This window comes from Eucyclogobius newberryi, unplaced genomic scaffold (genome assembly GCF_026437365.1).
Source record: "Eucyclogobius newberryi isolate DKJ021-1_F unplaced genomic scaffold, fEucNew1.0.hap1 SCAF_41, whole genome shotgun sequence".
In the NCBI taxonomy this organism is placed as follows: domain Eukaryota; kingdom Metazoa; phylum Chordata; class Actinopteri; order Gobiiformes; family Gobiidae; genus Eucyclogobius; species Eucyclogobius newberryi.
The window spans coordinates 390,084-498,795 of record NW_027316068.1 but is presented as its reverse complement, the minus strand read 5'-3'; the positions used below and the strand labels follow the sequence as shown (position 1 = coordinate 498,795).

At 42.9% G+C, this 108,712-nt stretch overlaps 28 non-coding genes across 28 annotated transcripts; all 28 read right to left on the bottom strand.

Annotated features, from left to right (window-relative positions):
* Positions 1–533: 533 nt before the first annotated feature.
* On the bottom strand, positions 534–607 carry trnan-guu (transfer RNA asparagine (anticodon GUU)). The gene has a single exon. It is a non-coding gene; the product is annotated as a tRNA-Asn (tRNA).
* Positions 608–5,378: 4,771 nt separating this feature from the next.
* On the bottom strand, positions 5,379–5,452 carry trnan-guu (transfer RNA asparagine (anticodon GUU)). The gene has a single exon. It is a non-coding gene; the product is annotated as a tRNA-Asn (tRNA).
* Positions 5,453–7,802: 2,350 nt separating this feature from the next.
* On the bottom strand, positions 7,803–7,876 carry trnan-guu (transfer RNA asparagine (anticodon GUU)). Its single transcript has one exon. It is a non-coding gene; the product is annotated as a tRNA-Asn (tRNA).
* Positions 7,877–15,061: 7,185 nt separating this feature from the next.
* On the bottom strand, positions 15,062–15,135 carry trnan-guu (transfer RNA asparagine (anticodon GUU)). Its single transcript has one exon. It is a non-coding gene; the product is annotated as a tRNA-Asn (tRNA).
* Positions 15,136–15,555: 420 nt separating this feature from the next.
* trnar-ucu (transfer RNA arginine (anticodon UCU)) lies at positions 15,556–15,646 on the bottom strand. The gene is given in 2 exon segments: positions 15,556–15,591; positions 15,610–15,646. It is a non-coding gene; the product is annotated as a tRNA-Arg (tRNA).
* A 4,255-nt stretch (positions 15,647–19,901) lies between these two features.
* Positions 19,902–19,975, bottom strand: trnan-guu (transfer RNA asparagine (anticodon GUU)). The gene has a single exon. It is a non-coding gene; the product is annotated as a tRNA-Asn (tRNA).
* A 419-nt stretch (positions 19,976–20,394) lies between these two features.
* Positions 20,395–20,485, bottom strand: trnar-ucu (transfer RNA arginine (anticodon UCU)). Its single transcript is given in 2 exon segments — positions 20,395–20,430; positions 20,449–20,485. It is a non-coding gene; the product is annotated as a tRNA-Arg (tRNA).
* Positions 20,486–22,326: 1,841 nt separating this feature from the next.
* On the bottom strand, positions 22,327–22,400 carry trnan-guu (transfer RNA asparagine (anticodon GUU)). The gene has a single exon. It is a non-coding gene; the product is annotated as a tRNA-Asn (tRNA).
* A 2,344-nt stretch (positions 22,401–24,744) lies between these two features.
* On the bottom strand, positions 24,745–24,818 carry trnan-guu (transfer RNA asparagine (anticodon GUU)). Its single transcript has one exon. It is a non-coding gene; the product is annotated as a tRNA-Asn (tRNA).
* A 419-nt stretch (positions 24,819–25,237) lies between these two features.
* trnar-ucu (transfer RNA arginine (anticodon UCU)) lies at positions 25,238–25,328 on the bottom strand. Its single transcript is given in 2 exon segments — positions 25,238–25,273; positions 25,292–25,328. It is a non-coding gene; the product is annotated as a tRNA-Arg (tRNA).
* A 1,841-nt stretch (positions 25,329–27,169) lies between these two features.
* Positions 27,170–27,243, bottom strand: trnan-guu (transfer RNA asparagine (anticodon GUU)). The gene has a single exon. It is a non-coding gene; the product is annotated as a tRNA-Asn (tRNA).
* A 2,838-nt stretch (positions 27,244–30,081) lies between these two features.
* On the bottom strand, positions 30,082–30,172 carry trnar-ucu (transfer RNA arginine (anticodon UCU)). The gene is given in 2 exon segments: positions 30,082–30,117; positions 30,136–30,172. It is a non-coding gene; the product is annotated as a tRNA-Arg (tRNA).
* A 4,259-nt stretch (positions 30,173–34,431) lies between these two features.
* trnan-guu (transfer RNA asparagine (anticodon GUU)) lies at positions 34,432–34,505 on the bottom strand. Its single transcript has one exon. It is a non-coding gene; the product is annotated as a tRNA-Asn (tRNA).
* Positions 34,506–34,924: 419 nt separating this feature from the next.
* On the bottom strand, positions 34,925–35,015 carry trnar-ucu (transfer RNA arginine (anticodon UCU)). Its single transcript is given in 2 exon segments — positions 34,925–34,960; positions 34,979–35,015. It is a non-coding gene; the product is annotated as a tRNA-Arg (tRNA).
* Positions 35,016–36,856: 1,841 nt separating this feature from the next.
* trnan-guu (transfer RNA asparagine (anticodon GUU)) lies at positions 36,857–36,930 on the bottom strand. The gene has a single exon. It is a non-coding gene; the product is annotated as a tRNA-Asn (tRNA).
* Positions 36,931–39,275: 2,345 nt separating this feature from the next.
* On the bottom strand, positions 39,276–39,349 carry trnan-guu (transfer RNA asparagine (anticodon GUU)). The gene has a single exon. It is a non-coding gene; the product is annotated as a tRNA-Asn (tRNA).
* Positions 39,350–41,697: 2,348 nt separating this feature from the next.
* On the bottom strand, positions 41,698–41,771 carry trnan-guu (transfer RNA asparagine (anticodon GUU)). The gene has a single exon. It is a non-coding gene; the product is annotated as a tRNA-Asn (tRNA).
* Positions 41,772–48,959: 7,188 nt separating this feature from the next.
* Positions 48,960–49,033, bottom strand: trnan-guu (transfer RNA asparagine (anticodon GUU)). The gene has a single exon. It is a non-coding gene; the product is annotated as a tRNA-Asn (tRNA).
* Positions 49,034–61,052: 12,019 nt separating this feature from the next.
* On the bottom strand, positions 61,053–61,126 carry trnan-guu (transfer RNA asparagine (anticodon GUU)). Its single transcript has one exon. It is a non-coding gene; the product is annotated as a tRNA-Asn (tRNA).
* Positions 61,127–75,413: 14,287 nt separating this feature from the next.
* trnar-ccu (transfer RNA arginine (anticodon CCU)) lies at positions 75,414–75,486 on the bottom strand. The gene has a single exon. It is a non-coding gene; the product is annotated as a tRNA-Arg (tRNA).
* Positions 75,487–75,575: 89 nt separating this feature from the next.
* Positions 75,576–75,647, bottom strand: trnaa-ugc (transfer RNA alanine (anticodon UGC)). The gene has a single exon. It is a non-coding gene; the product is annotated as a tRNA-Ala (tRNA).
* A 7,615-nt stretch (positions 75,648–83,262) lies between these two features.
* Positions 83,263–83,335, bottom strand: trnar-ccu (transfer RNA arginine (anticodon CCU)). The gene has a single exon. It is a non-coding gene; the product is annotated as a tRNA-Arg (tRNA).
* An 89-nt stretch (positions 83,336–83,424) lies between these two features.
* On the bottom strand, positions 83,425–83,496 carry trnaa-ugc (transfer RNA alanine (anticodon UGC)). The gene has a single exon. It is a non-coding gene; the product is annotated as a tRNA-Ala (tRNA).
* Positions 83,497–88,697: 5,201 nt separating this feature from the next.
* On the bottom strand, positions 88,698–88,770 carry trnar-ccu (transfer RNA arginine (anticodon CCU)). The gene has a single exon. It is a non-coding gene; the product is annotated as a tRNA-Arg (tRNA).
* An 89-nt stretch (positions 88,771–88,859) lies between these two features.
* On the bottom strand, positions 88,860–88,931 carry trnaa-ugc (transfer RNA alanine (anticodon UGC)). The gene has a single exon. It is a non-coding gene; the product is annotated as a tRNA-Ala (tRNA).
* Positions 88,932–94,109: 5,178 nt separating this feature from the next.
* trnar-ccu (transfer RNA arginine (anticodon CCU)) lies at positions 94,110–94,182 on the bottom strand. Its single transcript has one exon. It is a non-coding gene; the product is annotated as a tRNA-Arg (tRNA).
* An 89-nt stretch (positions 94,183–94,271) lies between these two features.
* trnaa-ugc (transfer RNA alanine (anticodon UGC)) lies at positions 94,272–94,343 on the bottom strand. Its single transcript has one exon. It is a non-coding gene; the product is annotated as a tRNA-Ala (tRNA).
* Positions 94,344–96,172: 1,829 nt separating this feature from the next.
* On the bottom strand, positions 96,173–96,245 carry trnar-ccu (transfer RNA arginine (anticodon CCU)). The gene has a single exon. It is a non-coding gene; the product is annotated as a tRNA-Arg (tRNA).
* Between the last annotated feature and the right edge of the window lie 12,467 nt (positions 96,246–108,712).

Below are 108,712 nucleotides of genomic sequence, written 5' to 3'. Positions count from 1 at the left end.
AGCCTATAGCACACTGGGATTCTGTGGTAATTGAACCAAGTTTAGCAGTTCCTTTCATCAGTTAATAACACAAGCAGGCTTTCCTATTTACCAATGTAGATAACAGGGGTTACAACAGTGACTCTGGTGGGTCTCGAACTCACAGCCTTTGAATGCCTTTGCAACTTTTGTCTGATTCCCCTTTTTCACAAAAGAAAACAGTCATCCGAAAACGGTCTACATCAATCATTCCTTACCATCAAACTGAGAAACAAGGAGTGAAAAGAGTGCATTTACTCTGTTTATTCAGGGATACTGTTCAATCTATAATTGCAAAATAGCTCTTTCAGGTGATATGTTTTTCTGTACATGTAAACAACTGATTTGCTTGAAAGGCTATCATGAAGGCACTGCTGGGATTTACTAGACAGGCACTTTGACCAACTAAGCCACAGCGCCTCTAAAATGTTACTCCAACCTGTTTCAGGTAGATATTCAGCAAACAATGTTACCTCGTGGATTTTGCCTGCGATAGCTCTTCCAAAATAGCTTGTCGTCCCTGGGTGGGCTCGAACCACCAACCTCCCGGTTAACAGCCGAGCGCGCTGGCCAATTGCGCCACAGAGACATCCAGCCCAGTCGAAAAAATATTTGCGACTTGACAAGCCGCAACATCTTTTTTTTTTTAAAGCGAGCCAGCAACATTCGAAAGTTCAGCCCCTGTCCAATCAACTGTGTTTAATGGAGAGCGAGGGCATCAATCTTTCTACCTTTGAGCTAAATCCCCTGTACCAATGTAGCTATAAAAAAAACTGGAAGTCTTTCAATCAATCGACTCTCGCCAATTTATTGCGCACTCAATATACTGCAGTTAATCTGGATATTGAGGAAAAATTGCAAGATAATGTTATTTGACATAATGCCGATGTATTTGCTTACTTTTTCAAGCACACTTGGCAATAAACCTCGTTCAGCAGTGCCTTTTATCAGATAGTAAAGCGCGCAGACGTTCCATTGTAAAAAACAAAAATGTTCTCTCACCATTAGCGACTCTAGTGGGACTCAACCCACAACCTTTGAAAGCCCTTGCAACTAATGCCTAGAAGTCCAATGCGCTATCCATTGCGCCACAGAGCCCATACATCCTTGCGTGATGCTCATTTCCACAAACGCAAAACACGGTTTTCATCCAAAATGGGTCTACGTCAGTCATTCCTTGCCAACAAACTGAGAATCAAAAAGTGAAAAGAGTGCAGTTAATCTGTGTGTGCAGGGATACTTTTCCATCTCTTATTCCAATTTGTAACAGCAGCGCATTTTCTGTCATTGTAAATAATTTGCACGCCTGAATGGACAACTGTAACCCTCTCCATAGCCCGGTATACATTATATCTCAACAGGAACATCCATCTCCGTGACAATAAAACAGCAGAACCTTGGCCCATCTTCAAAGGACTCTTGGCCGCACACCTCCGACACCTCCACATGGCAGCAGAGCACCGGTTCATCACCCACCTCATCCCCCACAACACCCTGATCCACCTTATACCCTCTGGAAACCTGGACATCATCTTCTGACCCCGGCATCACCCCCCCATCCACGGCATCACCCCCCATCACTGAAGAAAGTTTGAAGAACGATTGTGTGTTTGATTTTCTGTAATTTTTTGTCTCTTCTCCCCCTGCCCTTGTGTATCCCATTCCCTTGCACTTGTGTGTGATGTTTGTCTGTACAATTATGTAAATATATGTAAATACTTGTAAGATGTTTTTGATAATAAAAGATAAAAAAAATAAAATAATGGACAACTGAGTAGTAGTAGTAGGTTTGAGATGGGCCGGTAATTATTTAGCACTGTGGCATCAAGACTGCTCTTCTTTAAGAGAGGCTTAATGACCGCAGTTTTAAGGCTCTTGGGAATATTCCAGATCCAAGCGACATGTTGACTTTTTGAGTGATTGGAGCCAACAGACTGCTCACCGTAGACTTTAAAAATCTGGTAGACAATGCATAAAGGCAGCATGTAGTGGAACTCAGACTTGTGGTGATCTCTTGGACAGTTTTGTCAGCCAAAAATGCAAAATGGGTTAACTCCAGTTGTCTAGCTGGCTGCGTGCTTGTTATCTGCAAATAATGGTATTTTTAATGTTCTGAACTGAGTCTTGCAAAGAAGACTGCAAACTCATTGCACCTGGAGAAATACAGAAACCATCAGACAAAGTAACATTTACCACACTGTAATTTGAAATGTTAACCCGCTTTGTCATTAGCAGGTCCAGAGTGTGCCCTTTGCCCTTGGTGGGGCCACTCAGGTGCGGAGTAAGACCAAAGCTTCTGAGGACAGCGCCAAGCTCTTTAGAAGAAGACGAGGTTGAGCGGGGCGTGAAGGAAGGAAGGAACAGTCACTCACGTACGGGAAACTCCTACCAAGCAGTGACCAGCCTATAGCACACTGGGATTCTGTGGTAATTGAACCAAGTTTAGCAGTTCCTTTCATCAGTTAATAACACAAGCAGGCTTTCCTATTTACCAATGTAGATAACAGGGGTTACAACAGTGACTCTGGTGGGTCTCGAACTCACAGCCTTTGAATGCCTTTGCAACTTTTGTCTGATTCCCCTTTTTCACAAAAGCAAAACAGTCATCCGAAAACGGTCTACATCAATCATTCCTTACCATCAAACTGAGAAACAAGGAGTGAAAAGAGTGCATTTACTCTGTTTATTCAGGGATACTGTTCAATCTATAATTGCAAAATAGCTCTTTCAGGTGATATGTTTTTCTGTACATGTAAACAACTGATTTGCTTGAAAGGCTATCATGAAGGCACTGCTGGGATTTACTAGACAGGCACTTTGACCAACTAAGCCACAGCGCCTCTAAAATGTTACTCCAACCTGTTTCAGGTAGATATTCAGCAAACAATGTTACCTCGTGGATTTTGCCTGCGATAGCTCTTCCAAAATAGCTTCTCGTCCCTGGGTGGGCTCAAACCACCAACCTCCCAGTTAACAGCCGAGCGCGCTGGCCAATTGCGCCACAGAGACATCCAGCCTAGTCAATAAAATATTTGCGACTCGACAAGCCGCAACATCTTTTTTTTTTTAAAGCGAGCCAGCAACATTCGAAAGTTCAGCCCCTGTCCAATCAACTGAGTTTAATGGAGAGCGAGGGCATCAATCTTTCTACCTTTGAGCTAAATCCCCTGTACCAATGTAGCTATAAAAAAAAACTGGAAGTCTTTCAATCAATCGACTCTCGCCAATTTATTGCGCACTCAATATACTGCAGTTAATCTGGATATTGAGGAAAAATTGCAAGATAATGTTATTTGACATAATGCCGATGTATTTGCTTACTTTTTCAAGCACACTTGGCAATAAACCTCGTTCAGCAGTGCTTTTTATCAGATAGTAAAGCGCGCAGACGTTCCATTGTAAAAAACAAAAATGTTCTCTCGCCATTAGCGACTCCAGTGGGACTCAACCCACAACCTTTGAAAGCCCTTGCAACTAATGCCTAGAAGTCCAATGCGCTATCCATTGCGCCACAGAGCCCATACGTCCTTGCGTGATGCTCATTTCCACAAACGCAAAACACGGTTTTCATCCAAAATGGGTCTACGTCAGTCATTCCTTGCCAACAAACTGAGAATCAAAAAGTGAAAAGAGTGCAGTTAATCTGTGTGTGCAGGGATACTTTTCCATCTCTTATTCCAATTTGTAACAGCAGCGCATTTTCTGTCATTGTAAACAATTTGCACGCCTGAATGGACAACTGTAACCCTCTCCATAGCCCGGTATACATTATATCTCAACAGGAACATCCATCTCCGTGACAATAAAACAGCAGAACCTTGGCCCATCTTCAAAGGACTCTTGGCCGCACACCTCCGACACCTCCACATGGCAGCAGAGCACCGGTTCATCACCCACCTCGTCCCCCACAACACCCTGATCCACCTTATACCCTCTGGAAACCTGGGCATCATCTTCTGACCCCGGCATCACCTCCCCCAACCACGGCATCAACCCCCATCACTGAAGAAAGTTTGGAGAATGATGGTGTGTTTGATTTTCTGTAATTTTTTGTCTCTTCTCCCCCTGCCCTTGTGTATCCCATTCCCTTGCACTTGTGTGTGATGTTTGTCTGTACAATTATGTAAATATATGTAAATACTTGTAAGATGTTTTTGATAATAAAAGATAAAAAAAAAATTAAAATAATGGACAACTGAGTAGTAGTAGTAGGTTTGAAATGGGCCGGTAATTATTTAGCACTGTGGCATCAAGACTGCTCTTCTTTAAGAGAGGCTTAATGACCGCAGTTTTAAGGCTCTTGGGAATATTCCAGATCGAAGCAACATGTTGACTTTTTGAGTGAGTGGAGCCAACAGACTGCTCACCGTAGACTTTAAAAATCTAGTAGGCAATGCATAAAGGCAGCATGTAGTGGAACTCAGACTTGTGGTGATCTCTTGGACAGTTTTGTCAGCCAAAAATGCAAAATGGGTTAACTCCAGTTGTCTAGCTGGCTGCGTGCTTGTTATCTGCAAATAATGGTATTTTTAATGTTCTGAACTGAGTCTTGCAAAGAAGACTGCAAACTCATTGCACCTGGAGAAATACAGAAACCATCAGACAAAGTAACATTTACCACACTGTAATTTGAAATGTTAACCCGCTTTGTCATTAGCAGGTCCAGAGTGTGCCCTTTGCCCTTGGTGGGGCCACTCAGGTGCTGAGTAAGACCAAAGCTTCTGAGGACAGCGCCAAGCTCTTTAGAAGAAGACGAGGTTGAGCGGGGCGTGAAGGAAGGAAGGAACAGTCACTCACGTACGGGAAACTCCTACCAAGCAGTGGCCAGCATATAGCACACTGGGATTCTGTGGTAATTGAACCAAGTTTAGCAGTTCCTTTCATCAGTTAATAACACAAGCAGGCTTTCCTATTTACCAATGTAGATAACAGGGGTTACAACAGTGACTCTGGTGGGTCTCGAACTCACAGCCTTTGAATGCCTTTGCAACTTTTGTCTGATTCCCCTTTTTCACAAAAGCAAAACAGTCATCCGAAAACGGTCTACATCAATCATTCCTTACCATCAAACTGAGAAACAAGGAGTGAAAAGAGTGCATTTACTCTGTTTATTCAGGGATACTGTTCAATCTATAATTGCAAAATAGCTCTTTCAGGTGATATGTTTTTCTGTACATGTAAACAACTGATTTGCTTGAAAGGCTATCATGAAGGCACTGCTGGGATTTACTAGACAGGCACTTTGACCAACTAAGCCACAGCGCCTCTAAAATGTTACTCCAACCTGTTTCAGGTAGATATTCAGCAAACAATGTTACCTCGTGGATTTTGCCTGCGATAGCTCTTCCAAAATAGCTTGTCGTCCCTGGGTGGGCTCGAACCACCAACCTCCCGGTTAACAGCCGAGCGCGCTGGCCAATTGCGCCACAGAGACATCCAGCCCAGTCGAAAAAATATTTGCGACTTGACAAGCCGCAACATCTTTTTTTTTTTAAAGCGAGCCAGCAACATTCGAAAGTTCAGCCCCTGTCCAATCAACTGTGTTTAATGGAGAGCGAGGGCATCAATCTTTCTACCTTTGAGCTAAATCCCCTGTACCAATGTAGCTATAAAAAAAACTGGAAGTCTTTCAATCAATCGACTCTCGCCAATTTATTGCGCACTCAATATACTGCAGTTAATCTGGATATTGAGGAAAAATTGCAAGATAATGTTATTTGACATAATGCCGATGTATTTGCTTACTTTTTCAAGCACACTTGGCAATAAACCTCGTTCAGCAGTGCTTTTTATCAGATAGTAAAGCGCGCAGACGTTCCATTGTAAAAAACAAAAATGTTCTCTCGCCATTAGCGACTCCAGTGGGACTCAACCCACAACCTTTGAAAGCCCTTGCAACTAATGCCTAGAAGTCCAATGCGCTATCCATTGCGCCACAGAGCCCATACGTCCTTGCGTGATGCTCATTTCCACAAACGCAAAACACGGTTTTCATCCAAAATGGGTCTACGTCAGTCATTCCTTGCCAACAAACTGAGAATCAAAAAGTGAAAAGAGTGCAGTTAATCTGTGTGTGCAGGGATACTTTTCCATCTCTTATTCCAATTTGTAACAGCAGCGCATTTTCTGTCATTGTAAACAATTTGCACGCCTGAATGGACAACTGTAACCCTCTCCATAGCCCGGTATACATTATATCTCAACAGGAACATCCATCTCCGTGACAATAAAACAGCAGAACCTTGGCCCATCTTCAAAGGACTCTTGGCCGCACACCTCCGACACCTCCACATGGCAGCAGAGCACCGGTTCATCACCCACCTCGTCCCCCACAACACCCTGATCCACCTTATACCCTCTGGAAACCTGGGCATCATCTTCTGACCCCGGCATCACCTCCCCCAACCACGGCATCAACCCCCATCACTGAAGAAAGTTTGGAGAATGATGGTGTGTTTGATTTTCTGTAATTTTTTGTCTCTTCTCCCCCTGCCCTTGTGTATCCCATTCCCTTGCACTTGTGTGTGATGTTTGTCTGTACAATTATGTAAATATATGTAAATACTTGTAAGATGTTTTTGATAATAAAAGATAAAAAAAAAATTAAAATAATGGACAACTGAGTAGTAGTAGTAGGTTTGAAATGGGCCGGTAATTATTTAGCACTGTGGCATCAAGACTGCTCTTCTTTAAGAGAGGCTTAATGACCGCAGTTTTAAGGCTCTTGGGAATATTCCAGATCGAAGCAACATGTTGACTTTTTGAGTGAGTGGAGCCAACAGACTGCTCACCGTAGACTTTAAAAATCTAGTAGGCAATGCATAAAGGCAGCATGTAGTGGAACTCAGACTTGTGGTGATCTCTTGGACAGTTTTGTCAGCCAAAAATGCAAAATGGGTTAACTCCAGTTGTCTAGCTGGCTGCGTGCTTGTTATCTGCAAATAATGGTATTTTTAATGTTCTGAACTGAGTCTTGCAAAGAAGACTGCAAACTCATTGCACCTGGAGAAATACAGAAACCATCAGACAAAGTAACATTTACCACACTGTAATTTGAAATGTTAACCCGCTTTGTCATTAGCAGGTCCAGAGTGTGCCCTTTGCCCTTGGTGGGGCCACTCAGGTGCTGAGTAAGACCAAAGCTTCTGAGGACAGCGCCAAGCTCTTTAGAAGAAGACGAGGTTGAGCGGGGCGTGAAGGAAGGAAGGAACAGTCACTCACGTACGGGAAACTCCTACCAAGCAGTGGCCAGCATATAGCACACTGGGATTCTGTGGTAATTGAACCAAGTTTAGCAGTTCCTTTCATCAGTTAATAACACAAGCAGGCTTTCCTATTTACCAATGTAGATAACAGGGGTTACAACAGTGACTCTGGTGGGTCTCGAACTCACAGCCTTTGAATGCCTTTGCAACTTTTGTCTGATTCCCCTTTTTCACAAAAGCAAAACAGTCATCCGAAAACGGTCTACATCAATCATTCCTTACCATCAAACTGAGAAACAAGGAGTGAAAAGAGTGCATTTACTCTGTTTATTCAGGGATACTGTTCAATCTATAATTGCAAAATAGCTCTTTCAGGTGATATGTTTTTCTGTACATGTAAACAACTGATTTGCTTGAAAGGCTATCATGAAGGCACTGCTGGGATTTACTAGACAGGCACTTTGACCAACTAAGCCACAGCGCCTCTAAAATGTTACTCCAACCTGTTTCAGGTAGATATTCAGCAAACAATGTTACCTCGTGGATTTTGCCTGCGATAGCTCTTCCAAAATAGCTTGTCGTCCCTGGGTGGGCTCGAACCACCAACCTCCCGGTTAACAGCCGAGCGCGCTGGCCAATTGCGCCACAGAGACATCCAGCCCAGTCGAATAAATATTTGCGACTTGACAAGCCGCAACATCTTTTTTTTTTTAAAGCGAGCCAGCAACATTCGAAAGTTCAGCCCCTGTCCAATCAACTGTGTTTAATGGAGAGCGAGGGCATCAATCTTTCTACCTTTGAGCTAAATCCCCTGTACCAATGTAGCTATAAAAAAAACTGGAAGTCTTTCAATCAATCGACTCTCGCCAATTTATTGCGCACTCAATATACTGCAGTTAATCTGGATATTGAGGAAAAATTGCAAGATAATGTTATTTGACATAATGCCGATGTATTTGCTTACTTTTTCAAGCACACTTGGCAATAAACCTCGTTCAGCAGTGCCTTTTATCAGATAGTAAAGCGCGCAGACGTTCCATTATAAAAAACAAAAATGTTCTCTCACCATTAGCGACTCTAGTGGGACTCAACCCACAACCTTTGAAAGCCCTTGTAACTAATGCCTAGAAGTCCAATGCGCTATCCATTGCGCCACAGAGCCCATACATCCTTGCGTGATGCTCATTTGCACAAACGCAAAACACGGTTTTCATCCAAAATGGGTCTACGTCAGTCATTCCTTGCCAACAAACTGAGAATCAAAAAGTGAAAAGAGTGCAGTTAATCTGTGTGTGCAGGGATACTTTTCCATCTCTTATTCCAATTTGTAACAGCAGCGCATTTTCTGTCATTGTAAATAATTTGCACGCCTGAATGGACAACTGTAACCCTCTCCATAGCCCGGTATACATTATATCTCAACAGGAACATCCATCTCCGTGACAATAAAACAGCAGAACCTTGGCCCATCTTCAAAGGACTCTTGGCCGCACACCTCCGACACCTCCACATGGCAGCAGAGCACCGGTTCATCACCCACCTCATCCCCCACAACACCCTGATCCACCTTATACCCTCTGGAAACCTGGACATCATCTTCTGACCCCGGCATCACCCCCCCATCCACGGCATCACCCCCCATCACTGAAGAAAGTTTGAAGAATGATTGTGTGTTTGATTTTCTGTAATTTTTTGTCTCTTCTCCCCCTGCCCTTGTGTATCCCATTCCCTTGCACTTGTGTGTGATGTTTGTCTGTACAATTATGTAAATATATGTAAATACTTGTAAGATGTTTTTGATAATAAAAGATAAAAAAAATAAAATAATGGACAACTGAGTAGTAGTAGTAGGTTTGAGATGGGCCGGTAATTATTTAGCACTGTGGCATCAAGACTGCTCTTCTTTAAGAGAGGCTTAATGACCGCAGTTTTAAGGCTCTTGGGAATATTCCAGATCCAAGCGACATGTTGACTTTTTGAGTGATTGGAGCCAACAGACTGCTCACCGTAGACTTTAAAAATCTGGTAGACAATGCACAAAGGCAGCATGTAGTGGAACTCAGACTTGTGGTGATCTCTTGGACAGTTTTGTCAGCCAAAAATGCAAAATGGGTTAACTCCAGTTGTCTAGCTGGCTGCGTGCTTGTTATCTGCAAATAATGGTATTTTTAATGTTCTGAACTGAGTCTTGCAAAGAAGACTGCAAACTCATTGCACCTGGAGAAATACAGAAACCATCAGACAAAGTAACATTTACCACACTGTAATTTGAAATGTTAACCCGCTTTGTCATTAGCAGGTCCAGAGTGTGCCCTTTGCCCTTGGTGGGGCCACTCAGGTGCTGAGTAAGACCAAAGCTTCTGAGGACAGCGCCAAGCTCTTTAGAAGAAGACGAGGTTGAGCGGGGCGTGAAGGAAGGAAGGAACAGTCACTCACGTACGGGAAACTCCTACCAAGCAGTGGCCAGCATATAGCACACTGGGATTCTGTGGTAATTGAACCAAGTTTAGCAGTTCCTTTCATCAGTTAATAACACAAGCAGGCTTTCCTATTTACCAATGTAGATAACAGGGGTTACAACAGTGACTCTGGTGGGTCTCGAACTCACAGCCTTTGAATGCCTTTGCAACTTTTGTCTGATTCCCCTTTTTCACAAAAGCAAAACAGTCATCCGAAAACGGTCTACATCAATCATTCCTTACCATCAAACTGAGAAACAAGGAGTGAAAAGAGTGCATTTACTCTGTTTATTCAGGGATACTGTTCAATCTATAATTGCAAAATAGCTCTTTCAGGTGATATGTTTTTCTGTACATGTAAACAACTGATTTGCTTGAAAGGCTATCATGAAGGCACTGCTGGGATTTACTAGACAGGCACTTTGACCAACTAAGCCACAGCGCCTCTAAAATGTTACTCCAACCTGTTTCAGGTAGATATTCAGCAAACAATGTTACCTCGTGGATTTTGCCTGCGATAGCTCTTCCAAAATAGCTTGTCGTCCCTGAGTGGGCTCGAACCACCAACCTCCCGGTTAACAGCCGAGCGCGCTGGCCAATTGCGCCACAGAGACATCCAGCCCAGTCGAAAAAATATTTGCGACTTGACAAGCCGCAACATCTTTTTTTTTTTTAAAGCGAGCCAGCAACATTCGAAAGTTCAGCCCCTGTCCAATCAACTGTGTTTAATGGAGAGCGAGGGCATCAATCTTTCTACCTTTGAGCTAAATCCCCTGTACCAATGTAGCTATAAAAAAAACTGGAAGTCTTTCAATCAATCGACTCTCGCCAATTTATTGCGCACTCAATATACTGCAGTTAATCTGGATATTGAGGAAAAATTGCAAGATAATGTTATTTGACATAATGCCGATGTATTTGCTTACTTTTTCAAGCACACTTGGCAATAAACCTCGTTCAGCAGTGCCTTTTATCAGATAGTAAAGCGCGCAGACGTTCCATTATAAAAAACAAAAATGTTCTCTCACCATTAGCGACTCTAGTGGGACTCAACCCACAACCTTTGAAAGCCCTTGTAACTAATGCCTAGAAGTCCAATGCGCTATCCATTGCGCCACAGAGCCCATACATCCTTGCGTGATGCTCATTTCCACAAACGCAAAACACGGTTTTCATCCAAAATGGGTCTACGTCAGTCATTCCTTGCCAACAAACTGAGAATCAAAAAGTGAAAAGAGTGCAGTTAATCTGTGTGTGCAGGGATACTTTTCCATCTCTTATTCCAATTTGTAACAGCAGCGCATTTTCTGTCATTGTAAATAATTTGCACGCCTGAATGGACAACTGTAACCCTCTCCATAGCCCGGTATACATTATATCTCAACAGGAACATCCATCTCCGTGACAATAAAACAGCAGAACCTTGGCCCATCTTCAAAGGACTCTTGGCCGCACACCTCCGACACCTCCACATGGCAGCAGAGCACCGGTTCATCACCCACCTCATCCCCCACAACACCCTGATCCACCTTATACCCTCTGGAAACCTGGACATCATCTTCTGACCCCGGCATCACCCCCCCATCCACGGCATCACCCCCCATCACTGAAGAAAGTTTGAAGAACGATTGTGTGTTTGATTTTCTGTAATTTTTTGTCTCTTCTCCCCCTGCCCTTGTGTATCCCATTCCCTTGCACTTGTGTGTGATGTTTGTCTGTACAATTATGTAAATATATGTAAATACTTGTAAGATGTTTTTGATAATAAAAGATAAAAAAAATAAAATAATGGACAACTGAGTAGTAGTAGTAGGTTTGAGATGGGCCGGTAATTATTTAGCACTGTGGCATCAAGACTGCTCTTCTTTAAGAGAGGCTTAATGACCGCAGTTTTAAGGCTCTTGGGAATATTCCAGATCCAAGCGACATGTTGACTTTTTGAGTGATTGGAGCCAACAGACTGCTCACCGTAGACTTTAAAAATCTGGTAGACAATGCATAAAGGCAGCATGTAGTGGAACTCAGACTTGTGGTGATCTCTTGGACAGTTTTGTCAGCCAAAAATGCAAAATGGGTTAACTCCAGTTGTCTAGCTGGCTGCGTGCTTGTTATCTGCAAATAATGGTATTTTTAATGTTCTGAACTGAGTCTTGCAAAGAAGACTGCAAACTCATTGCACCTGGAGAAATACAGAAACCATCAGACAAAGTAACATTTACCACACTGTAATTTGAAATGTTAACCCGCTTTGTCATTAGCAGGTCCAGAGTGTGCCCTTTGCCCTTGGTGGGGCCACTCAGGTGCGGAGTAAGACCAAAGCTTCTGAGGACAGCGCCAAGCTCTTTAGAAGAAGACGAGGTTGAGCGGGGCGTGAAGGAAGGAAGGAACAGTCACTCACGTACGGGAAACTCCTACCAAGCAGTGGCCAGCCTATAGCACACTGGGATTCTGTGGTAATTGAACCAAGTTTAGCAGTTCCTTTCATCAGTTAATAACACAAGCAGGCTTTCCTATTTACCAATGTAGATAACAGGGGTTACAACAGTGACTCTGGTGGGTCTCGAACTCACAGCCTTTGAATGCCTTTGCAACTTTTGTCTGATTCCCCTTTTTCACAAAAGAAAACAGTCATCCGAAAACGGTCTACATCAATCATTCCTTACCATCAAACTGAGAAACAAGGAGTGAAAAGAGTGCATTTACTCTGTTTATTCAGGGATACTGTTCAATCTCTAATTGCAAAATAGCTCTTTCGGGTGATATGTTTTTCTGTACATGTAAACAACTGATTTGCTTGAAAGGCTATCATGAAAGCACTGCTGGGATTTGCTAGACAGGCACTTTGACCAACTAAGCCGCAGCGCCTCTAAAGTGTTACTCCAACCTGTTTCAGGTAGATATTCAGCAAACAATGTTACCCCGTGGATTTTGGCTGCGATAGCTCTTCCAAAAAAGCTTCTCGTCCCTGGGTGGGCTCAAACCACCAACCTCCCGGTTAACAGCCGAGCGCGCTGGCCAATTGCGCCACAGAGACATCCAGCCCAGTCGAAAAAATATTTGCGACTTGACAAGCCGCAACATCTTTTTTTTTTTAAAGCGAGCCAGCAACATTCGAAAGTTCAGCCCCTGTCCAATCAACTGTGTTTAATGGAGAGCGAGGGCATCAATCTTTCTACCTTTGAGCTAAATCCCCTGTACCAATGTAGCTATAAAAAAAACTGGAAGTCTTTCAATCAATCGACTCTCGCCAATTTATTGCGCACTCAATATACTGCAGTTAATCTGGATATTGAGGAAAAATTGCAAGATAATGTTATTTGACATAATGCCGATGTATTTGCTTACTTTTTCAAGCACACTTGGCAATAAACCTCGTTCAGCAGTGCCTTTTATCAGATAGTAAAGCGCGCAGACGTTCCATTGTAAAAAACAAAAATGTTCTCTCACCATTAGCGACTCTAGTGGGACTCAACCCACAACCTTTGAAAGCCCTTGCAACTAATGCCTAGAAGTCCAATGCGCTATCCATTGCGCCACAGAGCCCATACATCCTTGCGTGATGCTCATTTCCACAAACGCAAAACACGGTTTTCATCCAAAATGGGTCTACGTCAGTCATTCCTTGCCAACAAACTGAGAATCAAAAAGTGAAAAGAGTGCAGTTAATCTGTGTGTGCAGGGATACTTTTCCATCTCTTATTCCAATTTGTAACAGCAGCGCATTTTCTGTCATTGTAAATAATTTGCACGCCTGAATGGACAACTGTAACCCTCTCCATAGCCCGGTATACATTATATCTCAACAGGAACATCCATCTCCGTGACAATAAAACAGCAGAACCTTGGCCCATCTTCAAAGGACTCTTGGCCGCACACCTCCGACACCTCCACATGGCAGCAGAGCACCGGTTCATCACCCACCTCATCCCCCACAACACCCTGATCCACCTTATACCCTCTGGAAACCTGGACATCATCTTCTGACCCCGGCATCACCCCCCCATCCACGGCATCACCCCCCATCACTGAAGAAAGTTTGAAGAATGATTGTGTGTTTGATTTTCTGTAATTTTTTGTCTCTTCTCCCCCTGCCCTTGTGTATCCCATTCCCTTGCACTTGTGTGTGATGTTTGTCTGTACAATTATGTAAATATATGTAAATACTTGTAAGATGTTTTTGATAATAAAAGATAAAAAAAATAAAATAATGGACAACTGAGTAGTAGTAGTAGGTTTGAGATGGGCCGGTAATTATTTAGCACTGTGGCATCAAGACTGCTCTTCTTTAAGAGAGGCTTAATGACCGCAGTTTTAAGGCTCTTGGGAATATTCCAGATCCAAGCGACATGTTGACTTTTTGAGTGATTGGAGCCAACAGACTGCTCACCGTAGACTTTAAAAATCTGGTAGACAATGCATAAAGGCAGCATGTAGTGGAACTCAGACTTGTGGTGATCTCTTGGACAGTTTTGTCAGCCAAAAATGCAAAATGGGTTAACTCCAGTTGTCTAGCTGGCTGCGTGCTTGTTATCTGCAAATAATGGTATTTTTAATGTTCTGAACTGAGTCTTGCAAAGAAGACTGCAAACTCATTGCACCTGGAGAAATACAGAAACCATCAGACAAAGTAACATTTACCACACTGTAATTTGAAATGTTAACCCGCTTTGTCATTAGCAGGTCCAGAGTGTGCCCTTTGCCCTTGGTGGGGCCACTCAGGTGCGGAGTAAGACCAAAGCTTCTGAGGACAGCGCCAAGCTCTTTAGAAGAAGACGAGGTTGAGCGGGGCGTGAAGGAAGGAAGGAACAGTCACTCACGTACGGGAAACTCCTACCAAGCAGTGGCCAGCCTATAGCACACTGGGATTCTGTGGTAATTGAACCAAGTTTAGCAGTTCCTTTCATCAGTTAATAACACAAGCAGGCTTTCCTATTTACCAATGTAGATAACAGGGGTTACAACAGTGACTCTGGTGGGTCTCGAACTCACAGCCTTTGAATGCCTTTGCAACTTTTGTCTGATTCCCCTTTTTCACAAAAGAAAACAGTCATCCGAAAACGGTCTACATCAATCATTCCTTACCATCAAACTGAGAAACAAGGAGTGAAAAGAGTGCATTTACTCTGTTTATTCAGGGATACTGTTCAATCTATAATTGCAAAATAGCTCTTTCGGGTGATATGTTTTTCTGTACATGTAAACAACTGATTTGCTTGAAAGGCTATCATGAAGGCACTGCTGGGATTTACTAGACAGGCACTTTGACCAACTAAGCCACAGCGCCTCTAAAATGTTACTCCAACCTGTTTCAGGTAGATATTCAGCAAACAATGTTACCTCGTGGATTTTGCCTGCGATAGCTCTTCCAAAATAGCTTGTCGTCCCTGGGTGGGCTCGAACCACCAACCTCCCGGTTAACAGCCGAGCGCGCTGGCCAATTGCGCCACAGAGACATCCAGCCCAGTCAAAAAAATATTTGCGACTCGACAAGCCGCAACATCTTTTTTTTTTTTAAAGCGAGCCAGCAACATTCGAAAGTTCAGCCCCTGTCCAATCAACTGTGTTTAATGGAGAGCGAGGGCATCAATCTTTCTACCTTTGAGCTAAATCCCCTGTACCAATGTAGCTATAAAAAAAACTGGAAGTCTTTCAATCAGTCGACTCTCGCCAATTTATTGCGCACTCAATATACTGCAGTTAATCTGGATATTGAGGAAAAATTGCAAGATAATGTTATTTGACATGATGCAGATGTATTTGCTTACTTTTTCAAGCACACTTGGCAATAAACCTTGTTCAGCAGTGCCTTTTATGAGATAGTAAAGCGCGCAGACGTTCCATTGTAAAAAACAAAAATGTTCTCTCACCATTAGCGACTCTGGTGGGACTCCAACCCACAACCTTTGAAAGCCCTTGCAACTAATGCCTAGAAGTTCAATGCGCTATCCATTGCGCCACAGAGCCCATACGTCCTTGCGTGATGCTCATTTCCACAAACGCAAAACACGGTTTTCATCCAAAATGGGTCTACGTCAGTCATTCCTTGCCAACAAACTGAGAATCAAAAAGTGAAAAGAGTGCAGTTAATCTGTGTGTGCAGGGATACTTTTCCATCTCTTATTCCAATTTGTAACAGCAGCGCATTTTCTGTCATTGTAAACAATTTGCACGCCTGAATGGACAACTGTAACCCTCTCCATAGCCCGGTATACATTATATCTCAACAGGAACATCCATCTCCGTGACAATAAAACAGCAGAACCTTGGCCCATCTTCAAAGGACTCTTGGCCGCACACCTCCGACACCTCCACATGGCAGCAGAGCACCGGTTCATCACCCACCTCATCCCCCACAACACCCTGATCCACCTTATACCCTCTGGAAACCTGGACATCATCTTCTGACCCCGGCATCACCCCCCCATCCACGGCATCACCCCCCATCACTGAAGAAAGTTTGAAGAATGATTGTGTGTTTGATTTTCTGTAATTTTTTGTCTCTTCTCCCCCTGCCCTTGTGTATCCCATTCCCTTGCACTTGTGTGTGATGTTTGTCTGTACAATTATGTAAATATATGTAAATACTTGTAAGATGTTTTTGATAATAAAAGATAAAAAAAATAAAATAATGGACAACTGAGTAGTAGTAGTAGGTTTGAGATGGGCCGGTAATTATTTAGCACTGTGGCATCAAGACTGCTCTTCTTTAAGAGAGGCTTAATGACCGCAGTTTTAAGGCTCTTGGGAATATTCCAGATCCAAGCGACATGTTGACTTTTTGAGTGATTGGAGCCAACAGACTGCTCACCGTAGACTTTAAAAATCTGGTAGACAATGCATAAAGGCAGCATGTAGTGGAACTCAGACTTGTGGTGATCTCTTGGACAGTTTTGTCAGCCAAAAATGCAAAATGGGTTAACTCCAGTTGTCTAGCTGGCTGCGTGCTTGTTATCTGCAAATAATGGTATTTTTAATGTTCTGAACTGAGTCTTGCAAAGAAGACTGCAAACTCATTGCACCTGGAGAAATACAGAAACCATCAGACAAAGTAACATTTACCACACTGTAATTTGAAATGTTAACCCGCTTTGTCATTAGCAGGTCCAGAGTGTGCCCTTTGCCCTTGGTGGGGCCACTCAGGTGCGGAGTAAGACCAAAGCTTCTGAGGACAGCGCCAAGCTCTTTAGAAGAAGACGAGGTTGAGCGGGGCGTGAAGGAAGGAAGGAACAGTCACTCACGTACGGGAAACTCCTACCAAGCAGTGGCCAGCCTATAGCACACTGGGATTCTGTGGTAATTGAACCAAGTTTAGCAGTTCCTTTCATCAGTTAATAACACAAGCAGGCTTTCCTATTTACCAATGTAGATAACAGGGGTTACAACAGTGACTCTGGTGGGTCTCGAACTCACAGCCTTTGAATGCCTTTGCAACTTTTGTCTGATTCCCCTTTTTCACAAAAGAAAACAGTCATCCGAAAACGGTCTACATCAATCATTCCTTACCATCAAACTGAGAAACAAGGAGTGAAAAGAGTGCATTTACTCTGTTTATTCAGGGATACTGTTCAATCTCTAATTGCAAAATAGCTCTTTCGGGTGATATGTTTTTCTGTACATGTAAACAACTGATTTGCTTGAAAGGCTATCATGAAAGCACTGCTGGGATTTGCTAGACAGGCACTTTGACCAACTAAGCCACAGCGCCTCTAAAGTGTTACTCCAACCTGTTTCAGGTAGATATTCAGCAAACAATGTTACCCCGTGGATTTTGGCTGCGATAGCTCTTCCAAAATAGCTTCTCGTCCCTGGGTGGGCTCAAACCACCAACCTCCCGGTTAACAGCCGAGCGCGCTGGCCAATTGCGCCACAGAGACATCCAGCCCAGTCGAAAAAATATTTGCGACTTGACAAGCCGCAACATCTTTTTTTTTTTAAAGCGAGCCAGCAACATTCGAAAGTTCAGCCCCTGTCCAATCAACTGTGTTTAATGGAGAGCGAGGGCATCAATCTTTCTACCTTTGAGCTAAATCCCCTGTACCAATGTAGCTATAAAAAAAACTGGAAGTCTTTCAATCAATCGACTCTCGCCAATTTATTGCGCACTCAATATACTGCAGTTAATCTGGATATTGAGGAAAAATTGCAAGATAATGTTATTTGACATAATGCCGATGTATTTGCTTACTTTTTCAAGCACACTTGGCAATAAACCTCGTTCAGCAGTGCCTTTTATCAGATAGTAAAGCGCGCAGACGTTCCATTGTAAAAAACAAAAATGTTCTCTCACCATTAGCGACTCTAGTGGGACTCAACCCACAACCTTTGAAAGCCCTTGCAACTAATGCCTAGAAGTCCAATGCGCTATCCATTGCGCCACAGAGCCCATACATCCTTGCGTGATGCTCATTTCCACAAACGCAAAACACGGTTTTCATCCAAAATGGGTCTACGTCAGTCATTCCTTGCCAACAAACTGAGAATCAAAAAGTGAAAAGAGTGCAGTTAATCTGTGTGTGCAGGGATACTTTTCCATCTCTTATTCCAATTTGTAACAGCAGCGCATTTTCTGTCATTGTAAATAATTTGCACGCCTGAATGGACAACTGTAACCCTCTCCATAGCCCGGTATACATTATATCTCAACAGGAACATCCATCTCCGTGACAATAAAACAGCAGAACCTTGGCCCATCTTCAAAGGACTCTTGGCCGCACACCTCCGACACCTCCACATGGCAGCAGAGCACCGGTTCATCACCCACCTCATCCCCCACAACACCCTGATCCACCTTATACCCTCTGGAAACCTGGACATCATCTTCTGACCCCGGCATCACCCCCCCATCCACGGCATCACCCCCCATCACTGAAGAAAGTTTGAAGAATGATTGTGTGTTTGATTTTCTGTAATTTTTTGTCTCTTCTCCCCCTGCCCTTGTGTATCCCATTCCCTTGCACTTGTGTGTGATGTTTGTCTGTACAATTATGTAAATATATGTAAATACTTGTAAGATGTTTTTGATAATAAAAGATAAAAAAAATAAAATAATGGACAACTGAGTAGTAGTAGTAGGTTTGAGATGGGCCGGTACTTATTTAGCACTGTGGCATCAAGACTGCTCTTCTTTAAGAGAGGCTTAATGACCGCAGTTTTAAGGCTCTTGGGAATATTCCAGATCCAAGCGACATGTTGACTTTTTGAGTGATTGGAGCCAACAGACTGCTCACCGTAGACTTTAAAAATCTGGTAGACAATGCATAAAGGCAGCATGTAGTGGAACTCAGACTTGTGGTGATCTCTTGGACAGTTTTGTCAGCCAAAAATGCAAAATGGGTTAACTCCAGTTGTCTAGCTGGCTGCGTGCTTGTTATCTGCAAATAATGGTATTTTTAATGTTCTGAACTGAGTCTTGCAAAGAAGACTGCAAACTCATTGCACCTGGAGAAATACAGAAACCATCAGACAAAGTAACATTTACCACACTGTAATTTGAAATGTTAACCCGCTTTGTCATTAGCAGGTCCAGAGTGTGCCCTTTGCCCTTGGTGGGGCCACTCAGGTGCGGAGTAAGACCAAAGCTTCTGAGGACAGCGCCAAGCTCTTTAGAAGAAGACGAGGTTGAGCGGGGCGTGAAGGAAGGAAGGAACAGTCACTCACGTACGGGAAACTCCTACCAAGCAGTGGCCAGCCTATAGCACACTGGGATTCTGTGGTAATTGAACCAAGTTTAGCAGTTCCTTTCATCAGTTAATAACACAAGCAGGCTTTCCTATTTACCAATGTAGATAACAGGGGTTACAACAGTGACTCTGGTGGGTCTCGAACTCACAGCCTTTGAATGCCTTTGCAACTTTTGTCTGATTCCCCTTTTTCACAAAAGAAAACAGTCATCCGAAAACGGTCTACATCAATCATTCCTTACCATCAAACTGAGAAACAAGGAGTGAAAAGAGTGCATTTACTCTGTTTATTCAGGGATACTGTTCAATCTATAATTGCAAAATAGCTCTTTCGGGTGATATGTTTTTCTGTACATGTAAACAACTGATTTGCTTGAAAGGCTATCATGAAGGCACTGCTGGGATTTACTAGACAGGCACTTTGACCAACTAAGCCACAGCGCCTCTAAAGTGTTACTACAACCTGTTTCAGGTAGATATTCAGCAAACAATGTTACCTCGTGGATTTTGCCTGCGATAGCTCTTCCAAAATAGCTTGTCGTCCCTGGGTGGGCTCGAACCACCAACCTCCCGGTTAACAGCCGAGCGCGCTGGCCAATTGCGCCACAGAGACATCCAGCCCAGTCGAAAAAATATTTGCGACTCGACAAGCCGCAACATCTTTTTTTTTTTAAAGCGAGCCAGCAACATTCGAAAGTTCAGCCCCTGTCCAATCAACTGTGTTTAATGGAGAGCGAGGGCATCAATCTTTCTACCTTTGAGCTAAATCCCCTGTACCAATGTAGCTATAAAAAAAACTGGAAGTCTTTCAATCAATCGACTCTCGCCAATTTATTGCGCACTCAATATACTGCAGTTAATCTGGATATTGAGGAAAAATTGCAAGATAATGTTATTTGACATGATGCAGATGTATTTGCTTACTTTTTCAAGCACACTTGGCAATAAACCTTGTTCAGCAGTGCCTTTTATGAGATAGTAAAGCGCGCAGACGTTCCATTGTAAAAAACAAAAATGTTCTCTCACCATTAGCGACTCTGGTGGGACTCCAACCCACAACCTTTGAAAGCCCTTGCAACTAATGCCTAGAAGTCCAATGCGCTATCCATTGCGCCACAGAGCCCATACGTCCTTGCGTGATGCTCATTTCCACAAACGCAAAACACGGTTTTCATCCAAAATGGGTCTACGTCAGTCATTCCTTGCCAACAAACTGAGAATCAAAAAGTGAAAAGAGTGCAGTTAATCTGTGTGTGCAGGGATACTTTTCCATCTCTTATTCCAATTTGTAACAGCAGCGCATTTTCTGTCATTGTAAACAATTTGCACGCCTGAATGGACAACTGTAACCCTCTCCATAGCCCGGTATACATTATATCTCAACAGGAACATCCATCTCCGTGACAATAAAACAGCAGAACCTTGGCCCATCTTCAAAGGACTCTTGGCCGCACACCTCCGACACCTCCACATGGCAGCAGAGCACCGGTTCATCACCCACCTCGTCCCCCACAACACCCTGATCCACCTTATACCCTCTGGAAACCTGGACATCATCTTCTGACCCCGGCATCACCTCCCCCAACCACGGCATCAACCCCCATCACTGAAGAAAGTTTGGAGAATGATGGTGTGTTTGATTTTCTGTAATTTTTTGTCTCTTCTCCCCCTGCCCTTGTGTATCCCATTCCCTTGCACTTGTGTGTGATGTTTGTCTGTACAATTATGTAAATATATGTAAATACTTGTAAGATGTTTTTGATAATAAAAGATAAAAAAAAAATTAAAATAATGGACAACTGAGTAGTAGTAGTAGGTTTGAAATGGGCCGGTAATTATTTAGCACTGTGGCATCAAGACTGCTCTTCTTTAAGAGAGGCTTAATGACCGCAGTTTTAAGGCTCTTGGGAATATTCCAGATCGAAGCAACATGTTGACTTTTTGAGTGAGTGGAGCCAACAGACTGCTCACCGTAGACTTTAAAAATCTAGTAGGCAATGCATAAAGGCAGCATGTAGTGGAACTCAGACTTGTGGTGATCTCTTGGACAGTTTTGTCAGCCAAAAATGCAAAATGGGTTAACTCCAGTTGTCTAGCTGGCTGCGTGCTTGTTATCTGCAAATAATGGTATTTTTAATGTTCTGAACTGAGTCTTGCAAAGAAGACTGCAAACTCATTGCACCTGGAGAAATACAGAAACCATCAGACAAAGTAACATTTACCACACTGTAATTTGAAATGTTAACCCGCTTTGTCATTAGCAGGTCCAGAGTGTGCCCTTTGCCCTTGGTGGGGCCACTCAGGTGCTGAGTAAGACCAAAGCTTCTGAGGACAGCGCCAAGCTCTTTAGAAGAAGACGAGGTTGAGCGGGGCGTGAAGGAAGGAAGGAACAGTCACTCACGTACGGGAAACTCCTACCAAGCAGTGGCCAGCATATAGCACACTGGGATTCTGTGGTAATTGAACCAAGTTTAGCAGTTCCTTTCATCAGTTAATAACACAAGCAGGCTTTCCTATTTACCAATGTAGATAACAGGGGTTACAACAGTGACTCTGGTGGGTCTCGAACTCACAGCCTTTGAATGCCTTTGCAACTTTTGTCTGATTCCCCTTTTTCACAAAAGCAAAACAGTCATCCGAAAACGGTCTACATCAATCATTCCTTACCATCAAACTGAGAAACAAGAAGTGAAAAGAGTGCATTTACTCTGTTTATTCAGGGATACTGTTCAATCTATAATTGCAAAATAGCTCTTTGGGGTGATATGTTTTTCTGTACATGTAAACAACTGATTTGCTTGAAAGGCTATCATGAAGGCACTGCTGGGATTTACTAGACAGGCACTTTGACCAACTAAGCCACAGCGCCTCTAAAATGTTACTCCAACCTGTTTCAGGTAGATATTCAGCAAACAATGTTACCTCGTGGATTTTGCCTGCGATAGCTCTTCCAAAATAGCTTGTCGTCCCTGGGTGGGCTCGAACCACCAACCTCCTGGTTAACAGCCAAGCGCGCTGGCCAATTGCGCCACAGAGACATCCAGCCCAGTCGAAAAAATATTTGCAACTTGACAAGCCGCAACATCTTTTTTTTTTTAAAGCGAGCCAGCAACATTCGAAAGTTCAGCCCCTGTCCAATCAACTGTGTTTAATGGAGAGCGAGGGCATCAATCTTTCTACCTTTGAGCTAAATCCCCTGTACCAATGTAGCTATAAAAAAAATGGAAGTCTTTCAATCAATCGACTCTCACCAATTTATTGCGCACTCAATATACTGCAGTTAATCTGGATATTGAGGAAAAATTGCAAGATAATGTTATTTGACATAATGCCGATGTATTTGCTTACTTTTTCAAGCACACTTGGCAATAAACCTCGTTCAGCAGTGCCTTTTATCAGATAGTAAAGCGCGCAGACGTTCCATTGTAAAAAACAAAAATGTTCTCTCACCATTAGCGACTCTAGTGGGACTCAACCCACAACCTTTGAAAGCCCTTGCAACTAATGCCTAGAAGTCCAATGCGCTATCCATTGCGCCACAGAGCCCATACATCCTTGCGTGATGCTCATTTCCACAAACGCAAAACACGGTTTTCATCCAAAATGGGTCTACGTCAGTCATTCCTTGCCAACAAACTGAGAATCAAAAAGTGAAAAGAGTGCAGTTAATCTGTGTGTGCAGGGATACTTTTCCATCTCTTATTCCAATTTGTAACAGCAGCGCATTTTCTGTCATTGTAAATAATTTGCACGCCTGAATGGACAACTGTAACCCTCTCCATAGCCCGGTATACATTATATCTCAACAGGAACATCCATCTCCGTGACAATAAAACAGCAGAACCTTGGCCCATCTTCAAAGGACTCTTGGCCGCACACCTCCGACACCTCCACATGGCAGCAGAGCACCGGTTCATCACCCACCTCATCCCCCACAACACCCTGATCCACCTTATACCCTCTGGAAACCTGGACATCATCTTCTGACCCCGGCATCACCCCCCCATCCACGGCATCACCCCCCATCACTGAAGAAAGTTTGAAGAATGATTGTGTGTTTGATTTTCTGTAATTTTTTGTCTCTTCTCCCCCTGCCCTTGTGTATCCCATTCCCTTGCACTTGTGTGTGATGTTTGTCTGTACAATTATGTAAATATATGTAAATACTTGTAAGATGTTTTTGATAATAAAAGATAAAAAAAATAAAATAATGGACAACTGAGTAGTAGTAGTAGGTTTGAGATGGGCCGGTAATTATTTAGCACTGTGGCATCAAGACTGCTCTTCTTTAAGAGAGGCTTAATGACCGCAGTTTTAAGGCTCTTGGGAATATTCCAGATCCAAGCGACATGTTGACTTTTTGAGTGATTGGAGCCAACAGACTGCTCACCGTAGACTTTAAAAATCTGGTAGACAATGCATAAAGGCAGCATGTAGTGGAACTCAGACTTGTGGTGATCTCTTGGACAGTTTTGTCAGCCAAAAATGCAAAATGGGTTAACTCCAGTTGTCTAGCTGGCTGCGTGCTTGTTATCTGCAAATAATGGTATTTTTAATGTTCTGAACTGAGTCTTGCAAAGAAGACTGCAAACTCATTGCACCTGGAGAAATACAGAAACCATCAGACAAAGTAACATTTACCACACTGTAATTTGAAATGTTAACCCGCTTTGTCATTAGCAGGTCCAGAGTGTGCCCTTTGCCCTTGGTGGGGCCACTCAGGTGCGGAGTAAGACCAAAGCTTCTGAGGACAGCGCCAAGCTCTTTAGAAGAAGACGAGGTTGAGCGGGGCGTGAAGGAAGGAAGGAACAGTCACTCACGTACGGGAAACTCCTACCAAGCAGTGGCCAGCCTATAGCACACTGGGATTCTGTGGTAATTGAACCAAGTTTAGCAGTTCCTTTCATCAGTTAATAACACAAGCAGGCTTTCCTATTTACCAATGTAGATAACAGGGGTTACAACAGTGACTCTGGTGGGTCTCGAACTCACAGCCTTTGAATGCCTTTGCAACTTTTGTCTGATTCCCCTTTTTCACAAAAGAAAACAGTCATCCGAAAACGGTCTACATCAATCATTCCTTACCATCAAACTGAGAAACAAGGAGTGAAAAGAGTGCATTTACTCTGTTTATTCAGGGATACTGTTCAATCTCTAATTGCAAAATAGCTCTTTCGGGTGATATGTTTTTCTGTACATGTAAACAACTGATTTGCTTGAAAGGCTATCATGAAGGCACTGCTGGGATTTACTAGACAGGCACTTTGACCAACTAAGCCACAGCGCCTCTAAAATGTTACTCCAACCTGTTTCAGGTAGATATTCAGCAAACAATGTTACCTCGTGGATTTTGCCTGCGATAGCTCTTCCAAAATAGCTTGTCGTCCCTGGGTGGGCTCGAACCACCAACCTCCCGGTTAACAGCCGAGCGCGCTGGCCAATTGCGCCACAGAGACATCCAGCCCAGTCGAAAAAATATTTGCGACTCGACAAGCCGCAACATCTTTTTTTTTTTAAAGCGAGCCAGCAACATTCGAAAGTTCAGCCCCTGTCCAATCAACGGTGTTTAATGGAGAGCGAGGGCATCAATCTTTCTACCTTTGAGCTAAATCCCCTGTACCAATGTAGCTATAAAAAAAACTGGAAGTCTTTCAATCAATCGACTCTCGCCAATTTATTGCGCACTCAATATACTGCAGTTAATCTGGATATTGAGGAAAAATTGCAAGATAATGTTATTTGACATGATGCAGATGTATTTGCTTACTTTTTCAAGCACACTTGGCAATAAACCTTGTTCAGCAGTGCCTTTTATGAGATAGTAAAGCGCGCAGACGTTCCATTGTAAAAAACAAAAATGTTCTCTCACCATTAGCGACTCTGGTGGGACTCCAACCCACAACCTTTGAAAGCCCTTGCAACTAATGCCTAGAAGTCCAATGCGCTATCCATTGCGCCACAGAGCCTATACGTCCTTGCGTGATGCTCATTTCCACAAACGCAAAACACGGTTTTCATCCAAAATGGGTCTACGTCAGTCATTCCTTGCCAACAAACTGAGAATCAAAAAGTGAAAAGAGTGCAGTTAATCTGTGTGTGCAGGGATACTTTTCCATCTCTTATTCCAATTTGTAACAGCAGCGCATTTTCTGTCATTGTAAACAATTTGCACGCCTGAATGGACAACTGTAACCCTCTCCATAGCCCGGTATACATTATATCTCAACAGGAACATCCATCTCCGTGACAATAAAACAGCAGAACCTTGGCCCATCTTCAAAGGACTCTTGGCCGCACACCTCCGACACCTCCACATGGCAGCAGAGCACCGGTTCATCACCCACCTCGTCCCCCACAACACCCTGATCCACCTTATACCCTCTGGAAACCTGGACATCATCTTCTGACCCCGGCATCACCTCCCCCAACCACGGCATCAACCCCCATCACTGAAGAAAGTTTGTAGAATGATGGTGTGTTTGATTTTCTGTAATTTTTTGTCTCTTCTCCCCCTGCCCTTGTGTATCCCATTCCCTTGCACTTGTGTGTGATGTTTGTCTGTACAATTATGTAAATATATGTAAATACTTGTAAGATGTTTTTGATAATAAAAGATAAAAAAAAAATTAAAATAATGGACAACTGAGTAGTAGTAGTAGGTTTGAAATGGGCCGGTAATTATTTAGCACTGTGGCATCAAGACTGCTCTTCTTTAAGAGAGGCTTAATGACCGCAGTTTTAAGGCTCTTGGGAATATTCCAGATCGAAGCAACATGTTGACTTTTTGAGTGAGTGGAGCCAACAGACTGCTCACCGTAGACTTTAAAAATCTAGTAGGCAATGCATAAAGGCAGCATGTAGTGGAACTCAGACTTGTGGTGATCTCTTGGACAGTTTTGTCAGCCAAAAATGCAAAATGGGTTAACTCCAGTTGTCTAGCTGGCTGCGTGCTTGTTATCTGCAAATAATGGTATTTTTAATGTTCTGAACTGAGTCTTGCAAAGAAGACTGCAAACTCATTGCACCTGGAGAAATACAGAAACCATCAGACAAAGTAACATTTACCACACTGTAATTTGAAATGTTAACCCGCTTTGTCATTAGCAGGTCCAGAGTGTGCCCTTTGCCCTTGGTGGGGCCACTCAGGTGCTGAGTAAGACCAAAGCTTCTGAGGACAGCGCCAAGCTCTTTAGAAGAAGACGAGGTTGAGCGGGGCGTGAAGGAAGGAAGGAACAGTCACTCACGTACGGGAAACTCCTACCAAGCAGTGGCCAGCATATAGCACACTGGGATTCTGTGGTAATTGAACCAAGTTTAGCAGTTCCTTTCATCAGTTAATAACACAAGCAGGCTTTCCTATTTACCAATGTAGATAACAGGGGTTACAACAGTGACTCTGGTGGGTCTCGAACTCACAGCCTTTGAATGCCTTTGCAACTTTTGTCTGATTCCCCTTTTTCACAAAAGCAAAACAGTCATCCGAAAACGGTCTACATCAATCATTCCTTACCATCAAACTGAGAAACAAGGAGTGAAAAGAGTGCATTTACTCTGTTTATTCAGGGATACTGTTCAATCTATAATTGCAAAATAGCTCTTTCAGGTGATATGTTTTTCTGTACATGTAAACAACTGATTTGCTTGAAAGGCTATCATGAAGGCACTGCTGGGATTTACTAGACAGGCACTTTGACCAACTAAGCCACAGCGCCTCTAAAATGTTACTCCAACCTGTTTCAGGTAGATATTCAGCAAACAATGTTACCTCGTGGATTTTGCCTGCGATAGCTCTTCCAAAATAGCTTGTCGTCCCTGGGTGGGCTCGAACCACCAACCTCCCGGTTAACAGCCGAGCGCGCTGGCCAATTGCGCCACAGAGACATCCAGCCCAGTCGAAAAAATATTTGCGACTTGACAAGCCGCAACATCTTTTTTTTTTTAAAGCGAGCCAGCAACATTCGAAAGTTCAGCCCCTGTCCAATCAACTGTGTTTAATGGAGAGCGAGGGCATCAATCTTTCTACCTTTGAGCTAAATCCCCTGTACCAATGTAGCTATAAAAAAAACTGGAAGTCTTTCAATCAATCGACTCTCGCCAATTTATTGCGCACTCAATATACTGCAGTTAATCTGGATATTGAGGAAAAATTGCAAGATAATGTTATTTGACATAATGCCGATGTATTTGCTTACTTTTTCAAGCACACTTGGCAATAAACCTCGTTCAGCAGTGCCTTTTATCAGATAGTAAAGCGCGCAGACGTTCCATTGTAAAAAACAAAAATGTTCTCTCACCATTAGCGACTCTAGTGGGACTCAACCCACAACCTTTGAAAGCCCTTGCAACTAATGCCAAGAAGTCCAATGCGCTATCCATTGCGCCACAGAGCCCATACATCCTTGCGTGATGCTCATTTCCACAAACGCAAAACACGGTTTTCATCCAAAATGGGTCTACGTCAGTCATTCCTTGCCAACAAACTGAGAATCAAAAAGTGAAAAGAGTGCAGTTAATCTGTGTGTGCAGGGATACTTTTCCATCTCTTATTCCAATTTGTAACAGCAGCGCATTTTCTGTCATTGTAAATAATTTGCACGCCTGAATGGACAACTGTAACCCTCTCCATAGCCCGGTATACATTATATCTCAACAGGAACATCCATCTCCGTGACAATAAAACAGCAGAACCTTGGCCCATCTTCAAAGGACTCTTGGCCGCACACCTCCGACACCTCCACATGGCAGCAGAGCACCGGTTCATCACCCACATCATCCCCCACAACACCCTGATCCACCTTATACCCTCTGGAAACCTGGACATCATCTTCTGACCCCGGCATCACCCCCCCATCCACGGCATCACCCCCCATCACTGAAGAAAGTTTGAAGAATGATTGTGTGTTTGATTTTCTGTAATTTTTTGTCTCTTCTCCCCCTGCCCTTGTGTATCCCATTCCCTTGCACTTGTGTGTGATGTTTGTCTGTACAATTATGTAAATATATGTAAATACTTGTAAGATGTTTTTGATAATAAAAGATAAAAAAAATAAAATAATGGACAACTGAGTAGTAGTAGTAGGTTTGAGATGGGCCGGTAATTATTTAGCACTGTGGCATCAAGACTGCTCTTCTTTAAGAGAGGCTTAATGACCGCAGTTTTAAGGCTCTTGGGAATATTCCAGATCCAAGCGACATGTTGACTTTTTGAGTGATTGGAGCCAACAGACTGCTCACCGTAGACTTTAAAAATCTGGTAGACAATGCATAAAGGCAGCATGTAGTGGAACTCAGACTTGTGGTGATCTCTTGGACAGTTTTGTCAGCCAAAAATGCAAAATGGGTTAACTCCAGTTGTCTAGCTGGCTGCGTGCTTGTTATCTGCAAATAATGGTATTTTTAATGTTCTGAACTGAGTCTTGCAAAGAAGACTGCAAACTCATTGCACCTGGAGAAATACAGAAACCATCAGACAAAGTAACATTTACCACACTGTAATTTGAAATGTTAACCCGCTTTGTCATTAGCAGGTCCAGAGTGTGCCCTTTGCCCTTGGTGGGGCCACTCAGGTGCGGAGTAAGACCAAAGCTTCTGAGGACAGCGCCAAGCTCTTTAGAAGAAGACGAGGTTGAGCGGGGCGTGAAGGAAGGAAGGAACAGTCACTCACGTACGGGAAACTCCTACCAAGCAGTGGCCAGCCTATAGCACACTGGGATTCTGTGGTAATTGAACCAAGTTTAGCAGTTCCTTTCATCAGTTAATAACACAAGCAGGCTTTCCTATTTACCAATGTAGATAACAGGGGTTACAACAGTGACTCTGGTGGGTCTCGAACTCACAGCCTTTGAATGCCTTTGCAACTTTTGTCTGATTCCCCTTTTTCACAAAAGAAAACAGTCATCCGAAAACGGTCTACATCAATCATTCCTTACCATCAAACTGAGAAACAAGGAGTGAAAAGAGTGCATTTACTCTGTTTATTCAGGGATACTGTTCAATCTCTAATTGCAAAATAGCTCTTTCGGGTGATATGTTTTTCTGTACATGTAAACAACTGATTTGCTTGAAAGGCTATCATGAAGGCACTGCTGGGATTTACTAGACAGGCACTTTGACCAACTAAGCCACAGCGCCTCTAAAATGTTACTCCAACCTGTTTCAGGTAGATATTCAGCAAACAATGTTACCTCGTGGATTTTGCCTGCGATAGCTCTTCCAAAATAGCTTGTCGTCCCTGGGTGGGCTCAAACCACCAACCTCCCGGTTAACAGCCGAGCGCGCTGGCCAATTGCGCCACAGAGACATCCAGCCCAGTCGAAAAAATATTTGCGACTCGACAAGCCGCAACATCTTTTTTTTTTTAAAGCGAGCCAGCAACATTCGAAAGTTCAGCCCCTGTCCAATCAACGGTGTTTAATGGAGAGCGAGGGCATCAATCTTTCTACCTTTGAGCTAAATCCCCTGTACCAATGTAACTATAAAAAAAACTGGAAGTCTTTCAATCAATCGACTCTCGCCAATTTATTGCGCACTCAATATACTGCAGTTAATCTGGATATTGAGGAAAAATTGCAAGATAATGTTATTTGACATGATGCAGATGTATTTGCTTACTTTTTCAAGCACACTTGGCAATAAACCTTGTTCAGCAGTGCCTTTTATGAGATAGTAAAGCGCGCAGACGTTCCATTGTAAAAAACAAAAATTTTCTCTCACCATTAGCGACTCTGGTGGGACTCCAACCCACAACCTTTGAAAGCCCTTGCAACTAATGCCTAGAAGTCCAATGCGCTATCCATTGCGCCACAGAGCCCATACGTCCTTGCGTGATGCTCATTTCCACAAACGCAAAACACGGTTTTCATCCAAAATGGGTCTACGTCAGTCATTCCTTGCCAACAAACTGAGAATCAAAAAGTGAAAAGAGTGCAGTTAATCTGTGTGTGCAGGGATACTTTTCCATCTCTTATTCCAATTTGTAACAGCAGCGCATTTTCTGTCATTGTAAACAATTTGCACGCCTGAATGGACAACTGTAACCCTCTCCATAGCCCGGTATACATTATATCTCAACAGGAACATCCATCTCCGTGACAATAAAACAGCAGAACCTTGGCCCATCTTCAAAGGACTCTTGGCCGCACACCTCCGACACCTCCACATGGCAGCAGAGCACCGGTTCATCACCCACCTCATCCCCCACAACACCCTGATCCACCTTATACCCTCTGGAAACCTGGACATCATCTTCTGACCCCGGCATCACCCCCCCATCCACGGCATCACCCCCCATCACTGAAGAAAGTTTGAAGAACGATTGTGTGTTTGATTTTCTGTAATTTTTTGTCTCTTCTCCCCCTGCCCTTGTGTATCCCATTCCCTTGCACTTGTGTGTGATGTTTGTCTGTACAATTATGTAAATATATGTAAATACTTGTAAGATGTTTTTGATAATAAAAGATAAAAAAAATAAAATAATGGACAACTGAGTAGTAGTAGTAGGTTTGAGATGGGCCGGTAATTATTTAGCACTGTGGCATCAAGACTGCTCTTCTTTAAGAGAGGCTTAATGACCGCAGTTTTAAGGCTCTTGGGAATATTCCAGATCCAAGCGACATGTTGACTTTTTGAGTGATTGGAGCCAACAGACTGCTCACCGTAGACTTTAAAAATCTGGTAGACAATGCATAAAGGCAGCATGTAGTGGAACTCAGACTTGTGGTGATCTCTTGGACAGTTTTGTCAGCCAAAAATGCAAAATGGGTTAACTCCAGTTGTCTAGCTGGCTGCGTGCTTGTTATCTGCAAATAATGGTATTTTTAATGTTCTGAACTGAGTCTTGCAAAGAAGACTGCAAACTCATTGCACCTGGAGAAATACAGAAACCATCAGACAAAGTAACATTTACCACACTGTAATTTGAAATGTTAACCCGCTTTGTCATTAGCAGGTCCAGAGTGTGCCCTTTGCCCTTGGTGGGGCCACTAAGGTGCGGAGTAAGACCAAAGCTTCTGAGGACAGCGCCAAGCTCTTTAGAAGAAGACGAGGTTGAGCGGGGCGTGAAGGAAGGAAGGAACAGTCACTCACGTACGGGAAACTCCTACCAAGCAGTGGCCAGCCTATAGCACACTGGGATTCTGTGGTAATTGAACCAAGTTTAGCAGTTCCTTTCATCAGTTAATAACACAAGCAGGCTTTCCTATTTACCAATGTAGATAACAGGGGTTACAACAGTGACTCTGGTGGGTCTCGAACTCACAGCCTTTGAATGCCTTTGCAACTTTTGTCTGATTCCCCTTTTTCACAAAAGAAAACAGTCATCAGAAAACGGTCTACATCAATCATTCCTTACCATCAAACTGAGAAACAAGGAGTGAAAAGAGTGCATTTACTCTGTTTATTCAGGGATACTGTTCAATCTCTAATTGCAAAATAGCTCTTTCGGGTGATATGTTTTTCTGTACATGTAAACAACTGATTTGCTTGAAAGGCTATCATGAAAGCACTGCTGGGATTTGCTAGACAGGCACTTTGACCAACTAAGCCACAGCGCCTCTAAAGTGTTACTCCAACCTGTTTCAGGTAGATATTCAGCAAACAATGTTACCCCGTGGATTTTGGCTGCGATAGCTCTTCCAAAATAGCTTCTCGTCCCTGGGTGGGCTCAAACCACCAACCTCCCAGTTAACAGCCCAGCGCGCTGGCCAATTGCGCCACAGAGACATCCAGCCCAGTTGAAAAAATATTTGCGACTTGACAAGCCGCAACATCTTTTTTTTTTTAAAGCGAGCCAGCAACATTCGAAAGTTCAGCCCCTGTCCAATCAACTGTGTTTAATGGAGAGCGAGGGCATCAATCTTTCTACCTTTGAGCTAAATCCCCTGTACCAATGTAGCTATAAAAAAAACTGGAAGTCTTTCAATCAATCGACTCTCGCCAATTTATTGCGCACTCAATATACTGCAGTTAATCTGGATATTGAGGAAAAATTGCAAGATAATGTTATTTGACATAATGCCGATGTATTTGCTTACTTTTTCAAGCACACTTGGCAATAAACCTCGTTCAGCAGTGCCTTTTATCAGATAGTAAAGCGCGCAGACGTTCCATTGTAAAAAACAAAAATGTTCTCTCACCATTAGCGACTCTAGTGGGACTCAACCCACAACCTTTGAAAGCCCTTGCAACTAATGCCTAGAAGTCCAATGCGCTATCCATTGCGCCACAGAGCCCATACATCTTTGCGTGATGCTCATTTCCACAAACGCAAAACACGGTTTTCATCCAAAATGGGTCTACGTCAGTCATTCCTTGCCAACAAACTGAGAATCAAAAAGTGAAAAGAGTGCAGTTAATCTGTGTGTGCAGGGATACTTTTCCATCTCTTATTCCAATTTGTAACAGCAGCGCATTTTCTGTCATTGTAAATAATTTGCACGCCTGAATGGACAACTGTAACCCTCTCCATAGCCCGGTATACATTATATCTCAACAGGAACATCCATCTCCGTGACAATAAAACAGCAGAACCTTGGCCCATCTTCAAAGGACTCTTGGCCGCACACCTCCGACACCTCCACATGGCAGCAGAGCACCGGTTCATCACCCACCTCGTCCCCCACAACACCCTGATCCACCTTATACCCTCTGGAAACCTGGACATCATCTTCTGACCCCGGCATCACCTCCCCCAACCACGGCATCAACCCCCATCACTGAAGAAAGTTTGGAGAATGATGGTGTGTTTGATTTTCTGTAATTTTTTGTCTCTTCTCCCCCTGCCCTTGTGTATCCCATTCCCTTGCACTTGTGTGTGATGTTTGTCTGTACAATTATGTAAATATATGTAAATACTTGTAAGATGTTTTTGATAATAAAAGATAAAAAAAAAATTAAAATAATGGACAACTGAGTAGTAGTAGTAGGTTTGAAATGGGCCGGTAATTATTTAGCACTGTGGCATCAAGACTGCTCTTCTTTAAGAGAGGCTTAATGACCGCAGTTTTAAGGCTCTTGGGAATATTCCAGATCCAAGCGACATGTTGACTTTTTGAGTGATTGGAGCCAACAGACTGCTCACCGTAGACTTTAAAAATCTGGTAGACAATGCATAAAGGCAGCATGTAGTGGAACTCAGACTTGTGGTGATCTCTTGGACAGTTTTGTCAGCCAAAAATGCAAAATGGGTTAACTCCAGTTGTCTAGCTGGCTGCGTGCTTGTTATCTGCAAATAATGGTATTTTTAATGTTCTGAACTGAGTCTTGCAAAGAAGACTGCAAACTCATTGCACCTGGAGAAATACAGAAACCATCAGACAAAGTAACATTTACCACACTGTAATTTGAAATGTTAACCCGCTTTGTCATTAGCAGGTCCAGAGTGTGCCCTTTGCCCTTGGTGGGGCCACTCAGGTGCGGAGTAAGACCAAAGCTTCTGAGGACAGCGCCAAGCTCTTTAGAAGAAGACGAGGTTGAGCGGGGCGTGAAGGAAGGAAGGAACAGTCACTCACGTACGGGAAACTCCTACCAAGCAGTGGCCAGCCTATAGCACACTGGGATTCTGTGGTAATTGAACCAAGTTTAGCAGTTCCTTTCATCAGTTAATAACACAAGCAGGCTTTCCTATTTACCAATGTAGATAACAGGGGTTACAACAGTGACTCTGGTGGGTCTCGAACTCACAGCCTTTGAATGCCTTTGCAACTTTTGTCTGATTCCCCTTTTTCACAAAAGAAAACAGTCATCCGAAAACGGTCTACATCAATCATTCCTTACCATCAAACTGAGAAACAAGGAGTGAAAAGAGTGCATTTACTCTGTTTATTCAGGGATACTGTTCAATCTATAATTGCAAAATAGCTCTTTCGGGTGATATGTTTTTCTGTACATGTAAACAACTGATTTGCTTGAAAGGCTATCATGAAGGCACTGCTGGGATTTACTAGACAGGCACTTTGACCAACTAAGCCACAGCGCCTCTAAAATGTTACTCCAACCTGTTTCAGGTAGATATTCAGCAAACAATGTTACCTCGTGGATTTTGCCTGCGATAGCTCTTCCAAAATAGCTTGTCGTCCCTGGGTGGGCTCGAACCACCAACCTCCCGGTTAACAGCCGAGCGCGCTGGCCAATTGCGCCACAGAGACATCCAGCCCAGTCGAAAAAATATTTGCGACTCGACAAGCCGCAACATCTTTTTTTTTTTAAAGCGAGCCAGCAACATTCGAAAGTTCAGCCCCTGTCCAATCAACTGTGTTTAATGGAGAGCGAGGGCATCAATCTTTCTACCTTTGAGCTAAATCCCCTGTACCAATGTAGCTATAAAAAAAACTGGAAGTCTTTCAATCAATCGACTCTCGCCAATTTATTGCGCACTCAATATACTGCAGTTAATCTGGATATTGAGGAAAAATTGCAAGATAATGTTATTTGACATGATGCAGATGTATTTGCTTACTTTTTCAAGCACACTTGGCAATAAACCTTGTTCAGCAGTGCCTTTTATGAGATAGTAAAGCGCGCAGACGTTCCATTGTAAAAAACAAAAATGTTCTCTCACCATTAGCGACTCTGGTGGGACTCCAACCCACAACCTTTGAAAGCCCTTGCAACTAATGCCTAGAAGTCCAATGCGCTATCCATTGCGCCACAGAGCCCATACGTCCTTGCGTGATGCTCATTTCCACAAACGCAAAACACGGTTTTCATCCAAAATGGGTCTACGTCAGTCATTCCTTGCCAACAAACTGAGAATCAAAAAGTGAAAAGAGTGCAGTTAATCTGTGTGTGCAGGGATACTTTTCCATCTCTTATTCCAATTTGTAACAGCAGCGCATTTTCTGTCATTGTAAACAATTTGCACGCCTGAATGGACAACTGTAACCCTCTCCATAGCCCGGTATACATTATATCTCAACAGGAACATCCATCTCCGTGACAATAAAACAGCAGAACCTTGGCCCATCTTCAAAGGACTCTTGGCCGCACACCTCCGACACCTCCACATGGCAGCAGAGCACCGGTTCATCACCCACCTCGTCCCCCACAACACCCTGATCCACCTTATACCCTCTGGAAACCTGGACATCATCTTCTGACCCCGGCATCACCTCCCCCAACCACGGCATCAACCCCCATCACTGAAGAAAGTTTGGAGAATGATGGTGTGTTTGATTTTCTGTAATTTTTTGTCTCTTCTCCCCCTGCCCTTGTGTATCCCATTCCCTTGCACTTGTGTGTGATGTTTGTCTGTACAATTATGTAAATATATGTAAATACTTGTAAGATGTTTTTGATAATAAAAGATAAAAAAAAAATTAAAATAATGGACAACTGAGTAGTAGTAGTAGGTTTGAAATGGGCCGGTAATTATTTAGCACTGTGGCATCAAGACTGCTCTTCTTTAAGAGAGGCTTAATGACCGCAGTTTTAAGGCTCTTGGGAATATTCCAGATCCAAGCAACATGTTGACTTTTTGAGTGAGTGGAGCCAACAGACTGCTCACCGTAGACTTTAAAAATCTAGTAGGCAATGCATAAAGGCAGCATGTAGTGGAACTCAGACTTGTGGTGATCTCTTGGACAGTTTTGTCAGCCAAAAATGCAAAATGGGTTAACTCCAGTTGTCTAGCTGGCTGCGTGCTTGTTATCTGCAAATAATGGTATTTTTAATGTTCTGAACTGAGTCTTGCAAAGAAGACTGCAAACTCATTGCACCTGGAGAAATACAGAAACCATCAGACAAAGTAACATTTACCACACTGTAATTTGAAATGTTAACCCGCTTTGTCATTAGCAGGTCCAGAGTGTGCCCTTTGCCCTTGGTGGGGCCACTCAGGTGCTGAGTAAGACCAAAGCTTCTGAGGACAGCGCCAAGCTCTTTAGAAGAAGACGAGGTTGAGCGGGGCGTGAAGGAAGGAAGGAACAGTCACTCACGTACGGGAAACTCCTACCAAGCAGTGGCCAGCATATAGCACACTGGGATTCTGTGGTAATTGAACCAAGTTTAGCAGTTCCTTTCATCAGTTAATAACACAAGCAGGCTTTCCTATTTACCAATGTAGATAACAGGGGTTACAACAGTGACTCTGGTGGGTCTCGAACTCACAGCCTTTGAATGCCTTTGCAACTTTTGTCTGATTCCCCTTTTTCACAAAAGCAAAACAGTCATCCGAAAACGGTCTACATCAATCATTCCTTACCATCAAACTGAGAAACAAGGAGTGAAAAGAGTGCATTTACTCTGTTTATTCAGGGATACTGTTCAATCTATAATTGCAAAATAGCTCTTTCAGGTGATATGTTTTTCTGTACATGTAAACAACTGATTTGCTTGAAAGGCTATCATGAAGGCACTGCTGGGATTTACTAGACAGGCACTTTGACCAACTAAGCCACAGCGCCTCTAAAATGTTACTCCAACCTGTTTCAGGTAGATATTCAGCAAACAATGTTACCTCGTGGATTTTGCCTGCGATAGCTCTTCCAAAATAGCTTGTCGTCCCTGGGTGGGCTCGAACCACCAACCTCCCGGTTAACAGCCGAGCGCGCTGGCCAATTGCGCCACAGAGACATCCAGCCCAGTCGAAAAAATATTTGCGACTTGACAAGCCGCAACATCTTTTTTTTTTTAAAGCGAGCCAGCAACATTCGAAAGTTCAGCCCCTGTCCAATCAACTGTGTTTAATGGAGAGCGAGGGCATCAATCTTTCTACCTTTGAGCTAAATCCCCTGTACCAATGTAGCTATAAAAAAAACTGGAAGTCTTTCAATCAATCGACTCTCGCCAATTTATTGCGCACTCAATATACTGCAGTTAATCTGGATATTGAGGAAAAATTGCAAGATAATGTTATTTGACATAATGCCGATGTATTTGCTTACTTTTTCAAGCACACTTGGCAATAAACCTCGTTCAGCAGTGCCTTTTATCAGATAGTAAAGCGCGCAGACGTTCCATTGTAAAAAACAAAAATGTTCTCTCACCATTAGCGACTCTAGTGGGACTCAACCCACAACCTTTGAAAGCCCTTGCAACTAATGCCTAGAAGTCCAATGCGCTATCCATTGCGCCACAGAGCCCATACATCCTTGCGTGATGCTCATTTCCACAAACGCAAAACACGGTTTTCATCCAAAATGGGTCTACGTCAGTCATTCCTTGCCAACAAACTGAGAATCAAAAAGTGAAAAGAGTGCAGTTAATCTGTGTGTGCAGGGATACTTTTCCATCTCTTATTCCAATTTGTAACAGCAGCGCATTTTCTGTCATTGTAAATAATTTGCACGCCTGAATGGACAACTGTAACCCTCTCCATAGCCCGGTATACATTATATCTCAACAGGAACATCCATCTCCGTGACAATAAAACAGCAGAACCTTGGCCCATCTTCAAAGGACTCTTGGCCGCACACCTCCGACACCTCCACATGGCAGCAGAGCACCGGTTCATCACCCACCTCATCCCCCACAACACCCTGATCCACCTTATACCCTCTGGAAACCTGGACATCATCTTCTGACCCCGGCATCACCCCCCCATCCACGGCATCACCCCCCATCACTGAAGAAAGTTTGAAGAATGATTGTGTGTTTGATTTTCTGTAATTTTTTGTCTCTTCTCCCCCTGCCCTTGTGTATCCCATTCCCTTGCACTTGTGTGTGATGTTTGTCTGTACAATTATGTAAATATATGTAAATACTTGTAAGATGTTTTTGATAATAAAAGATAAAAAAAATAAAATAATGGACAACTGAGTAGTAGTAGTAGGTTTGAGATGGGCCGGTAATTATTTAGCACTGTGGCATCAAGACTGCTCTTCTTTAAGAGAGGCTTAATGACCGCAGTTTTAAGGCTCTTGGGAATATTCCAGATCCAAGCGACATGTTGACTTTTTGAGTGATTGGAGCCAACAGACTGCTCACCGTAGACTTTAAAAATCTGGTAGACAATGCATAAAGGCAGCATGTAGTGGAACTCAGACTTGTGGTGATCTCTTGGACAGTTTTGTCAGCCAAAAATGCAAAATGGGTTAACTCCAGTTGTCTAGCTGGCTGCGTGCTTGTTATCTGCAAATAATGGTATTTTTAATGTTCTGAACTGAGTCTTGCAAAGAAGACTGCAAACTCATTGCACCTGGAGAAATACAGAAACCATCAGACAGAGTAACATTTACCACACTGTTATTTGAAATGTTAACCCGCTTTGTCATTAACAGGTCCAGAGTGTGCCCTTTGCCCTTGGTGGGGCCACTCAGGTGCGGAGTAAGACCAAAGCTTCTGAGGACAGCGCCAAGCTCTTTAGAAGAAGACGAGGTTGAGCGGGGCGTGAAGGAAGGAAGGAACAGTCACTCACGTACGGGAAACTCCTACCAAGCAGTGGCCAGCCTATAGCACACTGGGATTCTGTGGTAATTGAACCAAGTTTAGCAGTTCCTTTCATCAGTTAATAACACAAGCAGGCTTTCCTATTTACCAATGTAGATAACAGGGGTTACAACAGTGACTCTGGTGGGTCTCGAACTCACAGCCTTTGAATGCCTTTGCAACTTTTGTCTGATTCCCCTTTTTCACAAAAGAAAACAGTCATCCGAAAACGGTCTACATCAATCATTCCTTACCATCAAACTGAGAAACAAGGAGTGAAAAGAGTGCATTTACTCTGTTTATTCAGGGATACTGTTCAATCTCTAATTGCAAAATAGCTCTTTCGGGTGATATGTTTTTCTGTACATGTAAACAACTGATTTGCTTGAAAGGCTATCATGAAGGCACTGCTGGGATTTACTAGACAGGCACTTTGACCAACTAAGCCACAGCGCCTCTAAAATGTTACTCCAACCTGTTTCAGGTAGATATTCAGCAAACAATGTTACCTCGTTGATTTTGCCTGCGATAGCTCTTCCAAAATAGCTTGTCGTCCCTGGGTGGGCTCGAACCACCAACCTCCCGGTTAACAGCCGAGCGCGCTGGCCAATTGCGCCACAGAGACATCCAGCCCAGTCGAAAAAATATTTGCGACTCGACAAGCCGCAACATCTTTTTTTTTTTAAAGCGAGCCAGCAACATTCGAAAGTTCAGCCCCTGTCCAATCAACTGTGTTTAATGGAGAGCGAGGGCATCAATCTTTCTACCTTTGAGCTAAATCCCCTGTACCAATGTAGCTATAAAAAAAACTGGAAGTCTTTCAATCAATCGACTCTCGCCAATTTATTGCGCACTCAATATACTGCAGTTAATCTGGATATTGAGGAAAAATTGCAAGATAATGTTATTTGACATGATGCAGATGTATTTGCTTACTTTTTCAAGCACACTTGGCAATAAACCTTGTTCAGCAGTGCCTTTTATGAGATAGTAAAGCGCGCAGACGTTCCATTGTAAAAAACAAAAATGTTCTCTCACCATTAGCGACTCTGGTGGGACTCCAACCCACAACTTTTGAAAGCCCTTGCAACTAATGCCTAGAAGTCCAATGCGCTATCCATTGCGCCACAGAGCCCATACGTCCTTGCGTGATGCTCATTTCCACAAACGCAAAACACGGTTTTCATCCAAAATGGGTCTACGTCAGTCATTCCTTGCCAACAAACTGAGAATCAAAAAGTGAAAAGAGTGCAGTTAATCTGTGTGTGCAGGGATACTTTTCCATCTCTTATTCCAATTTGTAACAGCAGCGCATTTTCTGTCATTGTAAACAATTTGCACGCCTGAATGGACAACTGTAACCCTCTCCATAGCCCGGTATACATTATATCTCAACAGGAACATCCATCTCCGTGACAATAAAACAGCAGAACCTTGGCCCATCTTCAAAGGACTCTTGGCCGCACACCTCCGACACCTCCACATGGCAGCAGAGCACCGGTTCATCACCCACCTCGTCCCCCACAACACCCTGATCCACCTTATACCCTCTGGAAACCTGGACATCATCTTCTGACCCCGGCATCACCTCCCCCAACCACGGCATCAACCCCCATCACTGAAGAAAGTTTGGAGAATGATGGTGTGTTTGATTTTCTGTAATTTTTTGTCTCTTCTCCCCCTGCCCTTGTGTATCCCATTCCCTTGCACTTGTGTGTGATGTTTGTCTGTACAATTATGTAAATATATGTAAATACTTGTAAGATGTTTTTGATAATAAAAGATAAAAAAAATTAAATAATGGACAACTGAGTAGTAGTAGTAGGTTTGAAATGGGCCGGTAATTATTTAGCACTGTGGCATCAAGACTGCTCTTCTTTAAGAGAGGCTTAATGACCGCAGTTTTAAGGCTCTTGGGAATATTCCAGATCGAAGCAACATGTTGACTTTTTGAGTGAGTGGAGCCAACAGACTGCTCACCGTAGACTTTAAAAATCTAGTAGGCAATGCATAAAGGCAGCATGTAGTGGAACTCAGACTTGTGGTGATCTCTTGGACAGTTTTGTCAGCCAAAAATGCAAAATGGGTTAACTCCAGTTGTCTAGCTGGCTGCGTGCTTGTTATCTGCAAATAATGGTATTTTTAATGTTCTGAACTGAGTCTTGCAAAGAAGACTGCAAACTCATTGCACCTGGAGAAATACAGAAACCATCAGACAAAGTAACATTTACCACACTGTAATTTGAAATGTTAACCCGCTTTGTCATTAGCAGGTCCAGAGTGTGCCCTTTGCCCTTGGTGGGGCCACTCAGGTGCTGAGTAAGACCAAAGCTTCTGAGGACAGCGCCAAGCTCTTTAGAAGAAGACGAGGTTGAGCGGGGCGTGAAGGAAGGAAGGAACAGTCACTCACGTACGGGAAACTCCTACCAAGCAGTGGCCAGCATATAGCACACTGGGATTCTGTGGTAATTGAACCAAGTTTAGCAGTTCCTTTCATCAGTTAATAACACAAGCAGGCTTTCCTATTTACCAATGTAGATAACAGGGGTTACAACAGTGACTCTGGTGGGTCTCGAACTCACAGCCTTTGAATGCCTTTGCAACTTTTGTCTGATTCCCCTTTTTCACAAAAGCAAAACAGTCATCCGAAAACGGTCTACATCAATCATTCCTTACCATCAAACTGAGAAACAAGGAGTGAAAAGAGTGCATTTACTCTGTTTATTCAGGGATACTGTTCAATCTATAATTGCAAAATAGCTCTTTCAGGTGATATGTTTTTCTGTACATGTAAACAACTGATTTGCTTGAAAGGCTATCATGAAGGCACTGCTGGGATTTACTAGACAGGCACTTTGACCAACTAAGCCACAGCGCCTCTAAAATGTTACTCCAACCTGTTTCAGGTAGATATTCAGCAAACAATGTTACCTCGTGGATTTTGCCTGCGATAGCTCTTCCAAAATAGCTTGTCGTCCCTGGGTGGGCTCGAACCACCAACCTCCCGGTTAACAGCCGAGCGCGCTGGCCAATTGCGCCACAGAGACATCCAGCCCAGTCGAAAAAATATTTGCGACTTGACAAGCCGCAACATCTTTTTTTTTTTAAAGCGAGCCAGCAACATTCGAAAGTTCAGCCCCTGTCCAATCAACTGTGTTTAATGGAGAGCGAGGGCATCAATCTTTCTACCTTTGAGCTAAATCCCCTGTACCAATGTAGCTATAAAAAAAACTGGAAGTCTTTCAATCAATCGACTCTCGCCAATTTATTGCGCACTCAATATACTGCAGTTAATCTGGATATTGAGGAAAAATTGCAAGATAATGTTATTTGACATAATGCCGATGTATTTGCTTACTTTTTCAAGCACACTTGGCAATAAACCTCGTTCAGCAGTGCCTTTTATCAGATAGTAAAGCGCGCAGACGTTCCATTGTAAAAAACAAAAATGTTCTCTCACCATTAGCGACTCTAGTGGGACTCAACCCACAACCTTTGAAAGCCCTTGCAACTAATGCCTAGAAGTCCAATGCGCTATCCATTGCGCCACAGAGCCCATACATCCTTGCGTGATGCTCATTTCCACAAACGCAAAACACGGTTTTCATCCAAAATGGGTCTACGTCAGTCATTCCTTGCCAACAAACTGAGAATCAAAAAGTGAAAAGAGTGCAGTTAATCTGTGTGTGCAGGGATACTTTTCCATCTCTTATTCCAATTTGTAACAGCAGCGCATTTTCTGTCATTGTAAATAATTTGCACGCCTGAATGGACAACTGTAACCCTCTCCATAGCCCGGTATACATTATATCTCAACAGGAACATCCATCTCCGTGACAATAAAACAGCAGAACCTTGGCCCATCTTCAAAGGACTCTTGGCCGCACACCTCCGACACCTCCACATGGCAGCAGAGCACCGGTTCATCACCCACCTCATCCCCCACAACACCCTGATCCACCTTATACCCTCTGGAAACCTGGACATCATCTTCTGACCCCGGCATCACCCCCCCATCCACGGCATCACCCCCCATCACTGAAGAAAGTTTGAAGAATGATTGTGTGTTTGATTTTCTGTAATTTTTTGTCTCTTCTCCCCCTGCCCTTGTGTATCCCATTCCCTTGCACTTGTGTGTGATGTTTGTCTGTACAATTATGTAAATATATGTAAATACTTGTAAGATGTTTTTGATAATAAAAGATAAAAAAAATAAAATAATGGACAACTGAGTAGTAGTAGTAGGTTTGAGATGGGCCGGTAATTATTTAGCACTGTGGCATCAAGACTGCTCTTCTTTAAGAGAGGCTTAATGACCGCAGTTTTAAGGCTCTTGGGAATATTCCAGATCCAAGCGACATGTTGACTTTTTGAGTGATTGGAGCCAACAGACTGCTCACCGTAGACTTTAAAAATCTGGTAGACAATGCATAAAGGCAGCATGTAGTGGAACTCAGACTTGTGGTGATCTCTTGGACAGTTTTGTCAGCCAAAAATGCAAAATGGGTTAACTCCAGTTGTCTAGCTGGCTGCGTGCTTGTTATCTGCAAATAATGGTATTTTTAATGTTCTGAACTGAGTCTTGCAAAGAAGACTGCAAACTCATTGCACCTGGAGAAATACAGAAACCATCAGACAAAGTAACATTTACCACACTGTAATTTGAAATGTTAACCCGCTTTGTCATTAGCAGGTCCAGAGTGTGCCCTTTGCCCTTGGTGGGGCCACTCAGGTGCGGAGTAAGACCAAAGCTTCTGAGGACAGCGCCAAGCTCTTTAGAAGAAGACGAGGTTGAGCGGGGCGTGAAGGAAGGAAGGAACAGTCACTCACGTACGGGAAACTCCTACCAAGCAGTGGCCAGCCTATAGCACACTGGGATTCTGTGGTAATTGAACCAAGTTTAGCAGTTCCTTTCATCAGTTAATAACACAAGCAGGCTTTCCTATTTACCAATGTAGATAACAGGGGTTACAACAGTGACTCTGGTGGGTCTCGAACTCACAGCCTTTGAATGCCTTTGCAACTTTTGTCTGATTCCCCTTTTTCACAAAAGAAAACAGTCATCCGAAAACGGTCTACATCAATCATTCCTTACCATCAAACTGAGAAACAAGGAGTGAAAAGAGTGCATTTACTCTGTTTATTCAGGGATACTGTTCAATCTCTAATTGCAAAATAGCTCTTTCGGGTGATATGTTTTTCTGTACATGTAAACAACTGATTTGCTTGAAAGGCTATCATGAAAGCACTGCTGGGATTTGCTAGACAGGCACTTTGACCAACTAAGCCACAGCGCCTCTAAAGTGTTACTCCAACCTGTTTCAGGTAGATATTCAGCAAACAATGTTACCCCGTGGATTTTGGCTGCGATAGCTCTTCCAAAATAGCTTCTCGTCCCTGGGTGGGCTCAAACCACCAACCTCCCAGTTAACAGCCCAGCGCGCTGGCCAATTGCGCCACAGAGACATCCAGCCCAGTCGAAAAAATATTTGCGACTTGACAAGCCGCAACATCTTTTTTTTTTTAAAGCGAGCCAGCAACATTCGAAAGTTCAGCCCCTGTCCAATCAACTGTGTTTAATGGAGAGCGAGGGCATCAATCTTTCTACCTTTGAGCTAAATCCCCTGTACCAATGTAGCTATAAAAAAAACTGGAAGTCTTTCAATCAATCGACTCTCGCCAATTTATTGCGCACTCAATATACTGCAGTTAATCTGGATATTGAGGAAAAATTGCAAGATAATGTTATTTGACATAATGCCGATGTATTTGCTTACTTTTTCAAGCACACTTGGCAATAAACCTCGTTCAGCAGTGCCTTTTATCAGATAGTAAAGCGCGCAGACGTTCCATTGTAAAAAACAAAAATGTTCTCTCACCATTAGCGACTCTAGTGGGACTCAACCCACAACCTTTGAAAGCCCTTGCAACTAATGCCTAGAAGTCCAATGCGCTATCCATTGCGCCACAGAGCCCATACATCCTTGCGTGATGCTCATTTCCACAAACGCAAAACACGGTTTTCATCCAAAATGGGTCTACGTCAGTCATTCCTTGCCAACAAACTGAGAATCAAAAAGTGAAAAGAGTGCAGTTAATCTGTGTGTGCAGGGATACTTTTCCATCTCTTATTCCAATTTGTAACAGCAGCGCATTTTCTGTCATTGTAAATAATTTGCACGCCTGAATGGACAACTGTAACCCTCTCCATAGCCCGGTATACATTATATCTCAACAGGAACATCCATCTCCGTGACAATAAAACAGCAGAACCTTGGCCCATCTTCAAAGGACTCTTGGCCGCACACCTCCGACACCTCCACATGGCAGCAGAGCACCGGTTCATCACCCACCTCATCCCCCACAACACCCTGATCCACCTTATACCCTCTGGAAACCTGGACATCATCTTCTGACCCCGGCATCACCCCCCCATCCACGGCATCACCCCCCATCACTGAAGAAAGTTTGAAGAACGATTGTGTGTTTGATTTTCTGTAATTTTTTGTCTCTTCTCCCCCTGCCCTTGTGTATCCCATTCCCTTGCACTTGTGTGTGATGTTTGTCTGTACAATTATGTAAATATATGTAAATACTTGTAAGATGTTTTTGATAATAAAAGATAAAAAAAATAAAATAATGGACAACTGAGTAGTAGTAGTAGGTTTGAGATGGGCCGGTAATTATTTAGCACTGTGGCATCAAGACTGCTCTTCTTTAAGAGAGGCTTAATGACCGCAGTTTTAAGGCTCTTGGGAATATTCCAGATCCAAGCGACATGTTGACTTTTTGAGTGATTGGAGCCAACAGACTGCTCACCGTAGACTTTAAAAATCTGGTAGACAATGCATAAAGGCAGCATGTAGTGGAACTCAGACTTGTGGTGATCTCTTGGACAGTTTTGTCAGCCAAAAATGCAAAATGGGTTAACTCCAGTTGTCTAGCTGGCTGCGTGCTTGTTATCTGCAAATAATGGTATTTTTAATGTTCTGAACTGAGTCTTGCAAAGAAGACTGCAAACTCATTGCACCTGGAGAAATACAGAAACCATCAGACAAAGTAACATTTACCACACTGTAATTTGAAATGTTAACCCGCTTTGTCATTAGCAGGTCCAGAGTGTGCCCTTTGCCCTTGGTGGGGCCACTCAGGTGCGGAGTAAGACCAAAGCTTCTGAGGACAGCGCCAAGCTCTTTAGAAGAAGACGAGGTTGAGCGGGGCGTGAAGGAAGGAAGGAACAGTCACTCACGTACGGGAAACTCCTACCAAGCAGTGGCCAGCCTATAGCACACTGGGATTCTGTGGTAATTGAACCAAGTTTAGCAGTTCCTTTCATCAGTTAATAACACAAGCAGGCTTTCCTATTTACCAATGTAGATAACAGGGGTTACAACAGTGACTCTGGTGGGTCTCGAACTCACAGCCTTTGAATGCCTTTGCAACTTTTGTCTGATTCCCCTTTTTCACAAAAGAAAACAGTCATCCGAAAACGGTCTACATCAATCATTCCTTACCATCAAACTGAGAAACAAGGAGTGAAAAGAGTGCATTTACTCTGTTTATTCAGGGATACTGTTCAATCTCTAATTGCAAAATAGCTCTTTCGGGTGATATGTTTTTCTGTACATGTAAACAACTGATTTGCTTGAAAGGCTATCATGAAAGCACTGCTGGGATTTGCTAGACAGGCACTTTGACCAACTAAGCCACAGCGCCTCTAAAGTGTTACTCCAACCTGTTTCAGGTAGATATTCAGCAAACAATGTTACCCCGTGGATTTTGGCTGCGATAGCTCTTCCAAAATAGCTTCTCGTCCCTGGGTGGGCTCAAACCACCAACCTCCCAGTTAACAGCCCAGCGCGCTGGCCAATTGCGCCACAGAGACATCCAGCCCAGTCGAAAAAATATTTGCGACTTGACAAGCCGCAACATCTTTTTTTTTTTAAAGCGAGCCAGCAACATTCGAAAGTTCAGCCCCTGTCCAATCAACTGTGTTTAATGGAGAGCGAGGGCATCAATCTTTCTACCTTTGAGCTAAATCCCCTGTACCAATGTAGCTATAAAAAAAACTGGAAGTCTTTCAATCAATCGACTCTCGCCAATTTATTGCGCACTCAATATACTGCAGTTAATCTGGATATTGAGGAAAAATTGCAAGATAATGTTATTTGACATAATGCCGATGTATTTGCTTACTTTTTCAAGCACACTTGGCAATAAACCTCGTTCAGCAGTGCCTTTTATCAGATAGTAAAGCGCGCAGACGTTCCATTGTAAAAAACAAAAATGTTCTCTCACCATTAGCGACTCTAGTGGGACTCAACCCACAACCTTTGAAAGCCCTTGCAACTAATGCCTAGAAGTCCAATGCGCTATCCATTGCGCCACAGAGCCCATACATCCTTGCGTGATGCTCATTTCCACAAACGCAAAACACGGTTTTCATCCAAAATGGGTCTACGTCAGTCATTCCTTGCCAACAAACTGAGAATCAAAAAGTGAAAAGAGTGCAGTTAATCTGTGTGTGCAGGGATACTTTTCCATCTCTTATTCCAATTTGTAACAGCAGCGCATTTTCTGTCATTGTAAATAATTTGCACGCCTGAATGGACAACTGTAACCCTCTCCATAGCCCGGTATACATTATATCTCAACAGGAACATCCATCTCCGTGACAATAAAACAGCAGAACCTTGGCCCATCTTCAAAGGACTCTTGGCCGCACACCTCCGACACCTCCACATGGCAGCAGAGCACCGGTTCATCACCCACCTCGTCCCCCACAACACCCTGATCCACCTTATACCCTCTGGAAACCTGGACATCATCTTCTGACCCCGGCATCACCTCCCCCAACCACGGCATCAACCCCCATCACTGAAGAAAGTTTGGAGAATGATGGTGTGTTTGATTTTCTGTAATTTTTTGTCTCTTCTCCCCCTGCCCTTGTGTATCCCATTCCCTTGCACTTGTGTGTGATGTTTGTCTGTACAATTATGTAAATATATGTAAATACTTGTAAGATGTTTTTGATAATAAAAGATAAAAAAAAAATTAAAATAATGGACAACTGAGTAGTAGTAGTAGGTTTGAAATGGGCCGGTAATTATTTAGCACTGTGGCATCAAGACTGCTCTTCTTTAAGAGAGGCTTAATGACCGCAGTTTTAAGGCTCTTGGGAATATTCCAGATCGAAGCAACATGTTGACTTTTTGAGTGAGTGGAGCCAACAGACTGCTCACCGTAGACTTTAAAAATCTAGTAGGCAATGCATAAAGGCAGCATGTAGTGGAACTCAGACTTGTGGTGATCTCTTGGACAGTTTTGTCAGCCAAAAATGCAAAATGGGTTAACTCCAGTTGTCTAGCTGGCTGCGTGCTTGTTATCTGCAAATAATGGTATTTTTAATGTTCTGAACTGAGTCTTGCAAAGAAGACTGCAAACTCATTGCACCTGGAGAAATACAGAAACCATCAGACAAAGTAACATTTACCACACTGTAATTTGAAATGTTAACCCGCTTTGTCATTAGCAGGTCCAGAGTGTGCCCTTTGCCCTTGGTGGGGCCACTCAGGTGCTGAGTAAGACCAAAGCTTCTGAGGACAGCGCCAAGCTCTTTAGAAGAAGACGAGGTTGAGCGGGGCGTGAAGGAAGGAAGGAACAGTCACTCACGTACGGGAAACTCCTACCAAGCAGTGGCCAGCATATAGCACACTGGGATTCTGTGGTAATTGAACCAAGTTTAGCAGTTCCTTTCATCAGTTAATAACACAAGCAGGCTTTCCTATTTACCAATGTAGATAACAGGGGTTACAACAGTGACTCTGGTGGGTCTCGAACTCACAGCCTTTGAATGCCTTTGCAACTTTTGTCTGATTCCCCTTTTTCACAAAAGCAAAACAGTCATCCGAAAACGGTCTACATCAATCATTCCTTACCATCAAACTGAGAAACAAGGAGTGAAAAGAGTGCATTTACTCTGTTTATTCAGGGATACTGTTCAATCTATAATTGCAAAATAGCTCTTTCAGGTGATATGTTTTTCTGTACATGTAAACAACTGATTTGCTTGAAAGGCTATCATGAAGGCACTGCTGGGATTTACTAGACAGGCACTTTGACCAACTAAGCCACAGCGCCTCTAAAATGTTACTCCAACCTGTTTCAGGTAGATATTCAGCAAACAATGTTACCTCGTGGATTTTGCCTGCGATAGCTCTTCCAAAATAGCTTGTCGTCCCTGGGTGGGCTCGAACCACCAACCTCCCGGTTAACAGCCGAGCGCGCTGGCCAATTGCGCCACAGAGACATCCAGCCCAGTCAAAAAAATATTTGCGACTTGACAAGCCGCAACATCTTTTTTTTTTTAAAGCGAGCCAGCAACATTCGAAAGTTCAGCCCCTGTCCAATCAACTGTGTTTAATGGAGAGCGAGGGCATCAATCTTTCTACCTTTGAGCTAAATCCCCTGTACCAATGTAGCTATAAAAAAAACTGGAAGTCTTTCAATCAATCGACTCTCGCCAATTTATTGCGCACTCAATATACTGCAGTTAATCTGGATATTGAGGAAAAATTGCAAGATAATGTTATTTGACATAATGCCGATGTATTTGCTTACTTTTTCAAGCACACTTGGCAATAAACCTCGTTCAGCAGTGCCTTTTATCAGATAGTAAAGCGCGCAGACGTTCCATTGTAAAAAACAAAAATGTTCTCTCACCATTAGCGACTCTAGTGGGACTCAACCCACAACCTTTGAAAGCCCTTGCAACTAATGCCTAGAAGTCCAATGCGCTATCCATTGCGCCACAGAGCCCATACATCCTTGCGTGATGCTCATTTCCACAAACGCAAAACACGGTTTTCATCCAAAATGGGTCTACGTCAGTCATTCCTTGCCAACAAACTGAGAATCAAAAAGTGAAAAGAGTGCAGTTAATCTGTGTGTGCAGGGATACTTTTCCATCTCTTATTCCAATTTGTAACAGCAGCGCATTTTCTGTCATTGTAAATAATTTGCACGCCTGAATGGACAACTGTAACCCTCTCCATAGCCCGGTATACATTATATCTCAACAGGAACATCCATCTCCGTGACAATAAAACAGCAGAACCTTGGCCCATCTTCAAAGGACTCTTGGCCGCACACCTCCGACACCTCCACATGGCAGCAGAGCACCGGTTCATCACCCACCTCATCCCCCACAACACCCTGATCCACCTTATACCCTCTGGAAACCTGGACATCATCTTCTGACCCCGGCATCACCCCCCCATCCACGGCATCACCCCCCATCACTGAAGAAAGTTTGAAGAATGATTGTGTGTTTGATTTTCTGTAATTTTTTGTCTCTTCTCCCCCTGCCCTTGTGTATCCCATTCCCTTGCACTTGTGTGTGATGTTTGTCTGTACAATTATGTAAATATATGTAAATACTTGTAAGATGTTTTTGATAATAAAAGATAAAAAAAATAAAATAATGGACAACTGAGTAGTAGTAGTAGGTTTGAGATGGGCCGGTAATTATTTAGCACTGTGGCATCAAGACTGCTCTTCTTTAAGAGAGGCTTAATGACCGCAGTTTTAAGGCTCTTGGGAATATTCCAGATCCAAGCGACATGTTGACTTTTTGAGTGATTGGAGCCAACAGACTGCTCACCGTAGACTTTAAAAATCTGGTAGACAATGCATAAAGGCAGCATGTAGTGGAACTCAGACTTGTGGTGATCTCTTGGACAGTTTTGTCAGCCAAAAATGCAAAATGGGTTAACTCCAGTTGTCTAGCTGGCTGCGTGCTTGTTATCTGCAAATAATGGTATTTTTAATGTTCTGAACTGAGTCTTGCAAAGAAGACTGCAAACTCATTGCACCTGGAGAAATACAGAAACCATCAGACAAAGTAACATTTACCACACTGTAATTTGAAATGTTAACCCGCTTTGTCATTAGCAGGTCCAGAGTGTGCCCTTTGCCCTTGGTGGGGCCACTCAGGTGCGGAGTAAGACCAAAGCTTCTGAGGACAGCGCCAAGCTCTTTAGAAGAAGACGAGGTTGAGCGGGGCGTGAAGGAAGGAAGGAACAGTCACTCACGTACGGGAAACTCCTACCAAGCAGTGGCCAGCCTATAGCACACTGGGATTCTGTGATAATTGAACCAAGTTTAGCAGTTCCTTTCATCAGTTAATAACACAAGCAGGCTTTCCTATTTACCAATGTAGATAACAGGGGTTACAACAGTGACTCTGGTGGGTCTCGAACTCACAGCCTTTGAATGCCTTTGCAACTTTTGTCTGATTCCCCTTTTTCACAAAAGAAAACAGTCATCCGAAAACGGTCTACATCAATCATTCCTTACCATCAAACTGAGAAACAAGGAGTGAAAAGAGTGCATTTACTCTGTTTATTCAGGGATACTGTTCAATCTCTAATTGCAAAATAGCTCTTTCGGGTGATATGTTTTTCTGTACATGTAAACAACTGATTTGCTTGAAAGGCTATCATGAAAGCACTGCTGGGATTTGCTAGACAGGCACTTTGACCAACTAAGCCACAGCGCCTCTAAAGTGTTACTCCAACCTGTTTCAGGTAGATATTCAGCAAACAATGTTACCCCGTGGATTTTGGCTGCGATAGCTCTTCCAAAATAGCTTCTCGTCCCTGGGTGGGCTCAAACCACCAACCTCCCGGTTAACAGCCGAGCGCGCTGGCCAATTGCGCCACAGAGTCATCCAGCCCAGTCGAAAAAATATTTGCGACTTGACAAGCCGCAACATCTTTTTTTTTTTAAAGCGAGCCAGCAACATTCGAAAGTTCAGCCCCTGTCCAATCAACTGTGTTTAATGGAGAGCGAGGGCATCAATCTTTCTACCTTTGAGCTAAATCCCCTGTACCAATGTAGCTATAAAAAAAACTGGAAGTCTTTCAATAAATCGACTCTCGCCAATTTATTGCGCACTCAATATACTGCAGTTAATCTGGATATTGAGGAAAAATTGCAAGATAATATTATTTGACATAATGCCGATGTATTTGCTTACTTTTTCAAGCACACTTGGCAATAAACCTCGTTCAGCAGTGCCTTTTATCAGATAGTAAAGCGCGCAGACGTTCCATTGTAAAAAACAAAAATGTTCTCTCACCATTAGCGACTCTAGTGGGACTCAACCCACAACCTTTGAAAGCCCTTGCAACTAATGCCTAGAAGTCCAATGCGCTATCCATTGCGCCACAGAGCCCATACATCCTTGCGTGATGCTCATTTCCACAAACGCAAAACACGGTTTTCATCCAAAATGGGTCTACGTCAGTCATTCCTTGCCAACAAACTGAGAATCAAAAAGTGAAAAGAGTGCAGTTAATCTGTGTGTGCAGGGATACTTTTCCATCTCTTATTCCAATTTGTAACAGCAGCGCATTTTCTGTCATTGTAAATAATTTGCACGCCTGAATGGACAACTGTAACCCTCTCCATAGCCCGGTATACATTATATCTCAACAGGAACATCCATCTCCGTGACAATAAAACAGCAGAACCTTGGCCCATCTTCAAAGGACTCTTGGCCGCACACCTCCGACACCTCCACATGGCAGCAGAGCACCGGTTCATCACCCACCTCATCCCCCACAACACCCTGATCCACCTTATACCCTCTGGAAACCTGGACATCATCTTCTGACCCCGGCATCACCCCCCCATCCACGGCATCACCCCCCATCACTGAAGAAAGTTTGAAGAACGATTGTGTGTTTGATTTTCTGTAATTTTTTGTCTCTTCTCCCCCTGCCCTTGTGTATCCCATTCCCTTGCACTTGTGTGTGATGTTTGTCTGTACAATTATGTAAATATATGTAAATACTTGTAAGATGTTTTTGATAATAAAAGATAAAAAAAATAAAATAATGGACAACTGAGTAGTAGTAGTAGGTTTGAGATGGGCCGGTAATTATTTAGCACTGTGGCATCAAGACTGCTCTTCTTTAAGAGAGGCTTAATGACCGCAGTTTTAAGGCTCTTGGGAATATTCCAGATCCAAGCGACATGTTGACTTTTTGAGTGATTGGAGCCAACAGACTGCTCACCGTAGACTTTAAAAATCTGGTAGACAATGCATAAAGGCAGCATGTAGTGGAACTCAGACTTGTGGTGATCTCTTGGACAGTTTTGTCAGCCAAAAATGCAAAATGGGTTAACTCCAGTTGTCTAGCTGGCTGCGTGCTTGTTATCTGCAAATAATGGTATTTTTAATGTTCTGAACTGAGTCTTGCAAAGAAGACTGCAAACTCATTGCACCTGGAGAAATACAGAAACCATCAGACAAAGTAACATTTACCACACTGTAATTTGAAATGTTAACCCGCTTTGTCATTAGCAGGTCCAGAGTGTGCCCTTTGCCCTTGGTGGGGCCACTCAGGTGCGGAGTAAGACCAAAGCTTCTGAGGACAGCGCCAAGCTCTTTAGAAGAAGACGAGGTTGAGCGGGGCGTGAAGGAAGGAAGGAACAGTCACTCACGTACGGGAAACTCCTACCAAGCAGTGGCCAGCCTATAGCACACTGGGATTCTGTGGTAATTGAACCAAGTTTAGCAGTTCCTTTCATCAGTTAATAACACAAGCAGGCTTTCCTATTTACCAATGTAGATAACAGGGGTTACAACAGTGACTCTGGTGGGTCTCGAACTCACAGCCTTTGAATGCCTTTGCAACTTTTGTCTGATTCCCCTTTTTCACAAAAGAAAACAGTCATCCGAAAACGGTCTACATCAATCATTCCTTACCATCAAACTGAGAAACAAGGAGTGAAAAGAGTGCATTTACTCTGTTTATTCAGGGATACTGTTCAATCTCTAATTGCAAAATAGCTCTTTCGGGTGATATGTTTTTCTGTACATGTAAACAACTGATTTGCTTGAAAGGCTATCATGAAAGCACTGCTGGGATTTGCTAGACAGGCACTTTGACCAACTAAGCCACAGCGCCTCTAAAGTGTTACTCCAACCTGTTTCAGGTAGATATTCAGCAAACAATGTTACCCCGTGGATTTTGGCTGCGATAGCTCTTCCAAAATAGCTTCTCGTCCCTGGGTGGGCTCAAACCACCAACCTCCCAGTTAACAGCCCAGCGCGCTGGCCAATTGCGCCACAGAGACATCCAGCCCAGTCGAAAAAATATTTGCGACTTGACAAGCCGCAACATCTTTTTTTTTTTAAAGCGAGCCAGCAACATTCGAAAGTTCAGCCCCTGTCCAATCAACTGTGTTTAATGGAGAGCGAGGGCATCAATCTTTCTACCTTTGAGCTAAATCCCCTGTACCAATGTAGCTATAAAAAAAACTGGAAGTCTTTCAATCAATCGACTCTCGCCAATTTATTGCGCACTCAATATACTGCAGTTAATCTGGATATTGAGGAAAAATTGCAAGATAATGTTATTTGACATAATGCCGATGTATTTGCTTACTTTTTCAAGCACACTTGGCAATAAACCTCGTTCAGCAGTGCCTTTTATCAGATAGTAAAGCGCGCAGACGTTCCATTGTAAAAAACAAAAATGTTCTCTCACCATTAGCGACTCTAGTGGGACTCAACCCACAACCTTTGAAAGCCCTTGCAACTAATGCCTAGAAGTCCAATGCGCTATCCATTGCGCCACAGAGCCCATACATCCTTGCGTGATGCTCATTTCCACAAACGCAAAACACGGTTTTCATCCAAAATGGGTCTACGTCAGTCAATCCTTGCCAACAAACTGAGAATCAAAAAGTGAAAAGAGTGCAGTTAATCTGTGTGTGCAGGGATACTTTTCCATCTCTTATTCCAATTTGTAACAGCAGCGCATTTTCTGTCATTGTAAATAATTTGCACGCCTGAATGGACAACTGTAACCCTCTCCATAGCCCGGTATACATTATATCTCAACAGGAACATCCATCTCCGTGACAATAAAACAGCAGAACCTTGGCCCATCTTCAAAGGACTCTTGGCCGCACACCTCCGACACCTCCACATGGCAGCAGAGCACCGGTTCATCACCCACCTCATCCCCCACAACACCCTGATCCACCTTATACCCTCTGGAAACCTGGACATCATCTTCTGACCCCGGCGTCACCCCCCCATCCACGGCATCACCCCCCATCACTGAAGAAAGTTTGAAGAATGATTGTGTGTTTGATTTTCTGTAATTTTTTGTGTCTTCTCCCCCTGCCCTTGTGTATCCCATTCCCTTGCACTTGTGTGTGATGTTTGTCTGTACAATTATGTAAATATATGTAAATACTTGTAAGATGTTTTTGATAATAAAAGATAAAAAAAATAAAATAATGGACAACTGAGTAGTAGTAGTAGGTTTGAGATGGGCCGGTAATTATTTAGCACTGTGGCATCAAGACTGCTCTTCTTTAAGAGAGGCTTAATGACCGCAGTTTTAAGGCTCTTGGGAATATTCCAGATCCAAGCGACATGTTGACTTTTTGAGTGATTGGAGCCAACAGACTGCTCACCGTAGACTTTAAAAATCTAGTAGGCAATGCATAAAGGCAGCATGTAGTGGAACTCAGACTTGTGGCGATCTCTTGGACAGTTTTGTCAGCCAAAAATACAAAATGGGTTAACTCCAGTTGTCTAGCTGGCTGCGTGCTTGTTATCTGCAAATAATGGTATTTTTAATGTTCTGAACTGAGTCTTGCAAAGAAGACTGCAAACTCATTGCACCTGGAGAAATACAGAAACCATCAGACAAAGTAACATTTACCACACTGTAATTTGAAATGTTAACCCGCTTTGTCATTAGCAGGTCCAGAGTGTGCCCTTTGCCCTTGGTGGGGCCACTCAGGTGATGAGTAAGACCAAAGCTTCTGAGGACAGCGCCAAGCTCTTTAGAAGAAGACGAGGTTGAGCGGGGCGTGAAGGAAGGAAGGAACAGTCACTCACGTACGGGAAACTCCTACCAAGCAGTGGCCAGCCTATAGCACACTGGGATTCTGTGGTAATTGAACCAAGTTTAGCAGTTCCTTTCATCAGTTAATAACACAAGCAGGCTTTCCTATTTACCAATGTAGATAACAGGGGTTACAACAGTGACTCTGGTGGGTCTCGAACTCACAGCCTTTGAATGCCTTTGCAACTTTTGTCTGATTCCCCTTTTTCACAAAAGAAAACAGTCATCCGAAAACGGTCTACATCAATCATTCCTTACCATCAAACTGAGAAACAAGGAGTGAAAAGAGTGCATTTACTCTGTTTATTCAGGGATACTGTTCAATCTCTAATTGCAAAATAGCTCTTTCGGGTGATATGTTTTTCTGTACATGTAAACAACTGATTTGCTTGAAAGGCTATCATGAAAGCACTGCTGGGATTTGCTAGACAGGCACTTTGACCAACTAAGCCACAGCGCCTCTAAAGTGTTACTCCAACCTGTTTCAGGTAGATATTCAGCAAACAATGTTACCCCGTGGATTTTGGCTGCGATAGCTCTTCCAAAATAGCTTCTCGTCCCTGGGTGGGCTCAAACCACCAACCTCCCGGTTAACAGCCGAGCGCGCTGGCCAATTGCGCCACAGAGACATCCAGCCCAGTCGAAAAAATATTTGCGACTTGACAAGCCGCAACATCTTTTTTTTTTTAAAGCGAGCCAGCAACATTCGAAAGTTCAGCCCCTGTCCAATCAACTGTGTTTAATGGAGAGCGAGGGCATCAATCTTTCTACCTTTGAGCTAAATCCCCTGTACCAAAGTAGCTATAAATAAACTGGAAGTCTTTCAATCAATCGACTCTCGCCAATTTATTGCGCACTCAATATACTGCAGTTAATCTGGATATTGAGGAAAAATTGCAAGATAATGTTATTTGACATAATGCCGATGTATTTGCTTACTTTTTCAAGCACACTTGGCAATAAACCTCGTTCAGCAGTGCCTTTTATCAGATAGTAAAGCGCGCAGACGTTCCATTGTAAAAAACAAAAATGATCTCTCACCATTAGCGACTCTAGTGGGACTCAGACCACAACCTTTGAAAGCCCTTGCAACTAATGCCTAGAAGTCCAATGCGCTATCCATTGCGCCACAGAGCCCATACATCCTTGCGTGATGCTCATTTCCACAAACGCAAAACACGGTTTTCATCCAAAATGGGTCTACGTCAGTCATTCCTTGCCAACAAACTGAGAATCAAAAAGTGAAAAGAGTGCAGTTAATCTGTGTGTGCAGGGATACTTTTCCATCTCTTATTCCAATTTGTAACAGCAGCGCATTTTCTGTCATTGTAAATAATTTGCACGCCTGAATGGACAACTGTAACCCTCTCCATAGCCCGGTATACATTATATCTCAACAGGAACATCCATCTCTGTGACAATAAAACAGCAGAACCTTGGCCCATCTTCAAAGGACTCTTGGCCGCACACCTCCGACACCTCCACATGGCAGCAGAGCACCGGTTCATCACCCACCTCATCCCCCACAACACCCTGATCCACCTTATACCTCCTGGAAACCTGGACATCATCTTCTGACCCCGGCATCACCCCCCCATCCACGGCATCACCCCCCATCACTGAAGAAAGTTTGAAGAATGATTGTGTGTTTGATTTTCTGTAATTTTTTGTCTCTTCTCCCCCTGCCCTGTGTATCCCATTCCCTTGCACTTGTGTGTGATGTTTGTCTGTACAATTATGTAAATATATGTAAATACTTGTAAGATGTTTTTGATAATAAAAGATAAAAAAAAAAAAAATAATGGACAACTGAGTAGTAGTAGTAGGTTTGAGATGGGCCGGTAATTATTTAGCACTGTGGCATCAAGACTGCTCTTCTTTAAGAGAGGCTTAATGACCGCAGTTTTAAGGCTCTTGGGAATATTCCAGATCCAAGCGACATGTTGACTTTTTGAGTGATTGGAGCCAACAGACTGCTCACCGTAGACTTTAAAAATCTGGTAGACAATGCATAAAGGCAGCATGTAGTGGAACTCAGACTTGTGGTGATCTCTTGGACAGTTTTGTCAGCCAAAAATGCAAAATGGGTTAACTCCAGTTGTCTAGCTGGCTGCGTGCTTGTTATCTGCAAATAATGGTATTTTTAATGTTCTGAACTGAGTCTTGCAAAGAAGACTGCAAACTCATTGCACCTGGAGAAATACAGAAACCATCAGACAAAGTAACATTTACCACACTGTAATTTGAAATGTTAACCCGCTTTGTCATTAGCAGGTCCAGAGTGTGCCCTTTGCCCTTGGTGGGGCCACTCAGGTGATGAGTAAGACCAAAGCTTCTGAGGACAGCGCCAAGCTCTTTAGAAGAAGACGAGGTTGAGCGGGGCGTGAAGGAAGGAAGGAACAGTCACTCACGTACGGGAAACTCCTACCAAGCAGTGGCCAGCCTATAGCACACTGGGATTCTGTGGTAATTGAACCAAGTTTAGCAGTTCCTTTCATCAGTTAATAACACAAGCAGGCTTTCCTATTTACCAATGTAGATAACAGGGGTTACAACAGTGACTCTGGTGGGTCTCGAACTCACAGCCTTTGAATGCCTTTGCAACTTTTGTCTGATTCCCCTTTTTCACAAAAGAAAACAGTCATCCGAAAACGGTCTACATCAATCATTCCTTACCATCAAACTGAGAAACAAGGAGTGAAAAGAGTGCATTTACTCTGTTTATTCAGGGATACTGTTCAATCTCTAATTGCAAAATAGCTCTTTCGGGTGATATGTTTTTCTGTACATGTAAACAACTGATTTGCTTGAAAGGCTATCATGAAAGCACTGCTGGGATTTGCTAGACAGGCACTTTGACCAACTAAGCCACAGCGCCTCTAAAGTGTTACTCCAACCTGTTTCAGGTAGATATTCAGCAAACAATGTTACCCCGTGGATTTTGGCTGCGATAGCTCTTCCAAAATAGCTTCTCGTCCCTGGGTGGGCTCAAACCACCAACCTCCCGGTTAACAGCCGAGCGCGCTGGCCAATTGCGCCACAGAGACATCCAGCCCAGTCGAAAAAATATTTGCGACTTGACAAGCCGCAACATCTTTTTTTTTTTAAAGCGAGCCAGCAACATTCGAAAGTTCAGCCCCTGTCCAATCAACTGTGTTTAATGGAGAGCGAGGGCATCAATCTTTCTACCTTTGAGCTAAATCCCCTGTACCAAAGTAGCTATAAATAAACTGGAAGTCTTTCAATCAATCGACTCTCGCCAATTTATTGCGCACTCAATATACTGCAGTTAATCTGGATATTGAGGAAAAATTGCAAGATAATGTTATTTGACATAATGCCGATGTATTTGCTTACTTTTTCAAGCACACTTGGCAATAAACCTCGTTCAGCAGTGCCTTTTATCAGATAGTAAAGCGCGCAGACGTTCCATTGTAAAAAACAAAAATGATCTCTCACCATTAGCGACTCTAGTGGGACTCAGACCACAACCTTTGAAAGCCCTTGCAACTAATGCCTAGAAGTCCAATGCGCTATCCATTGCGCCACAGAGCCCATACATCCTTGCGTGATGCTCATTTCCACAAACGCAAAACACGGTTTTCATCCAAAATGGGTCTACGTCAGTCATTCCTTGCCAACAAACTGAGAATCAAAAAGTGAAAAGAGTGCAGTTAATCTGTGTGTGCAGGGATACTTTTCCATCTCTTATTCCAATTTGTAACAGCAGCGCATTTTCTGTCATTGTAAATAATTTGCACGCCTGAATGGACAACTGTAACCCTCTCCATAGCCCGGTATACATTATATCTCAACAGGAACATCCATCTCTGTGACAATAAAACAGCAGAACCTTGGCCCATCTTCAAAGGACTCTTGGCCGCACACCTCCGACACCTCCACATGGCAGCAGAGCACCGGTTCATCACCCACCTCATCCCCCACAACACCCTGATCCACCTTATACCTCCTGGAAACCTGGACATCATCTTCTGACCCCGGCATCACCCCCCCATCCACGGCATCACCCCCCATCACTGAAGAAAGTTTGAAGAATGATTGTGTGTTTGATTTTCTGTAATTTTTTGTCTCTTCTCCCCCTGCCCTGTGTATCCCATTCCCTTGCACTTGTGTGTGATGTTTGTCTGTACAATTATGTAAATATATGTAAATACTTGTAAGATGTTTTTGATAATAAAAGATAAAAAAAAAAAAAATAATGGACAACTGAGTAGTAGTAGTAGGTTTGAGATGGGCCGGTAATTATTTAGCACTGTGGCATCAAGACTGCTCTTCTTTAAGAGAGGCTTAATGACCGCAGTTTTAAGGCTCTTGGGAATATTCCAGATCCAAGCGACATGTTGACTTTTTGAGTGATTGGAGCCAACAGACTGCTCACCGTAGACTTTAAAAATCTGGTAGACAATGCATAAAGGCAGCATGTAGTGGAACTCAGACTTGTGGTGATCTCTTGGACAGTTTTGTCAGCCAAAAATGCAAAATGGGTTAACTCCAGTTGTCTAGCTGGCTGCGTGCTTGTTATCTGCAAATAATGGTATTTTTAATGTTCTGAACTGAGTCTTGCAAAGAAGACTGCAAACTCATTGCACCTGGAGAAATACAGAAACCATCAGACAAAGTAACATTTACCACACTGTAATTTGAAATGTTAACCCGCTTTGTCATTAGCAGGTCCAGAGTGTGCCCTTTGCCCTTGGTGGGGCCACTCATGTGCGGAGTAAGACCAAAGCTTCTGAGAACAGCGCCAAGCTCTTTAGAAGAAGACGAGGTTGAGCGGGGCGTGAAGGAAGGAAGGAACAGTCACTCACGTACGGGAAACTCCTACCAAGCAGTGGCCAGCCTATAGCACACTGGGATTCTGTGGTAATTGAACCAAGTTTAGCAGTTCCTTTCATCAGTTAATAACACAAGCAGGCTTTCCTATTTACCAATGTAGATAACAGGGGTTACAACAGTGACTCTGGTGGGTCTCGAACTCTCAGCCTTTGAATGCCTTTGGAACTTTTGTCTGATTCCCCTTTTTCACAAAAGAAAACAGTCATCCGAAAACGGTCTACATCAATCATTCCTTACCATCAAACTGAGAAACAAGGAGTGAAAAGAGTGCATTTACTCTGTCTATTCAGGGATACTGTTCAATCTCTAATTGCAAAATAGCTCTTTCGGGTGATATGTTTTTCTGTACATGTAAACAACTGATTTGCTTGAAAGGCTATCATGAAAGCACTGCTGGGATTTACTAGACAGGCACTTTGACCAACTAAGCCACAGCGCCTCTAAAATGTTACTCCAACCTGTTTCAGGTAGATATTCAGCAAACAATGTTACCTCGTGGATTTTGCCTGCGATAGCTCTTCCAAAATAGCTTGTCGTCCCTGGGTGGGCTCGAACCACCAACCTCCCGGTTAACAGCCGAGCGCGCTGGCCAATTGCGCCACAGAGACATCCAGCCCAGTCAAAAAATATTTGCGACTCGACAAGCCGCAACATCTTTTTTTTTTAAAGCGAGCCAGCAACATTCGAAAGTTCAGCCCCTGTCCAATCAACTGTGTTTAATGGAGAGCGAGGGCATCAATCTTTCTACCTTTGAGCTAAATCCCCTGTACCAATGTAGCTATAAAAAAAAACTGGAAGTCTTTCAATCAATCGACTCTCGCCAATTTATTGCGCACTCAATATACTGCAGTTAATCTGGATATTGAGGAAAAATTGCAAGATAATGTTATTTGACATAATGCCGATGTATTTGCTTACTTTTTCAAGCACACTTGGCAATAAACCTCGTTCAGCAGTGCCTTTTATCAGATAGTAAAGCGCGCAGACGTTCCATTGTAAAAAACAAAAATGTTCTCTCACCATTAGCGACTCTAGTGGGACTCAACCCACAACCTTTGAAAGCCCTTGCAACTAATGCCTAGAAGTCCAATGCGCTATCCATTGCGCCACAGAGCCCATACATCCTTGCGTGATGCTCATTTCCACAAACGCAAAACACGGTTTTCATCCAAAATGGGTCTACGTCAGTCAATCCTTGCCAACAAACTGAGAATCAAAAAGTGAAAAGAGTGCAGTTAATCTGTGTGTGCAGGGATACTTTTCCATCTCTTATTCCAATTTGTAACAGCAGCGCATTTTCTGTCATTGTAAATAATTTGCACGCCTGAATGGACAACTGTAACCCTCTCCATAGCCCGGTATACATTATATCTCAACAGGAACATCCATCTCCGTGACAATAAAACAGCAGAACCTTGGCCCATCTTCAAAGGACTCTTGGCCGCACACCTCCGACACCTCCACATGGCAGCAGAGCACCGGTTCATCACCCACCTCATCCCCCACAACACCCTGATCCACCTTATACCCTCTGGAAACCTGGACATCATCTTCTGACCCCGGCATCACCCCCCCATCCACGGCATCACCCCCCATCACTGAAGAAAGTTTGAAGAATGATTGTGTGTTTGATTTTCTGTAATTTTTTGTCTCTTCTCCCCCTGCCCTTGTGTATCCCATTCCCTTGCACTTGTGTGTGATGTTTGTCTGTACAATTATGTAAATATATGTAAATACTTGTAAGATGTTTTTGATAATAAAAGATAAAAAAAATAAAATAATGGACAACTGAGTAGTAGTAGTAGGTTTGAGATGGGCCGGTAATTATTTAGCACTGTGGCATCAAGACTGCTCTTCTTTAAGAGAGGCTTAATGACCGCAGTTTTAAGGCTCTTGGGAATATTCCAGATCCAAGCGACATGTTGACTTTTTGAGTGATTGGAGCCAACAGACTGCTCACCGTAGACTTTAAAAATCTAGTAGGCAATGCATAAAGGCAGCATGTAGTGGAACTCAGACTTGTGGCGATCTCTTGGACAGTTTTGTCAGCCAAAAATGCAAAATGGGTTAACTCCAGTTGTCTAGCTGGCTGCGTGCTTGTTATCTGCAAATAATGGTATTTTTAATGTTCTGAACTGAGTCTTGCAAAGAAGACTGCAAACTCATTGCACCTGGAGAAATACAGAAACCATCAGACAAAGTAACATTTACCACACTGTAATTTGAAATGTTAACCCGCTTTGTCATTAGCAGGTCCAGAGTGTGCCCTTTGCCCTTGGTGGGGCCACTCAGGTGCTGAGTAAGACCAAAGCTTCTGAGGACAGCGCCAAGCTCTTTAGAAGAAGACGAGGTTGAGCGGGGCGTGAAGGAAGGAAGGAACAGTCACTCACGTACGGGAAACTCCTACCAAGCAGTGGCCAGCCTATAGCACACTGGGATTCTGTGGTAATTGAACCAAGTTTAGCAGTTCCTTTCATCAGTTAATAACACAAGCAGGCTTTCCTATTTACCAATGTAGATAACAGGGGTTACAACAGTGACTCTGGTGGGTCTCGAACTCACAGCCTTTGAATGCCTTTGCAACTTTTGTCTGATTCCCCTTTTTCACAAAAGCAAAACAGTCATCCGAAAACGGTCTACATCAATCATTCCTTACCATCAAACTGAGAAACAAGGAGTGAAAAGAGTGCATTTACTCTGTTTATTCAGGGATACTGTTCAATCTATAATTGCAAAATAGCTCTTTCAGGTGATATGTTTTTCTGTACATGTAAACAACTGATTTGCTTGAAAGGCTATCATGAAGGCACTGCTGGGATTTACTAGACAGGCACTTTGACCAACTAAGCCACAGCGCCTCTAAAATGTTACTCCAACCTGTTTCAGGTAGATATTCAGCAAACAATGTTACCTTGTGGATTTTGCCTGCGATAGCTCTTCCAAAATACCTTGTCGCCCCTGGGTGGGCTCAAATCACCAACCTCCCGGTTAACAGCCGAGCACGCTGGCCAATTGCGCCACAGAGACATCAAGCCCAGTCAATAAAATATTTGCGACTCGACAAGCCGCAACATCTTTTTTTTTTGAAAGCGAGCCAGCAACATTCGAAAGTTCAGCCCCTGTCCAATCAACTGTGTTTAATGGAGAGCGAGGGCATCAATCTTTCTACCGTTGAGCTAAATCCCCTGTACCAATGTAGCTATAAAAAAAACTGGAAGTCTTTCAATCAATCGACTCTCGCCAATTTATTGCGCACTCAATATACTGCAGTTAATCTGGATATTGAGGAAAAATTGCAAGATAATGTTATTTGACATAATGCCGATGTATTTGCTTACTTTTTCAAGCACACTTGGCAATAAACCTCGTTCAGCAGTGCCTTTTATCAGATAGTAAAGCGCGCAGACGTTCCATTGTAAAAAACAAAAATGTTCTCTCACCATTGTAGAAAAAGCTTCAGTTGTAGTCATCTGGACTCAGTTTGAAAAAATAGACGTTTCGACTCTCATCCAAGAGTCATTGTCAATAAAAGAATTTAGATCGAGAACTCCGATATTAATACTGTTCTGTGGTAAGACCCGCCCATTGGGAGGAGCCTTCCTGAAGTAAGAAAGAGTTGTTTGTTTCAACAGAAACTCCCCCCCTGTATCTACCGAGCTAGCCTATTCAGAATTTTAATGGGCTATTAGAATCCTCTTTGTCTTTGTGAGACCCTGGCTCAACCACCCTGAGTACCTGATTAGCATCTAAATGTCCTGGTCCTGGTCCTCTACCTTTCCAGGGGTTCAGTATCCCATTATAAATAACAGGAAGATTAAATCTTAGCCCTCCATTTCTGTTTAAAGAAGGTTTTTCTTTTTTAACAAAAATAGCTTCCTTGACTCCTCTTTCAAACCATCTTTTCTCCCTGCTTAAAACCTTCACCTCACCGTCTTCAAACGAGTGATTAGAGGCTTCAAGATGGAGATGCACGGCGCTCTGTGGTCCTGAACTTGTATTTCTTCTGTGCTGATAAAGCCTCTTGTGTAGAGGCTGTTTTGTCTCACCTATGTACCGTTCTTTACAGCTTTCTTCACTGCATTGGATCGAATAAACTACATTGCTCTGTTTTTGAGTCGGCAACTTGTCCTTAGGATGAACCAGTTTTTGTCTTAAAGTGTTTCCTGGTTTAAAATAAACTTGGACTTCGTGTTGTCTAAAAATTCTCTGCAGTTTTTCCGACAGGCCAGAGACATAAGGGATAGAAACGCCCTTCCTTCTCTGTTCAGTTTCCCTTTTGTCCTGCTTCATGGTTCTCTTCACTCTGTTGAGAGCCCAAGTGGGGTAACCACAGGCTGAGAGGGCATTTCGGACATGTTTTTCCTCTTTCTTCTTGCCCTCTGAGCTCTCACCATTAGCGACTCTGGTGGGACTCAACCCACAACCTTTGAAAGCCCTTGCAACTAATGCCTAGAAGTCCAATGCGCTATCCATTGCGCCACAGAGCCCATACATCCTTGCGTGATGCTCATTTCCACAAACGCAAAACACGGTTTTCATCCAAAATGGGTCTACGTCAGTCAATCCTTGCCAACAAACTGAGAATCAAAAAGTGAAAAGAGTGCAGTTAATCTGTGTGTGCAGGGATACTTTTCCATCTCTTATTCCAATTTGTAACAGCAGCGCATTTTCTGTCATTGTAAATAATTTGCACGCCTGAATGGACAACTGTAACCCTCTCCATAGCCCGGTATACATTATATCTCAACAGGAACATCCATCTCCGTGACAATAAAACAGCAGAACCTTGGCCCATCTTCAAAGGACTCTTGGCCGCACACCTCCGACACCTCCACATGGCAGCAGAGCACCGGTTCATCACCCACCTCATCCCCCACAACACCCTGATCCACCTTATACCCTCTGGAAACCTGGACATCATCTTCTGACCCCGGCGTCACCCCCCCATCCACGGCATCACCCCCCATCACTGAAGAAAGTTTGAAGAATGATTGTGTGTTTGATTTTCTGTAATTTTTTGTGTCTTCTCCCCCTGCCCTTGTGTATCCCATTCCCTTGCACTTGTGTGTGATGTTTGTCTGTACAATTATGTAAATATATGTAAATACTTGTAAGATGTTTTTGATAATAAAAGATAAAAAAAATAAAATAATGGACAACTGAGTAGTAGTAGTAGGTTTGAGATGGGCCGGTAATTATTTAGCACTGTGGCATCAAGACTGCTCTTCTTTAAGAGAGGCTTAATGACCGCAGTTTTAAGGCTCTTGGGAATATTCCAGATCCAAGCGACATGTTGACTTTTTGAGTGATTGGAGCCAACAGACTGCTCACCGTAGACTTTAAAAATCTAGTAGGCAATGCATAAAGGCAGCATGTAGTGGAACTCAGACTTGTGGCGATCTCTTGGACAGTTTTGTCAGCCAAAAATACAAAATGGGTTAACTCCAGTTGTCTAGCTGGCTGCGTGCTTGTTATCTGCAAATAATGGTATTTTTAATGTTCTGAACTGAGTCTTGCAAAGAAGACTGCAAACTCATTGCACCTGGAGAAATACAGAAACCATCAGACAAAGTAACATTTACCACACTGTAATTTGAAATGTTAACCCGCTTTGTCATTAGCAGGTCCAGAGTGTGCCCTTTGCCCTTGGTGGGGCCACTCAGGTGATGAGTAAGACCAAAGCTTCTGAGGACAGCGCCAAGCTCTTTAGAAGAAGACGAGGTTGAGCGGGGCGTGAAGGAAGGAAGGAACAGTCACTCACGTACGGGAAACTCCTACCAAGCAGTGGCCAGCCTATAGCACACTGGGATTCTGTGGTAATTGAACCAAGTTTAGCAGTTCCTTTCATCAGTTAATAACACAAGCAGGCTTTCCTATTTACCAATGTAGATAACAGGGGTTACAACAGTGACTCTGGTGGGTCTCGAACTCACAGCCTTTGAATGCCTTTGCAACTTTTGTCTGATTCCCCTTTTTCACAAAAGAAAACAGTCATCCGAAAACGGTCTACATCAATCATTCCTTACCATCAAACTGAGAAACAAGGAGTGAAAAGAGTGCATTTACTCTGTTTATTCAGGGATACTGTTCAATCTCTAATTGCAAAATAGCTCTTTCGGGTGATATGTTTTTCTGTACATGTAAACAACTGATTTGCTTGAAAGGCTATCATGAAAGCACTGCTGGGATTTGCTAGACAGGCACTTTGACCAACTAAGCCACAGCGCCTCTAAAGTGTTACTCCAACCTGTTTCAGGTAGATATTCAGCAAACAATGTTACCCCGTGGATTTTGGCTGCGATAGCTCTTCCAAAATAGCTTCTCGTCCCTGGGTGGGCTCAAACCACCAACCTCCCGGTTAACAGCCGAGCGCGCTGGCCAATTGCGCCACAGAGACATCCAGCCCAGTCGAAAAAATATTTGCGACTTGACAAGCCGCAACATCTTTTTTTTTTTAAAGCGAGCCAGCAACATTCGAAAGTTCAGCCCCTGTCCAATCAACTGTGTTTAATGGAGAGCGAGGGCATCAATCTTTCTACCTTTGAGCTAAATCCCCTGTACCAAAGTAGCTATAAATAAACTGGAAGTCTTTCAATCAATCGACTCTCGCCAATTTATTGCGCACTCAATATACTGCAGTTAATCTGGATATTGAGGAAAAATTGCAAGATAATGTTATTTGACATAATGCCGATGTATTTGCTTACTTTTTCAAGCACACTTGGCAATAAACCTCGTTCAGCAGTGCCTTTTATCAGATAGTAAAGCGCGCAGACGTTCCATTGTAAAAAACAAAAATGATCTCTCACCATTAGCGACTCTAGTGGGACTCAGACCACAACCTTTGAAAGCCCTTGCAACTAATGCCTAGAAGTCCAATGCGCTATCCATTGCGCCACAGAGCCCATACATCCTTGCGTGATGCTCATTTCCACAAACGCAAAACACGGTTTTCATCCAAAATGGGTCTACGTCAGTCATTCCTTGCCAACAAACTGAGAATCAAAAAGTGAAAAGAGTGCAGTTAATCTGTGTGTGCAGGGATACTTTTCCATCTCTTATTCCAATTTGTAACAGCAGCGCATTTTCTGTCATTGTAAATAATTTGCACGCCTGAATGGACAACTGTAACCCTCTCCATAGCCCGGTATACATTATATCTCAACAGGAACATCCATCTCCGTGACAATAAAACAGCAGAACCTTGGCCCATCTTCAAAGGACTCTTGGCCGCACACCTCCGACACCTCCACATGGCAGCAGAGCACCGGTTCATCACCCACCTCATCCCCCACAACACCCTGATCCACCTTATACCTCCTGGAAACCTGGACATCATCTTCTGACCCCGGCATCACCCCCCCATCCACGGCATCACCCCCCATCACTGAAGAAAGTTTGAAGAATGATTGTGTGTTTGATTTTCTGTAATTTTTTGTCTCTTCTCCCCCTGCCCTGTGTATCCCATTCCCTTGCACTTGTGTGTGATGTTTGTCTGTACAATTATGTAAATATATGTAAATACTTGTAAGATGTTTTTGATAATAAAAGATAAAAAAAAAAAAAAATAATGGACAACTGAGTAGTAGTAGTAGGTTTGAGATGGGCCGGTAATTATTTAGCACTGTGGCATCAAGACTGCTCTTCTTTAAGAGAGGCTTAATGACCGCAGTTTTAAGGCTCTTGGGAATATTCCAGATCCAAGCGACATGTTGACTTTTTGAGTGATTGGAGCCAACAGACTGCTCACCGTAGACTTTAAAAATCTGGTAGACAATGCATAAAGGCAGCATGTAGTGGAACTCAGACTTGTGGTGATCTCTTGGACAGTTTTGTCAGCCAAAAATGCAAAATGGGTTAACTCCAGTTGTCTAGCTGGCTGCGTGCTTGTTATCTGCAAATAATGGTATTTTTAATGTTCTGAACTGAGTCTTGCAAAGAAGACTGCAAACTCATTGCACCTGGAGAAATACAGAAACCATCAGACAAAGTAACATTTACCACACTGTAATTTGAAATGTTAACCCGCTTTGTCATTAGCAGGTCCAGAGTGTGCCCTTTGCCCTTGGTGGGGCCACTCATGTGCGGAGTAAGACCAAAGCTTCTGAGAACAGCGCCAAGCTCTTTAGAAGAAGACGAGGTTGAGCGGGGCGTGAAGGAAGGAAGGAACAGTCACTCACGTACGGGAAACTCCTACCAAGCAGTGGCCAGCCTATAGCACACTGGGATTCTGTGGTAATTGAACCAAGTTTAGCAGTTCCTTTCATCAGTTAATAACACAAGCAGGCTTTCCTATTTACCAATGTAGATAACAGGGGTTACAACAGTGACTCTGGTGGGTCTCGAACTCTCAGCCTTTGAATGCCTTTGGAACTTTTGTCTGATTCCCCTTTTTCACAAAAGAAAACAGTCATCCGAAAACGGTCTACATCAATCATTCCTTACCATCAAACTGAGAAACAAGGAGTGAAAAGAGTGCATTTACTCTGTCTATTCAGGGATACTGTTCAATCTCTAATTGCAAAATAGCTCTTTCGGGTGATATGTTTTTCTGTACATGTAAACAACTGATTTGCTTGAAAGGCTATCATGAAAGCACTGCTGGGATTTACTAGACAGGCACTTTGACCAACTAAGCCACAGCGCCTCTAAAATGTTACTCCAACCTGTTTCAGGTAGATATTCAGCAAACAATGTTACCTCGTGGATTTTGCCTGCGATAGCTCTTCCAAAATAGCTTGTCTTCCCTGGGTGGGCTCGAACCACCAACCTCCCGGTTAACAGCCGAGCGCGCTGGCCAATTGCGCCACAGAGACATCCAGCCCAGTCAAAAAATATTTGCGACTCGACAAGCCGCAACATCTTTTTTTTTTAAAGCGAGCCAGCAACATTCGAAAGTTCAGCCCCTGTCCAATCAACTGTGTTTAATGGAGAGCGAGGGCATCAATCTTTCTACCTTTGAGCTAAATCCCCTGTACCAATGTAGCTATAAAAAAAAACTGGAAGTCTTTCAATCAATCGACTCTCGCCAATTTATTGCGCACTCAATATACTGCAGTTAATCTGGATATTGAGGAAAAATTGCAAGATAATGTTATTTGACATAATGCCGATGTATTTGCTTACTTTTTCAAGCACACTTGGCAATAAACCTCGTTCAGCAGTGCCTTTTATCAGATAGTAAAGCGCGCAGACGTTCCATTGTAAAAAACAAAAATGTTCTCTCACCATTAGCGACTCTAGTGGGACTCAACCCACAACCTTTGAAAGCCCTTGCAACTAATGCCTAGAAGTCCAATGCGCTATCCATTGCGCCACAGAGCCCATACATCCTTGCGTGATGCTCATTTCCACAAACGCAAAACACGGTTTTCATCCAAAATGGGTCTACGTCAGTCAATCCTTGCCAACAAACTGAGAATCAAAAAGTGAAAAGAGTGCAGTTAATCTGTGTGTGTAGGGATACTTTTCCATCTCTTATTCCAATTTGTAACAGCAGCGCATTTTCTGTCATTGTAAATAATTTGCACGCCTGAATGGACAACTGTAACCCTCTCCATAGCCCGGTATACATTATATCTCAACAGGAACATCCATCTCCGTGACAATAAAACAGCAGAACCTTGGCCCATCTTCAAAGGACTCTTGGCCGCACACCTCCGACACCTCCACATGGCAGCAGAGCACCGGTTCATCACCCACCTCATCCCCCACAACACCCTGATCCACCTTATACCCTCTGGAAACCTGGACATCATCTTCTGACCCCGGCATCACCCCCCCATCCACGGCATCACCCCCCATCACTGAAGAAAGTTTGAAGAATGATTGTGTGTTTGATTTTCTGTAATTTTTTGTCTCTTCTCCCCCTGCCCTTGTGTATCCCATTCCCTTGCACTTGTGTGTGATGTTTGTCTGTACAATTATGTAAATATATGTAAATACTTGTAAGATGTTTTTGATAATAAAAGATAAAAAAAATAAAATAATGGACAACTGAGTAGTAGTAGTAGGTTTGAGATGGGCCGGTAATTATTTAGCACTGTGGCGTCAAGACTGCTCTTCTTTAAGAGAGGCTTAATGACCGCAGTTTTAAGGCTCTTGGGAATATTCCAGATCCAAGCGACATGTTGACTTTTTGAGTGATTGGAGCCAACAGACTGCTCACCGTAGACTTTAAAAATCTAGTAGGCAATGCATAAAGGCAGCATGTAGTGGAACTCAGACTTGTGGCGATCTCTTGGACAGTTTTGTCAGCCAAAAATGCAAAATGGGTTAACTCCAGTTGTCTAGCTGGCTGCGTGCTTGTTATCTGCAAATAATGGTATTTTTAATGTTCTGAACTGAGTCTTGCAAAGAAGACTGCAAACTCATTGCACCTGGAGAAATACAGAAACCATCAGACAAAGTAACATTTACCACACTGTAATTTGAAATGTTAACCCGCTTTGTCATTAGCAGGTCCAGAGTGTGCCCTTTGCCCTTGGTGGGGCCACTCAGGTGCTGAGTAAGACCAAAGCTTCTGAGGACAGCGCCAAGCTCTTTAGAAGAAGACAAGGTTGAGCGGGGCGTGAAGGAAGGAAGGAACAGTCACTCACGTACGGGAAACTCCTATCAAGCAGTGGCCAGCCTATAGCACACTGGGATTCTGTGGTAATTGAACCAAGTTTAGCAGTTCCTTTCATCAGTTAATAACACAAGCAGGCTTTCCTATTTACCAATGTAGATAACAGGGGTTACAACAGTGACTCTGGTGGGTCTCGAACTCACAGCCTTTGAATGCCTTTGCAACTTTTGTCTGATTCCCCTTTTTCACAAAAGCAAAACAGTCATCCGAAAACGGTCTACATCAATCATTCCTTACCATCAAACTGAGAAACAAGGAGTGAAAAGAGTGCATTTACTCTGTTTATTCAGGGATACTGTTCAATCTATAATTGCAAAATAGCTCTTTCAGGTGATATGTTTTTCTGTACATGTAAACAACTGATTTGCTTGAAAGGCTATCATGAAGGCACTGCTGGGATTTACTAGACAGGCACTTTGACCAACTAAGCCACAGCGCCTCTAAAATGTTACTCCAACCTGTTTCAGGTAGATATTCAGCAAACAATGTTACCTTGTGGATTTTGCCTGCGATAGCTCTTCCAAAATACCTTGTCGCCCCTGGGTGGGCTCAAATCACCAACCTCCCGGTTAACAGCCGAGCACGCTGGCCAATTGCGCCACAGAGACATCAAGCCCAGTCAATAAAATATTTGCGACTCGACAAGCCGCAACATCTTTTTTTTTTTAAAGCGAGCCAGCAACATTCGAAAGTTCAGCCCCTGTCCAATCAACTGTGTTTAATGGAGAGCGAGGGCATCAATCTTTCTACCGTTGAGCTAAATCCCCTGTACCAATGTAGCTATAAAAAAAACTGGAAGTCTTTCAATCAATCGACTCTCGCCAATTTATTGCGCACTCAATATACTGCAGTTAATCTGGATATTGAGGAAAAATTGCAAGATAATGTTATTTGACATAATGCCGATGTATTTGCTTACTTTTTCAAGCACACTTGGCAATAAACCTCGTTCAGCAGTGCCTTTTATCAGATAGTAAAGCGCGCAGACGTTCCATTGTAAAAAACAAAAATGTTCTCTCACCATTGTAGAAAAAGCTTCAGTTGTAGTCATCTGGACTCAGTTTGAAAAAATAGACGTTTCGACTCTCATCCAAGAGTCATTGTCAATAAAAGAATTTAGATCGAGAACTCCGATATTAATACTGTTCTGTGGTAAGACCCGCCCATTGGGAGGAGCCTTCCTGAAGTAAGAAAGAGTTGTTTGTTTCAACAGAAACTCCCCCCCTGTATCTACCGAGCTAGCCTATTCAGAATTTTAATGGGCTATTAGAATCCTCTTTGTCTTTGTGAGACCCTGGCTCAACCACCCTGAGTACCTGATTAGCATCTAAATGTCCTGGTCCTGGTCCTCTACCTTTCCAGGGGTTCAGTATCCCATTATAAATAACAGGAAGATTAAATCTTAGCCCTCCATTTCTGTTTAAAGAAGGTTTTTCTTTTTTAACAAAAATAGCTTCCTTGACTCCTCTTTCAAACCATCTTTTCTCCCTGCTTAAAACCTTCACCTCACCGTCTTCAAACGAGTGATTAGAGGCTTCAAGATGGAGATGCACGGCGCTCTGTGGTCCTGAACTTGTATTTCTTCTGTGCTGATAAAGCCTCTTGTGTAGAGGCTGTTTTGTCTCACCTATGTACCGTTCTTTACAGCTTTCTTCACTGCATTGGATCGAATAAACTACATTGCTCTGTTTTTGAGTCGGCAACTTGTCCTTAGGATGAACCAGTTTTTGTCTTAAAGTGTTTCCTGGTTTAAAATAAACTGGGACTTCGTGTTGTCTAAAAATTCTCTGCAGTTTTTCCGACAGGCCAGAGACATAAGGGATAGAAACGCCCTTCCTTCTCTGTTCAGTTTCCCTTTTGTCCTGCTTCATGGTTCTCTTCACTCTGTTGAGAGCCCAAGTGGGGTAACCACAGGCTGAGAGGGCATTTCGGACATGTTTTTCCTCTTTCTTCTTGCCCTCTGAGCTCTCACCATTAGCGACTCTGGTGGGACTCAACCCACAACCTTTGAAAGCCCTTGCAACTAATGCCTAGAAGTCCAATGCGCTATCCATTGCGCCACAGAGCCCATACATCCTTGCGTGATGCTCATTTCCACAAACGCAAAACACGGTTTTCATCCAAAATGGGTCTACGTCAGTCATTCCTTGCCAACAAACTGAGAATCAAAAAGTGAAAAGAGTGCAGTTAATCTGTGTGTGCAGGGATACTTTTCCATCTCTTATTCCAATTTGTAACGGCAGCGCATTTTCTGTCATTGTAAACAATTTGCACGCCTGAATGGACAACTGTAACCCTCTCCATAGCCCGGTATACATTATATCTCAACAGGAACATCCATCTCCGTGACAATAAAACAGCAGAACCTTGGCCCATCTTCAAAGGACTCTTGGCCGCACACCTCCGACACCTCCACATGGCAGCAGAGCACCGGTTCATCACCCACCTCGTCCCCCACAACACCCTGATCCACCTTATACCCTCTGGAAACCTGGACATCATCTTCTGACCCCGGCATCACCCCCCCCATCCACGGCATCACCCCCCATCACTGAAGAAAGTTTGAAGAATGATTGTGTGTTTGATTTTCTGTAATTTTTTGTCTCTTCTCCCCCTGCCCTTGTGTATCCCATTCCCTTGCACTTGTGTGTGATGTTTGTCTGTACAATTATGTAAATATATGTAAATACTTGTAAGATGTTTTTGATAATAAAAGATAAAAAAATTAAAATAATGGACAACTGAGTAGTAGTAGTAGGTTTGAAATGGGCCGGTAATTATTTAGCACTGTGGCATCAAGACTGCTCTTCTTTAAGAGAGGCTTAATGACCGCAGTTTTAAGGCTCTTGGGAATATTCCAGATCCAAGCAACATGTTGACTTTTTGAGTGATTGGAGCCAACAGACTGCTCACCGTAGACTTTAAAAATCTAGTAGGCAATGCATAAAGGCAGCATGTAGTGGAACTCAGACTTGTGGCGATCTCTTGGACAGTTTTGTCAGCCAAAAATGCAAAATGGGTTAACTCCAGTTGTCTAGCTGGCTGCGTGCTTGTTATCTGCAAATAATGGTATTTTTAATGTTCTGAACTGAGTCTTGCAAAGAAGACTGCAAACTCATTGCACCTGGAGAAATACAGAAACCAACGCAATTACATTACCATATTTAACCCTCCATGAATTCTTGCAGGATTGCTTCAATGATATCTGCAGACAGCATGTTTTATTAAGCATTGTAAGCTCAGGTTTGGCAAGACATACCCATACTGGAAGTTGGGAATGTCGACCAGGCTGCCTCGGCGAGAACTACAAATTCTAACCCCTAGACCATATGAGAAATTTAAAGATCAATCGTAACAGATTGAATTGTAACATAAGCCTCATTGATGTTTGAGAGGTTAAGGAACAGTACATAGTTGGGTCACCAGCTTTTAAACAAGCATTTTTAATATCTAAATGTGCTTGGTTCTGCATGTAATGGAAAGAAGCACATATGTCGGGATTTGTATTTTGCTTTTGGTTCAGCCAAATAGAGCCACTTTGTGATTTTTAAAACAGTTTTTTTTTTAAATGGGGTAAGAAGCACTATCAAGCAGCTCTGAGTTTGTGTTGTGCCCCTCCACATATTCTGGCCGAGTGTTCTAAGGAGTTAGATTTAAGTTCCAGTCCCTGTGAAGGGATGCTTTCAAGTACAACCGCTGCTACATTGCATGGAACAGCTAAAGGTTGATTACTACATATTGCATGCTGCATCCTAAATGGATGAGATTTTTCTATGCCTCTCTTGACACCCATCCAGTTTCATTTCACTTGTATCCACAGCGTGTCTTATTCATCCTGTGGATTCAAGTCTTCCAAAAGGCTGACCACTATGTTCCCATACCTGGAGTTGAACCCAGGCCAACTGGGTGGGCCACTTTGTCTCACCTTCCTGCAAGTAGTGTGGATGGATGGATGAAATAATATTGTTTGAATTTTATAAGTGCTGCGAGGTTCAAAGGTAATGTAGGACTGGGAGTTTACTCTGAAGCTTGCGTTTGAGCATCTATCTCGCCATCAGATGAGAATAAACCTACTCAATACCATACTATCACTGCATTATAATATGACAAGGTGACAGTTCACAATGGATTTATTGAGTTTTTTAAGCTTGTGGATGCAATTTTGATTTTTGAATATCCATTAGCCAAAGAGTAGGAGATATCATTTATACTGCTCAAAGCCCAAAAAGAACTTATGAATGTCACTGTAGCTGACAATGCTTTTCATACACCCCAGATGGGACTTGAACCCACAATCCCTGGCTTAGGAGGCCAGTGCCTTATCCATTAGGCCACTGGGGCTCCACTTTTGAAGATGTAACATATTTAAGCGAATTTATCTAAAAATTATCGCACTGCAATCTGGCAATTGCAAAGAAAATAGGATTGCCTGGAGATGCTGGGGATTGAACCCAGGACCTCATACATGCAAAGCATGCACTCTACCACTGAGCTACATCCCCTTGATTAAAAATGCCATAGCAGTCTGTATAGGATGGTCAAAAGCAATGTGCTACTAGATTAAAAGGTAATGTGGAAAGGGGAGCTTGCGCTGAAGATCGGCTTCCATCATCCAACACATTACTGACTGGCTTGATACATTCTGATTAAAATCCCCTTCAATGCAAGTAAAAATGTCCTAGCAGAGCATGGCTTCAGTCCATTTACCTCTGGGTTATGGGCCCAGCACGCTTCCGCTGCGCCACTCAGCTGAATGCTTACAATGATGGGACTCGAAAGATAAAAATAAAAAAAATTGGACAACTGAGTAGTAGTAGTAGGTTTGAGATGGGCCGGTAATTATTTAGCACTGTGGCATCAAGACTGCTCTTCTTTAAGAGAGGCTTAATGACCGCAGTTTTAAGGCTCTTGGGAATATTCCAGATCCAAGCAACATGTTGACTTTTTGAGTGATTGGAGCCAACAGACTGCTCACCATCGACTTTAAAAATCTAGTAGGCAATGCATAAAGGCAGCGTGTAGTGGAACTCAGACTTGTGGTGATCTCTTGGACAGTTTTGTCAGCCAAAAATGCAAAATGGGTTAACTCCAGTTGTCTAGCTGGCTGCGTGCTTGTTATCTGCAAATAATGGTATTTTTAATGTTCTGAACTGAGTCTTGCAAAGAAGACTGCAAACTCATTGCACCTGGAGAAATACAGAAACCATCAGACAAAGTAACATTTACCACACTGTAATTTGAAATGTTAACCCGCTTTGTCATTAGCAGGTCCAGAGTGTGCCCTTTGCCCTTGGTGGGGCCACTCAGGTGCTGAGTAAGACCAAAGCTTCTGAGGACAGCGCCAAGCTCTTTAGAAGAAGACGAGGTTGAGCGGGGCGTGAAGGAAGGAAGGAACAGTCACTCACGTACGGGAAACTCCTATCAAGCAGTGGCCAGCCTATAGCACACTGGGATTCGGTGGTAATTGAACCAAGTTTAGCAGTTCCTTTCATCAGTTAATAACACAAGCAGGCTTTCCTCTTTACCAATGTAGATAACAGGGGTTACAACAGTGACTCTGGTGGGTCTCGAACTCACAGCCTTTGAATGCCTTTGCAACTTTTGTCTGATTCCCCTTTTTCACAAAAGCAAAACAGTCATCCGAAAACGGTCTACATCAATCATTCCTTACCATCAAACTGAGAAACAAGGAGTGAAAAGAGTGCATTTACTCTGTTTATTCAGGGATACTGTTCAATCTATAATTGCAAAATAGCTCTTTCGGGTGATATGTTTTTCTGTACATGTAAACAACTGATTTGCTTGAAAGGCTATTATGAAAGCACTGCTGGGATTTACTAGACAGGCACTTTGACCAACTAAGCCACAGCGCCTCTAAAGTGTTACTCCAACCTGTTTCAGGTAGATATTCAGCAAACAATGTTACCCCGTGGATTTTGGCTGCGATAGCTCTTCCAAAATAGCTTCTCGTCCCTGGGTGGGCTCAAACCACCAACCTCCCGGTTAACAGCCGAGCGCGCTGGCCAATTGCGCCACAGAGACATCCGGCCCAGTCGAAAAAATATTTGCGACTCGACAAGCCGCAACATCTTTTTTTTTTTAAAGCGAGCCAGCAACATTCGAAAGTTCAGCCCCTGTCCAATCAACTGTGTTTAATGGAGAGCGAGGGCATCAATCTTTCTACCTTTGAGCTAAATCCCCTGTACCAATGTAGCTATAAAAAAAACTGGAAGTCTTTCAATCAATCGACTCTCGCCAATTTATTGCGCACTCAATATACTGCAGTTAATCTGGATATTGAGGAAAAATTGCAAGATAATGTTATTTGACATAATGCCGATGTATTTGCTTACTTTTTCAAGCACACTTGGCAATAAACCTCGTTCAGCAGTGCCTTTTATCAGATAGTAAAGCGCGCAGACGTTCCATTGTAAAAAACAAAAATGTTCTCTCACCATTAGCGACTCTAGTGGGACTCAACCCACAACCTTTGAAAGCCCTTGCAACTAATGCCTAGAAGTCCAATGCGCTATCCATTGCGCCACAGAGCCCATACATCCTTGCGTGATGCTCATTTCCACAAACGCAAAACACAGTTTTCATCCAAAATGGGTCTACGTCAGTCATTCCTTGCCAACAAACTGAGAATCAAAAAGTGAAAAGAGTGCAGTTAATCTGTGTGTGCAGGGATACTTTTCCATCTCTTATTCCAATTTGTAACAGCAGCGCATTTTCTGTCATTGTAAATAATTTGCACGCCTGAATGGACAACTGTACCCCTCTCCATAGCCCGGTATACATTATATCTCAACAGGAACATCCATCTCCGTGACAATAAAACAGCAGAACCTTGGCCCATCTTCAAAGGACTCTTGGCCGCACACCTCCGACACCTCCACATGGCAGCAGAGCACCGGTTCATCACCCACCTCATCCCCCACAACACCCTGATCCACCTTATACCCTCTGGAAACCTGGACATCATCTTCTGACCCCGGCATCACCCCCCCATCCACGGCATCACCCCCCATCACTGAAGAAAGTTTGAAGAATGATTGTGTGTTTGATTTTCTGTAATTTTTTGTCTCTTCTCCCCCTGCCCTTGTGTATCCCATTCCCTTGCACTTGTGTGTGATGTTTGTCTGTACAATTATGTAAATATATGTAAATACTTGTAAGATGTTTTTGATAATAAAAGATAAAAAAAAATAAAATAATGGACAACTGAGTAGTAGTAGTAGGTTTGAGATGGGCCGGTAATTATTTAGCACTGTGGCATCAAGACTGCTCTTCTTTAAGAGAGGCTTAATGACCGCAGTTTTAAGGCTCTTGGGAATATTCCAGATCCAAGCGACATGTTGACTTTTTGAGTGATTGGAGCCAACAGACTGCTCACCGTAGACTTTAAAAATCTGGTAGACAATGCATAAAGGCAGCATGTAGTGGAACTCAGACTTGTGGTGATCTCTTGGACAGTTTTGTCAGCCAAAAATGCAAAATGGGTTAACTCCAGTTGTCTAGCTGGCTGCGTGCTTGTTATCTGCAAATAATGGTATTTTTAATGTTCTGAACTGAGTCTTGCAAAGAAGACTGGAAACTCATTGCACCTGGAGAAATACAGAAACCATCAGACAAAGTAACATTTACCACACTGTAATTTGAAATGTTAACCCGCTTTGTCATTAGCAGGTCCAGAGTGTGCCCTTTGCCCTTGGTGGGGCCACTCAGGTGATGAGTAAGACCAAAGCTTCTGAGGACAGCGCCAAGCTCTTTAGAAGAAGACGAGGTTGAGCGGGGCGTGAAGGAAGGAAGGAACAGTCACTCACGTACGGGAAACTCCTACCAAGCAGTGGCCAGCCTATAGCACACTGGGATTCTGTGGTAATTGAACCAAGTTTAGCAGTTCCTTTCATCAGTTAATAACACAAGCAGGCTTTCCTATTTACCAATGTAGATAACAGGGGTTACAACAGTGACTCTGGTGGGTCTCGAACTCACAGCCTTTGAATGCCTTTGCAACTTTTGTCTGATTCCCCTTTTTCACAAAAGCAAAACAGTCATCCGAAAACGGTCTACATCAATCATTCCTTACCATCAAACTGAGAAACAAGGAGTGAAAAGAGTGCATTTACTCTGTTTATTCAGGGATACTGTTCAATCTATAATTGCAAAATAGCTCTTTCAGGTGATATGTTTTTCTGTACATGTAAACAACTGATTTGCTTGAAAGGCTATCATGAAGGCACTGCTGGGATTTACTAGACAGGCACTTTGACCAACTAAGCCACAGCGCCTCTAAAATGTTACTCCAACCTGTTTCAGGTAGATATTCAGCAAACAATGTTACCTCGTGGATTTTGCCTGCTCTTCCAAAATCCCTTGTCGCCCCTGGGTGGGCTTGAACCACCAACCTCCCGGTTAACAGCCAAGCGCCCTGGCCAATTGCGCCACAGAGACATCCAGCCCAGTCAATAAAATATTTGCGACTCGACAAGCCGCAACATCTTTTTTTTTTGAAAGCGAGCCAGCAACATTCGAAAGTTCAGCCCCTGTCCAATCAACTGTGTTTAATGGAGAGCGAGGGCATCAATCTTTCTACCGTTGAGCTAAATCCCCTGTACCAATGTAGCTATAAAAAAAACTGGAAGTCTTTCAATCAATCGACTCTCGCCAATTTATTGCGCACTCAATATACTGCAGTTAATCTGGATATTGAGGAAAAATTGCAAGATAATGTTATTTGACATAATGCCGATGTATTTGCTTACTTTTTCAAGCACACTTGGCAATAAACCTTGTTCAGCAGTGCCTTTTATCAGATAGTAAAGCGCGCAGACGTTCCATTGTAAAAAACAAAAATGTTCTCTCACCATTGTAGAAAAAGCTTCAGTTGTAGTCATCTGGACTCAGTTTGAAAAAATAGACGTTTCGACTCTCATCCAAGAGTCATTGTCAATAAAAGAATTTAGATCGAGAACTCCGATATTAATACTGTTCTGTGGTAAGACCCGCCCATTGGGAGGAGCCTTCCTGAAGTAAGAAAGAGTTGTTTGTTTCAACAGAAACTCCCCCCCTATATCTACCGAGCTAGCCTATTCAGAATTTTAATGGGCTATTAGAATCCTCTTTGTCTTTGTGAGACCCTGGCTCAACCACCCTGAGTACCTGATTAGCATCTAAATGTCCTGTTCCTGGTCCTCTACCTTTCCAGGGGTTCAGTATCCCATTATAAATAACAGGAAGATTAAATCTTAGCCCTCCATTTCTGTTTAAAGAAGGTTTTTCTTTTTTAACAAAAATAGCTTCCTTGACTCCTCTTTCAAACCATCTTTTCTCCCTGCTTAAAACCTTCACCTCACCGTCTTCAAACGAGTGATTAGAGGCTTCAAGATGGAGATGCACGGCGCTCTGTGGTCCTGAACTTGTATTTCTTCTGTGCTGATAAAGCCTCTTGTGTAGAGGCTGTTTTGTCTCACCTATGTACCGTTCTTTACAGCTTTCTTCACTGCATTGGATCGAATAAACTACATTGCTCTGTTTTTGAGTCGGCAACTTGTCCTTAGGATGAACCAGTTTTTGTCTTAAAGTGTTTCCTGGTTTAAAATAAACAGGGACTTCGTGTTGTCTAAAAATTCTCTGCAGTTTTTCCGACAGGCCAGAGACATAAGGGATAGAAACACCCTTCCTTCTCTGTTCAGTTTCCCTTTTGTCCTGCTTCATGGTTCTCTTCACTCTGTTGAGAGCCCAAGTGGGGTAACCACAGGCTGAGAGGGCATTTCGGACATGTTTTTCCTCTTTCTTCTTGCCCTCTGAGCTCTCACCATTAGCGACTCTGGTGGGACTCAACCCACAACCTTTGAAAGCCCTTGCAACTAATGCCTAGAAGTCCAATGCGCTATCCATTGCGCCACAGAGCCCATACATCCTTGCGTGATGCTCATTTCCACAAACGCAAAACACGGTTTTCATCCAAAATGGGTCTACGTCAGTCATTCCTTGCCAACAAACTGAGAATCAAAAAGTGAAAAGAGTGCAGTTAATCTGTGTGTGCAGGGATACTTTTCCATCTCTTATTCCAATTTGTAACAGCAGCGCATTTTCTGTCATTGTAAATAATTTGCACGCCTGAATGGACAACTGTAACCCTCTCCATAGCCCGGTATACATTATATCTCAACAGGAACATCCATCTCCGTGACAATAAAACAGCAGAACCTTGGCCCATCTTCAAAGGACTCTTGGCCGCACACCTCCGACACCTCCACATGGCAGCAGAGCACCGGTTCATCACCCACCTCGTCCCCCACAACACCCTGATCCACCTTATACCCTCTGGAAACCTGGACATCATCTTCTGACCCCGGCATCACCCCCCCCATCCACGACATCACCCCCCATCACTGAAGAAAGTTTGAAGAATGATTGTGTGTTTGATTTTCTGTAATTTTTTGTCTCTTCTCCCCCTGCCCTTGTGTATCCCATTCCCTTGCACTTGTGTGTGATGTTTGTCTGTACAATTATGTAAATATATGTAAATACTTGTAAGATGTTTTTGATAATAAAAGATAAAAAAATTAAAATAATGGACAACTGAGTAGTAGTAGTAAGTTTGAAATGGGCCGGTAATTATTTAGCACTGTGGCATCAAGACTGCTCTTCTTTAAGAGAGGCTTAATGACCGCAGTTTTAAGGCTCTTGGGAATATTCCAGATCCAAGCAACATGTTGACTTTTTGAGTGAGTGGAGCCAACAGACTGCTCACCGTAGACTTTAAAAATCTAGTAGGCAATGCATAAAGGCAGCATGTAGTGGAACTCAGACTTGTGGTGATCTCTTGGACAGTTTTGTCAGCCAAAAATGCTAAATGGGTTAACTCCAGTTGTCTAGCTGGCTGTGTGCTTGTTATCTGCAAATAATGGTATTTTTAATGTTCTGAACTGAGTCTTGCAAAGAAGACTGCAAACTCATTGCACCTGGAGAAATACAGAAACCAACGCAATTACATTACCATATTTAACCCTCCATGAATTCTTGCAGGATTGCTTCAATGATATCTGCAGACAGCATGTTTTATTAAGCATTGTAAGCTCAGGTTTGGCAAGACATACCCATACTGGAAGTTGGGAATGTCGACCAGGCTGCCTCGGCGAGAACTACAAATTCTAACCCCTAGACCATATGAGAAATTTAAAGATCAATCGTAACAGATTGAATCGTAACATAAGCCTCATTGATGTTTGAGAGGTTAAGGAACAGTACATAGTTGGGTCACCAGCTTTTAAACAAGCATTTTTAATATCTAAATGTGCTTGGTTCTGCATGTAATGGAAAGAAGCACATATGTCGGGATTTGTATTTTGCTTTTGGTTCAGCCAAATAGAGCCACTTTGTGATTTTTAAAACAGTTTTTTTTTTAAATGGGGTAAGAAGCACTATCAAGCAGCTCTGAGTTTGTGTTGTGCCCCTCCACATATTCTGGCCGAGTGTTCTAAGGAGTTAGATTTAAGTTCCAGTCCCTGTGAAGGGATGCTTTCAAGTACAACCGCTGCTACATTGCATGGAACAGCTAAAGGTTGATTACTACATATTGCATGCTGCATCCTAAATGGATGAGATTTTTCTATGCCTCTCTTGACACCCATCCAGTTTCATTTCACTTGTATCCACAGCGTGTCTTATTCATCCTGTGGATTCAAGTCTTCCAAAAGGCTGACCACTATGTTCCCATACCTGGAGTTGAACCCAGGCCAACTGGGTGGGCCACTTTGTCTCACCTTCCTGCAAGTAGTGTGGATGGATGGATGAAATAATATTGTTTGAATTTTATAAGTGCTGCGAGGTTCAAAGGTAATGTAGGACTGGGAGTTTACTCTGAAGCTTGCGTTTGAGCATCTATCTCGCCATCAGATGAGAATAAACCTACTCAATACCATACTATCACTGCATTATAATATGACAAGGTGACAGTTCACAATGGATTTATTGAGTTTTTTAAGCTTGTGGATGCAATTTTGATTTTTGAATATCCATTAGCCAAAGAGTAGGAGATATCATTTATACTGCTCAAAGCCCAAAAAGAACTTATGAATGTCACTGTAGCTGACAATGCTTTTCATACACCCCAGATGGGACTTGAACCCACAATCCCTGGCTTAGGAGGCCAGTGCCTTATCCATTAGGCCACTGGGGCTCCACTTTTGAAGATGTAACATATTTAAGCGAATTTATCTAAAAATTATCGCACTGCAATCTGGCAATTGCAAAGAAAATAGGATTGCCTGGAGATGCTGGGGATTGAACCCAGGACCTCATACATGCAAAGCATGCACTCTACCACTGAGCTACATCCCCTTGATTAAAAATGCCATAGCAGTCTGTATAGGATGGTCAAAAGCAATGTGCTACTAGATTCAAAGGTAATGTGGAAAGGGGAGCTTGCGCTGAAGATCGGCTTCCATCATCCAACACATTACTGACTGGCTTGATACATTCTGATTAAAATCCCCTTCAATGCAAGTAAAAATGTCCTAGCAGAGCATGGCTTCAGTCCATTTACCTCTGGGTTATGGGCCCAGCACGCTTCCGCTGCGCCACTCAGCTGAATGCTTACAATGATGGGACTCGAAAGATAAAAATAAAAAAAATTGGACAACTGAGTAGTAGTAGTAGGTTTGAGATGGGCCGGTAATTATTTAGCACTGTGGCATCAAGACTGCTCTTCTTTAAGAGAGGCTTAATGACCGCAGTTTTAAGGCTCTTGGGAATATTCCAGATCCAAGCAACATGTTGACTTTTTGAGTGATTGGAGCCAACAGACTGCTCACCATCGACTTTAAAAATCTAGTAGGCAATGCATAAAGGCAGCGTGTAGTGGAACTCAGACTTGTGGTGATCTCTTGGACAGTTTTGTCAGCCAAAAATGCAAAATGGGTTAACTCCAGTTGTCTAGCTGGCTGCGTGCTTGTTATCTGCAAATAATGGTATTTTTAATGTTCTGAACTGAGTCTTGCAAAGAAGACTGCAAACTCATTGCACCTGGAGAAATACAGAAACCATCAGACAAAGTAACATTTACCACACTGTAATTTGAAATGTTAACCCGCTTTGTCATTAGCAGGTCCAGAGTGTGCCCTTTGCCCTTGGTGGGGCCACTCAGGTGCTGAGTAAGACCAAAGCTTCTGAGGACAGCGCCAAGCTCTTTAGAAGAAGACAAGGTTGAGCGGGGCGTGAAGGAAGGAAGGAACAGTCACTCACGTACGGGAAACTCCTATCAAGCAGTGGCCAGCCTATAGCACACTGGGATTCTGTGGTAATTGAACCAAGTTTAGCAGTTCCTTTCATCAGTTAATAACACAAGCAGGCTTTCCTCTTTACCAATGTAGATAACAGGGGTTACAACAGTGACTCTGGTGGGTCTCGAACTCACAGCCTTTGAATGCCTTTGCAACTTTTGTCTGATTCCCCTTTTTCACAAAAGCAAAACAGTCATCCGAAAACGGTCTACATCAATCATTCCTTACCATCAAACTGAGAAACAAGGAGTGAAAAGAGTGCATTTACTCTGTTTATTCAGGGATACTGTTCAATCTATAATTGCAAAATAGCTCTTTCGGGTGATATGTTTTTCTGTACATGTAAACAACTGATTTGCTTGAAAGGCTATCATGAAAGCACTGCTGGGATTTACTAGACAGGCACTTTGACCAACTAAGCCACAGCGCCTCTAAAGTGTTACTCCAACCTGTTTCAGGTAGATATTCAGCAAACAATGTTACCCCGTGGATTTTGGCTGCGATAGCTCTTCCAAAATAGCTTCTCGTCCCTGGGTGGGCTCAAACCACCAACCTCCCGGTTAACAGCCGAGCGCGCTGGCCAATTGCGCCACAGAGACATCCAGCCCAGTCGAAAAAATATTTGCGACTCGACAAGCCGCAACATCTTTTTTTTTTAAAGCGAGCCAGCAACATTCGAAAGTTCAGCCCCTGTCCAATCAACTGTGTTTAATGGAGAGCGAGGGCATCAATCTTTCTACCTTTGAGCTAAATCCCCTGTACCAATGTAGCTATAAAAAAAAAACTGGAAGTCTTTCGATCAATCGACTCTCGCCAATTTATTGCGCACTCAATATACTGCAGTTAATCTGGATATTGAGGAAAAATTGCAAGATAATGTTATTTGACATAATGCCGATGTATTTGCTTACTTTTTCAAGCACACTTGGCAATAAACCTCGTTCAGCAGTGCCTTTTATCAGATAGTAAAGCGCGCAGACGTTCCATTGTAAAAAAACAAAAATGTTCTCTCACCATTGTAGAAAAAGCTTCAGTTGTAGTCATCTGGACTCAGTTTGAAAAAATAGACGTTTCGACTCTCATCCAAGAGTCATTGTCAATAAAAGAATTTAGATCGAGAACTCCGATATTAATACTGTTCTGTGGTAAGACCCGCCCATTGGGAGGAGCCTTCCTGAAGTAAGAAAGAGTTGTTTGTTTCAACAGAAACTCCCCCCTATATCTACCGAGCTAGCCTATTCAGAATTTTAATGGGCTATTAGAATCCTCTTTGTCTTTGTGAGACCCTGGCTCAACCACCCTGAGTACCTGATTAGCATCTAAATGTCCTGTTCCTGGTCCTCTACCTTTCCAGGGGTTCAGTATCCCATTATAAATAACAGGAAGATTAAATCTTAGCCCTCCATTTCTGTTTAAAGAAGGTTTTTCTTTTTTAACAAAAATAGCTTCCTTGACTCCTCTTTCAAACCATCTTTTCTCCCTGCTTAAAACCTTCACCTCACCGTCTTCAAACGAGTGATTAGAGGCTTCAAGATGGAGATGCACGGCGCTCTGTGGTCCTGAACTTGTATTTCTTCTGTGCTGATAAAGCCTCTTGTGTAGAGGCTGTTTTGTCTCACCTATGTACCGTTCTTTACAGCTTTCTTCACTGCATTGGATCGAATAAACTACATTGCTCTGTTTTTGAGTCGGCAACTTGTCCTTAGGATGAACCAGTTTTTGTCTTAAAGTGTTTCCTGGTTTAAAATAAACAGGGACTTCGTGTTGTCTAAAAATTCTCTGCAGTTTTTCCGACAGGCCAGAGACATAAGGGATAGAAACACCCTTCCTTCTCTGTTCAGTTTCCCTTTTGTCCTGCTTCATGGTTCTCTTCACTCTGTTGAGAGCCCAAGTGGGGTAACCACAGGCTGAGAGGGCATTTCGGACATGTTTTTCCTCTTTCTTCTTGCCCTCTGAGCTCTCACCATTAGCGACTCTGGTGGGACTCAACCCACAACCTTTGAAAGCCCTTGCAACTAATGCCTAGAAGTCCAATGCGCTATCCATTGCGCCACAGAGCCCATACATCCTTGCGTGATGCTCATTTCCACAAACGCAAAACACGGTTTTCATCCAAAATGGGTCTACGTCAGTCATTCCTTGCCAACAAACTGAGAATCAAAAAGTGAAAAGAGTGCAGTTAATCTGTGTGTGCAGGGATACTTTTCCATCTCTTATTCCAATTTGTAACAGCAGCGCATTTTCTGTCATTGTAAATAATTTGCACGCCTGAATGGACAACTGTAACCCTCTCCATAGCCCGGTATACATTATATCTCAACAGGAACATCCATCTCCGTGACAATAAAACAGCAGAACCTTGGCCCATCTTCAAAGGACTCTTGGCCGCACACCTCCGACACCTCCACATGGCAGCAGAGCACCGGTTCATCACCCACCTCGTCCCCCACAACACCCTGATCCACCTTATACCCTCTGGAAACCTGGACATCATCTTCTGACCCCGGCATCACCCCCCCCATCCACGACATCACCCCCCATCACTGAAGAAAGTTTGAAGAATGATTGTGTGTTTGATTTTCTGTAATTTTTTGTCTCTTCTCCCCCTGCCCTTGTGTATCCCATTCCCTTGCACTTGTGTGTGATGTTTGTCTGTACAATTATGTAAATATATGTAAATACTTGTAAGATGTTTTTGATAATAAAAGATAAAAAAATTAAAATAATGGACAACTGAGTAGTAGTAGTAAGTTTGAAATGGGCCGGTAATTATTTAGCACTGTGGCATCAAGACTGCTCTTCTTTAAGAGAGGCTTAATGACCGCAGTTTTAAGGCTCTTGGGAATATTCCAGATCCAAGCAACATGTTGACTTTTTGAGTGAGTGGAGCCAACAGACTGCTCACCGTAGACTTTAAAAATCTAGTAGGCAATGCATAAAGGCAGCATGTAGTGGAACTCAGACTTGTGGTGATCTCTTGGACAGTTTTGTCAGCCAAAAATGCTAAATGGGTTAACTCCAGTTGTCTAGCTGGCTGTGTGCTTGTTATCTGCAAATAATGGTATTTTTAATGTTCTGAACTGAGTCTTGCAAAGAAGACTGCAAACTCATTGCACCTGGAGAAATACAGAAACCAACGCAATTACATTACCATATTTAACCCTCCATGAATTCTTGCAGGATTGCTTCAATGATATCTGCAGACAGCATGTTTTATTAAGCATTGTAAGCTCAGGTTTGGCAAGACATACCCATACTGGAAGTTGGGAATGTCGACCAGGCTGCCTCGGCGAGAACTACAAATTCTAACCCCTAGACCATATGAGAAATTTAAAGATCAATCGTAACAGATTGAATTGTAACATAAGCCTCATTGATGTTTGAGAGGTTAAGGAACAGTACATAGTTGGGTCACCAGCTTTTAAACAAGCATTTTTAATATCTAAATGTGCTTGGTTCTGCATGTAATGGAAAGAAGCACATATGTCGGGATTTGTATTTTGCTTTTGGTTCAGCCAAATAGAGCCACTTTGTGATTTTTAAAACAGTTTTTTTTTTAAATGGGGTAAGAAGCACTATCAAGCAGCTCTGAGTTTGTGTTGTGCCCCTCCACATATTCTGGCCGAGTGTTCTAAGGAGTTAGATTTAAGTTCCAGTCCCTGTGAAGGGATGCTTTCAAGTACAACCGCTGCTACATTGCATGGAACAGCTAAAGGTTGATTACTACATATTGCATGCTGCATCCTAAATGGATGAGATTTTTCTATGCCTCTCTTGACACCCATCCAGTTTCATTTCACTTGTATCCACAGCGTGTCTTATTCATCCTGTGGATTCAAGTCTTCCAAAAGGCTGACCACTATGTTCCCATACCTGGAGTTGAACCCAGGCCAACTGGGTGGGCCACTTTGTCTCACCTTCCTGCAAGTAGTGTGGATGGATGGATGAAATAATATTGTTTGAATTTTATAAGTGCTGCGAGGTTCAAAGGTAATGTAGGACTGGGAGTTTACTCTGAAGCTTGCGTTTGAGCATCTATCTCGCCATCAGATGAGAATAAACCTACTCAATACCATACTATCACTGCATTATAATATGACAAGGTGACAGTTCACAATGGATTTATTGAGTTTTTTAAGCTTGTGGATGCAATTTTGATTTTTGAATATCCATTAGCCAAAGAGTAGGAGATATCATTTATACTGCTCAAAGCCCAAAAAGAACTTATGAATGTCACTGTAGCTGACAATGCTTTTCATACACCCCAGATGGGACTTGAACCCACAATCCCTGGCTTAGGAGGCCAGTGCCTTATCCATTAGGCCACTGGGGCTCCACTTTTAAAGATGTAACATATTTAAGCGAATTTATCTAAAAATTATCGCACTGCAATCTGGCAATTGCAAAGAAAATAGGATTGCCTGGAGATGCTGGGGATTGAACCCAGGACCTCATACATGCAAAGCATGCACTCTACCACTGAGCTACATCCCCTTGATTAAAAATGCAATAGCAGTCTGTATAGGATGGTCAAAAGCAATGTGCTACTAGATTCAAAGGTAATGTGGAAAGGGGAGCTTGCGCTGAAGATCGGCATCCATCATCCAACACATTACTGACTGTCTTGATACATTCTGATTAAAATCCCCTTCAATGCAAGTAAAAATGTCCTAGCAGAGCATGGCTTCAGTCCATTTACCTCTGGGTTATGGGCCCAGCACGCTTCCGCTGCGCCACTCAGCTGAATGCTTACAATGATGGGACTCGAAAGATAAAAATAAAAAAAATTGGACAACTGAGTAGTAGTAGTAGGTTTGAGATGGGCCGGTAATTATTTAGCACTGTGGCATCAAGACTGCTCTTCTTTAAGAGAGGCTTAATGACCGCAGTTTTAAGGCTCTTGGGAATATTCCAGATCCAAGCAACATGTTGACTTTTTGAGTGATTGGAGCCAACAGACTGCTCACCATCGACTTTAAAAATCTAGTAGGCAATGCATAAAGGCAGCGTGTAGTGGAACTCAGACTTGTGGTGATCTCTTGGACAGTTTTGTCAGCCAAAAATGCAAAATGGGTTAACTCCAGTTGTCTAGCTGGCTGCGTGCTTGTTATCTGCAAATAATGGTATTTTTAATGTTCTGAACTGAGTCTTGCAAAGAAGACTGCAAACTCATTGCACCTGGAGAAATACAGAAACCATCAGACAAAGTAACATTTACCACACTGTAATTTGAAATGTTAACCCGCTTTGTCATTAGCAGGTCCAGAGTGTGCCCTTTGCCCTTGGTGGGGCCACTCAGGTGCTGAGTAAGACCAAAGCTTCTGAGGACAGCGCCAAGCTCTTTAGAAGAAGACAAGGTTGAGCGGGGCGTGAAGGAAGGAAGGAACAGTCACTCACGTACGGGAAACTCCTATCAAGCAGTGGCCAGCCTATAGCACACTGGGATTCTGTGGTAATTGAACCAAGTTTAGCAGTTCCTTTCATCAGTTAATAACACAAGCAGGCTTTCCTCTTTACCAATGTAGATAACAGGGGTTACAACAGTGACTCTGGTGGGTCTCGAACTCACAGCCTTTGAATGCCTTTGCAACTTTTGTCTGATTCCCCTTTTTCACAAAAGCAAAACAGTCATCCGAAAACGGTCTACATCAATCATTCCTTACCATCAAACTGAGAAACAAGGAGTGAAAAGAGTGCATTTACTCTGTTTATTCAGGGATACTGTTCAATCTATAATTGCAAAATAGCTCTTTCGGGTGATATGTTTTTCTGTACATGTAAACAACTGATTTGCTTGAAAGGCTATCATGAAAGCACTGCTGGGATTTACTAGACAGGCACTTTGACCAACTAAGCCACAGCGCCTCTAAAGTGTTACTCCAACCTGTTTCAGGTAGATATTCAGCAAACAATGTTACCCCGTGGATTTTGGCTGCGATAGCTCTTCCAAAATAGCTTCTCGTCCCTGGGTGGGCTCAAACCACCAACCTCCCGGTTAACAGCCGAGCGCGCTGGCCAATTGCGCCACAGAGACATCCAGCCCAGTCGAAAAAATATTTGCGACTCGACAAGCCGCAACATCTTTTTTTTTTAAAGCGAGCCAGCAACATTCGAAAGTTCAGCCCCTGTCCAATCAACTGTGTTTAATGGAGAGCGAGGGCATCAATCTTTCTACCTTTGAGCTAAATCCCCTGTACCAATGTAGCTATAAAAAAAAACTGGAAGTCTTTCGATCAATCGACTCTCGCCAATTTATTGCGCACTCAATATACTGCAGTTAATCTGGATATTGAGGAAAAATTGCAAGATAATGTTATTTGACATAATGCCGATGTATTTGCTTACTTTTTCAAGCACACTTGGCAATAAACCTCGTTCAGCAGTGCCTTTTATCAGATAGTAAAGCGCGCAGACGTTCCATTGTAAAAAAACAAAAATGTTCTCTCACCATTGTAGAAAAAGCTTCAGTTGTAGTCATCTGGACTCAGTTTGAAAAAATAGACGTTTCGACTCTCATCCAAGAGTCATTGTCAATAAAAGAATTTAGATCGAGAACTCCGATATTAATACTGTTCTGTGGTAAGACCCGCCCATTGGGAGGAGCCTTCCTGAAGTAAGAAAGAGTTGTTTGTTTCAACAGAAACTCCCCCCTATATCTACCGAGCTAGCCTATTCAGAATTTTAATGGGCTATTAGAATCCTCTTTGTCTTTGTGAGACCCTGGCTCAACCACCCTGAGTACCTGATTAGCATCTAAATGTCCTGTTCCTGGTCCTCTACCTTTCCAGGGGTTCAGTATCCCATTATAAATAACAGGAAGATTAAATCTTAGCCCTCCATTTCTGTTTAAAGAAGGTTTTTCTTTTTTAACAAAAATAGCTTCCTTGACTCCTCTTTCAAACCATCTTTTCTCCCTGCTTAAAACCTTCACCTCACCGTCTTCAAACGAGTGATTAGAGGCTTCAAGATGGAGATGCACGGCGCTCTGTGGTCCTGAACTTGTATTTCTTCTGTGCTGATAAAGCCTCTTGTGTAGAGGCTGTTTTGTCTCACCTATGTACCGTTCTTTACAGCTTTCTTCACTGCATTGGATCGAATAAACTACATTGCTCTGTTTTTGAGTCGGCAACTTGTCCTTAGGATGAACCAGTTTTTGTCTTAAAGTGTTTCCTGGTTTAAAATAAACAGGGACTTCGTGTTGTCTAAAAATTCTCTGCAGTTTTTCCGACAGGCCAGAGACATAAGGGATAGAAACACCCTTCCTTCTCTGTTCAGTTTCCCTTTTGTCCTGCTTCATGGTTCTCTTCACTCTGTTGAGAGCCCAAGTGGGGTAACCACAGGCTGAGAGGGCATTTCGGACATGTTTTTCCTCTTTCTTCTTGCCCTCTGAGCTCTCACCATTAGCGACTCTGGTGGGACTCAACCCACAACCTTTGAAAGCCCTTGCAACTAATGCCTAGAAGTCCAATGCGCTATCCATTGCGCCACAGAGCCCATACATCCTTGCGTGATGCTCATTTCCACAAACGCAAAACACGGTTTTCATCCAAAATGGGTCTACGTCAGTCATTCCTTGCCAACAAACTGAGAATCAAAAAGTGAAAAGAGTGCAGTTAATCTGTGTGTGCAGGGATACTTTTCCATCTCTTATTCCAATTTGTAACAGCAGCGCATTTTCTGTCATTGTAAATAATTTGCACGCCTGAATGGACAACTGTAACCCTCTCCATAGCCCGGTATACATTATATCTCAACAGGAACATCCATCTCCGTGACAATAAAACAGCAGAACCTTGGCCCATCTTCAAAGGACTCTTGGCCGCACACCTCCGACACCTCCATATGGCAGCAGAGCACCGGTTCATCACCCACCTCGTCCCCCACAACACCCTGATCCACCTTATACCCTCTGGAAACCTGGACATCATCTTCTGACCCCGGCATCACCCCCCCATCCACGGCATCACCCCCCATCACTGAAGAAAGTTTGAAGAATGATTGTGTGTTTGATTTTCTGTAATTTTTTGTCTCTTCTCCCCCTGCCCTTGTGTATCCCATTCCCTTGCACTTGTGTGTGATGTTTGTCTGTACAATTATGTAAATATATGTAAATACTTGTAAGATGTTTTTGATAATAAAAGATAAAAAAATTAAAATAATGGACAACTGAGTAGTAGTAGTAGGTTTGAAATGGGCCGGTAATTATTTAGCACTGTGGCATCAAGACTGCTCTTCTTTAAGAGAGGCTTAATGACCGCAGTTTTAAGGCTCTTGGGAATATTCCAGATCCAAGCAACATGTTGACTTTTTGAGTGATTGGAGCCAACAGACTGCTCACCGTAGACTTTAAAAATCTAGTAGGCAATGCATAAAGGCAGCATGTAGTGGAACTCAGACTTGTGGTGATCTCTTGGACAGTTTTGTCAGCCAAAAATGCTAAATGGGTTAACTCCAGTTGTCTAGCTGGCTGTGTGCTTGTTATCTGCAAATAATGGTATTTTTAATGTTCTGAACTGAGTCTTGCAAAGAAGACTGCAAACTCATTGCACCTGGAGAAATACAGAAACCAACGCAATTACATTACCATATTTAACCCTCCATGAATTCTTGCAGGATTGCTTCAATGATATCTGCAGACAGCATGTTTTATTAAGCATTGTAAGCTCAGGTTTGGCAAGACATACCCATACTGGAAGTTGGGAATGTCGACCAGGCTGCCTCGGCGAGAACTACAAATTCTAACCCCTAGACCATATGAGAAATTTAAAGATCAAGTGTAACAGATTGAATTGTAACATAAGCCTCATTGATGTTTGAGAGGTTAAGGAACAGTACATAGTTGGGTCACCAGCTTTTAAACAAGCATTTTTAATATCTAAATGTGCTTGGTTCTGCATGTAATGGAAAGAAGCACATATGTCGGGATTTGTATTTTGCTTTTGGTTCAGCCAAATAGAGCCACTTTGTGATTTTTAAAACAGTTTTTTTTTAAATGGGGTAAGAAGCACTATCAAGCAGCTCTGAGTTTGTGTTGTGCCCCTCCACATATTCTGGCAGAGTGTTCTAAGGAGTTAGATTTAAGTTCCAGTCCCTGTGAAGGGATGCTTTCAAGTACAACCGCTGCTACATTGCATGGAACAGCTAAAGGTTGATTACTACATATTGCATGCTGCATCCTAAATGGATGAGATTTTTCTATGCCTCTCTTGACACCCATCCAGTTTCATTTCACTTGTATCCACAGCGTGTCTTATTCATCCTGTGGATTCAAGTCTTCCAAAAGGCTGACCACTATGTTCCCATACCTGGAGTTGAACCCAGGCCAACTGGGTGGGCCACTTTGTCTCACCTTCCTGCAAGTAGTGTGTATGGATGGATGAAATAATATTGTTTGAATTTTATAAGTGCTGCGAGGTTCAAAGGTAATGTAGGACTGGGAGTTTACTCTGAAGCTTGCGTTTGAGCATCTATCTCGCCATCAATACCATACTATCACTGCATTATAATATGACAAGGTGACAGTTCGCAATGGATTTATTGAGTTTTTTAAGCTTGTGGATGCAATTTTGATTTTTGAATATCCATTAGCCAAAGAGTAGGAGATATCATTTATACTGCTCAAAGCCCAAAAACAACTTATGAATGTCACTGTAGCTGACAATGCTTTTCATACACCCCAGATGGGACTTGAACCCACAATCCCTGGCTTAGGAGGCCAGTGCCTTATCCATTAGGCCACTGGGGCTCCACTTTTGAAGATGTAACATATTTAAGCGAAGTTCTCTAAAAATTATCGCACTGCAATCTGGCAATTGCAAAGAAAATAGGATTGCCTGGAGATGCTGGGGATTGAACCCAGGACCTCATATATGCAAAGCATGCACTCTACCACTGAGCTACATCCCCTTGATTAAAAATGCCATAGCAGTCTGTATAGGATGGTCAAAAGCAATGTGCTACTAGATTCATAGGTAATGTGGAAAGGGGAGATTGCGCTGAAGATCGGCTTCCATCATCCAACACACTACTGACTGGCTTGATACATTCTGATTAAAATCCCCTTCAATGCAAGTAAAAATGTCCTATCAGAGCATGGCTTCAGTCCATTTACCTCTGGGTTATGGGCCCAGCACGCTTCCGCTGCGCCACTCAGCTGAATGCTTACAATGATGGGACTCGAAAGATAAAAATAAAAAAAATTGGACAACTGAGTAGTAGTAGTAGGTTTGAGATGGGCCGGTAATTATTTAGCACTGTGGCATCAAGACTGCTCTTCTTTAAGAGAGGCTTAATGACCGCAGTTTTAAGGCTCTTGGGAATATTCCAGATCCAAGCAACATGTTGACTTTTTGAGTGATTGGAGCCAACAGACTGCTCACCATCGACTTTAAAAATCTAGTAGGCAATGCATAAAGGCAGCGTGTAGTGGAACTCAGACTTGTGGTGATCTCTTGGACAGTTTTGTCAGCCACAAATGCAAAATGGGTTAACTCCAGTTGTCTAGCTGGCTGCGTGCTTGTTATCTGCAAATAATGGTATTTTTAATGTTCTGAACTGAGTCTTGCAAAGAAGACTGCAAACTCATTGCACCTGGAGAAATACAGAAACCAACGCAATTACATTACCATATTTAACCCTCCATGAATTCTTGCAGGATTGCTTCAATGTTATCTGCAGACAGCATGTTTTATTAAGCATTGTAAGCTCAGGTTTGGCAAAACATACCCATACTGGAAGTTGGGAATGTCGACCAGGCTGCCTCGGTGAGAACTACAAATTCTAACCCCTAGACCATATGAGAAATTTAAAGATCAAGTGTAACAGATTGAATTGTAACATAAGCCTCATTGATGTTTGAGAGGTTAAGGAACAGTACATAGTTGGGTCACCAGCTTTTAAACAAGCATTTTTAATATCTAAATGTGCTTGGTTCTGCATGTAATGGAAAGAAGCACATATGTCGGGATTTGTATTTTGCTTTTGGTTCAGCCAAATAGAGCCACTTTGTGATTTTTAAAACAGTTTTTTTTTTTAAATGGGGTAAGAAGCACTATCAAGCAGCTCTGAGTTTGTGTTGTGCCCCTCCACATATTCTAGCCGAGTGTTCTAAGGAGTTAGATTTAAGTTCCAGTCCCTGTGAAGGGATGCTTTCAAGTACAACCGCTGCTACATTGCATGGAACAGCTAAAGGTTGATTACTACATATTGCATGCTGCATCCTAAATGGATGAGATTTTTCTATGCCTCTCTTGACACCCATCCAGTTTCATTTCACTTGTATCCACAGCGTGTCTTATTCATCCTGTGGATTCAAGTCTTCCAAAAGGCTGACCACTATGTTCCCATACCTGGAGTTGAACCCAGGCCAACTGGGTGGGCCACTTTGTCTCACCTTCCTGCAAGTAGTGTGGATGGATGGATGAAATAATATTGTTTGAATTATATAAGTGCTGCGAGGTTCAAAGGTAATGTAGGACTGGGAGTTTACTCTGAAGCTTGCGTTTGAGCATCTATCTCGCCATCAGATGAGAATAAACCTACTCAATACCATACTATCACTGCATTATAATATGACAAGGTGACAGTTCGCAATGGATTTATTGAGTTTTTTAAGCTTGTGGATGCAATTTTGATTTTTGAATATCCATTAGCCAAAGAGTAGGAGATATCATTTATACTGCTCAAAGCCCAAAAACAACTTACGAATGTCACTGTAGCTGACAATGCTTTTCATACACCCCAGATGGGACTTGAACCCACAATCCCTGGCTTAGGAGGCCAGTGCCTTATCCATTAGGCCACTGGGGCTCCACTTTTGAAGTGAATTTCTCTAAAAATTATCGCACTGCAATCTGGCAATTGCAAAGAAAATAGGATTGCCTGGAGATGCTGGGGATTGAACCCAGGACCTCATACATGCAAAGCATGCACTCTACCCCTTGATTAAAAATGCCATAGCAGTCTGTATAGGATGGTCAAAAGCAATGTGCTACTAGATTCAAAGGTAATGTGGAAAGGGGAGCTTGCGCTGAAGATCGGCTTCCATCATCCAACACATTACTGACTGGCTTGATACATTCTGATTAAAATCCCCTTCAATGCAAGTAAAAATGTCCTAGCAGAGCATGACTTCAGTCCATTTACCTCTGGGTTATGGGCCCAGCACGCTTCCGCTGCGCCACTCAGCTGAATGCTTACAATGATGGGACTCGAAAGATAAAAATAAAAAAATTGGACAACTGAGTAGTAGTAGTAGGTTTGAGATGGGCCGGTAATTATTTAGCACTGTGGCATCAAGACTGCTCTTCTTTAAGAGAGGCTTAATGACCGCAGTTTTAAGGCTCTTGGGAATATTCCAGATCCAAGCAACATGTTGACTTTTTGAGTGATTGGAGCCAACAGACTGCTCACCATCGACTTTAAAAATCTAGTAGGCAATGCATAAAGGCAGCGTGTAGTGGAACTCAGACTTGTGGTGATCTCTTGGACAGTTTTGTCAGCCAAAAATGCAAAATGGGTTAACTCCAGTTGTCTAGCTGGCTGCGTGCTTGTTATCTGCAAATAATGGTATTTTTAATGTTCTGAACTGAGTCTTGCAAAGAAGACTGCAAACTCATTGCACCTGGAGAAATACAGAAACCATCAGACAAAGTAACATTTACCACACTGTAATTTGAAATGTTAACCCGCTTTGTCATTAGCAGGTCCAGAGTGTGCCCTTTGCCCTTGGTGGGGCCACTCAGGTGCTGAGTAAGACCAAAGCTTCTGAGGACAGCGCCAAGCTCTTTAGAAGAAGACAAGGTTGAGCGGGGCGTGAAGGAAGGAAGGAACAGTCACTCACGTACGGGAAACTCCTATCAAGCAGTGGCCAGCCTATAGCACACTGGGATTCTGTGGTAATTGAACCAAGTTTAGCAGTTCCTTTCATCAGTTAATAACACAAGCAGGCTTTCCTCTTTACCAATGTAGATAACAGGGGTTACAACAGTGACTCTGGTGGGTCTCGAACTCACAGCCTTTGAATGCCTTTGCAACTTTTGTCTGATTCCCCTTTTTCACAAAAGCAAAACAGTCATCCGAAAACGGTCTACATCAATCATTCCTTACCATCAAACTGAGAAACAAGGAGTGAAAAGAGTGCATTTACGCTGTTTATTCAGGGATACTGTTCAATCTATAATTGCAAAATAGCTCTTTCGGGTGATATGTTTTTCTGTACATGTAAACAACTGATTTGCTTGAAAGGCTATCATGAAAGCACTGCTGGGATTTACTAGACAGGCACTTTGACCAACTAAGCCACAGCGCCTCTAAAGTGTTACTCCAACCTGTTTCAGGTAGATATTCAGCAAACAATGTTACCCCGTGGATTTTGGCTTCCAAAATAGCTTCTCGTCCCTGGGTGGGCTCAAACCACCAACCTCCCGGTTAACAGCCGAGCACGCTGGCCAATTGCGCCACAGAGACATCCAGCCCAGTTGAAAAAATATTTGCGACTCGACAAGCCGCAACATCTTTTTTTTTTTAAAGCGAGCCAGCAACATTCGAAAGTTCAGCCCCTGTCCAATCAACTGTGTTTAATGGAGAGCGAGGGCATCAATCTTTCTACCTTTGAGCTAAATCCCCTGTACCAATGTAGCTATAAAAAAAACTGGAAGTCTTTCAATCAATCGACTCTCGCCAATTTATTGCACACTCAATATACTGCAGTTAATCTGGATATTGAGGAAAAATTGCAAGATAATGTTATTTGACATAATGCCGATGTATTTGCTTACTTTTTCAAGCACACTTGGCAATAAACCTCGTTCAGCAGTGCCTTTTATCAGATAGTAAAGTGCGCAGACGTTCCATTGTAAAAAACAAAAATGTTCTCTCACCATTAGCGACTCTAGTGGGACTCAACCCACAACCTTTGAAAGCCCTTGCAACTAATGCCTAGAAGTCCAATGCGCTATCCATTGCGCCACAGAGCCCATACATCCTTGCGTGATGCTCATTTCCACAAACGCAAAACACGGTTTTCATCCAAAATGGGTCTACGTCAGTCATTCCTTGCCAACAAACTGAGAATCAAAAAGTGAAAAGAGTGCAGTTAATCTGTGTGTGCAGGGATACTTTTCCATCTCTTATTCCAATTTGTAACAGCAGCGCATTTTCTGTCATTGTAAATAATTTGCACGCCTGAATGGACAACTGTAACCCTCTCCATAGCCCAGTATACATTATATCTCAACAGGAACATCCATCTCCGTGACAATAAAACAGCAGAACCTTGGCCCATCTTCAAAGGACTCTTGGCCGCACACCTCCGACACCTCCACATGGCAGCAGAGCACCGGTTCATCACCCACCTCATCCCCCACAACACCCTGATCCACCTTATACCCTCTGGAAACCTGGACATCATCTTCTGACCCCGGCATCACCCCCCCATCCACGGCATCACCCCCCATCACTGAAGAAAGTTTGAAGAATGATTGTGTGTTTGATTTTCTGTAATTTTTTGTCTCTTCTCCCCCTGCCCTTGTGTATCCCATTCCCTTGCACTTGTGTGTGATGTTTGTCTGTACAATTATGTAAATATATGTAAATACTTGTAAGATGTTTTTGATAATAAAAGATAAAAAAAATAAAATAATGGACAACTGAGTAGTAGTAGTAGGTTTGAGATGGGCCGGTAATTATTTAGCACTGTGGCATCAAGACTGCTCTTCTTTAAGAGAGGCTTAATGACCGCAGTTTTAAGGCTCTTGGGAATATTCCAGATCCAAGCGACATGTTGACTTTTTGAGTGATTGGAGCCAACAGACTGCTCACCGTAGACTTTAAAAATCTGGTAGACAATGCATAAAGGCAGCATGTAGTGGAACTCAGACTTGTGGTGATCTCTTGGACAGTTTTGTCAGCCAAAAATGCAAAATGGGTTAACTCCAGTTGTCTAGCTGGCTGCGTGCTTGTTATCTGCAAATAATGGTATTTCTAATGTTCTGAACTGAGTCTTGCAAAGAAGACTGGAAACTCATTGCACCTGGAGAAATACAGAAACCATCAGACAAAGTAACATTTACCACACTGTAATTTGAAATGTTAACCCGCTTTGTCATTAGCAGGTCCAGAGTGTGCCCTTTGCCCTTGGTGGGGCCACTCAGGTGCGGAGTAAGACCAAAGCTTCTGAGGACAGCGCCAAGCTCTTTAGAAGAAGACGAGGTTGAGCGGGGCGTGAAGGAAGGAAGGAACAGTCACTCACGTACGGGAAACTCCTACCAAGCAGTGGCCAGCCTATAGCACACTGGGATTCTGTGGTAATTGAACCAAGTTTAGCAGTTCCTTTCATCAGTTAATAACACAAGCAGGCTTTCCTATTTACCAATGTAGATAACAGGGGTTACAACAGTGACTCTGGTGGGTCTCGAACTCACAGCCTTTGAATGCCTTTGCAACTTTTGTCTGATTCCCCTTTTTCACAAAAGAAAACAGTCATCCGAAAACGGTCTACATCAATCATTCCTTACCATCAAACTGAGAAACAAGGAGTGAAAAGAGTGCATTTACTCTGTTTATTCAGGGATACTGTTCAATCTATAATTGCAAAATAGCTCTTTCGGGTGATATGTTTTTCTGTACATGTAAACAACTGATTTGCTTGAAAGGCTATCATGAAAGCACTGCTGGGATTTACTAGACAGGCACTTTGACCAACTAAGCTACAGCGCCTCTAAAATGTTACTCCAACCTGTTTCAGGTAGATATTCAGCAAACAATGTTACCTCGTGGATTTTGCCTGCGATAGCTCTTCCAAAATAGCTTGTCGTCCCTGGGTGGGCTCGAACCACCAACCTCCCGGTTAACAACCGAGCGCGCTGGCCAATTGCGCCACAGAGACATCCAGCCCAGTCGAAAAAATATTTGCGACTCGACAAGCCGCAACATCTTTTTTTTTTAAAGCGAGCCAGCAACATTCGAAAGTTCAGCCCCTGTCCAATCAACTGTGTTTAATGGAGAGCGAGGGCATCAATCTTTCTACCTTTGAGCTAAATCCCCTGTACCAATGTAGCTATAAAAAAACTGGAAGTCTTTCAATCAATCGACTCTCGCCAATTTATTGCGCACTCAATATACTGCAGTTAATCTGGATATTGAGGAAAAATTGCAAGATAATGTTATTTGACATAATGCCGATGTATTTGCTTACTTTTTCAAGCACACTTGGCAATAAACCTCGTTCAGCAGTGCCTTTTATCAGATAGTAAAGCGCGCAGACGTTCCATTGTAAAAAACAAAAATGTTCTCTCACCATTAGCGACTCTAGTGGGACTCAACCCACAACCTTTGAAAGCCCTTGCAACTAATGCCTAGAAGTCCAATGCGCTATCCATTGCGCCACAGAGCCCATACATCCTTGCGTGATGCTCATTTCCACAAACGCAAAACACGGTTTTCATCCAAAATGGGTCTACGTCAGTCATTCCTTGCCAACAAACTGAGAATCAAAAAGTGAAAAGAGTGCAGTTAATCTGTGTGTGCAGGGATACTTTTCCATCTCTTATTGCAATTTGTAACAGCAGCGCATTTTCTGTCATTGTAAACAATTTGCACGCCTGAATGGACAACTGTAACCCTCTCCATAGCCCGGTATACATTATATCTCAACAGGAACATCCATCTCCGTGACAATAAAACAGCAGAACCTTGGCCCATCTTCAAAGGACTCTTGGCCGCACACCTCCGACACCTCCACATGGCAGCAGAGCACCGGTTCATCACCCACCTCGTCCCCCACAACACCCTGATCCACCTTATACCCTCTGGAAACCTGGACATCATCTTCTGACCCCGGCATCACCCCCCCATCCACGGCATCACCCCCCATCACTGAAGAAAGTTTGAAGAATGATTGTGTGTTTGATTTTCTGTAATTTTTTGTCTCTTCTCCCCCTGCCCTTGTGTATCCCATTCCCTTGCACTTGTGTGTGATGTTTGTCTGTACAATTATGTAAATATATGTAAATACTTGTAAGATGTTTTTGGTAATAAAAGATAAAAAAATTAAAATAATGGACAACTGAGTAGTAGTAGTAGGTTTGAAATGGGCCGGTAATTATTTAGCACTGTGGCATCAAGACTGCTCTTCTTTAAGAGAGGCTTAATGACCGCAGTTTTAAGGCTCTTGGGAATATTCCAGATCCAAGCAACATGTTGACTTTTTGAGTGATTGGAGCCAACAGACTGCTCACCGTAGACTTTAAAAATCTAGTAGGCAATGCATAAAGGCAGCATGTAGTGGAACTCAGACTTGTGGTGATCTCTTGGACAGTTTTGTCAGCCAAAAATGCAAAATGGGTTAACTCCAGTTGTCTAGCTGGCTGCGTGCTTGTTATCTGCAAATAATGGTATTTTTAATGTTCTGAACTGAGTCTTGCAAAGAAGACTGCAAACTCATTGCACCTGGAGAAATACAGAAACCATCAGACAAAGTAACATTTACCACACTGTAATTTGAAATGTTAACCCGCTTTGTCATTAGCAGGTCCAGAGTGTGCCCTTTGCCCTTGGTGGGGCCACTCAGGTGCTGAGTAAGACCAAAGCTTCTGAGGACAGCGCCAAGCTCTTTAGAAGAAGACGAGGTTGAGCGGGGCGTGAAGGAAGGAAGGAACAGTCACTCACGTACGGGAAACTCCTACCAAGCAGTGGCCAGCCTATAGCACACTGGGATTCTGTGGTAATTGAACCAAGTTTAGCAGTTCCTTTCATCAGTTAATAACACAAGCAGGCTTTCCTATTTACCAATGTAGATAACAGGGGTTACAACAGTGACTCTGGTGGGTCTCGAACTCACAGCCTTTGAATGCCTTTGCAACTTTTGTCTGATTCCCCTTTTTCACAAAAGCAAAACAGTCATCCGAAAACGGTCTACATCAATCATTCCTTACCATCAAACTGAGAAACAAGGAGTGAAAAGAGTGCATTTACTATGTTTATTCAGGGATACTGTTCAATCTATAATTGCAAAATAGCTATTTCAGGTGATATGTTTTTCTGTACATGTAAACAACTGATTTGCTTGAAAGGCTATCATGAAGGCACTGCTGAGATTTACTAGACAGGCACTTTGACCAACTAAGCCACAGCGCCTCTAAAATGCTACTCCAACCTGTTTCAGGTAGATATTCAGCAAACAATGTTACCTCGTGGATTTTGCCTGCGATAGCTCTTCCAAAATACCTTGTCGCCCCTGGGTGGGCTTGAACCACCAACCTCCCGGTTAACAGCCGAGCGCGCTGGCCAATTGCGCCACAGAGACATCCAGCCCAGTCAATAAAATATTTGCGACTCAACAAGCCGCAACATCTTTTTTTTTTGAAAGCGAGCCAGCAACATTCGAAAGTTCAGCCCCTGTCCAATCAACTGTGTTTAATGGAGAGCGAGGGCATCAATCTTTCTACCGTTGAGCTAAATCCCCTGTACCAATGTAGCTATAAAAAAAACTGGAAGTCTTTCAATCAATCGACTCTCGCCAATTTATTGCGCACTCAATATACTGCAGTTAATCTGGATATTGAGGAAAAATTGCAAGATAATGTTATTTGACATAAAGCCGATGTATTTGCTTACTTTTTCAAGCACACTTGGCAATAAACCTTGTTCAGCAGTGCCTTTTATCAGATAGTAAAGCGCGCAGACGTTCCATTGTAAAAAACAAAAATGTTCTCTCACCATTGTAGAAAAAGCTTCAGTTGTAGTCATCTGGACTCAGTTTGAAAAAATAGACGTTTCGACTCTCATCCAAGAGTCATTGTCAATAAAAGAATTTAGATCGAGAACTCCGATATTAATACTGTTCTGTGGTAAGACCCGCCCATTGGGAGGAGCCTTCCTGAAGTAAGAAAGAGTTGTTTGTTTCAACAGAAACTCCCCCCCTATATCTACCGAGCTAGCCTATTCAGAATTTTAATGGGCTATTAGAATCCTCTTTGTCTTTGTGAGACCCTGGCTCAACCACCCTGAGTACCTGATTAGCATCTAAATGTCCTGTTCCTGGTCCTCTACCTTTCCAGGGGTTCAGTATCCCATTATAAATAACAGGAAGATTAAATCTTAGCCCTCCATTTCTGTTTAAAGAAGGTTTTTCTTTTTTAACAAAAATAGCTTCCTTGACTCCTCTTTCAAACCATCTTTTCTCCCTGCTTAAAACCTTCACCTCACCGTCTTCAAACGAGTGATTAGAGGCTTCAAGATGGAGATGCACGGCGCTCTGTGGTCCTGAACTTGTATTTCTTCTGTGCTGATAAAGCCTCTTGTGTAGAGGCTGTTTTGTCTCACCTATGTACCGTTCTTTACAGCTTTCTTCACTGCATTGGATCGAATAAACTACATTGCTCTGTTTTTGAGTCGGCAACTTGTCCTTAGGATGAACCAGTTTTTGTCTTAAAGTGTTTCCTGGTTTAAAATAAACAGGGACTTCGTGTTGTCTAAAAATTCTCTGCAGTTTTTCCGACAGGCCAGAGACATAAGGGATAGAAACACCCTTCCTTCTCTGTTCAGTTTCCCTTTTGTCCTGCTTCATGGTTCTCTTCACTCTGTTGAGAGCCCAAGTGGGGTAACCACAGGCTGAGAGGGCATTTCGGACATGTTTTTCCTCTTTCTTCTTGCCCTCTGAGCTCTCACCATTAGCGACTCTGGTGGGACTCAACCCACAACCTTTGAAAGCCCTTGCAACTAATGCCTAGAAGTCCAATGCGCTATCCATTGCGCCACAGAGCCCATACATCCTTGCGTGATGCTCATTTCCACAAACGCAAAACACGGTTTTCATCCAAAATGGGTCTACGTCAGTCATTCCTTGCCAACAAACTGAGAATCAAAAAGTGAAAAGAGTGCAGTTAATCTGTGTGTGCAGGGATACTTTTCCATCTCTTATTCCAATTTGTAACAGCAGCGCATTTTCTGTCATTGTAAATAATTTGCACGCCTGAATGGACAACTGTAACCCTCTCCATAGCCCGGTATACATTATATCTCAACAGGAACATCCATCTCCGTGACAATAAAACAGCAGAACCTTGGCCCATCTTCAAAGGACTCTTGGCCGCACACCTCCGACACCTCCACATGGCAGCAGAGCACCGGTTCATCACCCACCTCGTCCCCCACAACACCCTGATCCACCTTATACCCTCTGGAAACCTGGACATCATCTTCTGACCTCGGCATCACCACCCCCAACCACGGCATCAACCCCCATCACTGAAGAAAGTTTGGAGAATGATTGTGTGTTTGATTTTCTGTAATTTTGTTGTCTCTTCTCCCCCTGCCCTTGTGTATCCCATTCCCTTGCACTTGTATGAGATGTTTGTCTGTACAAGTATGTAAATATATGTAAATACTTGTAAGATGTTTTTGATAATAAAAGATAAAAAAAATAAAATAATGGACAACTGAGTAGTAGTAGTAGGTTTGAGATGGGCCGGTAATTATTTAGCACTGTGGCATCAAGACTGCTCTTCTTTAAGAGAGGCTTAATGACCACAGTTTTAAGGCTCTTGGGAATATTCCAGATCCAAGCAACATGTTGACTTTTTGAGTGATTGGAGCCAACAGACTGCTCACCGTAGACTTTAAAAATCTAGTAGGCAATGCATAAAGGCAGCATGTAGTGGAACTCAGACTTGTGGTGATCTCTTGGACAGTTTTGTCAGCCAAAAATGCAAAATGGGTTAACTCCAGTTGTCTAGCTGGCTGCGTGCTTGTTATCTGCAAATAATGGTATTTTTAATGTTCTGAACTGAGTCTTGCAAAGAAGACTGCAAACTCATTGCACCTGGAGAAATACAGAAACCAACGCAATTACATTACCATATTTAACCCTCCATGAATTCTTGCAGGATTGCTTCAATGATATCTGCAGACAGCATGTTTTATTAAGCATTGTAAGCTCAGGTTTGGCAAGACATACCCATACTGGAAGTTGGGAATGTCGACCAGGCTGCCTCGGCGAGAACTACAAATTCTAACCCCTAGACCATATGAGAAATTTAAAGATCAAGTGTAACAGATTGAATTGTAACATAAGCCTCATTGATGTTTGAGAGGTTAAGGAACAGTACATAGTTGGGTCACCAGCTTTTAAACAAGCATTTTTAATATCTAAATGTGCTTGGTTCTGCATGTAATGGAAAGAAGCACATATGTCGGGATTTGTATTTTGCTTTTGGTTCAGCCAAATAGAGCCACTTTGTGATTTTTAAAACAGTTTTTTTTTTTTAAATGGGGTAAGAAGCACTATCAAGCAGCTCTGAGTTTGTGTTGTGCTCCTCCACATATTCTGGCCGAGTGTTCTAAGGAGTTAGATTTAAGTTCCAGTCCCTGTGAAGGGATGCTTTCAAGTACAACTGCTGCTACATTGCATGGAACAGCTAAAGGTTGATTACTACATATTGCATGCTGCATCCTAAATGGATGAGATTTTTCTATGCCTCTCTTGACACCCATCCAGTTTCATTTCACTTGTATCCATAGCGCTCTACCACTGAGCTACATCCCCTTGATTAAAGATGCCATAGTAGTCTGTATAGGATGGTCAAAAGCAATGTGCTACTAGATTCAAAGGTAATGTGGAAAGGGGAGCTTGCGCTGAAGATCGGCTTCCATCATCCAACACATTACTGACTGGCTTGATACATTCTGATTAAAATCCCCTTCAATGCAAGTAAAAATGTCCTAGCAGAGCATGACTTCAGTCCATTTACCTCTGGGTTATGGGCCCAGCACGCTTCCGCTGCGCCACTCAGCTGAATGCTTACAATGATGGGACTCGAAAGATAAAAATAAAAAAATTGGACAACTGAGTAGTAGTAGTAGGTTTGAGATGGGCCGGTAATTATTTAGCACTGTGGCATCAAGACTGCTCTTCTTTAAGAGAGGCTTAATGACCGCAGTTTTAAGGCTCTTGGGAATATTCCAGATCCAAGCAACATGTTGACTTTTTGAGTGATTGGAGCCAACAGACTGCTCACCATCGACTTTAAAAATCTAGTAGGCAATGCATAAAGGCAGCGTGTAGTGGAACTCAGACTTGTGGTGATCTCTTGGACAGTTTTGTCAGCCAAAAATGCAAAATGGGTTAACTCCAGTTGTCTAGCTGGCTGCGTGCTTGTTATCTGCAAATAATGGTATTTTTAATGTTCTGAACTGAGTCTTGCAAAGAAGACTGCAAACTCATTGCACCTGGAGAAATACAGAAACCATCAGACAAAGTAACATTTACCACACTGTAATTTGAAATGTTAACCCGCTTTGTCATTAGCAGGTCCAGAGTGTGCCCTTTGCCCTTGGTGGGGCCACTCAGGTGCTGAGTAAGACCAAAGCTTCTGAGGACAGCGCCAAGCTCTTTAGAAGAAGACGAGGTTGAGCGGGGCGTGAAGGAAGGAAGGAACAGTCACTCACGTACGGGAAACTCCTATCAAGCAGTGGCCAGCCTATAGCACACTGGGATTCTGTGGTAATTGAACCAAGTTTAGCAGTTCCTTTCATCAGTTAATAACACAAGCAGGCTTTCCTCTTTACCAATGTAGATAACAGGGGTTACAACAGTGACTCTGGTGGGTCTCGAACTCACAGCCTTTGAATGCCTTTGCAACTTTTGTCTGATTCCCCTTTTTCACAAAAGCAAAACAGTCATCCGAAAACGGTCTACATCAATCATTCCTTACCATCAAACTGAGAAACAAGGAGTGAAAAGAGTGCATTTACTCTGTTTATTCAGGGATACTGTTCAATCTATAATTGCAAAATAGCTCTTTCGGGTGATATGTTTTTCTGTACATGTAAACAACTGATTTGCTTGAAAGGCTATCATGAAAGCACTGCTGGGATTTACTAGACAGGCACTTTGACCAACTAAGCCACAGCGCCTCTAAAGTGTTACTCCAACCTGTTTCAGGTAGATATTCAGCAAACAATGTTACCCCGTGGATTTTGGCTTCCAAAATAGCTTCTCGTCCCTGGGTGGGCTCAAACCACCAACCTCCCGGTTAACAGCCGAGCACGCTGGCCAATTGCGCCACAGAGACATCCAGCCCAGTTGAAAAAATATTTGCGACTCGACAAGCCGCAACATCTTTTTTTTTTTAAAGCGAGCCAGCAACATTCGAAAGTTCAGCCCCTGTCCAATCAACTGTGTTTAATGGAGAGCGAGGGCATCAATCTTTCTACCTTTGAGCTAAATCCCCTGTACCAATGTAGCTATAAAAAAAACTGGAAGTCTTTCAATCAATCGACTCTCGCCAATTTATTGCACACTCAATATACTGCAGTTAATCTGGATATTGAGGAAAAATTGCAAGATAATGTTATTTGACATAATGCCGATGTATTTGCTTACTTTTTCAAGCAGACTTGGCAATAAACCTCGTTCAGCAGTGCCTTTTATCAGATAGTAAAGTGCGCAGACGTTCCATTGTAAAAAACAAAAATGTTCTCTCACCATTAGCGACTCTAGTGGGACTCAACCCACAACCTTTGAAAGCCCTTGCAACTAATGCCTAGAAGTCCAATGCGCTATCCATTGCGCCACAGAGCCCATACATCCTTGCGTGATGCTCATTTCCACAAACGCAAAACACGGTTTTCATCCAAAATGGGTCTACGTCAGTCATTCCTTGCCAACAAACTGAGAATCAAAAAGTGAAAAGAGTGCAGTTAATCTGTGTGTGAAGGGATACTTTTCCATCTCTTATTCCAATTTGTAACAGCAGCGCATTTTCTGTCATTGTAAATAATTTGCACGCCTGAATGGACAACTGTAACCCTCTCCATAGCCCAGTATACATTATATCTCAACAGGAACATCCATCTCCGTGACAATAAAACAGCAGAACCTTGGCCCATCTTCAAAGGACTCTTGGCCGCACACCTCCGACACCTCCACATGGCAGCAGAGCACCGGTTCATCACCCACCTCATCCCCCACAACACCCTGATCCACCTTATACCCTCTGGAAACCTGGACATCATCTTCTGACCCCGGCATCACCCCCCCATCCACGGCATCACCCCCCATCACTGAAGAAAGTTTGAAGAATGATTGTGTGTTTGATTTTCTGTAATTTTTTGTCTCTTCTCCCCCTGCCCTTGTGTATCCCATTCCCTTGCACTTGTGTGTGATGTTTGTCTGTACAATTATGTAAATATATGTAAATACTTGTAAGATGTTTTTGATAATAAAAGATAAAAAAAATAAAATAATGGACAACTGAGTAGTAGTAGTAGGTTTG